Consider the following 144179-nt stretch of genomic DNA (forward strand, 5'->3'; position numbering starts at 1 on the left):
GATTAATAATAATTGGAGGTGCTACAAAACCCCTTTTCTAATTGCATAGTTTTAATATAACCGGAATAAGGTATTTGGATATTCGAAAAATACCACGCAGCCTATTGTCTGCCCGGTATTGCCCTCGTAGTCGTTGGCTGCACTGAGCGGCTTTATTATATTTACTATTAATTAGAATACAATAAATACATACATACAAATACGTACATACTTCATCTTTGTTTCCAAACTTTACTTGATCTGAGTTCTAAAGGAGGATAAAAACTGACTGTGAGTGACTGACCGTCCTGACTATATTCTTGAGATGAGGAATAAAGTCGTGATGGTCATGACGCTGTCAATTTTAATTTTGTTAATAAATTATTATTTTTTAAAATAAGTAAACTATAATTACAGTAAACAAAATAAATAAATAGTTAAATAATTTTTGTGTGTTTCATAAAAATCTTCAGAAGTTGTTGGTTGGTTCTTGGGGTAAAAAAGTCAAGGACAATTTATGAAATTGGCAACATTAGTCATTAATACGAAAAAGAAAACTGTCAATCTGTCAAGTCAAGCAACAAGCAAAATGGAGGAAAAATGGGGAAATGCTTGTAAAAGTGAAAATAATTGAAGTTTCGGTTTAGAAAATACGCTTGTGAAATTTCTGACTGTGTGCCCTTTGAAGGAGTTGCGATGGAGGCTTATGCTGGACTAAATTTTGGTCATTTCTCATTGTATTAGATCTAAAAGTTATAAGTTGTTCTATTAAATGATTTTTGATGTATTTATGTAGATTTATGAACTTGAGACTATCTTTTCATCATTTCATTGTAATTAATTTTGTTTATTTTCATTGTTGATGTCCATATTGTTAGGTTAGGTAAGGTTAAGGACGATTTAGGTTGTCACAATGAACATACAAGTCTGCAGAGATTCCTCAGACGCTACGGCTTTATATTTGCCGCAGCGTTTGTATCTTAAATCCTTTGCAAAGATTAACATTTCTGTCCAGCTCCCCTCCCACAAGGTACACGGCAAGTCCATTTCAAACTGGGAACTTATGGAGAAATTGCGAAAGATGATCCTCCCGGATAATTTCTCCGTGTTAAAAGTGTCAAAGCATAGTTCGGAAGTGATAAGGTTTGACGCGGAACTAGAGAGTCGTGATAATCTCGATAGAGTGTTGGCGAGGCTCGAAGACCGTGTGGTTCAGCTAAAGGAGTACCCTGACCAGCTGAAGGTCAGGGTCTGTGAAGCAAAGTCTGATTTCCCTAGTCGCCATGACTGGGATTCGTTCTTTCGAGATACTACAGAAATGGATGAGATGAAACCTGGAGAACGTCCAGACACCATCCATATTTCTAACCTGCCCATCAGATGGTTTATACACAGTAGAGACCAGGATGAGGATGCGCTGCCTTCAGAGAGCTTAGTGAAGAAGATATTTGAGAAGTTTGGTTCAGTGCGACAAGTGGACATTCCAGTGTCTGATCCGTACAGAATGCAGATGAAGGCTCCAATGAGGGGTATCACAACCCCACCGCAGGAGGCTGCCCTATACTTTGAGATCTATGTGCAGTTCAGTGAATATGTTGGCTTTGTTCGCTGCATGGATGCATTAAGAGGCCGCAAGCTTTTAAGGAAGCGTGATGACATAGCAGAATGGTGTGGCATTAAAGTTGAATTTGATAAAACTAAGCACATGACTGATGCAGCTGTGAAGAGGAGATCTATTGTCCGCGAGAGGCTGGCCTCGCGACAAAAAGCTAAAGAAGATGAGGAGAGGGCAGAGAAAGAAAGAGTAGCCAAAAGAGAGGCCAAAGAGAGGTAAAACGCACTTCCATTTTGATTTACAACATATACAACATTTTTCAAGTATTCTAATGTACACACATACTTTTCAGGCAAAAGTATGAGCGTTCAGAGAGAGAAAAGCTAGAGAAAATGCGAGAAAGAGAAGAGAGACGCAAGAAGAAACAGTTGGCTAAACTGATGCAGAGTGATAACCTGGACCTTAACAGTAAGGTGGCCGAGGAGCAGAGGAAACTTGTTAAGGCACAGAAGAAGTTGCAGGCCATCCGGCTGATTGAAGAACTGTTTAAGAGGATTGAGGTAAGAGTGTGAAGGTATTTGATATAAGGAGCTCTTGTGTTATGCTTAAAATTATGTAGATACAGAGGAGCTATGTAACTGTATGGAGTATGATGGCTCTTTAATGGCAAAAACTTAAACTACATGAAGTTTTCTAAGAGCTGACCAAACTGCCATATTGTTATCCCCTATTTTCTGAGACTGAAGTACAAATATTAATTTTAAATGTATTTTTGATTTATTTTGCAATTTTTTTATTGAGTACTAGTTTTTTATTGATCTTAATTGTTTTTTTATAGTAACTATCGTGAGACATACTAAATTAACTAAAAATCACGGCTAGCTCACGTAAATTCATGGAGAAAAGCTTTACTAGTTTCGAGTCACAGAGGGACTCTTCATCATTAGCAGCGTGCGCAGACGCCTCGACGTAGGCTGTGCGACGTAGAGACGTAGAGTAAAGCTTTTCTCCATTGATCTTATTTGGTTGCAAATTAATCTTCTAAATTTCCAGTTGCGTCCCGAACTGCAGCGCAATGGTAACCGCGAGCAGCACTACTTGCCGGGCGAGAGGAATGCGCGCGCGCGCATCATCGACAAGTTCAAGCGACAACAACAAGACCTGCTGGAGGAGCAGCGGCAGAACTATAATAATGCTCTGAATGGTTAGTGGACTTATTTGTGTACCATGTTTTTATTTTTTTTATACTGCCCTACACTGGCGTTTTCTTCTGTGTTGTGACTGCGTTTACAAACATACAAGTTCTCATACACATGACACCCAGACCCGAAAGAACAATTTGTAGATCACACAAAGAGTTGTTCCATGTTGGAATCGAACCCACTAGATGTTGCGTGGATGCAGGTTACCTAGACATTGCGCCAACTATGCACTATGCAGTCATTGTTATCAGCTGACAGTCTATTGTTAGACTACAAAACAATTTTTATTACTAGTTGTTTGACTATTATAGACTAGTTGTTTGACTACAAAACAATTTTTATTATCCCCTATTGAAGAGGGGGAAGTCACCACAATTTAATCTGAGATTTTGCCATACTTTTATCGAGAATTTCAGTCATGATAGGTTGTTTAGCCTAATCTGCAGATTGATATACATGCAGACTGCCAGATTACCAGCCAAACTGACAACTACTGCGTTTACACACACACACACATTATGTGTACATCTTCATGTTACTTCAGTTCTTTATTCCAATTCTCTCAAGATATTTAAGTTCTCTTTTCTTATTTTCTCAAGTCCCACATCATAATTATTATCCCTTTTCTAAAACTAAATTATATCTTTCCAGGTCGCATAGTAATTAGATCAGTGCTTGAAACCAAGAAGCCAAAACGTGATTCTTCCATCAGCTCTGAATCATCAGACGAGCGCGCCAGACGCAGTGATAGGGACAACCACAAGAAAATTAAAACAGAAAGACTGACCACGCCAGAACGAGAGATGGAGTATAATAAGGCTACAGGTGAGAATTATACTCCAATCTTTATATTTATTTATTTATTTATAAAGCTTTTAATTCCATTAATTAGTACATTTAAGTTTAGTTAGTAATCTTATCCTATATTAAATTAAATGGATCCCTTTTGGGTATAAGCCTCCTCCATTTTCTTCCACTGTTCCTTGTCTAGTCCGAGTCGCCACCAGCTTTTTCCTGCCACTTCAATGATGTCATCTACCCATCTTTTCTTAGGTCTTCCAACATTTCTCTTCCCTAATGGTCCTGTCCATAATGTTGTTTTTGAAGTCCACCTTTTGTCTTTGTATCTGGTAATGTGGCCTGCCCACTGCCATTTCAACTTTAAGGCGTGTTGACGCGCGTCTGTAACTTGTGTCGTTTTTCTAATTACTTCACTTCTTATTTTATCAAGTTTTTTAAATTTTAGCATACTTCTCTCCATAGCGCGTTGTGTTGTTGTGATTTTGTTTTTGATGTTGTTAGTGAAGGTCCACGTTTGGCATCCATATACTAAGCTAGGCAGAATGCATGTATCCATTACAATCTTTTTTAGAGCCATATTGTAATTGCCTTTCATAATTTCTTTTTGTGACCAAAAACTTTTCCAGGAGCAGTTTAGTCTTCTCTCTACCTCTTTTTCATTGCTGTCCTGGCTGAATGATATTTGTTTGCCAAGGTATATATATGCTTCGACATAGTCAATTTGGTTGTTGCTGTCTATCCATATTGTCTTTTTAGGGCCATTTGTCATCACTTTGGTTTTGCTTGTATTTAGTTGTAGTCCGACCTTATTGCTTTCTTTACTTAGGTTTTGAATCATCTGTTGTAGCTCTAAGGCTGACTTTGCAAAGATAACAATATCATCTGCGAACCTGAGGTGACTTAAATGTTTATCAGTTATCCATATACCTTGTTTACTCCAGCTGATGTTTTGGAATATATCCTCCAGGACTGCAATGAACAATTTTGGAGACAGAGGGTCTCCTTGCCTGACTCCTCTTTCTATAGATATCTTATCTCCCTTACTTTCTAGTTTTATTATGCTTGAGCTGTTTGTATATATATTTCTTAATATGGTTATATATTTTTCCTCCACATTGCAAGAGCGTAGTGCTTTCCATATGGAAGAATGTGATATGCTATCGAAGGCTTTAGAGTAATCGATGAAGCCAAGATATAGGGGTTGGTTATACTCTTTAAATTTTTCAATAACTTGTTCTAGAGAATGTATATGGTCGATTGTAGAATATCCTGAGCGGAAACCTGCCTGTTCGATTGGCTGTTTGCTGTCAATCTTTTCTGAGATTCTTGACAGTATCACTGAAGCAAATAGTTTGTATGTGCTGGGAAGAAGGCTTATTGGCCTGTAATTCTCAATGTCTAGTGGGTTGCCTTTTTTGTAAAGAAGGACAATGTCTGATTCGCACCATTGGCGCGGTACAATACCAGCTTCTAATATTGTGTTGAAAAGTCTGGTCAGGAATGTAAGTAGTATTGGCGCACCTGTTTTCAGGGCTTCATTGCTGATTCCGTCTGGACCTGGGCTTTTCTCATTTTTTAGTTTCTTTATGTGATTTAAAACTTCTCTATCTAGTATTGGTTGTAGTTCTCTATTTTCTTGTTTCTCTGTGATTATTGTTTCTTCCTGATCATTGGCTTCTGGAGATCTTGTGTATAGTATTTTGTAGAATTGTGTGGCCCGTTCAAGGACTTCTTTTCTTGTGTTTGTATGGCCTTGTTCTGGTTGATCTTTCTTCAGTGCTTGTATCCAGTCTTTTTGTGTGTTTAATTTTTTGTTTGCTCTCTTAGTGCTTCTGTATTGTGTGATATTTGCCTCTATGATTTTCCTTCTGTAGTTGTTATAGTCTTCTCGGATTGATTTGCTTGTTTTTTTAAATATGTCTTTGAGTTCGTCTTTTATTTGTTTCGTTTTAGTATTGGTGTGTATCAATTCTGACCGTCTATTGATTAGTTGCAGGGTATTTTCACTCAAGATATCAGAAGTTTTCCTTGTTTTCTTATTTTCTTCTTTGATTTTGAGACTAGTGGTAATAATTTCTTCTATTTTATTGTAGTAGGCTTGGACCTCGTTTGTTGTTTGCAAGAATGGTAAATACTTTGTTGTGTTTTCATGTAGGTTTTCTAAGTAATTGGAAATTTCTTTGTCTGTTGTTGGTGGTTTTGGTAGGGTTTTAAAAGCTTTTCTGCTTTTTTTCGGTTTTGATATTTTTATTGAAACTCTCAATAACCGGTGGTCTGACGGGAACTTAACTTTACTTAGTACTTCGAAGTTTGTTATATTATTTGGTTGGTTGCTTAGTATAAAGTCTATTTCGTTCTTAGTTTTAGAGTCCGGCGATATCCAAGTCCATCTTCGGTTTGAGCTTTTCTTGAAATAAGTGTTTATTATTGACAGCTTATACTCGTTAGCATACTGGATTAGTTTTTCTCCTCTTTTGTTGCGTTTCCCATATCCATATTTCCCCATTATTAGTTGTTCGTGTACTTCGGGTTCTCCTATTCTTGCGTTGAAGTCTCCAAGTACCATTACTGTTTTGTCTGATAAGTCGTGTGTTTTCTGTAAGTCGTTGTAGAATTTATCAATTTCCTCTTCTGATGACTGTTCAGTGGGAGCATAGACTTGTATTAAAGATATAGGATCTTCTGAAAATTTCATTCGTAGTAGTGCAACTCGTTCTGATATTCCGGTGAAATTAAGGATATTTGATTTATATTTTTTCTTTATCAGGAAGCCAACTCCATGTAATCCGATTGTTTCTCCAACATAGCAGAAAATATGTTCATCATATTCCTCGATTTTGTTTCCTATTCTTCTCACTTCTGCGAGACCCAGCACATCATAATTTATATTTTCTAGGGCATGCTGCAGTTCAAGCAAGCGAAGGTCGGAGGAAAGTGATCTTACATTATATGTGGCTATTTTGAGTGTGTGTAGTTTTATTTTGTTGCTTGGAGGGTTGCGGTCAAACGTCCCACGGGGACCAGCCGGGTTGGGACTTAGTTGTTGTGTTGTTTTTTCTTTCTTAGATGTATTACAATGGATCTTCCGGAGGCTATTTGTGGATTGCTATTGGTCTTCTAGGTCGTTGGTGGCATGGGTTCTGTATGTTGTAAAAGCGCTTGTCTTGTTGAGTTTCTTGGGGTTTTGGGCTACTTGGTTGTTGGAAGTAGTTTTTGGGGATTTGGATGGCGAGCGTTTTCTTTTTTCAACTGTGTTTTCTTTGATTATCAGTTTGTCATAGCGAATGTAGGCGATGTTACCCTTTTTTAGTTCTTCTTTTAGTTTTGGCTTCAAGTCGTTTCTTCTTTGAATAACATCTTTCGGAAAGTCTTCAGTGGCATATATGCCATCTGGAAACTTCTTATTGAGCCTCAGAATCTCAATTTTTCTCCACGCCAGAGTAGTGGTTATCAAAATAGGTCTCGCTTTATTGTCTAACTTCTTTCCTAGCCTGTGTACTTTGCTCACCTCCCATTGGTCCCATTTGTTCTCTTCACCTTTGCTGCTTTCATTAAGTGTTTTCAATATCAGCTGTAGCAGTTCGGAATTATTCTTTTCGTTTTCAGGGACGCCGTGGAGGATTACGTTATTTCTTCTTGTTTCCTTTTCGAGAGCTGCCACTTTGTTTTTCAATTCCACTACTTCTTTTTTTAGTGCTAAGTTCTCTTCTACCCATGGGTTAATTTTTTCTTCGAAGCTTTTAGTTAGATTTTCAGTTATGGTTTCAGTTTGTTTTTTTAATTCTAATTTCATTTTCTCGAGGAGTATTTCCATTACTTCTATCATATTTTTTTCCATTATTGATTGGTTTGTTGTTATTTCTCGATAGATGACGGTAGTGATTAATAATTTCTAGGTTATGTTATGACTGCGCGCCGTAACTTGTTTGCCACTTATCTGCTTAATTTGAGCTGAGTGTGCCGCTTCCTCTTGTGTTTTCGTTGTCCAGAGAGTTGATTATGAATTTTTTGTAGTTTTTGAAATAGAACATTCAGTTTAAACGTAAATATCGAAATTTTTGCTACAGAGCACTTTATGACTCCAATCTTACTTATACGAATATTATAAATGCGAAACTTTGCGAGTATATGTGTTTGTGTGTATGCTTGTTATTCAATCACGTCAAAACGGTTAAAGGGATTGGGATTGGGATGAAGTTTAGTACAGGGTTAGACAGAGATGAATGTGTAATTCATTGTTGAAGAGGTATTGTGGGACTGTTACTTTTTTTTTCTTCTTGATGGCAACCGTTTTATATATTTAATAATAGGATGACGTTTGGTAAATATCTCGCCTGTTACCTTATAGTGATCTATCTGTTTTGTTTAAAACTGTAATTCACAACAACACACAAGTATTATGAGCATTTAAAGTAAAATGATGACTAATATTTTATTTAATTGTTCTAGCTGCGAGTTTATACAGCATGCAGCCGTATGGTTTCGGCTACCCGTTCCCCTGTCCGCCCAGCTACGCCTACCCGCCGCAAAGTATGAGTATCTTTTATGTATCTGCTTAAGTTGTCTTCCTTTCACATATTACTTCTAATTCTTATTTCATAAAGGGTAGATATGTACTGGGGATTTGCTAATGTGATAGTGAAAAGGAAGGTTATCGTATCTGAGCCTTTATCCAAATGCCACTTTATCGCTTCTCTAACGAGAGAGTAGAAAGCTTAATGTATAGGGATGACACTGACATGTGTCAAAATGTCAATCCTATATAATTTAGTTTTCTCCTCTACAAGACATTTGGCTTGAGGCTCTGGTTAAGTTTCGGTTAGTTTAATTGGCCTATAATTTCACATAATATATGTTCTACATGAAATTCATCAAATACAGTTAAACTATCAGTAACTTGATCGACATTCATAACACAGGTTGTTATAGTGGTATTCAATAATCTTCCTTTTCCGTCACTTCTGTATTTAAATTTAACAAACCTTTTTGCTGTGATTTTCCTTTAATATTTTCCACCCTGTTTAGGGCTACCGTTTCTTTGATCACCAGATGGCACTACTGTAGATTGAGGTTTGTTTGTCCAATAAAGAATTTGTTACTGTCAACTTGTTGAACATATTTTTTTTAAAAGTTACAGTCACACAACGATTGAACAAATAGACTTCACGCTAATAAATAAGCAACAAAACATAGTAGCTCTTATTCATAGTCATATATTCAAATTCCTAACCCCCAAAAGGCCGGTAAGGCACTTGTGACCCCTCTGATGCAGCGGATGTTCACGGCGCCGATTGCTTACCATCAGATGATCCGTCAGCTCATTTACCGGCTTCTCCCATTAAAAAAAGTAGTGCAAGTATACTTAATGTGTTTTGTCCACAGCGTCGATGTACTACCCGGTGCGCGGGACGTACTACCCGCCGCCGGGGGAGTACCGCCGCCCGCGGGGACGGGGACGGGGGAGGGGGAGGAACACACGCATGCCGTACTTCGATGGACCCGATGCCAATCACCAGTATTACAGGTCAGTGTTTTGCTTAAAATATGTTGTTTGGTCAAAGGTTTAAGGTTTTAATCATACATGCACTAGAGTCTGAATATATTTCCAAGTCCAACTAAATATAGCAAAAGTAATAATTATTAGGTTAACATTTTAACATGTTAACCTAATAATTATTACAGACAGTATTAAAAAAATCACGCAAAACTCAATGGCTGAATGTTCTCGTAACGCAATGAACCGCCAGAAATGGAAAACCATTGCCAGGAAGGCAATTGATGCTGAGAAGACCGACGACTTAACCTCCTAATATCATCGAAGCAACCACGACCACTCTGCCAAGAGTGTACGATTGAGAAGAAGAATGTTAAAATGGCCTTACACGATTAGGGATTTATCTAGGTAGCTTGCTGTTGCAAGCTGAAATGACGTTTACGGAAAATAATTTCACCATCCTTTTTGCAGATACTTCAAGAAGCTAACAGAGGGCAATCCTCACAGCGAACACGAGGACAGAACGCGCGGTCGGTCGCGGGAGTCGCGGTCGCGGTCTCGGTCGCGGCGGCGGTCATACTCGCGGTCACGGTCGCGGTCGCGCCGGCGGTCATACACCCGCTCGCGGTCACGGAGTCGCAGGTCTAGGAGCAGGAGTCGGCGGTCCAGGTCTAGGAGCAGAAGATCCAGGTATGCTAGAACTGTGAAGATAATTGCATGAGATTTTAATGAGTTTAGAGCTAATTATAGATACATTGAAAAGGGGTTTTAAAAAGAAATGATTGATCTTTCTAAATTCTAGCTGTTTATGTAAATTACCCGTTGTTTTATATCAACGCTGTGTTAATTTAGTAGTTTATTATTTAGTGCGAGCACATATTTCTTCCTTATTACCTAACATGTGTTTGATTGTAACATAACTAAAATATTTCTTCCAGATCCTACCACTCACGATCGCGGTCTCGGTCGCGATCTCACCGTCGATCCCGCTCCCGGTCTCGGCGCTCTCGCTCCAGGTCAACCAGCAGACACGACCACGACCGATCTGACTCCAAGAAGGTTGTGTCGCCCAACCAGACTGAGGCGCGACGCTCGCGAAGTTGGTCGCAGAAGAAAGACGATAGAGTAACGGCGGAAAGCCCTAAGGACAAATGATATTTATACATTAAATGTATACTTCCGTAAATTATATTTATAAGTTAAGCAAAACATGGTTTTATTTTATACCCCGTGCTTCAAAGAAGAAAAATACGATAATTCGCAAACTCCCCCGTTCTGGAGTTACGGCTGGGGAAAGAAATACCTACACAAGATTAGGCATTGAGTCAATGACGACTCCCACGAAGTGCTTCGCTTCAAGCTTCCTTGTGCGAACTGCTAGGGAGTGGAACTCTCTGCCGGAGTCTGTGTTTCCTGATGGGTATAACCTGGGTATCACAAAGCCCGAGTGAATAGGTTGCTTATGGGCAGACGTGCTCCATCGTAGGCCGCATCATCACTTATCATCAGGTGAGATAGCGGCCGAACGTCGACCGATTAAATGTACAAAAAAGACTATTGAAAAAATTTAATACCTATCTATCGCGCTATAGCAGTCAGAATAATACCTATTTACAGACTCGTAACAACTAAAGGGGGAAATAAGCGTAATGTCATTTCTATGTAGCATGTTACAGTGTTTTCCGATATTGTAAGTAGCTGCTTGACATCGTTACGTTACCGCCTCGAGCTTATATTGGTGACAATCCATTGTAAATAGGGATTACACGTCCCATGCGACATGTTGTGTAGGCTTTCTGTAAGGTGTTCAGTTGTATGTGATATTTATGGGTTGATATCATATGGTTTCTAAACATTGAACCGTACAGGGGGTTTTTTTTTGAGGGGGCAAAATCATCCTTATACTTCTCCCGCCCTGGGCGAGCCGAGAGAAAGTGTCAGGTCAGACTTACTGATTAAAAACCACCCCGTTCCTATTCCTGCTTGTCGAGCTGGAGCCCCGGTAAACCCGCTAGGTAGTCCGCAGCTCCGGATCAGGCATCAGCCCTACTGGGCCCCATCTGTGGGCCGTGCAGGGTTGGAGCAGTGTATAACAATTTCTTTAGTGTGACCTATAGTTTATTATTCCGGGTCTAGGTTACATGTCACGGTCCGGAGCTGCGGACTACCTAGCAGGTTTCGGTGGTTTCGGCTCGAAAAGTAGTCGCTCCTACTTTGGTTAGGTGGTAAGGTCCCGCCTTACCACCTCGCTCCTACTTTTCGATGATGATTTCTTGAGATGATGATTTCTTCTTGTTTTCTTCATTTCAGAAATCATCCAATGACTTCTCCTTATGAAAACAAGGTTACAGCTTACACCTTATACAGTACGTATAGTGACTAGTGCGAGTATAGCGACTTTATGTAGTGACTCGAGTGAGACATGATATTTTTTTAATATAAATCGAACTCACCAAGATTAGGCAAGTAAAGCATTGAATTGAATACCTACTTATTTAAGTAGATACAAGGATGTAAAGACGTTTAGTGTTACAGGTTCATGTTTTTGACTATCGTCAGGTATTCGTAATCGGTAACTCGATTTAAATTAGGTAAGTATTCATGTAATCACTCGTTAATGCGGATTGTCTCTGATAAATAGGTAGATATTGACGTAGTAGCGACAGATACCTGATGTTGTTCATACTTAGGTTTTGTGTTACTGCCAAGTAGAGATTTTGAAAGATAACAGTAGGTAGGTACTTAAAATGACACTAAAAAGTAAACTGAATTAAAGTATCCATAGAAATGCATTACACTTATAGAGGGCGCTGTTGCGCTAAGGGTATCGGCGTTATATTGTAGCGAGAGTACCTTTAAAAAATATTTTACCTACTGTTTTACAGCCATTTCATTGAAACAATTAATTTGTTCTTTCAATTTAATCGTTTGTGCCTATTTGTTACTTTCAGTCATTTTGGTTCGCACAAAGCAAAGATATAGGTACCTACCTTTACTAACCTATACTTACAATCTTACTAACTGCCGTACTCAGAGTCATTAAATGATTACTTTAACTATTCCCAACCAACAATTTTGTTTCTAAAACAATCGGGTCAAGTAACCATTAAATGAATGAGTACAGTTGTTTGACTTCAAAAATAATGAAGTAGGCACACTTCTTAGGTGCCTATACCGTATCTAAACACCCTGGGGTCGGTAGGACCCACAATTAATCATCCTCGCGCCTAATGTGCCGTGTCTGCGCTCATAATTACTTGAAATAATTATTTAGCTAATGAGCCAGAACAATTTAATCTCTAATCACGTTTTGCTTTATGCCTTGTCGGTCGTGAGTTCGATTCTTGTGGTTATTGGTAGGTAATTTTATAAGCTCTTGTCTATGAAATAGTGTTAAAGCTTGAAGTGTTTATTGGTTTCAATGGAATTGCATATAATGTACTTCATGGTTTTTAATCAATAAATAATAAGGATGACGATGCTTTAATTTAATTTAATTAAGTGTTTAAATGATAATATCTTGGCACACGATTCTTTGATAACAATATCAAATTATAAGTTACAATAAAATATTGGTTAATTTTTCATAGTATAAATTTTTTCCATGAAAAGTCGTTTTGGGTTTCAAAGATTTCTAAATAAATGTGGTTTAGACAATTGAACGATGAGATGATGCACTAGATTACAATTCTACACTAAATTTTAAACTCTTTATGATTCTCCGAGACCCCGGGCGTTGCCAGTGACGGACAATCGTGGGTGGTGCTGATGACACCAAGTGATCAGGGTCCTTAGTCTGCTATTACAATTGTGTCTCTCTTGCACTGCTCAATGATCGACCATTCTGACACAAGTGTAATAGCAGACTAAGGGCACTGATCACTTGGTGTCAGCAGTGGAGGGACGAACTATGTAGGTTGTATAGCTCCTTCCCTCTTGCACTGCTCAATGATCGACCATTCTGACACAATTTTAATAGCAGACTAAGGCCGCAGATTGACTCAATTGTCTCCTATTACATAAAAAGACCACAGAACTTTGTAACTCCAGGAATAAAAGCCGGTAAGACATGTAGGGTATCTAATCTGACTACCGTACTTTCCACAGACGAATACTTACTTAAACGTGAAATCCAAAAACTAATTAACATCCTGATTTTTAAGCAAATTAGATACATTAATTACTAATCGGTACAAAAAACCCTAATATACGTCAAAGTATCTAATCCAAATATCCGTTTGTTTCTTTAAAAATAAGTACGCAACATTATCTGTGGATTAAAATTCATAAAGAGCCGTAGACAGAGCCGGATTGTCCCTAAAGCAAACTAGGCAAGTGTCTAGGGCGCCAGGTTACAGAGGGTCGCCGCAAGATTCGCGTTCCCACTACCCAACTGTAGTGTGATTCTGTAATGTGCCAATTCGATATCAAAGCATGCATTTTTCAATTGAACTGGTGTAAAAAAAATGTTGGTAAATCATAAATAAAATTAAGTTCGCTAGTTAAAGACACTTGATTTCGGTTCCGTAGATATTAAATAAACAATTAGTACGAATTATCAAAGCAAAGTAAGACTCAAAACTTCGTTCGCAATGCGTTCTTACGCCTATACAAGCTTGAATATCAAATTGGTACGTAGAGTGACGGTGGGGCGCCAATAAAGTTAGGGGCGCCAATGAAGTGCTTCCCTAAGGCGCTCCCAAGATTAAGTCCGCCTCTGGCCATAGAATACAATTAGTAATCAGTATTTGTATCAAAAGATTATGATATAACGTCGTTTCTGTTATCTTTGATAAGAAGCACTAATTAGTATATGAAGTAGGTGGCAATTAATTCATTATAGTCAGTGAATTGACCGTTGGAAGATGAAGGGTTTCGCTTTTGTTTTGTTGTGCGTGCTCGTCGCCGTGCAGGTAATTCTTTCTTTTATTTACAACACTGGATTTCGTATGCGTTGCTTAAACAGCCTGTAGATGCTTGGTCAATTCTTTTATCTTTTTCAAGAATTTTATGATCTTCTGCCAGAGGTGATAAAATCTCCTAAAACCCAAGTCAGCTCTCTCTCAGCTCTTACGTTGTCTGTATACCAAATTTCATCAAAATCCGTTCAGTAGTTTCAGAATGATTGCCGGACAAACACCCAAACCAACAAACTATCACATTTATAATATTAGTCTGATAGGTTCCTTTCCTATCAATAACTTCTTAATTTGTGTTATAATTTGTACAAGTCTTAAATGATAGAATTAAGAATATATAGTAGGTATACAGTAGGTAACTATAGGATGATTATAGGAAGTCAAAAATTATCTAAAATAGGTGTAAAGTATAATATAATCACTTTAGACTGGGACTCGTGCAACTTTTCTTTTTTCCGATCATTAATTAGCATTTTAATCATCAATTTGTCTTAAGTACCTAAGTAATAAGTATATACCTACTTAAACATTATCAAACATTTGGTTTTCCCAAAACAAACCAGTTGATTAGTATCATCAGATAGAATGATAATACTAATATTCACATTAGATAGGTAGGTAAATATGACGATAATCATTAGTTTTTATTTTAGACAACAAACGCGGGTATCTGGTTCAGCTAATGGTTTAGATTTTATCTTTATTTTTAATCGAAAATAATTATTACTTGATCAGGTTGAAGATAAAATTAGAAAAATAAAACAATAGAGAGGTGGAAAAAAGAAATTTTTTACCTAAGTACCTAAGTTCTAAGACATAATCTAAGACAAGAATAAGAGCCTCTAGCATAGCTTGAAACTAGTCGAGTTCCTCGTCAAAAAGTTACGTGAGTAAGCCGATACTTAACAGTATAATTAGCTTATATGCCTATAGAAGACTAGAAAATGATCTAAAGAACGTTAGATCATTTTTTAAAGAAAGTTATGGATTGGTACGTAACGAAGCACCTAAATGAAACCCTTGCTTTTATTGCTTGTACTGTTAGGTGTTACCTACATATTGATAATAACCAAAATGTCTTCAAATGCTACCTATCTTAGTTTAAGGGTTCCTCAAACTTTAGGAGAGGCTTGAAACTAGGTTTTTACCTAGGTAGGTACTCAAAAATGCCAGAGCCTTTAGCCATATGTTAAGCGATTGTCTACAAAGAGAGTAGAAATCTTTTTTTCTTTATTGCGAGTCTCCAGTATAAAACCCAATGAACAGGGATGACACTGACAAGAAATGTCAAAAGGGGTTTGGGTAAAGTTGGCGTCGTTTTGAAGTTTAGCGGCCAGTAATGAAACTTAAATATTATGAAAGAATAGAATACAGCGATCAAAAGCTATTATGGCCATATTTCTCTAAACCATATCGGAACTGAGATATTTGGTTTTCGAAGAAGTTATCGAAGAAGTTATTAAATGTTATTGCACTCTTTTGGGTGTCTGCCATATTTTTTTAGGAATGCTAAATAAAATAATTCAAATACAGTGACGTAGATGAATCGAACGGACCCCCAATGTCTTTATCTATGGGCCGATGGTGTGTACTTGTGTAGTAACAGTAACAGCTCGTCCCCTACTGTTGTGTGTTACTTTTTACGCTTCTAATCTCTCGTGGACTTGTGGATAATTATAACGACTTGGCATTTCATTGGACGTTTCATTGACATTTCATTGACAGACCGAGCATATAAAAAAAAAAAAATTACGGTGCATTTTGTATCTATTGCCGACGCAGCTTAAATCGTGTTGGCGGCACTTGTCGTAGATCGTATAATTTGACAGGCTGCTGTTCGCATATAATGTCTATTATATGGTACATGAGATGGGGCAGATATCAAAATAATCTGACTCCGCCGGCACAATTTTTAGATACCATTATTCGACATGACATTGAGAACGAAATGGACGAAGAAAGTTAATACGTAAATGTGTTTTTAAAAATCATGTAATAAATGAAATAAGTTATAATACTGTGTTTTTATTATTTCCTAGGGCCCAATACTAATGTCACATTGACAGACGAGAGGTCGAGAAACAGTAAAGCCAATAACTAATATCAATCTTCTAATAATATACAATAACTAAGATTTTTTTCACACAGGACGGTATTTGAAGTATTTATAGAGACTACATTTTTAAATTCTTCAAACTCAAATATCTCAGCTTTGATATAACTTAGGATAAAAATAATTGAACATATATGTGTAATGAACACAGCAGAACAAAGTAACATGAAAATTATTGGTGGCCGCTGAAAAAAAAAATGACGCCACAAGTCCATACAAAGTTACTCAAACCCCTTTACGTCAATCCCATATAATTTTAGTTTTCTACTCAACATGTAGACAAGCGATAAATGATATTTGGCTACAGGCTCAGCTATTACCCGCTACTCGACTCCTATTAGTCATAGCGTGATGTTTTATAACCTACAAGTACAGTTTCCTCGTATTAGTATTATTAGTATAGATTTTTTTAGGACTTAAGTATGTTCTTTATCAACTTCTATTTTTTTAAATTGTCAATTACGGAAAACCCTAAGCTAAGGTACCTACTTAAAGCGTTATCAATGTGGTGCCTTATCTAATTAGATTTGTAATTAAGCCTAATCTTAATGTTAATGCTTCTAATTAATTATATTTAATTCCTAGATTAATGTTTATCTTTACATTTTGTTTTTGATATCTGTTTTTTCCATTAACTTACTGTTTCAATATTTGTGCCAACAGATAATTATTTATTTTATATTATTACGACTACATTTTTTTATATGTTTTCTTAAGTACTGTATAGTATATATACCTACCTTCTTTTTTGGGAGGGGCAAATCATCCAAAGATTTCATTTCCCACTCCCGCCTTAGGTACGAACAAGCGTTAGACTCTTACCACCTCTTACTGACTAAAAGTAAAAACCACTCCGATCCTTCTCCTGCTTTGAGCCGCAGCTTCGGTAACTTGGTAGTTGTCCGCAGCTCCGTATCTGTATAATATACTGTACATAGTATATAATGTACATAGTATATAATGTACATAGTATATGTACATTATCACATTTTGCCTGATAATTGGGAAAAGAGAAAAGACAATCGGAATAAACAGGAAAAGCGTCTTCATATTTCAGAGCTTTTAACGTTTTTAGGATAATTTTGTTTTCAAATACTTATCCAATGTTTCTTGTTCCAGGGTCGCCACACTGGCGTCGAGAGTAAGTATTTAATCATTTACCCTTACACTGTAGAATGACATTTAATTGAGGATAGGCACTGTTAAAATGAAAATGAGATTAATAAAATAAAAATACAGGAAGAAAGAATGAAAATATATGGTCATAATATCTATAGTATGCTGTGTTTAGATAGTAAAACAAAGTAAAGTTATGAAGTCGTATGCGAAGTAATTGGAGAGCCTCGTGGAAAACTCAGACATATGGTAAATCCGCCTATTCGCATCCATCAAACAGTACGCGTTCATATTACGGAACCTTTAAGAATTACCGAAAATTTAAAAACTACCACTTGCAGTTACTACACATCCGTTTGATCTTACACATTTTAAATATCTTACATTCATGTTGATCCGTAAAATGGAAGTGAACTGGTAGGTGGACGCGAACAGGCGCATTTACCCTATGTAATTACTGACCAAATTGTTTTTTTCTTTCTTCCTCTCATCCCATTCATCTCTCTCTTGTATTTAGTATTGTAGAGTACTTACTCACATACCTAATAATCCCTAACAATTCTTATCTAACCCCCAGACGGACATATAGCGACCAAATTGGCGATATATTAAAAAAGGGCCAAATTAAAAGTACCTTTAACCGACGAGCATGCATGAAAAGATTGATGACTGTTGATGAAGCGAAAGAAGTGTGTAAGAACCGTGGCAATTGGCGTTCCATTGTCTCTGCCTACCCCCACACAGGCGTGAGGTTATGTATGTATGTATGTAATTCTTATCTAACCATAACTGTCTTCGTCCAGAATCCGGCAGCCCCGCCGCCCTGGGTGAGAACCCCTGGTTGGTGCACCTCCGCATCGCCGTCTCCACCAGTGGCCTCCTGGACACCTGCGCCGGATCCCTCATCGGCAGCGGCTGGGTGCTCACCGCTGCTAGCTGCGTCGCTGAGTACGTTAAAGTCAAGGCATTTATTTCAATGAATCACACGTCACGACTTTTATCCCCGAAGGGGTAGGCAGAGAGTGCACATTCTTATTTTCTCCTGTGTCATGGGTGAAAACCCGAAACAACAATTTGTGGATCACACAAAGAGTTGCTCCGTGCGGGAATCGAACCCGCTACCCGTTGCACGGCAGCCAGTTGCCCAGCCACCGCGCCAACCGTGCAGTCAACATTACGGCACGCAATGCCGCTACATAATGTACACCCACCTACCATTTGTGTTATAAGTCCCATGTAATAGGGGGTGAGCCTATTGCCATATCCTGGACACAATTCCAGACTCCGTGCTACTACCGAGAAATTTTCGAAAATCCGAAAAAAGCCCAGTAATACTTATTTTTCAATGAATCCTCTCGTGATGATTCAGATGTTATCCTAACATTAGAACTTGTCTTGTTCTTGTGGGTGTAATATAAACTTTATATTATGAAGTTCATAGTAATATACAGGATTCATGATATCATCATATCAGTTAGATACAGAGTAAAGATGTAGTTACAGAACAACAACTTGTGGATCACATCAATAGTTCAAACGGTTAGAACAATGGCTGGACGACCGGTCCAGTCGTCCAGTACCCTTAGTACGAGTTTATTTTACATTTAAAATAATCGAAACGAGAGCGCTCTGATTGGGCGGTTTATTCGAGCCAGCCAATCAGAGCGCCGAACGCGCTCTTGTTTCGATTACTTTATACGTAAAGTAAACTCATATGTCATACTTCTGATCCAGAGCTGCCTTTTTTTCCTCATCCTCAAAGAAATCCTCATGGATACCCTTTGTCTTACGATGTACGTCAGACAGCAGGTTATATCGGACTCTTACCGACTAAAGGATTACTTACGAATAAAGGATTAGTGGGTTCTCGCCTCGCCCAGGGCGGGAGAAGTCATTGGATGATTTTCCCCCTTCAAAAAAAGGGTACAGCAGTACGAAGTTAGTTGACGGTACTAATAAACCGGTTTGTTTGCAGCCAGCGTTTCATCTGGATCCGCTACGGCGTCGTGGACGTGATCAGGCCTTCCTTCGTCACCGAGAACTCCCAGGCTGTCCTCCACCCTGAGTACGATGCTGCCTCTGGCAAGAACAACCTTGCCCTCATCAACCTCAACAGAGTGATCGAAACCACTGGTCAGTATTCAGCTGATTGTTCCACCAAAACATTTTTAATTTTAAGAAATCGTCCATTATCGAAACTTTCTGCGCCCTAACAAACGACGGCAACTACTCAAACATCACTCAATTTTAAGACGCTCTCAAGAATAGTTCTGTCACGACAAATTCTTTACAAAAGCCAGAGACGGGACGATATTAAAGTACAACTTAAAATTGAGTAGCGTTTCAGTATTCGGATGTAAAAGTCAGAAGATCTAACAACAAAATTGATTACAATAGAAGATCATTGGAGACCTGATTTTACTATGATACAAATACCTTAAGCACTAGAGAATTAGGCACTTTCTTAATTTGGTCTCGTGCTTAACAGCATTCCAAGTTCCAACACGTGTCACCAATAATATAAAATTGTAATTAATAACGAAAAATGTCCACAAAATTCTTGTTAATTTGGAAGTAATTGTCTCTAAAAGAAAATTAAGCCCCTGCTAATCCAATGTTTATTACTTACCGCGAATAATATTTTTGCAAAACAGAACGTTGGGTATTCAAATTCGCAGGAAAACTGTCGGATTCTTTTTTCGAATTCAATTTTGTTTTAAACTTGTGGACCGCTCCGGACCTGACCCAGTTTTGTTAGCAAATATTTCGATTTCTCATATTGGAATTGGAAGCGGTTTTTGGTTTTCCTTTCTAGTTTCTGGGAATATTTTTTAATTTTCTCTCAAAAATGTTGAGAACCTTGTTGCATGAGTTTTCATTTTTATGGATAACAGGTTACAATTACATTGATAAAGTGTGATAAAGTTAAGTAGCTACGGATAAGAATTTATTTAACAGACTATTTTAGTTTGAAATAGATTTGATATTTATCAACTACCTACAACTCAATTTACGTACCTAGTCGATTGATAAATCAAACACTACGTTAAAGCATTCAAATCAAAACAAAACAAAAAAGAAAAAATCATTTTCATCTTAAAACAAAGAAAATAAATGAAGTCGGATAAAAAAGAAAATACATTAAAACAAGGTCTTTTAAAAATTAATGAACCATTTATAATAAACAATTTCGTTCCAATCAAGATAATCCGGAGGCCAGAGTCTCGCTCGACAATTAAAACGGTTTGCCGAAAGCAATCGGCCGATTAATAAAGTCGTGTTGAGAGGTCCGCGCCGCCCACGGTCCGTTCCGAGCCGTACCGGGCGGCCGGCCGAGCCCCCGTGGCCCGTGTTGCTACATTTTAATTAACGTTTCCGGGCAACCCTGCCATGTTTCCGATGTAGTGCCCACGTTGGTTTTTCCAAAAATTCGGCTAACGACGCGATTTTATTGCGATTGTTTTGCTAGGGTAAGGTCGGACCGGTTCATTTGGCAGTGGCATTTTTTCCAATGTAATATTTTAATGGGTCGGTTGCCGTGATGTTTCTTTATTGTTGTTAATATTTCTGGGTTGTGTATTTTAATTGATGATGTTGTTTTTACTATTAAATTAAATAATTAATAATTTAAACTTCCTTTGAAACAATTATCTAGAGTCTATAAGTGTTTTCGTATCAAAGGACCACTACCGTACCACTGTACTAGAAGTACCTAGGCGACTAGGTGTAGTGTACTGTGTCCAGAGTATTACATTTTAGAAAGATTTGATTTTAAGGATTATTTTTGTTAATGTTACCTGTTTGTTTGTTTCCAGAAAACATCGCTCCCATCTCCCTGTCCGGCTCTGCCTCCGAATCTGGTACCTTCTGCGCCTTCGGTGCTAGCGACGGCAGTGAGTATTGTGATAATTCTAATATAAAGGAATATGATCATTATCACCTTCATCACTACCTTGTTTTTGTTACAGAATAATTTAGAGGTTCATGACACATTACAGACAGAATAATGTTTTTTTTTTAAGTATAATTCATTGAAACAATTTATTTACTTACGCACGTCTACTTGTGCAGTAGTGTCTAAGTCTATATTTTTCGGTATTGATAGAGATATTTTACAGAACCTGGTGAGCAGCTGAACTGCTACGAAGCCGCCATCTCTGGAGACGATGGTTTCAGCGTTTCCGGCGACTTTGAGGCTACCGAGGTAAATTAACAACTATTAAAAAAAGTAGCATATTTTCGTCAATGATTTTAGTGATCACTGTTCAAGCAAACATTTTTTTAAGTTTATTTAAATAAAATCAAATTACTAACATACCTACAGGTTAAGTTACATAAGAAACCTTATTACTAAAAATGTACTGGAGAATTCGAATTCCTTGCTTGCAGTAAAGTAAAGTAAACTAGAATAGAGTAGATTAGATTAGATTTGAGTAGAGTACAGTAGAATAGAATAGAATAGAGTACAGTACAATAGATCAGTGGATTTTTGATTAAAAACTTGGCAAAGCAAACAAGGCGGCTATATAATATTTTTTTTGGCTATGTAATGTATCTAAACATGTATTTCATAACATTTTACATATTCGTACAGCTCAGTTTAAGATTTTGAACATGCTGCTAATAAGATTGTATAACGAAATATTAATTATTCAAATATCCTTTTTGTTATCTAAAAGATTAGCATAGCTGTTGAAACATTCTTAAAATATTAGAGTCAAGAAGTCGATGAAACTAGGTATTTTATGCTGTACCACTTTCAAAGTATCCATTCTTCAGATTTTTTGAATAGAAACCTAGCTTCAGAGAAGGTTTACATTATTTCCATTCGAATTAATAGGGAATTAGGATTGTATGACATGTTTTATGAAGTTATCTAAATACAGGATCATTTAATACTCTGCAAGAGTTTCAAATGTTCAAACAAAATAAATAATGAAATTAATCAAGTATTAAATTCTGTGGGATTAGTTTCATGTTTCTTGACCATAGAAGAACTGTAATATTATAGGTTGTTTAGGAATGTTACGGATATGCGGCGCTGCTGTTATAATGTCGTATTTGTAAAGACTGGTATTTCTGGTATTTGAAATTAGCTCAAACAGAATAATGCACTTTTTAGCTTACCTACTAGGCCTACTTCGCTCATTTATCGTACATCGTCAGCCAGGATGATGAAAAATATGTGGTTTAAATTAAGTCATAAGAGGTTTCTCCATACGGTATAAAGATATGATGTTATATAATGTAATCTCCTTACAGTTCGACCTTGGAGCCCCCGTTGTAAGCGAAGGTGCTCAAGTCGGACTTCTCACCGGATCCGATGGCTGTGAGTATCTTTAATTACATCTTTAGCAATAGTTAACCATCGTATAGTTATATACCGCAAGATTATTTAGACACCATTGACAAACGGTGAAGGAACACATTGTGAGGAAATCTGGGCTTTATAATTTATAATTGTAAGTTTGAAATCGGCAATCCGCATTGAACAAGCGTGGTGATTAATGCTCAAACCTTCTCCGTGTGAGAAGAGGGCTTTGGTCAGCAGTGGCCACTTTTAGGCTGTTGATGATGATGAACCACCGCATGCGCTGTGTTTTACCATGGGGTTACTAGAGGCACAAATAAACCCCCAAAAAGAGCGGCAACGCACTTGTAACTTCCCTGGTGTTCCGGGTGTTAATGGGCGACGTCGATTGCTAACCATTAGACGCCATCTCGTTTGCCGCCGTACACCTTAAAATAACATTAATTTCTATCCAATTTTACTATCAGTTTTTACAATTACCTTAACCTAATTGTTTGGGCAATAAACCAGTTGAATAAAATACGGTAATTACTTAGCTGGGCCTACATTAAATAAGTACTAAACTTATCTAGGCCTACCTTATGTAATTAAAGTCGTAAAATCTACGTAGAGTAACACTTTTACTTTTTTTTAACTGTCATGGTCGCTGTCGCTAACACTAAGTTATAACGGAATACGATATATTTTCTATATTTATTTGTGTTTTCAACATTTTTGCACTGAGGCAAGTGCCATGATTACGAATGCCTTAATAAAAAAAAAAAACAATTATCACCATCATTTTACTTCTCTTATTACAAGTTACTTTGGATATCTCTTTTTTGTATCAAATCATTCTTTATAAAATTTATCCATACGAGTATTTTCGTTAGTCGTCTCTTGTACGTCCATATTTCCATTCATTCTTAAGTGACAACAACGTAAAAACGACAGACAAGCTAAATATCCTGGAAAAGTCTTATTGTTAAACTCTTTACCCATACTCCATACTCTCCCTTTCTCCATATCTCATTCATAAACTATCCATACCATTCTGTGTCCATACTCTATATTCAATATTCCTTTTCCAGCCTTCACCGGCGTCGGTGACTACATCGACTGGATCGAGAGTGCTACTGGTATCGCCTTCAACGCTGAAGCCGCCCCTGAAGCTGTCCACTTCGTCTAATAAGTCTCAACCACCTCACAGCTCAAACCTAAAACTTGGTCCTTTGGTCCGACGTGGTCCTAATTTGGTCCTCCACTCCTTTGCAAAAATAATTGTGCTACCAAGTACTCGCCCAACGGTCTGATAAGTGATATTTCGAGCTGTGTTTAATTATTGTAATAAATAATTTAACAAATTCCATTCATTTTTGTTTTATTATCTTGAATCGTGGTACATTTACTACGCGTATAAGTAATATTTGCACGCGTCGATTTCATTAAAATGGGGACGATATATGCCTATTTATTTGCAATAGAATAGATACTGGTTTAATGTATTACATAAACATAATTTGCATTATCAAGTGGAACAATTAATGAATATACTTCTTTACTATTCCATTAGATATTTCCAAATGACAATTTATTAGTTTATGCTAACACAAAAAGAAAGGTTTTACTTAATTTACTTTCCAAGTTTTATTACAAAGTTAAATCAGCAACATCTGTTGAACAAAAAAGGGTCTGAACATGATATAGATGTATACATATGCAAGTATATTATATAAGTGTTGTTTTATGAGTGAATTATAAGCTTTCGTAACGCTTCGACGATACCGGCGGTCGAAAAAATGAGGTTATGTAGCGGTGCAACTGCGAGCGGCCAGCGGTACTTATAACTTAATACATACATAATAATTCAACTAGTATTATAAATGCCAATGTGAGTATGTTTATTTGTTTGTTTTTCTTTCATTTATTGAGTAAGCAATCGTAATTTGATAATAATAAATAATTTTTAATGGCTAACCTGTACCATTAGTACGAGTTTACTTTATATTTAAAGTGTTCGAAACGGGAGCGCGTTGGGCGCTCTGATTGGTTGATTTATTCAAGGCGGCCAATAGAGAACCGAACCCGCTCTCGTTTCGATTAATTTGAACGTAAAGTAAAATTATATTAAGGGTAATTTATATTAACTGAACTTATACTACACTTATGCTGTATTACCTTTGTATTACCTAAGTCGAATTCATTTATAAATACTTACAGATGTCAATATTTGTATATTGCGAACTAACCCTTTGTGTGCCGGAACGCGGATCCACACGAGAATCAACTGTAAGAGAGAGAAGCAACTGAAAAATAACTCTAGGACTTAGATTTTATCTTATATTTATCTGATAATAGTTGGAACCTTGCCGATCATCAGGTGCCATTTGGATGTCAACTTACGGGACATTCTGTGTACGAGAGGTTAATCTCCACGATTGATCTCTAACATTTTATCTAAGTACATTTTTAATATTCTAGTTTGTATTTTAACGAACTTTATCCGCTTTAAATAATACATTTTCATGTCTAGGTAGTAAGTTACCTATAACGAAGTTTTTCACGTTTACCAACATTAAAATATCAAAAGTTTTGCTTTAAACAGCACCATTAAACGTAGTAAGTGCCTTAAGAAAAGATGTTCTAAAGAGCTATTAAGTAGGAACAAACTTCTAAATATTGTTTTGAGTAGCAATTTAGGCACTTATTACCTTTTTATTTGTCAGTTTATTAAACAAACTTGAGTACTACTTTACAGCACCTATTTAATAACTCTATCATTCGTTTGTTTTAGGAGTGTCAGAACAAGTTTACTTGCAGTTATGTTGTAGTAATATATTGTGTAGTAGTTTAATTAGAGTTTCTCGCTTACGATAAAAATACAAATATCCGGAAACCGTTTCTATTAAAATCTTCTATAAATCAATTACAGTTCATTATACTCGAAAACGGCTGGATCTATTTGGCAAATTTTGGTCTTTAATTATTTGTAGAAGTCCAAGGAAGGTTTAAAAAGTGAAAAAAGCAACAAAAGAGTCCGGTACGAAGATTGCCGGGTCAGCTAGAAACATACCATATATTTTTCGGAAGTCGGTTAAAATGCAGTCATTGCAAAACAATAACTATAAATCATAAAATCGCTTCCGCCAGCCCCATCGCTCCCCGCTGCCAGTGCGACCCGACGTCTCATCTGCCACTATTTACATTGAAGTATGCCACTCTGGTCTCAGTATAAATCGCTCCGCTATTATGGTAAAATCGCTGGTAATCAATGATTTCCTCATTGTGGCGGGCTTTTACCCACGTAGCTATTGATATTGTAGATTTTTATTATTTCCTTGAATGTACGTTACTGGTTTATAATTGTAGCAATGGAGTCACAAAGTAATATAGACTTTAACGGCAATATTTAATACCATCACATATGGGGCCCAGTAGGACTAATGATCCGGAACTGCGGATTACTTAGCAGGATTACTTACTAAAAAATCACAATCAAAAAAATAATATTATGATCTATCTACTCGTTTATCTCATAAAACTCATAAAATCCTTTTACTAAACTATAATCCCTACATGTAATAGTTACATCTCTGTTAAACAAATAATTAACTTCATAACTTTGGTGTTAAATCATTAAATAATCAACTTTAGGTATAACTTTCTAGTGTCTACTAAGTATTTATTACTAGCTATTTCCATGCGGTTTCACCTGCTTTGCTCGGCTCCTATAAGTCGTAGCGTGATGTTTTATATCCATAACCTTCTTCGACAAATGACCTATCTAACACATAAGATTTTTTTCAAATCGGTACAATGGTTTAGGCGTAAAGAACACACACGAGTTACTTTCGTATTTATATAATTTACCACCTACTACTCGACTCCTATTAATCATAGCGTAATGTTTCTAAACGTAAATTGACTATCCAACACAAAAAGAATTATTCAAATCGGACCAGTAGATCCGGATATTAGCGCGTTCAAACAAATAAACAAACAAACTCTTCAACTTTATATATTAGCATAGAAGCATAGATTTATTTAGTTCCTACATCACTGACGCCTAGATCTCATGCATAACATCAGTAGAACGTGTTTCCTTCTGTGATGTGATATTTGTCTTTACGACGCTAGTAGATAGTAATATTACGTCAAAGTTTTGATATTTCCTTACAATACACACTACTGATGTGGACTTAAGGCACTGTCCTATAAGCCTGCTAACATAATTTGCTCGTTTGTGGAAATTGTAAAAATTAAACTATTAAAATGGGACTTTAAATACTTCGAAAGTTCAATAGATATAAAATAGATTTTTTTTTCTACATTTGTTGGGTCGATGTATGGCCGCTATCTCACCTGATGGTAAGTGATGCAGCGGCCCACGATGGACCACGTCTGTCCAAAAGTAACCTATTCACTCGGGCTTTGAAGATATCCAGGTTATGTCCATCATGATTGAAGATCGGTTTAACAAAAGTCATAAAAACATTAACCATTGTCTTTACTTATCATCACAATATGTTTATAAGAAATTTCTAGAAAAAAAATCTTAACGTTTCAATGAAAAAAAAAGAACATTAATAAATCCCACAATCGACTATCCAAACTTAATTTACATAATTGACTTCCACACCACGTAACTTAACCTTGGCCAACTTGGTAAAAGTGATATTCAGCTTGCACTCAATGATTATGGATAGAATTGCTTAGTTTACGCGTTGCCATGGTTTCATAAGATTTGGTTAAAAACTTATGTGTTCATGTGACCTCGAGATTTGGTTGAGAAACTTCAGATGCGCTAGTAACAGAGAAACCGTCTGGAGAACTTATGGCTTCGATATTTATAAACGTGATATTTATCACGTTCGCATGAATGGAGGTAAATGGCGAGCTATGTATAGTATATAGGTAGTTCCGGACGGTTTCACCCTCTCTGATCGGCCCCTATTGGTTGTAGCGTGATGTTTTATAACTTACAACCGTACTCGATAAATGGACTATCCAACACAAAAATAATTATTCAAATCGAACCATGCAGTGGTTTCGGAGATAAGCGTGTTCAAATAAATAAACGATCTCTACAGCTTTACGAGTATAATTATATATATTGTATTACCTAATACCAACTATAGATTTAGTATGTTAGGTATAAATAAATATATTTTTTCCTCAAAAGGTCAACAAAAGCACATACCTAAGTTTTGCACACTGAGTGATCAGTGTTTGCTGGTTAAGTTATTAGTAACATTAAAATGGGAGGCGGCTTGTTGCCATAATCACAAACCCATTGCTTGCAACAACGTAATGAACGTTAAAAAATATTGAAGAAGCTGGTAAATACCTACACATTTCCGAACCTGAGGATATCCTATACCCGGAGTTGCGGACTACTAACCGGGTTACAGGGACTTCGGCTTGGAACGGTGTGGTTTTTAGTCGGTAAGAATCTGACACTTCCTCTCACTTCTCTCAAGCCATTGGATGATTTTAAGGTCTGACTGCACGGTTGGTGCGGTGGCTGGGCAACTGGCTGCCGCGCAACGGGTAGCGGGTTCGATTCCCGCACGGAACAACTCTTTGTGTGAACCACAAATTGTTGTTTCGGGTCTGGGTGTTATGTGTATGTGAAGTTGTATGTTTGTAAACGTACCCACGACACAGGAGAAAATCCTAGTGTGGGGTCAACGATTTTTTTTTTAAATGGTATGGTCAATTGCCACTAACGCTATAACCAACATTGCTTCAATGTCGCTATCACAGTACTGTGCTATAGAAACAATAGCCTCTCGTACTCTTCGACTGCTGGTCACTCATCACTCATTGACTCCTCAAGAGCCAGACTTAAGTAGATTAAACACTAAATGTGGGTTAAGATGCCGCCGACCGGACCTTAGAGGACAGTGACGTAATGTAAATCTAAAACAAAACAGGGCCGCATTTGGGAGGTCATGTGGTCGTGTAGCTTATGGTAGATAAAATATCTGTTTGGTTGTCTTAATTAGTTTTTCCTGTTTTCAGTATATAATTCCATCTGAAATATTCCAGTACATACCTATGTATCTTAGTAAACAATTTTTTTTTCTGTGTAAAATATTATATCGCGAAGTATAATTAAAAATATATTGTTTAATGTCGAAAGTAAAAGGTTTTAAATTATTAGTCGACGTTCGAGGTAGTCTTTAAAGATTGTTCTTCGTAAAATATACAAAAGCAATTAATTTTGTCCGCCTATAATATCCGTACGCCAATCTTAATTAAAACAAATAAATTCTTTTAATTGCTCGATAAAACATGGGAGGTGTATTTAAATGACTTATTAAAAACGGACATAAAGCGTGCGGCACATATGAAAATATTTTACTGTCGCACGCCGACTCATTTCCCAAATAATATAAAATAAATAGGTCAGATTGGCGGAATGTCTCGCTGTAGCCTACACATACAAGTACGTATGGTAATCAACAACAAACATTTTATGAGCAACTTAAGTTGATATTTACATGGAAATAAGGACAAGCCTCGTCGAGTTAGATATGTGCATGGAGTGTTTATGTTACAACTGTTGTATACTACAAAAAATATATAATTTAGGTCATCTGTTTAGCCCGGTTAAGTAGACATAATGTACTTACTTACCTCACCGCATCATGAATGAACGTGTCACACAGACGGCCGGCAAGTTCGGCCCTGGGGAAACTTTCTCTCTTACAGCATCACAGATTGCGCATGATTCTTGTTAACGCATTTGGCCACATTGTGCGCAGGCGCGAGCCGCGAGCGCTATGTCTCGCGAATTTAACTATTATTAAAATAATAAAGTTAAATAAAAAATGTACAAGTCCGCCCCTGCGTGAGTGAAAGAGGATTGCAGTTTTGAATTTTATTGTGTGAGTGACGTTAATTTAAGATGAGGTGTTAAGTGTTCAAAACTTTGAGATACACATATGTTATTATTTATTTATATGTGCTACTTTAAGTTTTCACTGAAAAGGGTCGTTTTTCAATTTCGCTCAGCAAAATTGTTTTAAATATTCAATCGGCGTGTGTAAGCGACATAAAAGTTTTTGTTTTTAACTTTTGAATAAATGATCCCCTTACATCGAATGGAAAAGTGTGCGGTAAAATGTTTTACTTATAAATGTTCTCATTACTTTTTCCAGATAATATTTTCTTAGTGAAATAATGTTGCATACATAAAACCAAAATGTTTGGGTTTAAAAGATCGTCTGTGCAACTTGTGGTGTTACTGGCTTGGCTTTTGCGATATTACACCTTCGGATCTGTGGTAATATGGTGTATAGTCGCGTGCGGTTTGAGCTTGGCTGTTGTTTTGGCTGTGACGACGTATGACCATGACTACTGGAGGTCCCGGGGGGTGTTCTCTCCCCCCGCCTGGCCGGTGGTGGGCCACATCCCGTCCGTGGTGATGTTCAAGGAGCAGGGAGGCATGTGCTTCAAGAGGATCTACGATACTTATAAGGATAAGAGGTTTTTAGGTGAGTACTTACTTCATTTTCTAGTACGATGGGTGTGATGGGTAGACAAATGGGTTCTAGAGGGTACCTATATAGTAGTGTTGACTGGTAAATAATTTACGTTCACAATGTAGATCTCAGGTCAAGCATAGTTTTTTTAAGGGGGCAAAATCATCTAATGACTTCTCCCGCATTGTGCAAAGCGAAAGGGAGTGTCAGACTCTTACTGACTAAAAACCACCCCGTTCCTATTTCTGCTTTTCGAGCCGGAGCCCCGGTAGTCTGCAGCGCCGGGTTCAAGCATAGTTTGAAAGGGATGCATAGTGCATTTAATATATCTGTTGTATTTGCAAATACATCTCCGCTTGAGTATCGTTCTAGAGTGACGGTAACCTGGGTTCCAAATCTCTAAAAAAATAAAAAGTAAACAACAACTTGATCGTTCTAATTCGTGAATGCGATCCAGTATGATGTAATTGGTAATTGGCCATTGATTAATTGAATAAGTTAGACACGGTCTGACTGGCAGTGGCAGCCGGTTGCCCGTTCATCCTCCATATCACAGCTGGTGTAACCAGTACAGCCAGTATTGTTCGGTCTGTAAGCCAAAAACGTGATGTTGTCTAGAATTTTTACGATGATTTTGATGTGTATAAATTCAATTTAAATTACTTTCTTTTTAAATTCCTTTTTTGAAATAAGTCAACGACTTCTCCTGCGTTGACTGAGGCAAAAGGGAGTGTCAGACTGTTACTGACTAAAAACCACCCGTTTCTAAACCTGCTTTGAACCGGAGCCTCGGTAATCTGTTACTTTGTCCACTCCGGTCTTTTTAAATGCCCAACACAAAAAATTTCTACATATTATGTCGTGAGTTCGTGGGTGTGTTCACTATCATACGTTTTTCTCTTAACAATTTGTGCCAATGTACCTACCAACCGTTTAGGCATTAAACCGCCACGATGATGATGCCGCATTTACAAACCAATTCCACCTCGTTACGCCAAAGCTGGAATAATTTTCTAATCGATTAATATATTTTTTTTTTTTTATAATAGTTTTAATATTTACCCAGGAATGATTGATTCAATTAAGGGATTTCATTTTTCATTTATACAAGCCGACACAAAAAATGGTAAATTAGACAAATGACTACAGATCTAACTGGGGATAACATTACACGTATAAGTGTGTCGAGTTTTTTAGTAGTAACAGCAACGACCCGCCTTTTGTCGGCAGAGGTGCACATTACGGCACATAATGCCACTATAGAATGTACACCCACTTTTCGTGTGAGCCTATTGCCCTATATTGGGAACAATTTCAGACTGTGCTACTACTGAGAAATTTTCTAAATTCCAAAAATTTCCAGTGTTACTCTGCTCGATACGGGAATCGAACCCGAGATCCCTTGTCCAGCAGCCCCGCACTTGCGACCACTAGGGCCTGTAGGCCCTAGGTCCTAGGACCTGTAGGACCCTAGGCTGTAGTAGTAACATGGAAACTGAAATGACGCACAATGCTTAAGGTATTACCTCTTTTTTCTCTACTGATACCTCAATCACAGTTGTGGCTGCGGATTGCCTAGCGGGTTACCGGGGCTCCTCTAAAAGTAGTAGCAGGAACGGGTTGGTTTTTAGTCAGAGTCTGACAATCCTTCTCGCCTCGCCCAAGGCGGCTTTCCACATTTCACTATCATTTGACCTTCACAACTGAAGAAGTATCTGCACCAAATTCCTAACATATTCTTCCATCACAATTCCAGGCTGCCACCAATTCTACCAGCGCACTCTGGTGATCCGCGACCCTGAGCTGATCCGAAGAGTGTGCGTCAATGACTTCCAGCACTTCACAGACCGAGGGTTCTTCTTCAACAAGGACGTGGATCCCCTCGCTGGCTCCGTGCTGTTCTTGAGGGGGAACGAATGGAAGAGGCTCAGGGCTAAGATATCGCCGATATTCTCGTGAGTATTTTAGATATGACTTTTTTAAATGGGACAAGCCCGCTACAATCTCCCATACTGGTGCAACTCCTGTTAGCCAGAATCTAAAGTAGATACAATTATTATGTATTTACATTATTTAGATATATTTAGATCTACAATAGATTCAATAATTTGGATATTACTAAATACTTCCTAATTCACCGAGGGAAGTGGAACCTATCGTTTTCTTTTTCTTCTCCTCTAATAATATATTCTAATTTATTTCGTTGCGGGGTCCAAGACAGTCATGTCCCACGGACGCGCCGGACTTCCACGTTCCGGTGTTTTCATGGTTGTATCTACTGTAGGTTCTGGCTTACAGGAGTTGCAGCGGTCCCATAAAAAAAAGAAATACTTTCTAGGAATTGTTTGCTGTTATTAGCACATGTATACCTGCTTAATAGTAAATTGTGTTAAATGATAAGAAACACAATACATTTCATATGTATTGTTGTATGTAAGTGTTTATGTAAGTTGTACATATGATGTATCATTTAATGAACTGATAAGTATAAGTCGATTAGGTTGACAGACATACATAGTTTTCAAGTAACATTTTCAATATAATTCATTTCCAAAAAAAAGTTAAAACCTTTCTTATTCAGTAAGACAAATTTGTAAAGCGACGTAACATAACACGAGTGTAGTAAACCGTTCTTACCTCTAACGGAGCAATTTTCTCAATTCCAGACCAAACAAACTGCGCGGCATGTTCCCGCTCATAGAGAACACAGCAGTAGAATTCGTGACCAGAGTACAAGATTTGCTGACACAGTCTAAGAACGAAGCGAACAAAAATGGCTCAGTAAAGTCAGATGGTCAACCGAACGGTGTAGAACAAATTTGTGCTGTGGTAAACTCTGAGAAGCTTGTTGGTGGTTATACAGCGGATGCCATAGTGCCTTGCGCGTTTGGTTTAAAAAGTAACGTGATGTATAATGAAGACGATCCCTTCGCTGTGGCTTTGCATGCCTTCTACGAGATGTCGCTGTTTAATATTTTTGAGAAGTAAGTTTTTCGTATTATGTATTGTTTCTTCTATTTATTTGGATAATCGGTGAGTCAGTGATATTTGGTGTTTCCGCCACCAGGCGCTAAGTGAAGGTCTTTCATTCCGAATACATTTCAAAATTTTATCTCAGAATAGCAATGTGTGCATTATTAAAGAGATCATATTGAAATTTCAATATGATGTAGATCATATTGTTATGCCTGTTTAGATTTATTTTTAAGTACGTATATTACGGTATACGGCCATTCATGCTAAATTACAATGAGATATTTTTATAATAACTATCATGAATAATATTTACTAAGTTAACTAAAAATCACGGTTTACTCACGTACATTAATGAAGAAAAGCTTTACTAATACTCAGTAGGCTGCGCGACGTCGCCGCGTCTGCGCACGCTTCTCATGATGAAGAGTCCTGTCCTGAATGCTACTAGTGCTACTAGTTTCGAGTCGAGACTCGCTTTTCTCCATTAATGTACGCGAGTAAACCGTGATTTTCATTTATTTCAATAGCATAATTAAACTAGTAGCAACTAAATCTGTTCAGTACCACAAAATTAATTTTGATCCTACACGTATACCTACGCAATTGCTTACAAATTCTTTCTACTGCCCTAAATGGTCAATCAAAACTTCTAATTGACACTAATTCTTACTCAATTAACTTGGACAAAAATCCAAGTATTTATTCAAGACAAGGCCACGTTTGCTACATTCGATCGTCCATTTATAAATAAGAAATTGATTCCTAACTTTCATAGTTAGAGGCTGAAGCTACTAGCTAGCCAATCACTTATTATTTAGATAGTTCATTTAATTACCTACTTTCAGATAAGAAAACTTATTTAACTTAATCAAGAAATTAGTTTGTAAGTGTTCAAGTTCTTCTTGTTAAGTTATGATTGTAATTTGTTGTTATTTTAATTGGTCTTTGTGCTGGATTACAGTTTAGTATAGAAATTAGTTATTTTCAAAATATTAAATTGTAGGTACATCAATCATGATCAATTTTCTTCAAATTGTGCGTGATGTGGTGACTAGGTGAAATCGCAATTATTTTCTTTAGATGTGTCTGAGTTAATTATTTATCTTTTTTATATTATGTTATCTATAGGTACTTCTATATCTATATCTACACTTAATTTATAAAGCTGAAGAGATTGTTAGTTTGTTTGAATGTGCCAATCTTTAGAACTATCGATCCGATTTCAATAATCCTTTTTGTGTTGGATAGTCCATTTATCGAGGAAGGTTATAGGCTATAAAACATTACGCTATGACCAATAGGAGCTGAACAGAGCAGGTGAAACTGAACTGCAGTAACTAGTTTATACTAATGAAATTGTAATTATTTGCAGAACGATGCGTCAGTTCTGGCCGGCTTTTGTATTGTTCTTTCGAATGAGAATCATACCAAAGAAGACACATGACTTCTTCTATAACATCGTCACAACTGTGCTGAGGGCGCGGGAGAATGGTAATATATCTTTAATAATAAACGAATTATTTATAAACATAGTTTTACGCACGTAACTATTCGATGTTTATCGAGGAGCGCGAAAAGCGACGTGGTTAGCGTTTATAGGCCCTTTGCGTGGCTTGTAATCAGTCGAGTTGCCCTGTCAAACAGTTACGTGAGTAAACTGTTTATTACTGCCTAAAAATTTCACTCATAAGATAGACAGAAGACCTGATTAAGGTCGCAGAGAGCCGCTGGATGCAGGTCGCTTCCAACCAGCCTATCTGGAGGTCATTGGGGGAGGAATTTGTTCAGCAGTGGACGTCTTGTAGCTGATATGATGATGACGATGATGAAAAGTTTAGATCTAAATAATCTGTTTTAGACAAAATAAAGTAGATTAGTTTTTCTGGATTTTCGAAAATTTTCATTACAGTACCTACAAAAAACTTGGCTTATAGACGGAATACGCGTGATTGACAATTTGCTAATACAAAAATTTCAGGCGACCAGGAGAAGCGAGGGGACTTCATCGACATGATGATGGCGCTGAGAAACGATGAGTCCAACAACAATACTTGCAAGAAGGACCAGGATGATGTGGAAATCAGTAAGTTTTTGTAGTCCTTTGTAATCCTTACATAAGATAATTAAAATATTGATTATTAAGATAAGATAAGTGCATTTTTTATGCAGATTAGGTACATAATATATGTAGGTACATTTAAAAATCTTATTCAAGCAAATTAAAGTTTAATTATTTATGCATATATAGGTCAGGAGTAAATTCTAGTGTCTCCACAGTGGGATTTTCTGACGGTCGGACCCGAAACAAAAATTTGTAGATCACACAAAGAGTTCCACAACGTTTTATTATATTTAAATATATACGCACTTAGGAAACTTGTACATTATCTACAAAATATATTAAGACTATGTAACTTAATAAGGTTTGCAATATCACACACATCAATAGATACCCTAAAAGAAGCCAATGCTGACCAAAGGCTTTTCTTGCACGGAGAATTTAGCAACGCATGGTGCGTTTTAGCAAATTATTATCCAAAAACAAAATATTCAAGTTCATATTTTAAAAAATGGCGGCTGCAGCTAAGCGCTAACTCATTATAACTTTTATCTTTAAGTAAACCGTTAAAGATAATTAATACTGTCGCATTAACTTCACAAATTAGGGCAACTCATTCCGATATTGCTAAACTCGTTGACTTTACTTAATTCCGTTGATAATTTTAAACTTTTCACATAATTAATTATATTCGATTTGTTTACGAGTATTAACGAGCGTTTATGTTTTGCTTGTTTACTTAAGTACTGCATTTAGGTAGCTTTTAGCCGTAGTTTTGTTCACTTGAATTTCCTATGAAAGAAATCCTATGATGTTTTTCGTACTCTTCTCCGAACTATACAATGTAGGTATTATTACATTTTCTTAACAAAATTGGTTAAATAGGTAAATTTTAAGGTCGCAATGCGACTGCCGGGCATAGGGTCTTGGGTTCGACTCCCGGGTCGGGCAAAGTTTTACTGGGCTTTTTTCGGGAAATAAAATCTCAGTAGTAGCACGGAGTCTGGAAATGAGCCAAAGATATGGCAGTACAAATGGTGAAAAGTGGGTGTACAGTACTGTACTGTATGTAACGTATAGTGGCTTCACGTGCCGTAATGTACCTAGTACCTACCTACCCCTTCGGAGATAAAAGACGTGACGTTACGTTACTTAAAAAAATAACAAACCAACCAAAAAACAAACTTCTTCGCATTTACAACTTTTCTAAACTATTTTCTTATTCTTTATATTTCTCTACCGATCTAAACCAACGGCTTACTAATGTAACAAAATTACATTCGCAGCTGACATGGTGATATCAGCAAATGCCTTCATCATCTTCCTCGGTGGGTTTGAAACCACCTCCTCAACCCTGGCCTTCCTGTTCCTGGAGCTGGCAGCCAACCAGCAGGTGCAGGAGAAGATGCGGCAAGAGATCAGGCAGGTGGTGGACAAACATGATGGGAAGATCACGTACGAACTGCTGCAGGAGTTGGTTTATATGGAGATGGTGATCCAGGGTAAGAAAGTAATGGTTAAACTGAGAATATAGGTCTATTTTTTGCAGTTCGGTTAAATATAAATAGGAATGACTTCTACAAATGGCTCTATAAGACTCAATTTTATAAAAAATGGCTGTGACATACGGACGGACGGACGGACAGCCAGACAGACATGACGAATCTATAAGGGTTCCGTTTTTTGCCATTTGGCTACGGAACCCTAAAAACTGTTTAAAGTATTTCGATGGGAGTTAAATGTTTATTGCCATGAGACCTTTGATAATTTTTTGAGTATCAGTACACCGATGTAAGTGCTTATTGCATTAAATTTATTCATGGAAATACACAGAAAACCGACGTGAAACAACTGTTGCGTTGTGTTCTGTAATCAGAGAGCCACCCTGCATTATTCCATCCTTTTCGTCTTTCTATATAAATCCCGCAATGTATTAACTGTTCACCAAACATATACGAGTATAGTAACTTCTTATATTATTCATACCTACTAATTCCTAGCTCCATACATTCCACCACACGACACAGATCCTATAAATACCCGAAACGACCTAGTTTAACACCTGTAACTTCTGTCTGTGGTAAGCCAGTGTAACGGCTACGGTTCTTTAAGCACTCGCCCATTACTCGGAGAAGTAAAAACTCATTAAAAGAAACTTTTCCGGTTACAAGTAACAAACCAATTGGGGTCACAGACTGGTGGATGTGGTGTTGAAACTAATTACTTATTAGGCACCTACGCGATTGGAAAGGAGCGGGAAATGCGGGCTGTAGGTACTAGGTACTTCTTATATATGTACCTATGTCTAATGTCTGTGTATCTTCGTGATACCTTTTATCTCTTGGTGTGTTTTTTTATGATATAAGCCGGTAAGCAATCGCCATCCCCCATGGACACTCGAATCACCAGATGCGTTACAAGTGCGTCGCCGGCCTTTTGGGAGTTAGGAAATTAAGGGTTGTTGGAGAAACGGGCATTGAGAAGATTGGGAAAGGGTAATTGGGTCTCTGGTAACCTCACCTACACAACGCAAGCGTTGTTTCACGTTGGTTTTCTGCGGGGCCGTGGTATTATTCCCGTCGAGCCGTCCCATTCATGCCGAAGCACATCCACACATTTAATCTCCCACATTTAAAGTAACACTGCACTTATATGACTGTATCTTTTCCCAGAAACTCTGCGCCTGTACCCGCCGTTCCCGAGCATCCAGCGCATGTGCACCAAGGAGTACACCATCCCCGACACCAACATAGTGGTGGAGAGGGGAACCATCGTGCTCTTCCCTACGCTAGGCATACAGAGGGATGAACAGGTGGGCCATAGTTTTATATATCATTTATTTATTTACATACATATCGTCACACCTTTAATCCCCGAAGGGGTAGGCAGAGGTGCACATTATGGCACGTAATGCCACTGTGTACACCCACTTTTCACAATTTATGTTGTAAGTCCCATGTAATAGGTGGTGAGCCTATTGCCATGTCAAATATAATTTATTTTTCTCTTTCTTATAGTACCTTTTCAATGTTGGTCATCAGCTTATTAAACTCACTTTTGTGTTTAGTTCACACTTCATTTTTCTTAAAACAACGTAAGATATTTACTAATTATCATCCAAGATTCGATGTTTTAAGCAAAGAAAGAGATAGAGAATCACCCCTAGCGGATAGTCAATGTACGGCGCGTCTCGTTCCGTGCTCGCCTTAAAGAGACATTAGACCACCATAGATGGTAACCAGTAGGGCTGATGTCGACCCGGAGCTGCAGACTACCTAGCGGGTTACCGGGGCTTCGGCTCGAAAAGCAGGAGTAGGAACGGGTTGATTTTTAGTCAGTAAGGGTCTGTTACTCCTGCTCGCCTTTTTCCTCACAGATAAAACAAAAACCGATTTATCAGTAGTTTAGTCAAAATGTTTCATGTAAACTAACGTAAGGCTCAAATCTGGCTAAAAAAGACTCAATAAATACCACAACCCAGTTGGTAAAAGGCCAAGCGAACGAACATATAGTGCCTAGATATAACCAGTTTCCAGTTCGCCAAGTAATTTATCGTAGAAGTAAGTTATACTGGTATTAGTGGTATATTCTGAACATGTCGGAAGCGAGTTACTGGCTTATCTATACAACTTGTATGCAAGTGCCGGTCTAACACTTTGTTCCCAAGTTTTATTTCGTGTAAGATTTCCGCTAAGAGTTGGCACGTACTCGCGCGAAGCTGTGCTGTGCAAGAGTACGTTCTATTTATTTATTTTATTTTATTTTATACCGTTATCTGAAGGCGATGCGGGCGATCTTTTTGCTTTGTTTAAAATACTGTTTATGGCATAATATTTGTATGGTAGACTCGGTTTTGTAAGTTGTTTGAGTTGAGTAGTTAGTTATTTTTGAGTATGAGTTATGTTGATGATGAATGAATGATGAATGAATGAATGATATTTGTTGTTTTGTTATTGTGATAGCAATAATACTATAAAAAGTTTCTTTGGGAAAGTTGTTTGTAATCATGAGTACAATCACGTGTTTAAATATACTTCATCAATTAGCAGTCACCGTATACATTTATGCAATATGCATGTAGTAAAAATCGGTTATTTCAATATTACAAACAGACAGTCCAATTTTATTTATTAGTCTAGATAATGAAATGTCATCATCCCTTGAACGTCGCAAGAAACAACATTTGCACTGTTGAGTAAAACTTGAGTAAAACCGAATATTCATCCACAACGCAAAACGTTGTTTACTCGATTTCCAATGAAACTGCAGACCACGTAGCTAGCAGTTTTACATATTTTATTGAAACGAAATGAACTGTCAAAACAATTATTCTAATCTAGTTCACTTCCAATAATAAAATAACGATAACGTTTTAATCTTCGTTGAAGAATATTGAATTACAAGTGGTCGATGACAATCATTGTCAAGTACTGACTTGTTCAAGATGTTTTTTAAAGGACGGTTTTAAGTTTAAGGGTGCTTTTCCAACAGAGATGTGCTATGCTACGTTTGCCTTCCACCAATCATATTCATTGGTACACATAGCTTAGCATTGGTGGAAACGGACTCAGCAAAGCTAAGTTTTTTATATAGAAACACGCGTGCTATGGGTGTGTGATATGGATGGCTTCTCTACTATCGATACATGCTTGAGTATGCTTTCGAGCTGCACATCTTCCTCGCACAGCTACATAGCTTAGTATCAGTGGAAACGGTCATATAGTTTCACAGCTTAGCTATTACTTCGTAGCAAAGCTACATAGCAAGCACATCTTTGGTGGAAAGCAGTCTAAGGCAAGCTCTTTTAAAAGGTTAAGAGTTATTTCTTAAGTTGAGAAGTATATTGATAAGGTGATTGAAATATTAATAGAAAACTGATAAAATATGTGCTTAACGACAAAACTGTTAATGACCATTTTTAGTTAAAAATCAGTAACAGTTGATTGCACGGTTGGCGTGATGGCTGGATAACTAGCTGCCGTGCTATGTGTAGCGGGTTTGATCTTGTACGAAAAAACTCTTTGTGTGATCTATAAATTGTTGTTTCGGGCCTGGGTGTCATGTTAAACAAAATATTCAAAATGTTTATCTGTCGGTCAGTCCTCCAGTAAAGCTATTTGCTCGTTCCAAAGCGTAGATTCCTATGGAGAAGAACGAGCAAGAAGCTCCATGGGCTACTCTTTTTCAATCAGGTTCACAATACATTTCTTGCTTACATTGTTTTGTATGTTCTGTTTATATTGCAGTACTTCGAGAACGCGTCTGCCTTCATCCCTGAGCGCTGGTCTGAAGGCAGGCCGCAGCCGCCGCCAGGAGTCTACATGCCCTTCGGAGATGGGCCGCGGTATTGTATAGGTATGTCTATAATAGTAGTAGTATGTGCCCAATAGTCCTTAGTTTATCGATGTGGGTATATGGGGCTCTTAAGGTATTTTTATTATGGTATAAGCCGATATTCGAGCAGACAGATTACCTGATGGTAAGTAAATGCCGCTGCCCATGGATAACCGGTACACCAGAGGTGTTACAATTGTACTTTTTGGGATTACCATTAACCTGACGATTCCTCAATCCTCATATTAGGGATACCCACAAAAGGCCAGCATCGCACTTTTTTTTAATAAGTTTATTTACAATTTTGTTCTCCACGGACTTTTGGTCTGTGCCCTTGTCATACAATTTGTTTTTTTTTTACAATAAATCTTATCAATATGGTATCTACGTTGCCATCACAACTTTTAAACTATAACTACAAAAATACTTACGCATTAACATATTAATAAAATATAAATAGCAACGCACTTGTAACTCTTCTAGGTTGCTTACCATTAGGTAATCCGTATATTCGTTAGCCAGTCTATCCTATAAAAAACAAGCTCGTTGTATTTCGTGCGCTGATAGAGACAACCGCTGTTATCAATCAGCACGGTGGTGAAGTGGGGTAGGAATTCGACACTTCTGAGTGGTGTGTGCGTGTTTTTTATGTATGTGTGTACGGGTGTATCTAACCACTTAGAAACTAAAAGGCGATTTGACGCATTGAAATATTGTTCCCGATAAGGTGACAAAATAATAGCTTTACTTAAGACGAATTGAAGTATGCTTTAAAAAAATATCGCTCAAACGTTCCCATATGCGCTGCTTTCTCAGAAACTCGTAGAGTCAGCAAATAAACATACATACATACATATCGTTACGCCTTTAATCCCCGAAGGGGTAGGCAGAGGTGCACATTATGGCATGTAATGCCACTGTGTACACCCACTTTTCACAATTTATGTTGTAAGTCCCATGTAATAGGTGGTGAGCCTATTGCCATATACAGGGCACATTTCCAGACTCCGTGCTACCACTGAGAAATTTTCAAAAAAGCGAAAAAAGCCCAGTAATACTTCGCCCGACCCGGGAATCGAACCCGAGACCCCTTGCCCGGCAGTCGAACTTGCAACCACTCGGCCAACGAGGCAGTCAAAAAAATGTCGCTCAAACGTTCCCATATGCGCTGCCTTCTCGGTAACTCGTAGAGTCAGCAAATAAACATATTGCGTTACATCTTACATCGCATTCAGTGTCGGGTTGCATGTTTTTGCTGACGCTACTACCCACTTGAAGTTGAAGTGGCAATTTGATACTTATTGCTACGTAAATAGATGTTGGAATGTGTTACTCAGATTTTTTTTTATTAAAGTTTAACCTACTTTGGCGTCAGTTTTGTTTTTATTTAATCCTTACTTACTAATAAAAATGCGAATGTATGTTTGTTTGTTTGACCGATACAGTGCATGTTTATATTATTAAAATGCTAGGACCTATTTTTTGATCATGAATATTATAGATGTTGAAATAAGAGATGTACTTGAAATAAGAGTGCCAATCGCCAAACTCCGGGTTATTTAATACTGAGTATTTTCGAAAAATCGAAATGTGCCCATCTCAATAGTATATACTATTCGACTCGTGAATTAAATACAGGACGTAAACGGACATCCCGGAAACCAAAGTTATAATTTGTACTAAAAAATAAGGAATTCAATGTTTATATTAATAATAGTTATAATCAACTACATAAGGCTGATGTTGAATTAATAACACGAAAACAAAAACGATTAAAATTATAAAACCAAAAAAAAAATAAGCATTTTTGGGAGAGCGTTCCGTTTACACATTGCATAAGGCCAAGTAAAATAAACAAGTCGATACATCTTCAGTTAAATTAAATTAAATAATTTTCATATCCCACAGGTAAAAGATTCGCCCTAATCCAAATGAAATGCTGTCTACTACGAGTGCTGCAGCATGTGAGGATTACTCCGGCTCCTCGACCTGATGCTGCAGGGAAGCTGACAGTCCATCCTCGAGTGGAACCCTTCACCGCCGACCCTCGATCCCCACTAACTCTTCATCCCGCTGACTCCCTGGTTACTCTAAGCCTGTTATGACGAAATTCCTGAGTCTTGTTTAGACACCAGCATATCAAGCTACCCTAAACATTTTCAACCTTAACTGTTTGGTTATAAAGTTAAAAGTCGATAGAAGATAGTTTGGAAGTGCTATACAGACCAGCATATTGAGCTACCCTAAAGATTTTCAACCTTAACTGTTTGGTTATAAAGTTAAAAGTCGATTGAAGATGCTATACAGACCAGCACATTAAGTTACCTTAAATATTTTCAACCGTAACCGTTTCATAATACAGTTAAAAGTCGATTGAAGATAGTTTGGAGGTGCTATATAGACCAACACATTAAGCTATCCTAAAGATTTTCAACCTTAACTGTTTGGTTATAAAGTTACAAGTCGATTGACGATAGTTTGGAGGTGCTATACAGACCAGCATATCAAGCTACCCTAAACATTTTCAACCTTAACTGTTTGGTTATAAAGTTAAAAGTCGATTGAAGATAGTTTGGAGATGCTATACAGGCCAGCACATTAAGCTACCCTAAAGATTTTCAACTCTAACTGTTTGGTTATAAAGTTTAAAGTCGATTGAAGATACTTTGGAGGTGATACCACCACGGTCTGTATATACAGACCACCACATTAAGCTACCCTAAAAATTTTCAACCCTAACTGTTTAGTTATAAAGCTAAATATCGATTGAAGACAAATAGTTTAGGTTAACTTCATCTGCAGTATAATTTGACAAGTCAAGTAATGTTTGTAAAGCAAGTAATTTTGATGTGTTGACGTTATTTAAATTTAAAAAAAGAACGTTCTTTTTTTACGCATCGATATACGTACTTTTTTTTTTCTTGTATTTTGATAATGATTGTCTTGTAGGCCGTGCTTTAATAGGGTAGATGACAAATTTTTATTTTAATATCCGTCTTGTAGATTATTATAAAATATTAGCCACGTATTTAATTTTCTTTACGGAAGCATATACTTTCAAAGATAGAGGTATATCGATTTGAAATATCACGTGACGTCACTTTTGAGTAGGTTTTATACTCAATAGTGACGTAGTTAGCTCCCACTCCTAAACTTTGACACGTTTTATGTAAGCATTGTTGTCTTATATGACAAAATAAAAAATACGTGTCTAATATTTTTTCATTACCTAACTGATGGACTAAATAGATTTTTAATTTTCATACTCCGTCATCATCCCTATTAGACAAGAATATCACCTACTTCTTATTGTTAAAAAATAATATAATTTTGTGTTGTAAATAGTGAAACATAGTCTAGCTAAGAGCCAAATATTCATACTTTAACATTATCTATGAAAAAAATATATTGTCAATATGTTTGTGTGTTCATAACTCTTGAACGACTGCATCAAATTTGATAATTCTGTTCAATTTCACATTTACAGTTTTTGTTTTGGTACAGAAAATAGTAGGTACTTATGATTTCTTATACATTTAATAAGGCATTAAAAGAGTTTTTAGTAATTTGTTACTGAAATGATGAAAATGTACATAAAAATTGATTTTATCCAGATAGTATACGGCGTAGTTAAATAAGAATTAGTTAATAAGTTTAGATTTTTCTTGTCATTTCTGTAAATAAACTGCTTTTTTGTAAGTGTGTGGTTTTATTTTGTAGTATGTACATATGTATGTTTGTGCGCGATTATCTCGCGCTTGGCCGAACCGGTTTTGATGCGGTTTTCAGCATAGTATTTTTCAGACTTAGGAGAGGGATTTAGGGATATTATGTACTTGTCTAAAAAAAATAATGGGAGTTAAGAAAATTTATTTATAAAAAAGTTTTTTTATTGATTATATTATTATTTACTGAGCTGAGATTGCATCATTAGTCGAGGGTGGTATCAAGTTTAAGTAGTCAGGTACACAATGCTACGCTCTCACTTTTTAAAGAAAAATATGCTTATCTGGATCAATAACCAGTATAAATTGACGGTTGAATGTGCGGAAAGACCATACAAAGCGAGACAATGATAAACTGGTTATGTATACCTCTATATAGCCCTGTTTATGTACCTATATTTACTTTCCCCCAGTTATATACATATATGTCGACTACACGTTCGACATAGTACAAGACCGTTTATATCCAAACATCAATCCTAGTAAACACTAAGTTTGGAGTCTAGACCTAACAATAAATCTAGAAAATCTCATTCTAGACCTTTACAGGGTCTCTTCTAACATTAGTTATGTTTATGTGGTCATATAGACGTTGATAAATAAATAAAGAATTATATTGAAGACGGTTTTAACGTCATTTTGAGTACATAGACCTATTAGGTACTTTTTCAGATTGGCGATATATTAAAGAAGAGCCAAATTAAAAGTACCCATGCTCTATGAACTTGACCTCAAGCCTTCGGCAGTCGATCTTACAACTACTGGACTATTGAGGTCACATTATGCATAGCTTTGCAAGAATCAAACAAAACTATTACATTGGCATTACAAGCAAACATGCGCGACATATAATATTATGAGGTGCAAAGTTTCAAAAATGTAAACTAAGCACAGAAATCCTAGTACAACATTCAATAATATATCTTAAGAGTATTAACGATAAGGTACATAATTCGAGAACTCTACATGCGACTTTGGACATTTTATTACTTTAAAATGGCCCTTTATAAAGTAGGAGTACACTAAACAATTACATTAATATTTTTTTAATTTAATCGAGTTACGTGTCGACGGTTCAAGTGATTTTTAACCTTAAAGCTTATATCTGAAGATTGGGTTTAGTATATAATTCATTGGTTTACTTTCTAGGTTTAATTAATATTATTTTTTTATTGTTGTGTTTTTACTGTTTGAATATTTGAAAAAGGAATTCAAAGAACAGTAAGTATTTTTTTTATTTTGTATCTGTTCTAGTATTTATAAGGAGTATCCGCGTTTCTATGTTTGTTTTGGTTTTGTTACTGTGTATTTATGTATTATAACCTCTCCATACTTACTTATTTTATTAGTCACTAGCTTTCGCCCGCGACTCCGTCCGCGCGGATGTCGGTCTTCGCATGGATGTTTTATTTCTCCATTTTGAGTAACTCTGAAAATGACATCTTATAAATATCTATTGGACCCAAATACGGCTAGGCCCATAGTAATAAAGGAGATCCCTTTATTGAGTAAGTATTAAAAGTAACATAATTATTATTATACTAGCTGTGGTCCGCGACTTCGTCCACGGAGAATAATGACTCCCGACATAATTTCAGTTTTTGATTTAAGTACATTTAAATTAAAAATATTTTTGCTTAAATTGTACGTAGCCTAACGGTGTATTAAGTTACTCCTCTTTTTTAGTCAGTAAGAGTCTGACACTCCGTCCCGCCTCGCCGAAAGCAGGAGAAGCCAGTAGATGATTTTCCCTCCTCAAAGAAAAAGTATCTATACCGTCAAGATAAAAAGGTGAAATGTATTTCATAATGTCACAGAATCCGATTTAGTTATTCAACCATTTGAAGAGTAATTTCTTTACGCTTGGACTTTTCAATCATGAGATGGGTAGAAGTGATTCATAGGGAGATAGGATCTGATCATCAATCATTTGGCTATCCTATTCCTAAACTTTTCTATGATCAGAGGGTTTAGTGCAAGTTTGTTTTACGTTCAACGAGATCGAAACGAAAGAGCATTCGGAGCTTTTATTGGTTGGTTTATTCGTACCGGCCAATCAGAGCGTCGAACGCGGTCTCGTTTCGTTTTCGTTTAACGTAAAGCAAACTTGTACTAAGGATACAGAATCACAACATAATTATACAAAACATTATAATGATACAACAAAATAGACTGTAACTTTTATTATTAGAACTTATAACGGGATATTTACCATGTTTATTCACTTTAGTGAGTTTCCGATATGGTAAATATCCCGTCATAAGTTCTAATAATAGTGTTAGTGACCATGTCCGTTTAAAAACTTATATAGACTGTAATTTTTGTTTGAAATAAAGGAGGGTGCTAATCCTGCCCTCCAATAGCTATGTGTGTTACATCATTGGATAGGTAATTTTGAGCTTTGAATTTAATAAAGAATAACTCTGAACGGACTAAGATTTGGAACTTGGCGCCATAGTAACTTTTATTTAGCTCGAAATTACCTATCCAATGATGTAACACACATAGCTATTGGAAGTGCGACCAGGTTTCATAGAAACTCTGGCATTCTCCTTTATTCTTACAGCTCACCCGTCATTGGTCGAGATACTTCTCATACCCAATGACATGGCGGACCGCGATCGAGTTAACATCGGTCTTTCGAATTGAAAGTTACAGAATAACCTAGCTGAGCAATAGGGATGATGACGGGGTACAAAAATTAAAAATCTATTTAGTCCGTCAGTAAGGCAGTTGTCCCACCGGCAACGATTAACGAGTAACGAGTAGAGCTAGAACTAGCAACGAATTAGCGAGACGCGTGGCGCGAGTCCATAGTTCCGATATTTGTGTAGCTCAGCTATAAGCGAGTGTGCGAGTGAGGCGGGCGATTACTCGCATCAGTACGATACGCACTGTAGAAAAGTTCTAATCGCTTGGCGAGTGTCGCCGAACGAGTGTTATCTTTCATAGCTCTTGTCGCGCAGGCGACAAACTAGTGAAGCGAGTACTCGCCGGCAGTGTGAACAGTCAGCGATCAACTGTTTGTACATGCATCTCTTTTGTTCACACGGAAAGTATATCTATTGTACGTTTCATGAGCGAGAAAATAGCCGATAGTGGGTCGTTTTCTCGCCGTTGGTGGGACAACTGCCTTAGGCAATGAGAAAATATTATACAAGATTTTTTTTATTTTGTCATATAAGATAACAATATTCAGATAAAATGAATCATAGTTTAGGAGTGGGAGCGTCAATTCTATATATAAAATATACCTAGAAGTGACATCACGTTATATTTCAAATCGATACATCGTCGAAAGTATTTTAAACCGTAAGAAAATAAAAAATACGTGCGTAATAATATTTTAGAATAATCTACAAGACGGACATTGAAATAAAAATATAAAATAAAAATGTACTCTATTGCCATCAATTAAGTTGCATTGTCTAAAAAAATTGTTAGAACAAAATAAAGCGAAACTTAAGGCATTATACAATAGAAAGTGCCACATCTGGTAACCATAATTTTAATAGAGGTTCCTTGGTCCTTTGAAACAGTAATTGACTTATTGCACAAAAAAAAAACACTTTAAAATATGGACTTTAATGGCTTGGGAATAGGGACTCTGAAGAGGTGATCTTACTAATGATTTTAACATCTTAGGGATAGTTTCTCTTGGACTGTGGAAGCAAGAAGTTGTATTTGAAGTATTTATTTTTTTAATTTTGTTGTTTAAGTGTTAGAGTGTGGAATGGAGTGTGGTGTGGTATGTAAAGATATGAGTATTACTGAGTGTAGTGAGTGTGTACAAACGGGTGAGTGAATGTGATTTTTGATATTGGCTAGGGTTTTTAGTTTTTAGTATGCAAGTGTGTCCTTTAATTTATATTCTACTAGCTGGCCCGGCAAACTTCGTACCGCCTTAAACATTTTTTGCCCTACTTTTAAACCTTCCCTGGACTTTCACAAACAGTTTAAGGCCAAAATTTGCCAAATCAGTCCAACACATTTCGAGTTTTAGCGAGACTAACGAATAGCAATTGATTTTTATATAAACAGAAAAAGAAAAATAAATTTGACTGTTGAAGAAATTAAAAGGTAAGTAACACATAAAGTACCAAAACAAATGTCTTTGTAATATTAATGTGATGGGTGTGCTTGTGTTTAGTTTTTAATTAATGATGACCAGGTATGACCACTCTCACATAAGTCACCATTACGTAAATCTGGTTGCGATTGGCAAAACCCTAGGGGATCGCGTACCCACTTTGAGAAACCCCGCCCTAAGCTAAGGTAGATGCCACTTATCGTTTTCCCCAACCTATAAATAAGTGACACCTAGCAGAGGAAGTAAGCTAGTAGCTAATAATGAAAACATATTCGTTTTTACACCATAGTAGGCAGTGTGGTCCCAATCCAATCAAATCACTGGTATGATTGGATATCGACCCGCTACCACGAAACGGACTTATGTAGATAATGAGCTACACAGCTATCGCGGTATAAATAGATTCAGTATTGAGAACATATACAAATACAGTATTTTTTGTTATAATTACACACACACAACGTCACGCCTTTTATCTCCGAAGGGGTAGGCAGAGGTGGACATGCACATTACGGCACATAATGCCGCTATGCAATGTACACCCACTGTTCACCATTTGTGTTATAACTAAGTCCAATATAGTAGGGGGTGAGCCTATTGCCATATCCTGGACACAATTCCAGACTCCGTGCTACTACCGAGAAATTTTCGAAAATCCGAAAAAAGCCCAGCAATACTTTGCCCGACCCGGGAATCGAACCCGAGACCCTATGTTCTAATATTATAACGTCGGGCCAGTGCTGAAAATCAGCGCCGCGGCTCGAGCTATCGCGCTTGGGTCACGGCATTTTAGCTGGGTACTGGCCTTTTTGCGCCGTGAATACCTACTTTTATTTTTATTTTATCAATTATGTATATTTATTATTTTTGTAATCGTTGCAAATAAACTGTTTTTCTTTCTTCTTTTCTGCATATTTTACGTGTGTGAGTGAAGATTAAAGCTATTATTGTATTTCAAATTGCTACAAAAACGCGTTGAAAGCAACACAAGACATCATAAAAATAATTGCCACATTGCAAATGAACATTTTGCCGTGTAGCAATTTTATGGTTCGAATTTCATTCTAGCATCTATGTATGGCGCGCACACACGAATTTGAATTTGGAACAAGGATTATTACCGGCTGCCAGTGTTCCAATTCTGCTGCAATTAAAAAAAAATGATGCTGCTTGGGTCGTTTCCCTCGTCATCCCTAAAGGAGGACGTTTTAAAAAACAAAAACGACGTAGGTTTTTATAGTGCACGTTCTTTGAATGTTCCCTTTCACGTCACTTGCCGTACATTTCCTATCGTAATTGCGATCTGACACCGTGAATGGCGTGTGGACAGATAAAAGAACTTTGTGTTTCGCTCGCTCATCTTTCTTTAGACAATATGGAGGATTAGCTCATAGATTTTCAGAGGACGAGTAGTATTTCATTTAACTTACCTATTAAGTATTGTTTAAAAACCTATTGCATATTCCAGATCGCTTTTTACTAAGTAAACTTATTTTTATTTATCATCATGAAATCAAAATTGTGTATTACCAATATTACTTAGGATAGAAATCGAAACATTATGAAACATGTAAAAATAGTTTATTTATTGACAAAACTGAATTTATTTTTTCTATATACCAGTGCCGTTGTTGGTATATTACGATGAATAATACTAAAAACTCTAAATAACATTATATAAACAATATTTAGAGATTATTTGATACATGAAGGTTTTATGGTCGATTTAAGCTACTGGCAATATATAAAATAAAAAATAACATTTCAAATAAAAAAGTAAAAAGCATTCACCAAAGAGTTCTGCATTGTGTTTTATTATTTTTACTTGTATTTTCAAAATTAGAACGTCACCCGTGACAACTTCCTTCTGTCGATAAAAAAATATTTTTGTTTTTGGAACGCGAATTTGAATAAATAGAATCGCTTGTTTTTCTGTCATTATAAAATTTTATTTACAAAAGTGAGAGCGATAAGAATATCGCAATTTTATTAAATTAAATTGTTTAGAAAGAAAAATAAGAATAATTTCGTGTGCATTTAAACAAATATTAAGCAAGAAATATTTCTACACGGATATAATTTGATAAGGTAAGGCCTAAGCTATGTAATTATTAAAATTATTTTTATTTTCTGTAGACAACATACATTTAAGCGTATCGCATCATTAAAATCTTGAACAAATTTTTGTAGCCATTATAGAAAAAATCAAATTGTACTTGAGTAGATGGAATTCTTTTTATGTTCACTGTTTTTAGTCGTCACTATTTCGGTATCAAAATCTGGGAAAATTTAATTTTATTACGATAGCAAAAAATATTACCTATTTGTTTGGATTTTTATACAACAACATAGCTTTAATCTGTACTATGTACCTATTAGTTGTAATAATAATATGTACTAATATTATAATACTGAAGAGTTTGTTTGTTTGAACGTGCTAAATTGAATAAATTGAAAATCTATTTGACACAGATTCGAGATGTTGACATTTCTATGACATTTGTCTGACTTTTGGTAGAGAACAAATGCGAAACAAATTGTAACCTATTTAAAGTTAAACCCTAAAACCGACTCGGGAATCGAACCCGAGTAAATTACATAAAACTTTAATAAATAAATAAATAAAACGTATAGGTAGGGTTTTAACACAAGCTATAAAGTGTAATGTGCCTACTTGATATGACACATGTATGTTTATGTATTAAGCTATACAGTATGTTAACTAACAGAGGGCGTTCCTTTAAACTCGTTAATCTATATCAATAATAGATTAAAATAAAAATATCAGCATAGAAAAATAAGCAATAAATTGCAACGTTGCCTTCCTTCAACTACGCGCGCACAGAGTGTTTCTTTTACGTATCGATTTAAAATTTTTGGTGAATATTTTGATATTTAAAAAAATAAAATTGTTTTGTTTTTGAATGGTAATCTTTTTTTTGCGTGTATGGTTGCTATACTATTGCAGGTTACTATATTTTGTATCATATAATGGGGCTGTCATGTTCCTATTAGGAAAAAAGCCGTAATAAAAATTTAGACTAAAAAAAAAAACTATTGCGGGTTAACAGGAACGCCCTCTGTTAGTTAACATATTGTACAAAAATACTTTTTACAAAAAAATAAACCGACTTCACTAAAAAAGTTAAAAATAACTTTAATTTCGCAAGTCGGTGTTTCTCCGTATTATTTGTTTGTTACACCGACTTCCGAAATTAAAGTTATTTTTAACTTTTTTAGTGAAGTCGGTTTATTTTTTTGTAAAAAGTATTTTATTTCACACTTTTTAGTTGCGATACTCAGTATAAAATTCGCAACTAAAAAAGTCGTATAAAATTATCTATCTCAATAAGTACTTTATTTATTTGTACTGTCACAGTCACTTAATTAACTTTATTGTGATTTCTATGTGAGTATGAAGTTCCATTGGCAATTTCTGGTCTTCTTCATCAGTTCCACCTCTTCAAAGGTTACTTTTTGACTGTAAATGCTTCAATTCTAGATAAATATACCAAAATCACTATATAGTTCCCTATAATATTTGAGGAGTTCCCTCGATTTCTCTAAGATTCCATCATCAGATCCTAACTTGGTGACAATGGGACCACCTCAGAACTATCTACTTTCGAACAAAAAAAGAATTGTGAAAATCCGTCGACAATTGACGGAGTATTAATTAACTTTATTGTGATTTCTATGTGAGTATGAAGTTCCATTGGCCATTTCTGGTCTTCTTCATCAGTTCCACCTCTTCAAAGGTTACTTTTTGACTGTAAATGCTTCAATTCTAGATGAATATACCAAAATCACTATATAGTTCCCTATAATATTTGAGGAGTTCCCTCGATTTATCTAAGATTCCATCATCAGATCCTAACTTGGTGACAATGGGACCACCTCAGAACTATCTACTTTCGAACAAAAAAAGAATTTTGAAAATCCGTCGACAATTGACGGAGTATTCGATGAACAAACATACAAAAAAAAAAAAAAAAAAAAAACATACAAACAGCCGAACATAGTACCTCCTCCTTTTTGTGAAGTCGGTAAAAACCAGTTTAGCATGATCTTGCTTTGTACGATCTTTCCGTATATTCTACAGTCAGTTTATACTGAATTAGCTTAGCCTGATGTGTTGCCTAGTTCAATATCAGAATCTAGTGACATCCCGGTTAGATCTGATAGGGAATGAACCCGAGCCCGCAGCATATGTCAGCCAGATAACTCATTCACCGGACAAAGACCATACAGGAACCTAGCATTCAAAATTAGGACGGAATTCTGATTATTAGGATTAACCTACGTTAGTTGGTCTATAATTTTGGAGGCTGAGTCACCCTCGTCCGTAGGAGAGCACCCTTAAAAAACTGAACCCCTACACGTGGCCTCTGGGTGGTGCTAAACAGGTGACACTCAGGTGGTAGGTTTCGGCCGACGGCATTATAACCACCCACCGAGCAAAACCGTGTCGCCAAGCGGCCTAGCCGTGTTCCGCCACGATGCTCGGTGACGCCGTACGAGAGGATGGGTCGAAATGTTTGTTCCACTATGGGTAGACCGATCTGGCGCGCGCTGGTGTGGCTGCATCGGGTGGCCAGTCGCGGAGGGTAGCGGGATCCGAGGCACGGTGCACCGCTGGCCGACCGCAGATAGTTGGGGGCCCAATTAGCGTGCTAGCCACACGTGAAAGGCTGCCCCGCCATCTAGCGAAAAATCCCACGTATACGCCATCGTGCCGGTTGGCGACCGGAAGAGAGGGCCCGATGGATTTACGTGGGGGGGCTCGGGCGTCCCCGCAGTCTCCAGGCTGGCCTCCCATTGATGTGGCTAACTGCAGTGCGCGTCTGGGGTCGCCTGTGAGGAGGAACATTTCACTGCCATCCTCTCAGCAACTTATTTACGACTATGAAAACGAGAGCTAAGAAAAGGGTTCAACAGCGGCTGCACTCCTCTCCCTCAAAGTGCACCTCTCCAACATCCGAGGCTTGCACTCAAATCTCATTGCGGTCCATCACCATCTGGAGACCGAGAACCCAACGCTCTTGTTTCTCTCGGAGACCCAGATCAGATGTCCGTCGGACGTATCATACCTGAACTACCCAGGCTTTTCTCTGGAGCACAACTTCGTTCCCCGTGCAGGCGTATGCCTATACGTCCAAGACGGCGTCTGTTACCGGCGTCTCCGAAACTTTGAGGACCCCAGTTTTTCAACCTTGTGGATACTGGTGGACACAGGCATAGAGAAAATCCTCTATGCCTGTGTCTACCGGTCGCACAGCGGAGATTTGGAGACGACCAGATTAGCTCAACACCTTGTGGAGACGGCGGATGCGGCTCGGCAGAGGTACCCTTCGGCCCAGTTGGTGTTACTGGGGGACTTTAACGCTCATCACCAGGAGTGGCTGTTCCCATACCAGTGCACTGACCATGCTGGGAGGGAAATGCGTAAGCTTGCGCTAACGCTTGGCCTGACCCAGCTGGTCCAGGAGGCCACAAGGGTGCCCGATGTCGACTCGCACACTGCCAACTGCCTAGACCTTTTGCTGACAACTGATCCAGACAGCTACTCGGTGTCAGTATCTTCACCCTTGGGTAGCTCTGACCACTGTCTGGTGAAATCCGTATCCACGTACTCCCCACCGGATCCTTGTCCCAGAGGATCTCGGCGGATGTGGCGGTACAAGTCAGCAGATTGGGATGGGATGCGATCCTTTATTGCATCCTATCCTTGGCGGCCTGTCTGCTTCTCTACTGAAGACCCGTCAGCTTGTGCGGATGCCATAACAGGGGTGTTGCGTCAGGGCATGGAATACTACATTCCATTCTCTGACGCGACATCTTTCGGTGGGACTCGTCCATGGTTCGATGCCGACTGCAGACGTGCTGAAGCGCGAAAGCATGCGGCATACTTGGCATGGGCGGATGCCAGGCGTCGTAAGGCTGACGACACTCTTCAGAGGAAGAGAGCCTATAACAGGGCTGCCAAGTCATGCAAAAAGGCATTGCGGATGGCCCGGTTCAACCACATTGGCCGAATAGGGAACAAACTGGCTTCTTACCCAGCGGGTAGTAAAGCATTCTGGTCCCTGGCCAAGGCGGTTGAATCGAACTTCTGCCGCCCTTCACTCCCACCTCTCCTGGGGCCTAACGGGACGCTGGCACACACCGCGGTAGAGAAGGCAAACCTGTTTGCTTCTCTATTTGCGGAATCTTCACGTCTTGATACTGGTGGCGCTATACCTCCTTCTCTAAATAACGTATGCGAGACGAAAATGTCGAAAATTCGCATCCGACAGAAGGAGGTGTATAAGACGTTGCGTAATCTCGACGTGAACAAGGCCAGTGGCCCCGACGGAATCCCGGCCGTGGTTTTAAAAACCTGTGCGCCTGAGTTGTCTCCAATCCTGACACGCCTGTTTCGACTTTCCTTGGAGACTGGTCAAGTGCCGGTTGCATGGAAGCTGGCCAACGTGCAGCCTGTGCCCAAAAAAGGTAGTCGTGCCGACCCTAACAATTACCGACCAATCTCGGTCACGTCCATACTCTGTAAGAGTATGGAACGTGTACTCAACAACAGGCTCCTGGCATACCTTGAAGGTAACGACCTCCTCAGCGATCAGCAGTATGGGTTTCGCCGCAACCGATCCACTGGGGACCTTCTTGCGTATGCCACCCACATTTGGAGCGAGGCCATCGAGAAGCACGGGGAGGCAATAGCGGTCTCTCTCGATATATCGAAGGCCTTTGACAGGGTTTGGCACGACAGCCTTATCGGCAAGCTTCCTGCATATGGACTTCCCGCTGATCTGTGCAGATGGATTGCAGACTTCCTGAGGGATCGGTCAATTCGAGTAGTCATCGATGGCTGCTCGTCTGACCAATTTGGTATCAACGCCGGAGTCCCTCAGGGGTCAGTACTTTCAGCAACGCTCTTTTTGCTGCACATCAACGACCTGCTTAAGCCCGGTATCTTTGGGTATGCAGATGACAGCACAGTTGTTGAAAGGTATGTGTCCGATGCGCGGACTAGCGGAACACAGATCCAGTCTCTAAGAGAATCCATGGTCGAACGGTTGAACTCGTCCTTGAAGGCGGTCTCCGATTGGGGTGACGCCAACTTGGTCAAGTTCAACCCTACCAAAACCCAGGCGTGTCTATTCTCTGCCAAACGGAGTCAATTTCCGCTGGCTCCTACTTTCCGAAATGTATCCGTTCCAATATCGGATCATCTAGAGCTTCTTGGCGTAACTCTATCGCCAACGCTAAACTTCGGCTCTTATATAGAGTCGAAAGCGCATCTGGCTGGTAGGAAGTTGGGTATCCTCTCGAAGGTGAGACGGTACTTCACACCGAAACAACTGCTGAGCCTGTACCAAGCGCAGGTTCGGTCATGTATGGAGTACTGTTCTCACCTTTGGGACGGCTCGGCTAAATGCCAGCTAGATGCGCTCGAACACATTGAAAGGCGTGCCAAGAAGCTCATCAACGATGATGCGCTTGTGGAGGCCCGGCTTCAAAGCCTTGAACACAGGCGCAAGGTCGCAAGCCTTTCCGTTTTTTACCGGATACATTTCGGAGAGTGTGCGGGGGAATTGCACAACTTGATTCCCCCTAGTCCTTTTCATCATCGAACCACAAGACAATCGGCGAGGCGTCACCGCTTCATGGTAGATATCCCACCAACTCGCACGAAGCGCTTCGCTTCAAGCTTCCTTGTGCGAACTGCTAGGGAGTGGAACTCCTTGCCGGAGTCTGTGTTTCCTGATGGGTATAACCTGGGTGTCTTCAAGGCCCGAGTGAATAGGTTGCTTATGGGCAGACGTGCTCCACCGTAGGCCGCATCATCACTTACCATCAGGTGAGATAGCGGTCAAACGTCGACCCATTAAATGTAAAAAAAAAAAAAAAAATTAAGACCTAATTTGGAAAGTTATAATTAGTCGACTCGCTAATTAAGTGCTTTGATTTCGGTGTTTTGCTATCGTTAGTTCGTAGCTATGCTACGAAGATGTAATAGCTAAGCTGTGAAACTATGTGACCATTTCCACCGATACTAAGCTATGTAGCTGTGCGAGGAAGATGTGCAGCTTGAGTATAAGATGTCTCGATAGTATGGAAGCATATACCATCCATAGCACCATCCTTAGCACGCATCCATAGCACACATGCATAACACGCATCTTTACATATAAAAAATATAGCTTAGCTGAGTCCGTTTTCACCAGTATTAAGCTATGTGTACCAATGAATGATCTACGTATATGGCGGTACTTAAGTACGTATAAAAGAGTGCCTATATACTTATGTATTTTATGCTGTTTCGTAATTTTACCGACATAAACCTATTTTATTATTTCCTAATGCCTATAAAATATTTTTTAGTAGTTTAAATAATAAAAAGTAAACTTCTTAAACCGTAAAAGTATAACTTAAATTGTATTCAGTCGGTAGTATGGCACTTTTATTACATTATAATAAAATGTTTACATAATATTTAAAACTAGTGGCTGGCCCCAGCTTCGCCTATATGGGTGTTTTTTTTTTCAATGTTCTCGGTGCGTGTAAACATGTGTCGACTTTTTCTTTCAAGCGAACAATGTCCTAACAATTAAATAAGCGATAAAAAGTAAATAATTTATCCAATTTAGTCCAGCAGTGCAGGAGTGTTTTTTTTTATGGAATAGGAGGCAAACAAGCAAACGAGTCACCTGATGGTAAGCTATCAGCGCCGCCCATGGACACCCGCAACACCAGAGGAGTCACATGTGCGTTGCCAGCCTTTTGTTATTGAGTTATACGCGTACATACGTAATTTAAATGATTACAATTAAACAAACACCACAACCCAACAAGCCTCAAATTCCTAACTACGAAAAATCCGGCAATGCACTTGTAACGCCTCTGGAGCTTCGGGTGCCCATGGGTAGCGGCGATTGCTCACCATCAGGTGATACCGCTCGTTTACTGACTTATACCAGACAAAAATATTTATACAGACAGAGGTACAATCCGTACAAATGTGGACATAAAAAAATCTATTTAAAATACAATTTACAATGAAACTTCTTTGTTCTTTATCTTAAAAACTTACAATGGTGGTTCCACATCTGGTTATCATAGTCGGACCTTTGAGACTCTTAGAAACAATAAGGATTTATAAAAAAGGTAATAAATTAGGCCAGTCTTAGTTTGAAGTTAGAACAACATTAACAATTTTAATTATTTAAAAAAAAAACTTTGTGTTTGCTAAGTTTAACTCTGTTTGGATAGTAGTACTGAGGGCAAGTCATTCTGCTGCGGGAATACGAGTAAAATACCACGGTGTATAACTTCTAAGTTATGTTGTTTATTATTCACAAATCAGGTTAGTAGAATTGCAGGTTAAAACTGCAATGAGGTGCCATGTGTAACTGTGTGTTCCAATATCAGTTTTCTAAACTATACACTCTAATAATTACCCAGAGTGTAAAACAGACTCGATGCAAGGTTATGTAAATAAAATTAAGACCTATATTTTTGCGAAGTACCTATACAGAATGGTATGCACCGTTCTGACCACGCTAAGCGGCTCCAACTAGGCAGGGTGGGCTTTGGCCACTCAGTCCGACGTTGTGGTGGACATAACCATTGACCATTAGCCTGACATGTCACGTACGACACGTAGGAACAAATACGTCGCGTTGCACGTTGCGTAGCGAAGTTTTGCTCGGCACTACTAACGAACATCGAACAGTGTTCGCGGGAATTCAATTAGTGGGCATTTTGTACGGACTGGGCATTGTGGAGCACTTAATACAATGTTCGGGAAGTTTATTGTCATTGCTTATCATTAGAACAAGATTCGGCTTGGTAGAATCATCGATATAGTCACATACAATACATACATATTGTCACGCCTGTCTCTCGTTACGCTAAGCAGAGATAATGGAACGCTTAATGACGCTTCGTCTATATTCATTCAACAATGTTTTTTATACATGCTCGTCGATTGAATGTTTTGAATTAGTTTTAATTCATCTTCATCGTTTGATCACATTTCGATTGTTTACCTACACTACCGATCAATTACATGAAATTGTTTCGATGTAGTGGCCTTCATCGAAATGGTTGTTTAGGGAACGGAGAGTAAAGTTCCTTAAGAAAAGGAGAATCCTCTGACCAGGCGAGGTGATCATGCCTGGCGGGCTTTCTGCCCGACTGTTGTTTGTTGGGATTTTTTATCCATGTTTATTCGCATGTAAACTTTACATGCGATGCAGGATATTTATGACGCCATCGACGATAGTCGATAGTCGTATTTTCTTTTATAAGAACCTCTTAGTGGCATGGCATGCAAATGATACAAATAAAAGTAGAGAAATCAATCTGGTATTCATTTTTGAAATCGGTTAAATATACAATACATGTAATAAAATATAGATGTACTATTATATAAACCCTACACTATAAACCATAAATATTGGTATTAGTAGTTTATCAAGGAGAAATATTTTTATTTTTGTTATGTGTATAAAATAATAGGAAAAGGATTTTGTAGGTATTTGTAATAAAAATAAACTATCAAAAGTAAAATGGTTGTTGAGTTTTGATGTATAGCTGCTCTATATGTAACTTTCATATTTTTTGCGGGATATGAACATATTTTTATGTAAACTAGTGGTCGCCTAGTGGTCGAAATTCGACCATATACGATTTAATTTACAATACCACTTAACATACGTTCAAGGATAATTTGTATTTAACGAATTGCTATTAATTTTGTAAAATTCAAATTAATATATTCCGGCGCATCATGAATAACCAAACCTCCTTCAATTAGAAACCTCTTTTCATATGAGACGTGAGAATACCATCGCAATGTCTATCGATTTTGACGTTTTGTCAAATACGATCAGATACTATGCATGTGTGTGTAATGTTTTATTTATTGATTTAATGTACTTTATAAGCATTAATTTTGAAAAATATTAACGTTCCGCAATTCTCCTACACATAAACTATAAGTGTACCAAATTTTATGCTCCAACGTCCGCGCAATTTTCGTAAAAACTGTTACAAAGTTTTTGCTTCACGTATTAATATACAGATTTAACAACCCGTGACGATTTACACTGAACTATAGATCCTTTCTAATAAAAAGATTTTTTTAACTCCAAGTTGGGAAATCTTAATGGAGCCCTCTCGTGCCCTGGTGTCCCGTCTTACACGTGGGTACAAGGATGCGAGTAACGAAATTCTTCCGCAGCCCCCGAACTCGTGGCGGCCTGCTTTGCCAGGCTGCACCTCAAGATGTACAGAGGAATGAGGTGTTAGTCTCCTCCGTGCTCTGTCTGTGTCTGGTGTGCCTTAATCTTTGCCATGGGCAGGAGTGCTCCAACGTTGGCCGCATCATCACTTACTACCAGGCGATACTATGGTCAAACGCCAGCCGATCTACAAGAAATGAATAAAAGATTAAAACTCTATTCATTCAAAGCATTCATGTGTTTTGTCCACAGATAACTGCAGAATGACCTCTCACTTAGATGACACTGATGACGAGAATTGTGATGATCCGATCAAGTTGTTTCCTATTGGTTTTAACAACACCGCCAACTTTGGCAGTCAACCGCAAATAATTGGTAAGTGTTCAAAACCAGCATTACATGAGAACATGCCTTTTGTTATTCGAAGGATATATTTTAAGTGCACACAAATGTTACAGTGTATAAATGTATAATTTTATATTGTTATATTTTATGAATTTTCGCGTGACACCACGGTCTCACAGACAACCTACATAACAAACCATTCACAGAACACAGGCGTGAAACAACGCTTGCGTTCTGTTTATTTGAGATGGTTGAGGTTATCGGAATTCCCAATCCTTTAATCCCCAATCTCCAAAAGGCCGACTATGCACTGATGATAAAAAATAAACATTGTTCTGCCAGCGGCTTCAACCGCGGTTTCGTGGTATAAAAGTATCCTATCCAAATTAGCTCATACTACACAATATGTCTATATACCAAATTTCATTAAAATCCGTTCAGTAGTTTCGGCCGAAAAACATCGAAAACATCCGAACTTTCACATTTATAATGTTAGTGTGATCAACTGTTTGGCTTAATATTAATTTATTTTTAACAGGCTCTGCAGATACCAACTGGAACGTTCCTACAGAAGTTTTAACACATGGACTTAGTAATGAATTCATTCAAAGACACAGCGAAAGTGACAGTGAGTGTACTATTTCTCCCATGTTTGTTAAATTAGTAGACTGTGTTAAGTTCCCGTGGTACTATAAAAAATATACTGCACAATTATTGCAAAAGACTGATCCAAATCAGTTTGAAGCTGAAACTGAACATGACATTATAGATATTGAAAACTATGATTCAGATTCAAGTGATTGTTTTATCGTGGAAGATCTGCACCCAGAATATAAGAGTATAAGTGAGCATAGAGAAATGCAGAAACGTTATAAACTCGACAAAGAGCTGCAAACAGCATTAAGTCATAGGCAATTAGTCCAAGTCGATTTGAAGCGTAATGTTGGACTTGTTGGTATGAAAATTTCCCAGAAAAAGTACAAAACAATAAAGCAAGATGCATGTGCTGTTAGAAAAACCAAGAAACAGGTAAAGCAGACGAAAAATGATCAGGAAGAAATGCGTTCTGAAAGTAAAGGAGACACCGAGAAGCCTAGTAATTCGTCGACTGTGCCCGTACATTTTAGTATTAATAAAATACCTGACAATGTAATTAATAATTTAAAACCAAAAAAGAATAATGATTATAATGATAAAGACATAAGTGATCATCTGAAGATATTTCCTGTACATAAATTAAGTAAAGTGCCTACATCTACTGTAATTAAGAAGTCTTCAAATAAGTCTACCTGTCACGTAAAAGACATTAAAAAATGTAACAAATATAAGAATGATCAAACAAAGAATAGGGACAAAGCTAGTACTAGTATTCTGATAGAGATGTTAGAGTCGGACCAGACTTCATCGACAACTTGTAAAGTTAATGAATTAGAGCAGAATCGTAGTGAAAAAAGTGACAATAAGCAAAATGATAATAAAGAAGAACCGAATTCACCAATTCTTAAATGCACTAGTTTAAAGAAATCTAAGCCTAAACCTAAGCCTGTAATACCTCCTGCCGACAAGTGTAATAATATAAATAAAAAACCACAGCAAAAATTAGATAAAATAGTTAACAAGCTAAAAATGTTAAATAAAATTCCTCTTAATGTAGGTTCTGCAATTTCAACACCTTGGGAAATTCCTACAAAAGATGCTTCAACCAAAGAGATCAAAGAGAAAGTAGCAACTCCAAATAGCGTCATCAGTGAAAAACTTTTACAGAAATTGGATAAATCTATGAAATATTATAATAATCACAATAAAAATGCATTTAAAAATGGTAAATTAGATAAACCCCAATCTATGCAATCGACTTCCAATGATATTGAAGTTTCGATTCCAACAAATATAGTTCCTTCTGCAAATCTCACTCCAGTGCTAAATAATAATAAAGTTATAGTTCCCCCTAACACTGATTCTACTAAGACGAATATACAAATGCTTTCAAATCAAAACAAAGATTTGAGTACTTTGGTTTCAAACTCTAATTCTACTCTAGAAGCTCCGAAACAAAACACCAACGCGGTTGGTAATCCTAGCGTGTTATCCACAACCATAGTCAAACCTTCAAGTAAAACCAATACCTCCCTTCCAGATAATCACAATCCCACTACAAATGATTGTCTCAAACCTCAGTATATTGTTCATTCGCTGCCAAAGAAACTGTTCCCAAAAAGTAATTCTGGTAACAGCGCCAATGTTTCTGCTCAGAATCATAATACAACAACTAAAATATTGAAAAGTAAGTGTGACTTGCCAGTCGGAATGAAACCTGAGCATCATATGCCTTCCACAGCAACACAAATGTCTAGAATGTTTCACAATCCGCAACCGCAATGTCAGAACTCTCGCGTTCCAAATATTTACAACTCTACTATTTTAGGTAACGAACGAAGCAATTTTCCAAATTCGTTTAACCAAAGCCGTCTTCCTAATAATAAAATATATCAACAAGTCAACCCTGTTCCAAGCTTTTATACAAATCGAGTGTTGCTTCCATTACCTCCCCCTCCTCCGCCAATGTATGTTCCACCGCCTTATTTCTATCAAACAGCGTCATATTCCAATTCATCTTTTAGTACACCAGTAGTAGCACCAAACCAACCACCTACTTCTGTTTCTCAAGATTATATGCGTACAGTACAATCTAGTAATAACAATAACAGTTCTATCATAGGTGTAAATAATGACGGGCTAGTGAAAAAAATTAATATTGCCGGTGGGCCCAAATCAACTAAAGCTGATGCTCAAGAATTGGCAAATAATAAAGAAGTAGTTTCTAAAATACCATCAGCTGAGCACAGGGAAATAGTTGCAAACAATTTACAGAAATTAGAGAAAATTACATTACCTGGTAAAGACATGGGTAGCAAAATAGATGATACTAACAAAGAAAAATCACTGGAAGTGGCAATAATGTCAAAAAACCGGGGAGCATTTGAAACTCTGAAGTTATCAGTGGATAACATTAACATGCAGACTAAGCAGTCAAAAGGATACTCGCCACCAATTTTACCTATACCGACATATCATAAAGTTTTGAATCAAGTGAGTCCTAAGGTGCACGGTAGTCAACAGACCGCGTCTGCAGACTTGACTAAAAAAAGTCGTATTCCAAAAATCCCAATGAAAAAGGTTGACTGTCCTAAACCCAACAAAAGAAAAGTTGGCGCATTAAATATAGCAGAGAACAGAAGAAAGGTTGCCGCTAAGAAGATTTCTTTAGAAGAATATAACAAAAGGACATTAAAAGACAGTAAATCTGTGCCTCCTAAAAGAAGTGTGAGCGATGATCAGAATAAGCCTAGTAGAAAGCGACCAAATGTAGATAATAAGAATAATAGGGATCATAATACTGAAACCGATTTGGGATATGATTCCGATAGTACTGTTATATTATGATGTATAATAATGTATCTCTTAAGGGTTAGGCTCTGAACCTGTTATGGACGCTTTATGTATTAGAATTTCAATGTAATAAATAAGCTTTAAACTCTTGTCTGCCGATATATGAGATATAATAGAAAACACAATGTGTGGCGAGTAGATCATCGTTCCTCGGCATAGAGTACTCAAGTTGTACGTTTCCATAAATTTTAAGAATTTTGATGACGTTTCTTTAAAGTTCTTATTTCCATTTTTTTGGAAAAATGTGTTGAAATTATTTGTTGTTCTGAGATACTCTGATGATAGTCCTTAAGAGAAATGCGAGCATGTTAAAAACCAAACGTATTTGCTAGCCAGTTTGTTTATAACTTATGTATGTTCAATGAAATGTTTTGTTTTATTTTTATTGGGTATAGTATAAAACGCTTTGCCTGAATAAAGTAACAGATTTTGTATAAATATGTTTTTCTGTACTGATTAATTTTGTTACTAAGTGATAAAGAATGGAGTTGTTTTAAAGGAGATGTTAAAATAATTAATGAAATGTGTTAAGTTGCATGTTATTTGTAGAATGTGAGATTATATTAATTTTGAACCGTTTTTTCGGTTGTTAGTAAGAGAATTGACGTTGTTTTTGTTAACTATTGATGAGTTTGTAAGAATAAAAAGTATTTCTTAAAAACTGTTTTGTTGATTCGATAAATAATTACTTATCTACTGTTTTAGTTTCAGCAGTACAGATGCACAATTTCGTACTCCACATGGCTAGTCTTTAAGACCTGTAAATAATAATTTATTAACAACCCTTTAAACTAATGATAATCCCAATTCGCAGGTACGTATTTAATAAGCACACAAAGCCATAAACCGTTTCCAACATAATTCATCGTTTGCAGGTGTCTCCTTTTAAACTTGTCCGTTTCAAAGGATGAAAAAGAGAGACACAAATCTCTCCAACTGTCAAAGAAAAGTTTGAAAGAAAGTGTTCTTGTCAAAAAATGGCTTTATTTAGAGAAAACATCTGCATTGAGGCTGCGGCGACAATTAATCTATCTAACGCGGCTCACGGGCGTCTTGTTGTAATAAATCTTTGGATTACAGCCTCCTTCGCGGCATTAGGTCCTTGCTGGAAGGATCTGACTTGAATTATAGACGGAAGTTCGCCTTTTTTAGCTGGTTATCTGATCTAATTAGCATTGCTAAATGTTACTTGATTTGTAGTCGTCAGCGGTGTGGTTTACTACAGGTATTTGGTTAATTGACGGTTAATTTGTTACGTTGCTTGGGATTGTGTGTGCTTTGAAGTCCTTATTTTATTCGTGTTAATTAAGTGACATGCTTTATAAACGTACATTTGGAACGAATTTGTGCATATTTTTACCACGAATTTCTTAATTACTTAATTCTTAATTCTCTAAGCTACTATCTAATTATAGGTACAAATATACTATCGGTTTTCTGTTGTCAGTCTTTAAAAAAAAATATATTTTGGCATGTCTAACGCTCCCATAACTCTTGTTTTGCAAGGCCCAAGCAAGAAAGCACAATGATTTATGTACCAGTGTGTAAATGCTCTGAAAATTGCGATAGTTATCGCTTGCCTTACATAAGTAGGTTCGTTGTAAATTACAGACGCAGTGCGGTAATGTGTCTAAATCATTTTTTTTTTAAATATTCCAAAAATTGTCTATAACACTTTTATTTGACATGTAACAAAAACAAGTATGTAATAAAATCTATGAATCTGAATTACACACACTTCTTATTGTTGTAATATCATGAAATATTGGTATCACCACATGATTTTTTTAAAAGAGTATTGAATGGAGTTTCTTACTCGTCCTTCTCCATTCGAAGCTACACTTTGAAACGAGCACCTAGCTTCATTTAGGGACAGACTGACAGACGTTTGAAAAGTAGAATACATGATTTGACTTTGACTTACAAACTTGACATTTAAATGTATAGATTATAGATGACCATGCAATGTCTACTATCGAGCTGCTTTAATGACGGAATTGCAAGATAAATGATGAACCTACTAAACATATTTAACACTTTAAACGCCACGGCGGTCACCGGTGACCGAACGTTAGCGAAGGATTTGCCTTTAACAATCTATTGGCAGTCAAAAGCGTAATTTGAACTCATTATATTTAACCATTTATAATCTTTACATACCTAAGGTTCGTCTAAGGTATGTATCCATACGATGCTTGATTTTGAACTTATAGCACATGCGTTATCCGCAGGGATCCGAGCGTAAGTTTGGATGAGTTACGAGCTCACACTATGACATACATATGGCTGCGGTAGTCTTTGGATATTCATGTGTTTATTAAAGGAAGCTGGGAGATAAGCGTGTGGTGGACATTTTTAGAAATTGTGGTGGTTTTTTGGTGTTTTAATTGAGTGTGGCTGTACTGGGTTTGTTCTAGTTGGTCACGAGTATTAATTTGTCGTGTGTTTTTGTCCAACATTTTTTTTGCTTGAATTTTTTTTATATTACGTCTTTTTTTTAGTACAATGGTCTTTGTCTTGTGTATGCTCCTTTGTATTGTCCAATCTTATGTCTCGCAACCGCTGTTTGTTTTAAATCATTCTATTAAATGTTCCTTTAACACTGATTCTTCCATTTCGACAAAATGCTCTGAGAACTAATGTCACATTTCCATAGCTAAATAATTTCACTTCCGCACCTGAGCGCTGTGTATATTTTAAAATTCATAGGGATTTAAATTCTTAGACACTTCAATTTGCATCAGATCCGGCGAGCAAGAGTCCCCGGGAATATGGAACGGCGGACTATTTCATATAAAACGATCATAATAAAATGATATTTGTCGACGAAAGAATTGTCTGAATGATAAAGTGCAATACTTGAATGAAACAAAGAACATTAAAAATCTGTTAATTATGTAAACTTAACATAAATCTGATGTCATATGAAAATACCGAACCTTATTTTGCGCTAGGATTGTTGATTTATCTTATTTACGAGTCTGGAGCATACCAATAATGTTAAATATAAAAAAATCTGCGATAACAATGTGCCTAATTAACTTCTATCCCATTTATAAAGAAGAGTGAAAAATGTAGGGTATTAATTACTTCAGAGTAATTAAAGCAGTCTTTAATATAAATCGAAATTTGCCGCGAAATTATGAACAGTGACCCCAGAGATTTTCCGCAAGCTAGTACATTTTGATTATCTCGTTAAGTGAACGAAAATTTTTTCGATAAGAAATTGTTTTTGTCCTAACAAAAATGCTTATAGATTATGAAACAATATTTTTTCCAGTTAACTAAATTATGAGTGAATGTTTCAATAACTTTGTTCATACATAACAACTCGCAAACTAATAAATCTATTCATGACTATGAAGCCATTTATCAAAGGAAACTATACCATTTATCGAACGAATTAATCAATTTGTGTAATTGAGTTTTAAAGTCAAAAAGACCAATTCCAATTAATCATACCCCTTCGAATGGGGGAACGATTAAAACTTTGGAACATTTCGATTTTAAAAACTCCGGGAATGGACGTGCCTTCGTTGAAGAAAAGCCATCCGCAAAAATATTATTTTAAAGCGCTATGCAAGTTCATGTTTTATTTGGGTATGGGGGATCTTTGGTACGAAGAGAGCGATGCATCTTACATTAGTAGGAAGTTGTATACAGTCTGGAGGGTCATTGCAAATGGGTATATCATCATTATTTTGTTAGACGAGCTCTTGTCTTACGCCCGCACCGATTTGACGGATAGAGAAAAGAATGACTTGGTCCAATTCACTTTCGCTCACCCACTGATCTACTGTAAGGTCCTCACTCTTTACATCTGGAAGGACCGCATCAAGGTGGTGATGGAACGTCTGCTAGAAGGCTCCAGGCTCATATTTCATTCTCTAGAGTTGGAGCGTCTGTCTGTCAAGCAGTTCAGCAGACATTGTTTCTCACTTACCACCGTTTCGTATGTGACCCTGTGTTCAGCTACTATTGAAGGAATTCGTCTGCATTTTATTGAAGGTAAGTTATTACTTCTTTTTTTTTTTTTATTTGGACAAAAGTGGGCAGCTTTTGTATGTTTTTACAATGCTGGAGCTTCGCGGTTATTATTGTTCCAAATTAAAAGATTATCTCTAAAAGATCTCGTATAAGAAGATAAATCTGATTTCAAATCATGTAATCCTCCCGAATTCGAAAATCAAGATAAAATCCATTCAAGATTAATTCAACTCTCCTTTGAATTCCTTAGAAATTGAAATATAATAATGTTATTATGGAAAGTTTTTGCAACTGAAATCAAAATAGAGTATTCTATGATTACTTTTAACCCGTTTGACTATATTCCAGATATTCCAATTCGTACAGAAGTAGTTTACTTCCCCAATCGTTCAGAGACAGGTTTCTTCATCAACGTACTCCGGTTCTTCGTGGAGTTGCACTGGTACTGCATAGTTGCCATGATGGCTACCATGGACTGCCTCGCACTATGCTCCCTACTGACTGTAGGCCATAAGTTCAGGGTGTTAAGGTTGTATTTCCGAGAGCTCAGGACCAGGATTATGGAACACAGGGGAAAGAAGACAAGAGAAGAGCTTAATGAAGAGTTTAAGAAGGGATTCATTGTTGGGATCAAGTTGCATGTTGATGCTTTGTGGTATGGATATCTTTCTTTATATTAGGATGTTATAATCACACCATTATTGTTTAAGCGGGGAAAATCATCCAAGCTCAGACTCTTACTGACTAAAACCTACCCTGTTTCTACTTCTGCTTTTCGAGCCAGAGCCCCGGTAAACCCGCTAGGTAGTCCGCAGGTCCGGATCAGGCATCAGCCCTACTAGGCCTTATCTGTGGTGATATGTTTTAATCATACCTACCTACTTTTTTTTTTTTTTTTTTTTTGTTTATTTACATTTGTTCTCCACAGACTCTTGGTCCGTGCCCTTGTCATACAATTTGTTTTTCTTTTTACAATAAATGTTATCAATATGGTATCTACCTTACACACTACAATTTACCACAACTATTCAATTATAACTACAAAAATACTTACGATTAACATATTTGTTTGTTTTTTTTATATCCATTAAATTAAATTTACCGGCGGCTCTGCCGAGTCAGTCCACCGGCGCGCTGGGAGAGCCGACCTGCCCCAGCAGAAGGCACTCGTTCACGAGTATGACGTGTGTGTCAGCAATTGGTCCAGTCAAGCATTTTGTTAGGACCGGAACAACCCAACACACAGCGCCACCGACTGTTACCTACCTACTTATTTAGTTAGTAAGCCATTTTGTCGTTATTGTATTATAACTTTCGTAAGACGCACTTCGTCGTGTAGACGGCTTTCTCATGTAGCTGTTTTACAAGATATTCGACTAGTTTCAAGCCACTTCAGGGGTTCATGTTCATGAGAAGCAATCTGCGACACATTATGCGAAACTTATTTTGCAGGTGTGCGCGCAATGTCCAACAGTCCATGGGACCTCTCTACAGCATCCAGGTGACGGAAAGCGTAGCTCTACTCGTCATGTGCCTAGTCAAGATGGTGGTTCGTATAATTTAAAATAACATATTTATTTAAAATGAAACCGATTTCATCTTTTAAGTCTCCAGTGTGTAAATAATTGTAAATGTTACTTTTAACAAAGCCTAACAGGCTTGATTCTTGATAATGTCTTACATTTATCTTTTTTAAATGAAGTAAGTAACAAATAAATAACCTTGTGTAATTTGTGTCTTGAAAAGGGTCTTTCAAGGCATTGAGATGCTGTTTCAAAATCTAGCAGACAATTCTAAGAAAATATTTTTTTTTATGGTATAAGTCGGTAAACGAGCAGACGGATCACTTGATGGTAAGCAATCGCCGCCGCCTACAGACACCCTAGGTGCGTTGCCGGCCTTTTGGGAGTTAGGAATCTAATGGGTGTTGCGGAATTGGCGATTGGGAAGGGGGGGGGGGGTAATTGAGCCTTCAGTACCCCAGTCACTCAGTGAAACACAACGCAGGCCGTGGTATCACTCCGGTCAAGCCGGCCTATTCGTGCCGAAGCATGTGAATTATGATAGAAAATAAAGTATGAAAATCTTCCCAGGTTCAAGAGCGCACATTTACGTATCTGATCGCCAACTTTGCGTTCATCATGTGCCTGATAATCCTCACTGGCTCCTACATGATGGCTGCTGGAGACATCACTCATGAGGTAGTTATAACTTCATTATAATAAATTAGCTTGTCTACTGTTGTACTGCTTGTCTATACTCTTCTTTTACAGATGGGGCTTAGTAGGGCTAATGCCTTATCCAGAACTGCGCGGCTAGAAGCCACGGTATACCTGCTAGGTTAGCAGGTATACCGTGCCTCCGGCTCGAAAAGCAGGAGTAGGAACGGAATGGTTTTAGTAAGAGTCTGACACTGCTTTTCGCCTTGGGTTAGGCGAGTGAAGTAATTGGATGATTTTCCCCCTTTAAAAAAACTCTACTTATTATTTTTAGTTAATTTAAAAATATTTCTCATTTCCTTTCAAAACTAAAAATGCTTTATTTCAAACATATTGTCCATAGGCGTCAGAAGTGGGCACAGCGATATTTCACAGCGGCTGGGAGGATTGTGAAGGTCGAGCTGATCTCCGAACCCTGGTTGTAGTGGCACTGCAGATGAGTCAGGTGCCTGTGTACATGACGGCCTTCGGAGTCATCACGCTGTCTTACACCAACTTTATATCGGTAAGTGTACCATGAACATTATGGATTTTAAAATTAGTTTTTTGATTTGGTAATACGGAGTGTTTGGTGTTTCTTTTCTCTTCCCCTCTAATAATATCTTCTGATTTATTTCGTTGCGGGATCCAAGACAGTCATTCATGTCCCTGGGACGCGCCGGACTTCAATGTTCCGGTGTTTTCATGGTTGTATCTACTGTAGATCCTGGCTTACAGGAGTTGCAGCAGTATGGGAGGCTGTGGCGGGCTTGTCCCATAAAAAAATACGGAGTTCTTAGTAACTGACTTGAATATAATTAATTTCTTATTTATGTAATACTGTTTCAGGTACTCCGTTCCTCATACTCTTTCTTTGCTGTTATGTATTAGTCATGTTTATATGTTTAAGAAATAAAATTACACTTACAGTTGGGCGATTATTATAAGTAGCGTTGTTTTATTGTTATTCCTAGCACGCTTACACGTATGACGATTTAGTTGTTATCTTGCTTACCCACGTATTTTGAAATGCATGCAATAATTAGTTTGAAAATGTTATTAAAGATGTAGCGTCCTCAGATATTTTCGTTTTATTTATGGTTGATTATAACTTGGATTTCATCCCAAAAATACTGTTAACATACCTATAAAATATGTGACGAGAAACTAACTTTAAACTTTTAATATAATCCTTTCTTCTACCAAGATTTTTTATCAAAAACTTGAATCACAGTTCTCTTTATTTGAATCTCCCTGAATCAGTGATATTCCGCACTTTTCTCGGAGACTTCCAATTTACAACAGTTTAGCATTTCTCTATCAAATTCGCAAGATATTTGGCGACAGGATGTCCCACTTGGAACGCATCCAGACTACACTGCGACGGAGATTGGGGCCTGTGTACACGACAGAGGATCTATTTGGTACCAAAAATAGTGTTTAAAGTTTTTTTAGAAGATAATGTCTCATGTCTTGCCTCCTCTGGTGTTGCTGGGGTCCATGGGAGACACTGGTCACTTATTGATACGTTTCAAAAGTGTCTAATTTAGGATTAATTGAAATAAATGGTTTGACTTTCGACTTTATTGTCGGAAGACCTGTGGGCTCGTTTGCTCTTCTACTGCCTTAAAATAAAGAGAAAACTATATAGAACGTGTGAACTACCCCCTACCACAAAAAAAACTTTATCTTAGTGAAGGGAACAGAAACATTATTTAATTTTAAAGACGTTCAGGATTCGAAATATATAATGTTTTATTTTGTGTATGTATAGAATAATGTAAATTGTACACCTATTGACTGGATAAGTGGATATTGCTCTCCACGGTTCCTACCTCATTAATAAAGTTGTTTCTCATTCCAGTAAGTAAAATACCACATATTTTTATATTATTTCAGTGTACTCACGCCCTAACATTCACAAAACGATACACTCGGGTTTCCTTGCTCTTGTGCAGCAAAGACGAATGTTTGTATTCCGATAGGTAATGTGGTACCGCCACCCACCGCAACCGCTGCGCAGAATGCACGAGAATTTGTGTTGCATTTACCATTCTTTGCTTCTTTTTTTAAGTTCTTTGGTTGGTCTACCGCAGTTTGTGTCCGTTGATGGTGTGAATTTTATTTATGTAATAAAGATGGATTTTTATTTATATTTGTTTTTTTTTATGTAATTGTTTTTCTATGGAGGAAATTCAAATTTGAAAGTAAGAATTACGTGATTTTAGGTGCTTATGTTTCTTTGATTTAGTTCAAACCAAATATTGGTTACATAATTTTGCTTGTTATACATTATAACACACATATTATTTACACATTACACATTATTACACACATATTGGTTACATAATATCTAGTGTTATATTCTGTTCTTTCTCAAGCCTAATCAAGTAGGTAGTATTATTACTAAGTGCTAGCATTCATAGGTCTTTAGGTATAATATTTATATTCCTTATCTTGAGCGGGAAACCTAAGTTTCAGGAATAAAAATGTAAAATGTGTAGCAACTTGGGCCATAAATTAGTTGGTATCGGCCCACCTGTGGCTGTGTATCGCAGCAGCGTGCAGAGCTCAGTCAGCGGCTCGCCACTATACGCCTGGAAAATATTGCTAGAATTTCAGTTTTATGTGAAATACGATGCTGGACGGTGGTTGTATATTATTTATTGTTGAGTAGGAGTTCTTGAGGTGGATTGCTGACTTGCAATAATCAACCTATCAGTTGGTTATTCATACTTTAGGTACTTATATTTCTTTTGCTGTTCGTCAAGAGCGCCTGTCAAAGTATGATAGCAATAAAGTACGAACTGACGTTTGTTGTTTAATTATAATACAGGCGTTATATTTAAGTAACTATAGTTTTAAATGAGCTTTTCGTTATTACATTAGTTAGAGCACACGAGAAGATGGATCGCCTGAAGCTAAGCGTAAAGCGCCGTTGGTGGACACCCGCAATAGTACCAGAGAAGTCACCGGTCCGTTGCTTGCCTTTTAAAAAGGAACACGCTTTTACAGCGCATTCCAATAACCTACCTATCGGTAGATTTGCCTACCAGAGGTAGAATTTTGACATAAGCTCCATACAAAATGTGTCAAAATTCTACCTCTAGTAGGCAAATCTACCGATAGGTAGGTTATTGGAATGCGCCGTTATAGATCATATATTATAATTGTATGGACTTCTCAACCCTTCATAACAAACTTGTTAAGAGTTTATATGTATTTTATAACGCTATCAATACTTTTACAAGCTGTGTCTGCAAGATAGCAACAAAAGCGGTCAGTGTGAACAATCACATCTTGTCGGCAGCCCGGAGAGGAAACAACCGTCAAACTTGCTTCGAGTTTATTACAGCGTGCAGTTTAAACACGAGTCGTTCTAGCAGATTTATATCGAGTATTATAATTTACTAGCTCGTTTATTGAGGATCGTAATGGAGCTTTTCTCCTCCAGAGATGTGCTATGCTGTAATAGCTAAACTGTCAAACTATGTAAAAGTTTCCACTGATACTAAGTTATGTAGCTGGAGGAAGATGCGCAGCTCGAGTATGTGATGTATTGATGGTAGGGAAGCTATCCATAGCACGCATCTTTCCATATAAAAATATAGCTTAGCTGAGTTTGCTTCTACTAGTGCTAAGCTATGAGAACCAATTAATAAGATTGAAGGAAGCCAAACGCATCCACGGCAACGTAGCGTGGCACAGCTTTGATGGAAAAGTAGCACCCTAATACTCCAGTAGGTAAGACTTTTTACATAGGTATAGATGTAAGTACAGTAAAGTTCTAATTGGTAGAATACTAGTACCAAAGACCTTAAAAGGATTTTACTTTAATCGTAGCGATCGACAAAATAAACTGGAACTGTAATTATAAATACTTGATACAATGTATTATAGCCTCTGAAAGCGTGACGTAAGGTTAAAATTACTTCATCTACAACGTTTTTCATGTAAACGATTCTGGTTATAACTTAATACCAACCTAGTCTAGGTCTTAGTTGGGCAAAAGCCAACAGAAAGAAGATAGACGTCCTTTACAAGGCATATTTCTTCGCTTTCTAGGCTTCTAGCTACAATGTATCAAACATTTTTTAAACCATCCAATATTCCTATAGTTTAGTGCCAAAATCTTCCACAGAACAAAAGTTAAAAGTTATTCAAGTGTGAGGAAGTTTGTCACGTCGCGTCGTCGTGTCGTTCCGTTGTCGTCGCGTCGTCGTGAACATCTCATGTAGCAGCTGACTTTCAAGTTCTTGCGAAGATACTTTACGAGTTGATACTTTTGGACTTAGTTCTAGAAGATTTAGGGTTAGGTTTCAAAGATGGATCATAATTTAAGACGAATGAATCGTACTTATACACGGTGTAACAAAAAGGGGGTAAACATATCAAGTGCACGGTTTTTAGACTACATAGGAAACGATACGGGAAGGGTTTTTAAGCTCATGTTTTCATTGAACGAAGTTATGAATTTTTTCAATACATAAAATTCTAGAAACTGAACATCAAAATAAGGTAGGTACGGGTACTAGGCGATCAGATTTACAGAAGAAATGTTTCGTAATTAGCGAGTGACCCCTGTTGTGATGTGATACCTTAGTATGATGATTTAAAATCAAGAACCATGCGACACCAAGTATTTGGTACCGATTTTTTTTAAACGTATTTTTAGTTGGAACTTTGTGTAGAGATTCTATTCAACCTGTATTCTTCAGTGCTTCTTGATGTATTTGGATATTTTGTTAGGCGCTGTATAAATAGACAGAATTTTGGTCACAATTTGGAAAGCCAACTGAATATTTCGTAAACCATGGATAGGGCCTATTCTAGGAACTACACCTTTAGTGCGAGTTTGCTTTACGTTAAAGTAATCAAAATGAGACCCTGTTCGGCACTTTGTTTCCTTAGTACAAGTTTGCTTTACGTTGAACAAAAATGAAACGAGAGTGCGTTCGCCGCTTTGATTGGCCGGCGCGAATGACCAACCAATTAGAGTGCCATTTCGATCTCGTTAAACGTAAACTAAACTTGTACTAAGGGTATATGGATTGATAAGATAAGATTGGTTAATTCATTCGAGCCAGCCAATGAGAGCGCCGAATGCCCTTTCATTCGATATATTCAGTTACAAATATTATTTGCAATCTATCTAATGAGGTTTCTTATATTTACCGTGTAAATTAGAAGTGGCTCTTTAATTTTTACGGACATTAGTCATACCTAGTATACAGAAATCATTCCTTATTTACTTTGGTACAAGGTGTATATTGATTGATCTTAATTCCTAGATACGACCACATAACTTCACCATCGAAAAACATTAAAGGAAAAGTAAACATTACCTCAGTATTTGATATTTTCTCCGAAATACGAAATAGTAAGCGATAAGGGCCAAGGCAGTAATTTATGTTCCCGTATTTAGTGCCTAGCCTGTGGCACTAAATATTATCTGTGGCATAGCTAACGATACTCGCGTAAAGTGCCCATCGTAAAATCTTACCGGTTGCTGTTAAAATAAATTCCTAGTGCTTCAAATATCTGTTTTTGATTGGAGTACATAATTATCACTGTTTTGAGTACAAGACGGTACATAACTTATTGGAGGTCGATTAGTTTCAAGCCTCAACCGGGACTCATGAGTAGGACGTAGTAAAATTTATTGCACACTTGGCGCGGAGGGAAACTGGCTACCGTGCAACGTGAAGCCTGTTCGATTTCCGCAGCAACTCTTTATGTGATCCACAAATTGTTGCTTCGGGTCTGGGTGTCATGTGTATTTGAACTTGTATGTTTGTAATCGCACCGACGACACAGGAGAAAATCCTAGTGTAACGTTACATGGGGCAACGTTAAACTTTGCTCCATGTTTACACGTCTTTTTTTTAATTGTAACACATTTACGTTCGAGTTAAACGAAATAAAAACAAAACCCTAAGTAAACGTCTGTAGAACTGGTAGTTTTATATATTCCCATACTTACATTAGTTACAGTAACTCGGGGGCGATGGTGTCTCGTTACCCATTCATGAGCTGCCCGCGTGTTCCAATCACGGCACCGCACTGCACTCGGCAAATAGATTCCTTTCCACATTTACTTGTGGAAAAACGTACGTATGTTTTACATAGTGTATGTTTTAAAGAAATTGTTTTTTTGTTTTATAGAAGTTTAATTATTGTCAATCACAATCCGGCCGGCCTCATCTAGCTATTTGAAATATTGACGTGTAAAAGTGTTATTTTATAATCTATTTACAGAAATAAATTTTTATAATAACTATCGTGAGAAATACTAAATTAATTAAAAATGTTTCAGGGTTTACTCACGTATTATAACTGGAAACAAGCTCTACTTTTAGGCTGCGCGACGTCGCCGCGTCTGCGTACGCTGTTCATGATGAAGAGTCCCGCTGTGAACCGAAACTAGCAGTGCTTTGTAACGCACGGCACCGCACTTGTAACGCCTCTGGTGTTTAAAATGCCAATGGGCAGCGATGCTTACCAGGTGATTGGGCAGCTCATTTTTTTTTTCTTTTAAAAAACGTTGCCCCACATTAGGATTTTCTCCTGTGTCGTGGGTGCGTTTACAAATTCACATGCACATGACACTCAGACCCGAAACAACAATCTGTGGATCACACAAAGAGTTGTTCCGTGCGGGAATCGAACCCGCGACACGTTGCACGGCAGCCAGTTGCCCAGCCACCGCGCCAACCGTGCAGTCAATTCATTCATGGTCATTGACTTACATAAACACCAAGATCACATTTAACTATCTCCACAGAATAGGCCAACCTAAATACTCCGTATTGGAGGATTTCAATACAAAAACCTCCACAAACTTAATCTGAATTCTGTAAAAAACCTCACGGAATACCTTTTACTACGACTACAGGTACGTATAGGCGAGTCGGAACCCTTTTTATCGAGGTTCTCACATCCATTGTCATTTTGTACGTACTTGAGTGGGTCACACAAAAGGAGCTTTGTATCGTTCATGGAATTTACACAGAGAATGAATTGAATCCTGCCTTCGTACCATTTACTGTGAAGGTGTATAGAATTTGCTGGAACGATTATTTATGTATCCACTTATGTATTGTCTTATTTGGATGAATGTGAATTAAGTAGAGGGCTATTGTTATTATATTGGTGAGTTCAGTTCAAGTTTGTTTACTTTTACTTAAAAATAATACTAGCTTCTGCCAGCGGCTTCGCTCGCGTTGGGTTAAATGTGGGCTAGGTATTATTTCAAACCATAATTTCCCCTGTTGGAAGTTTCATCTCGATCTCTTTAGCCGTTTTGACGTGAACGAAGTAACAAACGACATACAAACTTTCACACTGAAAAAAAAAAAACATTGAATTACAAAATCTCTCTCATTTTTTTCTTATAGCTATACAATTTTTACTGGTTTTATTTTCCAGCGTTTCTTTAATCCATTAACAGGCCTACGCCATGTAGTTCATGTTTGTAACTGTACGCTCCCTCGCATCGATTCCTAGAATTCAGCCATGTTAGGACATGTATCTGATTGAATTTTGCAATACCTCCATGCCATACGAAAGAGAGTTCACCATAAGTCCCGAACGACGGTTTCCAAGTTATGTTTTCGTTTAGACCATTGGTAGGTTTGTAACGTAGTTAGGTTAGCCTAACTAGACAACTAACTATATATCTGTAGATTTGCTTACTAGAGATATAACTTGAATATAAGCTCCATACAAAACGTGTCAAAATCTTACTTCTAGTAATGTAAGCATTTCTGCAGATAGATAGGTTAATGAAATTGGCCGTGAGATAACTAGACGGTAGCGGACAACGTAACTAGTTACCGGGGTTCTAGGTTGAAAAACAGGAGTAGGAACGCGGTGGTTTTTGTCAGTAAGAGTCTGACACTCCCTCTTGCATCACACAAGGCGGAGTCATGGGCTGATTGCTGAAAAAAACCGGTCTATTGGGAACTCATAACGTCACTGCTGCAAAGTGGGTTCTACTTTAATAATACCGTAATGACTATGTAGAATAATATCATAACTTATATCCATAAGCGAAGGACAAATGTCACCAAAAAGTGGGTGTACGACAACATCGATGATATTACCTTTTTACCGGTCATTTTCAGAACAAATGGTAGTCATAATAATTTATTATAACCCTCATAATATCTTTGGTTTGGTATGAGAATCTTATATCTTACGTGGAATGACAAACTATTACGTCCTTCAATAAACGTTTACCATACAAATCATCTAAATCAGTTTAAAACGCTAACCGTTTTACTCAGTGTCATTTAATGGTTACTTAACCGAGTCCTTAACAATTGTAGTAGTAGTAGTTTTCTTAGTAGTAGTAGTAGGTTTCTTAACAATTAGGTAGTTCCCTAGGTCAAAAATACATTATGTTGACATTTTAATACTATAAAATATCCAAAAATAATCGTGCTGTTATTGATTAATTTGATTTTTTTCTAGCTAGTTGTTGAGAATTTGAGAAATAAGTATGCTGTTTGACGCAAACTTTATGATGTCATAAGTAGCAATCACCTTCAAAATGCATAGAAAAGCTCTGACATTCCGATAAAAGTATTGAATTTGACTAGTTAGAAACTACCGTATAGTTTTCGGAACAAAATTGATACTAAGGAATAGTTTAAGTAATCATTAAATGTCTCTGAATGCGCCTATAAGCTTTAAAACTTAACAGACAGGGAGACAGACAAAGTAACTTTCCTAATAAACAATATTAAAATAGACAAACAACAATATCTGTAAAGCTATAAGCTACAACATTGGACGTCCAACAAAATTAAGATCCCATCTTGCAACTTGAATGACAAGCAATTATCAAGTCTCAATATTTGAGTGTCAAAAACAATCAAAGTCAAAGTCAATGTCAAAGTGTCTGGTGGCATACGGCGGGTGACATAATCGAGATGGATGCAATCCTTCCTGTCTGTGCTCAGGCAAGATCGATATGGAGTTGAAGTATATGCTTAAGATGAGGCTATGAAGGCAGCGGGTAAATATAAGATTTTCGCCCGAATACTGAAATGCTACTCAATTTTAAGTTGCACTTAAATATTGTGCTATCTCTGTCATTTTATAAAGAATCGATAGGGACAGAACTAGTTTTGAGAGCGTCTTAAAATTGAGCAGCGTTTGAGCATTTGGACATTAGTCTTTTGTTTTTCTTGGATTGTTGATTTTAAGTGTGGAAGAGCCATGTTTCGGCATCAATGGGCCGGCTCGACCGGAGTGATACCACGGTGTCATAGAAAATCGACGTGAAACAACGCTTGCGTTGAAAGTTGAATGAGGTTACCAGAACCCCAATTACCCGTCTTCCCAATCCCCGATTAATCAGCAACCCTTAAATTCCTAACCCCCAAAAGGCCAGAACCGCACTTAACGCCTCTAGTATTTCGGGTGTCCATGGGCAGCGGCCATTGTTTTCCATCAGGTGATTCGTCTACCTTACCTTATTCGTTTTTACCAAAAAAAAAAAAATGTGAATACTCCACCAACGAGGAAGTCAGTTGATCGAGTGATACATGTTAAAAAAATATATAATTAGAACACAGAACACCACAGTGGTGTACAGTGATCCATTCTCCAAACCTCCTTTTGACGAAATTAGACGTAATATTGAATTAATTACGTGTATCAATAGGTATATAACCATTTCTATGAAAACGGTGTAACTAAGTATAGCCTTCCTAGAATTAATTGGTATTGAAAGTTATTGGGGCAGATAATTTAATTTAATATTAATTTTGCGTTAGAACGCTAGAGGTACTCAGATGAATTGTGTTGACTGAGTTTCACTCGAAATAACAGATTATAAGTGCTTAAATACATTAAAACCATAATTTTGTTATTGTTTGAAAAATGTGTTTAGGTTGTAAATAGTGTTTAAGGTTTTATTTAAATACGACCCGGGTCTTTTCAAGGTCAGAGTAAATAGGTACTATCTAAGTCTGTGTGCTCCATCTTCGGTCACATCTTCGCTTCGCCGTTCTAGCAGAAAGTTTTTTTTGAGGGGGGAAAATCATCCAATAACTTCTCCCTCCTTGGGCGAGGCGAGAGGGAGTGTCAGATTCTTACTGACTAAAAACTACCCCGTTTCTTTTCCCACTTTTCCAGCTGAACTCGCTAGGTCATCCGCAGCAACCGGCAATATAATACAATCTAAAATTACAATTTGCTTAATTACAATTACGTTTGTCTAATTAAAATTCCGCTAGTTCCATGGCCCTCACTAGATCCACTGCGTAAATACCTCCCCGCGTTGTAAGGATAAATGCTTTGACATTAATCTGAGCTGCCGTCATCCCTCCCCCCAGTGGGAAGCAGTGTGATGATGGACGCACGTCTTTTGTTGAGGAGGTGTCTTACCAACACCTATTTACCATATACATAGGTACTTAATGTCGAATGTTGTAACGTATTCGAGATTTCGGAAATTCGATGGAATAGTAATATGCAACGTCACACCTTTAATTTATCCTCGAAGGCGTAGGCAGAGGTGCGTGTTACAGCAATTGTAATAGTATTAGTTATTTTATGTGGGTGAGTTTAGGCTGGTATTTTTGTAAGTCAACTGATATAAAACTCTTTCTTGTGAAGAAGACTAATTGATAATTGAAGAGATATAGCAATCTGTAATACTGTACGTAGAAAGTCGAAGGCGTATTTATTTCAACTTATTTGAGGAGTTGTAGCCAACAGATAATATCAAATATGTATAGTTCTTTAGTTTAACTTAATTGTTAAAGTGGAAAAATGCAGGATTTAAACAACTACTCCTTTAAGCCTCCTGCTGCCATCGCCACTAGGAACATTTTTGTCGAACGACATGTGTCCCCAGAGACATCGAGACGTTGAACGACATCGCTGCGACATTGTTGACTGTGCGACAAGGAACATGTCGCTGGACAAATGTTCCTAATGGGGACGAGGCTTTACACAACAGTTGTAAGCTAAGAAAATAAGTAAAGTAGCATTCATTTCTCTTTTTGCTAAGCACAATGCTATGTGTTTTTAATTAAATAAATATTTATAAAAGTAGTGGGAATGGCCATTACGAGAGTAGCCAGAAACAGTTTTTTAATTCTGCAAAGCATCACATAATTACAACTTGATGTCAGAATAAAAAATAAAATAATTTAATTAACGTTCGTTGGTCTAATTCGCAAGCGAAGCGTAATGTTTATATATGCGTTTTTGTTTCTGTATCGAATGTTTATACATACATACATACATATCGTCACTCCTTTAATCCCTGAAGTGGTAGGCAGAGGTGCACATCATGAATACTTCGTTCGACCCGGGAATCGAACCCGAGACCACTTGCCCGGCAGTCGCACTTGCAACCACTCGGCCAACGAGTCAGTTAAAAGTGCCGTTAACCGACCATCATGCATAAAAAGACTGTTGATGAAGCGAAAGAGGTGTGTAAGATTCGTAGCTATTGGCGGTCCATTGTCTCTGCCTACCCCAATGGGAGAAAGGCGTAAAGTTGTGTATGTATAGTACCATCATATATAGGCACTCGCCTGTACCTCACCACCATCACCAAAACCAAAATGGCCGCCCGCCCATAACCCAAACCGCAACCAAAAACAACAGCTCTCATCATAGAGCACCGCGTTTAAATGAAATAAAGTCAGCGTCCATGATTTAAGGTTGTTTCAACTGCGCTAACGAAATAAAGTTTTGCCAAGAAACAGTCGGCCGAAGCGACCGACATGATGATTTACTGTGACCGCCATTTTAATTGTACGAGGTACACTTTAATTATGTTAATTACTTTTATGTTTATTACAGGTGGGATATTAAGTGTTAGCGAATGTCTTTGTTTTGTGTATAGGGTTTAAGGAGATAACTGTAATGCTTCTGGTTTGAACTGAACTACTTTGTTGGTCGAGGAGTAACTAGTTCTTCAACCAAGCTAAGGGTCTCTGGTCATGTGTAATAAATTAGTAAGACAAAATCCTATTATTGGGTTTTATTTTTTTCTCAGTAGTAGCATGGAGTCTGGAATTGTGCTTGATGTGTGGTAAGGCCTCTTATTACATGACCCAGTGGTTGGGTGACGGGCTGCAGTGCAACGTGTCGCAGGTTCGGTTCCCGCGTCTGCCAAATTATGATAATGGCCGTGCTACTACTGAGAAATTTTTGAAATACGGAAAAAAGCCCAGAAATACTGTGCCCGACCCAGCAATCAAACCCGAGAACGCTTGCCCGGCAGTCGTATTTACGACCACTTGACAAACGAAGCAGTCTACCTCTATGGAGATTAGAAGGCGTAACGAAAAATGACGTAACACATAACCTTTCTAAAACACCAGCCCCTATAATATCAATCCCCACCTACACCTAGTACTAACACACACACACACACACACAAACAGAACCTTTACTAATCCACATAGCAAACAACAAAAGCGAACGGATCCGAGTCCTAAGTAAAAATAGTTGGGAGTTGTGAACCCGATGTGTAATCAAAAGCGGTATTTTCTCAGGTGTCCACACACTGGCAGAGTTCTCAAGTTGTTCACAAAGTTTGACCAGCTGGCGATCCGCGAACAACCTCATGTCTCCGTCCGACTTTAAGGAAATAAATTGAATCGAGGTGGTGACGTAAGCTTGTGATTGTGACGTCATGTTATCTGTGTGAATGGTCTTGGCGGTGAATGAGAGGTGATAGTGGTAATTGTGATTTTTGTTGTAATGATAGTTTATTAGCTTTCCGTTTTCTACGTATATGAAGAGAATATTACTCTTTAATATGTCCTACTAATATTATAAACTATGTAGTTGGGCCTGGCAAACTTCGTGCCGCTTCAAACATATTTTTCTCACCTTTTAGACCTTGGACTTCCACAAATAATTCAAGACCAAAATTAGCAAAATCAGTTCAGCGGTTCTCGAGTTTTAGCGAGACTAACGAACAACAATTGATTTTTATATGTAGCAATGTGAATGTTTGTTTTGGGTGTTTGTCCTTCAATTACGCTGAAACTACTGTACGGATTTTGATGAAATTTGGTACCGTACAGGCAAAACAGTATAGTTTGTCTTCACTTGCATTGTAAGTCTTAGAAAATTTACCCACTACACCCGATTAGAACTTATCTCAACACCTAAGTAGCTACATCAACATATAATATATTATGTACATGTACACAACATACGAGCTAAGTTACGGCATACACGACTAGTTTCCAGTGTTGTGATAGTTGCCAGATGTGCACAAACTTGGCTTAACTTCAACCTTCTGATTATGATCCTGACTCTGATTCTGACTGTACACGAGGAGATGTAAATATGACTTTAGTTTACTTTCTTAAGACACTGCCTTGTTTGGTAGTTGAGTGTGAAAACTAGACGTAGTTGTAGAAGATACGAGTATAACACAAGTTTATCATTTTAATTTTTTTTCTTTGCTTTTCATGGATGAGGGTGCAGTTTCGAAATGGCAAGTACCAATGTGACTTTTTCTTAGTTATATGTATTTTCTAAGATTGTATAGATTACCATTAACAAATGGTAAATGAAAACATCGTGAGAAAACCTGAGCTTATAGTTTTTAATTATAAGTTAAGAATTTGGCTACCAGCATTGAGCAAGTGTGGTGATTAATGCTCAAACCTTCTCCGTGTGAGAAGGGGCATTTGGTCAGCCGTAGCCACTTATTTATAAGCTGACGCGCGACAGCCAGTAGTTGTAATCAATGGCCCGTTTGCGCCAAGCCTAACTGTGCAAATTAATTTTGATGTAAACCTAGATGAAGCTGTTGATAGAAAACTAGTGATGCAATAAGTTAAGACATAAAGTCAAATACTTAAACAAATTCTTACCATACTGAACTGTATTCCAAGATAGATGTGAAACTTTCAGCCTTTATTGCACACTTGAACAACTGAAGCCAAACTCACTTCACGATGACGTCATTATTACGTCATTATACCCACGTCTACTTTCATTCATTGCTTTCTGTTGTTCGAAACTTTTTGCGTCTGTTTCCCAAAGTGCAATTAAGGTAAACGCAGAATTAAGTGCACGCAATCTAAATGTCATAAGGTTGAATTTCCTGGTAGAAGTTTTCAATTGCGATTCTTTTGCTGTATCTCTTTCTAACATGAAAAACAATGACTGCTTCATTGGTTAAACGATTGTTACGAATGTGTTTGATCTTTGGTTGTTAAAATATGTAGCAGATTTTTGGCTATGTTAAATTAAAATCGCGAATATTTCAAGTGCCGAAAATTAAATTAATCCGTCTTTTCGCTACAATCGTGTCATGTTAATTATGATCATCCATGATTAGCCTGCTAGTCCACTGCTAGACTACGAGTCTTCTCTAGGCGTTTGTTATAATCTCCATGCTTTTTATTGCTTTTTGAGCCGCAACCCCGGTATCAATGATATGTTGCAAATCAGCGGCATTCATTGTTATGCGGATGACAGTACAGGTGATGCCTATTATACCGGCCGCGCTAACATTTCTCGGGAAAACGTCATCGAAAGCCGAAACAGACTTGTGTCAGAAATCGAGACTTCTTTGCAGAGAATCTCAGATTGGGGTGAACTTAATCTGGTCCAGTTTAACCCTACTAAGACACAGGTCTCTGTGTGTACCGCTAAGAAACTACCGTTGGTCGTCTCACCTCAGTTTCAAAGTACCCCTCTGACTGCCTCAGCCGGTATTGGAATACTTGGCGTCAACATTTCGAGCGACGTCCAGTTCCGTGGTCATCTGGAGAATAAGGCTAAATTAGCCTCGAAAAAGCTTGGTGTGCTCAACAGATCGAGGCAGTATTTCACTCCAGCCCATCGCCTGCTTCTATATAAGGCGCAAGTTCGGCCCCATATGGAATACTGCTCTCATCTTTGGGCGGGGGCACCCCAGTACCAGCTTCATCCTCTGGACCGCGTTCAGCGGCGTGCGGTTCGGATTGTTGAGTGTCAGGAAGTTTCAAATCGACTTGACACTTTGGCAATGCGTAGAGATGTAGCTTCGTTGTGCATTTTCTATCGCTTATACCACGGGGAGTGCTCTGAGGAATTGTTTGGTCTTATTCCTGCCGCTTCTTTTCGCCATCGACCCACACGACAGCATTTCCATCCCCACCATATAGATGGTTGGCAGGCCACAACTGTGCGCTTCTCGCGCAACTTTCTGCCTCGCACAGCAAAACTGTGGAATGAGCTGTCGTCGGCGGTATTTCCGAACCGATACGACCTTCAAACCTTCAAGAAAAGAGCATACTCCTTTTAAAAAACAAAGGCCGGCAACGCACCTGTGACTCCTCTGGTGTTGCGGGTGTCCATGGGCGGCGCTGATCGCTTACCATCAGGTGACTCGTTTGCTCGTTTGCCTCCTATTCCATAAAAAAAAACCCGCAAGGTAGTCCGCAGCTCCAGATCAGGCATCAGCCTTATCAGGTCTGATGGCTCTTTGAGTTACCTAGGTATCTCCAGCTCTTTGAATATGTGGTCAGACCACCGTATGGGATTCCGGTCTCTTGGTTTCTTTCCCTTTACTTTACCGGTCACTCATCATTATTCTTATTATCTCTGCAAGCTATAGCTGTCACCATACATCTTGTTAATTATAATAATGAAGTTTAAACCCAATTAACATGAACACATACCTCATTATGTGGCCACCTCAACTAGATAGTCAACTAGTCAAGCAATTACCGGAGTGACGTCACAAGTCATTGTTTAATAATAGCTATATGTATGATGCTGTCTTATGTAATTGATTTCTAATATGATAAGTGTAGATAATTATATAGATACATTAACCCGTTGTATGTTGGATTATCTACGCGAGACACAATGTGTTTTCTATTGTGTCTTATGTACCGGCAGACAATAGGTTGATGACCGATTTCAATAAGCCAAAATCTCTAGATTGTCCTTAATTTTTGACAGAAACTGTCTCGTGACTTGTTTTATTGTGGGAGAGCCATGCTTCGGCACGATTGGGCCGGTTCGACCGGAATGATACCAGGACCTCACAGAAAACCGATGTGAAACCAAACTTGCGTTGTGTTTCATTGTGTGAGTGAGGTTATCAGAGGTCCAATTACCCCCTTTCCCAATCTTCCCAATTTCTGATTTCTCAACAACCCTTAAATTCCTAACACGTTAAAGGCCAGTTACGCACTTGTAACGCATCTGGTATTCCGGTGTCCATGTACGGCGGTGATTGCTTACCATCAGGCGATCCGTCTCCTCGTTTACCAACTTTATACCATAAAAAAGAAACTCAATAGAAGTACTGTTACTTCGACTAGATATTACACTATTTTGACATTTTTATAAACGAAAGTAGGGCTTGGAATTTTCATGTTCGTGGAAATAAAATTTTAACTAGAATTCAAAAACACACCTAGCAAAGTATTTCAGAGGTTTGATGTCCGATGTTAGATATTATGTCAGTAGTGCGAATACTGGCCTTATGTCAGCAACATCAAAGGCTAGTCTATTGCTTTATCAAAAGCTTTGATAAACCTGTATATTTATTCAATTTTCCATGAATTTCTGTCAAATTTCTACTTATGGTATGGCAATATGGAACATAGTTGCTAGTGTGTTGGAACGTATATTACGATTACGATATTGTGTTGTTGATTAAACTAAATAAATAAAAATTATTGCCTCGTTGGTCGATTGCTCGCAAATGCGACTACCGGACAAGGGGTCTCGGGTTCGATTCCCAGATCGGGGATAGTATTATTATTGGGCATTTTTCAGTTTTTCGAAAAATTCTCAGTAATAGCACGGCGTCTGGAATTGCACCATATGGTAATAGGCTAACCCCACATTACATGGGGCTTATAACACAAATGGTGAAAACTAGGTGTACATTGTTTAGCGGCATGGGATAAAAGGCGTGATGTTGTATACTTAATAACGTAACTGGCAAATGGTATAACAAATCGTTACAATATATTATTAAAGCACTTATCACTGTTACATTTAAAGTAGACAATTGAACATCACCTTTTACCATCTCTATCAAACAATTCATTTCATTCCATCAAATTGGCTATAAAATTGTAGGTATAAACATCTCAATATAAATCCTTAAAAGAGAGTTGTTTTTTAATTGGAATATCCATCAAAAACTCGACAAACATCTTGTTCTTCATTCGTTGAGTCATTCAGTACGATTGTGATGCCGGGACTGTCCCGGGATAATTACATTCCTACAACTTTGGATGAGGATGAATGCCTGCTCCAAATGTTTGAACAAACGTTTGTCCATTAACGGATATTTAGGAAGTGAATTTGTGAGACATTTATAATGTGTTTTTTTTATTGGATTTGTTTATGTTGGTCGTTATACAGTCATATTGGTACTGGATAGGTTTGAAATTGCAACCTCATGCTTTTCAAAGTCAAAGTCCAAATTATTTATTTCAAATAGACCGGGAAGGCATGGTAGATATTCTACCGCTTTGCTTCAAGTTTCAAGGAGTGGAATTCTTTGCCGGAGTCTGTGTTTGTTGATAGGTATAACTTGGGTGTCTTTAAGGCGCGAAGAAATACGTTGATTATGGGCAGACGTGCTCCATCGTCGGCCGCATCATCACATACATACATACATCACATACTACCAGGCGAGATAGTAGCAAAACGTCGACCCATCAGCTATAAAAAAATAGATCATCATCGATTTTTAAAGTCACGTAACTGTTAGACGTAAAACTAGATTATTTTAACCCATTAAACATATTAATCCATTTAATATGTGTTACAAGAGTGTATTTCAACCCATTAAACACAGTAATTAATTAAATACGTCTCACGAGAGTTACACCTGAAATAAAATAAATAAAAAACGAATTTTAAGCGATTCGTAGCAACAGTAACTTTTTTCGAAAACGTAACGCAAACGTGTACGTTTCACTATTCGTCATTTGACATCATCAGCGGAATGTCTGTGACCGTAAATGACTCTCCAGTACAAAGCGTCGCATAGACTGCACACTGCACATTGCACATACTACAGTACTACCGAGAGAGGTCTGATTCACACGCTATGCGCTCTGTATGCAAACACGACGAGTCATTCTGTCGATGCACTCGTCAAACGTGACGCGGCGATATTAAAAAACTATAACGTATGATACATGTATTATATATATGCAACGTCACGCCTTATAACCTCGAAGGGTAGGTAGATGTGCATATAGTGGCACATAATGCTAATGTATAACGTATGTTTGTTTATGTATGATACATGTATTGGTATGTGATTTTTTTTAAACGTTTGTTCTCTTCGTTTCACTTCACTTCACTTACCACGCATAAAACGTCTCTTAACTAAGAGTTATTTATCTTAGCTATATTCGAGTTAACACCTAAACTAATCTACCTAGCTGATTTACCAGGGTCTCGGCTCGAAAAGCAGAAGTAGGAATGGGGTGGTTTTTAATCGGTAAGAGTCTGATTGTCCCTCTCGCCTCACCTAAGGTGGAAGAAGTCATTGGATGAACTTCCCCCTTCAAAAAATGATGTCCCTTATAGGTTGGTGAATATCAAAATATCAATAAGTGCCACCAATCAAAGCTTACAGTTCCCTTAAACTTTAACAGATGTTTGTGAAAAAGGGTTTTACAAACAAATCTCAGAAACCACTAAAATCCAATCTCTATAAAAAAGGTTTTTCATCATTGGTCCTCCTTCTTTTGTCAGTCAATCAAGCTATCAATAACAAAAACAACTTCAGAGTGAGCTATAAAATACTCTCAATTCTCATTTATCCATGAATATAATACAAAACAAATAATAAAAGGCGCAAAACATTACAGACGTAATACGATTCCCGAGCAATTCGACCGGAAAGGTCATTAAATTCGTATAATAGGTATTTCGAATAAATATTCCGAGATATACTATTAAATATTCGGACAATTATAATTTCATTTGAGATTAGAATAATAACTCAGAATCCTGTTGTTCATTTCATTTCAGATTTATTATATTTAATTTGTTTGATACAAATATTTTGTTGGGAGAAATTAAAGATGGATTCTTGAGAGGCCATTTTTGTGTACATAAATTATTTATTGCTTTCGTTTCGATATTGCTATTTTGGTCTTCGTTTTGTTACTAAGAGATTTTTTGATAATGAATTTATCACGATGTTTACTGGCATATACGGGGGGAACTCATTACTATTTCAATGAATTTCATTACTATGCCAAACTTTATAACTATGTTTTTTATGGGTAAACGATCACTTGATGGTAAGCAATCGCCGCTGCCTATGGACACCAGAAACACCAAGTGCTTTGGTAGCAACTTAGAAGATTGAAGATTGGGGAGGTAACTTCACTCACACAACGAAAGAAACGTAAACGTTATTTCACATCGATATTCTGTGAGTTACTCACTATTTTGTTTACATAAAATATATGCTCCATTTCTTGAATAAACTGAGATAGTTAATCTTAAGCTACGAGTATTCGATTTCAAGTTATCGAGTTGACCAGTTATTTTATGCATAACACGACAACGTGTGTGGCTACGAAATAGGCGTTGTTATATTTATGCAAGATTATTGACTGCCTCGTTGGTCGAGTGGTCACAAGTGAGACTGCCAGGCAAGGGGCTCGGGTTCGATTCTCGGGTCGGGTAAAGTCATACTTGGTCTTTTTCATTTCGGTTTTTAGAAAATATCATAGTAGTAACACGGAGTGTAGAATTGTGCCCAGTATATGGTAATAAGATCACCCCCTATTACATAGGACTTATAACACAAATGGTGAAAAATTGGTGTACATTGTATAGCGGCATTACGTGTCGTAATGTGCACCTGTGCCTACCTCTTCGGGGATAAAAGGCGTGACGTTGACGTAGGAATATATAATTGCCTGATCGCGTACCGCGTGGCCCACAATGTCATCACAACATGAATAGTAAGAAGTACATTGACTGTCTGCAGCGGATGTCAGCTTATGTACAAACTGTTTCTTATACTAACTAATAATAAACTATCGTGTGATATACAAGGTGTAAACGGAACGCTCCCAAGCAACGCAAACAGGTGACGGCAAAAAAATAAAGAATTAAATGTATTTCATTGTATTTTATTTAATAAGTTGTATCTGACTGCCTCGTTGGCCGAGTGGTTGCAAGTGCGATTGCCGGGCAACGGGTCTCGGGTTCAATTCCTGGGTCGGGCGAAGTATTGGTGGGCTTTTTTCGGTTTTTCGAAAATTTCTCAGTGGTAGCACGGAGTCTGGAAATGCGCCCGGTATATGGCAATAGGCTCACCACATATCACATGGGACTTACAACACAAATTGTAAAATGTGGGTGTACTTTGGCATTAGGTGCCATAATGTGCACCTCTGCCTACCCCGTCCGGGATTAAGGGCGTGACGATATAATAAAAAAAAAACAAATACAAAACTTACCTCAAACTGAATAGTTGAACAGCTGTACACAGATGTTCGGTTGTCACCTTCGTATTAACAATAATACTTTAGAACTATTACTCAGTAACTTTACTCGCGGCGAGTATTTCTTAACACGCGATCATTGACTGTCTGCGCCGGACGTGTCGCATCGATCTGTATTCTGTCGCCATTTGTACACAAGTTATTGGCACGTACTTACGTTTTTTAGATACTTTATTTTCTATTATGGATTATCTTTATGTTTCATTTATGATTCTGTATTATGGATTATGTAGAGACTATCTTCTCTGTAGTGGGTTTAATTATGATTGTATTTTTGTGTAACCTCTTGTCTGTCGGTATATGAGACATAATAGAAAACACATTGTGTATCGCGTACATAAGACTAGTTAAAAACTTGTTATTTTATAATTTTTAATGTTACTATTAGTTTTATTTAAAAATAATATTAGATAAATTACACTAACATTAGATATAAAAGATTGTAGTGTATCTAACAAACTAGTGAAGTGTATCTAACAAAGTATACAACAAAAACGTCTCTTAAGCATATCATTATACCATTTTGTAAATCCGAGTATAAACACAATAAACAAAAACCGTAGATAAGCTGTGTTGTTACAAAACTAAACTCATTAATTCTCTTTTTAAAGTCGGCTAAAGCTTGATGCCTTTTGATATATGATAGGGGTGTGACACAGTTCTACGATGCACCTCCAAAGTGACTAAGCTAGTTTAAAAAAGCATTACGACGTTGCAGCCCTGTTTTAGAGATCCGTTGGCCAAAAATGCCATGAATTTTAGGTTATTTGCTTCAGTTTTTCTAATTGTCACTGGTTTCTATTTTATAATAATTATGTATTTCTAGCTTCTGCCAGTAGCTTCGCCTGCGTTCCCGTAAGATGAAAAGTCAGCAAGCCCACGTTCACGTAGGGCAAAAAGTCAGTTCATAACCAATTTGTATACCAAATTTCATCAAAAGCCGATCAGTACTTTCAATGTGACTGACGGACAAAAATTTAAAGAAACTTTCACATTTATAATGTTCGTGTGATATATATATATATATATATATATATATATATTTAAATATATATATATTTAATTGTAGGTATATTATAAACCCCATTATTACAATTTATGTGATGAATTATATGTAATAGATAGGTAGTAAGGCTATTACTTTAAATTGGGCTCAATCTCAGATTGCAATTAATAAAATGGTAGTTACATTTATATGTATACTACTGCCCATCCCTACTCCGGGGATTAAAAGGCGTGATGTCACAATGTCTTCTATTATTGATAATTTCAGTTAAAACACACAATCTTTTACTCATTAGTCCAAACCAAGGGTTTCTTTCCAAAACATCAATTAGCTTTTTCAAAGAATAATTAACATTAAAATTACATTTTCATTTTAAACTACATATAACTCATGTGGCATTATTTTAAAACGGCTGTGATTATCATATTCGCTCGGTGTTCCTTTGTGAGACGAACGGAGCCAGTCATCGTGTCTTGTCTCATAACGTCGCGTTATTAAAAACTGTCAAACATTGATGTAGGTTTGCTGGAAGTCACTGGTTTTTATTTGAATATTTCTATGAGTATAACACAATTACCTTGTTCTAGTAGACAAATTAGATTAATAACAGAAGAAATAAACTGCCGGGCAAGAGGTCTCGGGTTCGATTCCCGGGTCGGGCAAAGTATTACTGGGTCTTTTTAAGTATTTCGATAATTTCTTCTCAGTTAGTACTGAGAAGAAATGATCGCACGGAGTCGGGAATTGTACCCAGTACAGGACAATGGGCTCACAACCTTTTACATGGGAGCTGTTACAAAAAATTGTGAAAAGCGCTACGAGAACTAACGGGTAAAATTATTACAACAATGTGAGTAAAAAACATAAATTTAAAATAAAAATAAATTACACTCCCTTCCAGCATAACTTTACATCCGCGCGGTCCATGTTAAGCCATTTTTCAAGCCATTCACTAAAAAGCATTCTTTGTTTCGTGAGGACTTTAAAAGTTTACTATAGAGGTTAAATTTTATGTTCGTTCATTTGCATGCTACCATTTTTGAAGTTGATTAAAACATTCCACCGCTTCCCCCTTATAAAAATCGTGTTTTTTCATTCTTTGTGTTAGTTTTTAATGGCTTGTTTTTAGTTGTGGTTACTTTGTATGTGTATTATTACAATGTTTTTTGTATAATGTCAAGATATTGAGTATCGAAGGTTAGCTGTTATCGATATTTGATTATTATGTCATTGGCTAACTCACGTAACTGTTACAATACTCGACTGCTTATGAATATGAGCCTGTTCGTACGCCGTACGTACAGGCTCATATTCATGAGCAGCATTCCGCGTGTGTCTATTTGGGTTTGAAACTAGTCGAGTTCCTAGTCAAAAAGTTACCTTAGTAAGCCGATAACATAATAATTAATTGGTATGTCTCACGAAAGTTATAACAAAGTTATCAATATTAGTTCAGATTGTATATCCAAATTCAAAGGAATAGTGAAAAATAATGAGATTGTTTAAATTTTTTTAAAAGGATTCCAAACTATTTAGTTCTCGTCCATGTAATAAAAAAGCGTAATAATTTACAAACACAAGAATTAAGACGAAACTACCAATAAATTACATCGTAACTGCTACGACGTAGCGAAGTTTATTGCTACGACAGCTACGGCGTAGCAGCTACGAATATTGATTTCAATGTCAACAATCTCATTATTTGTGCGCTTCTAACAGAGCAAGTGTATTTACAAACTATCTTGTGATAGTATCTCCCTTACAAACTTATTTACATTTCATCTCTGAAATGTAGGTCCATTTAAAATTGCCAACAAATGAAAATTATTAAATTTCCCCCACAAAAGCTTTCAAAGAATTGCGCACAATGAAGTAAACTATTTAAAATTCATGAAACGCCCGCCTGTGATTCGTTGAGGAACTAACAATGTATGAGGGGTAGTTTAAATTTAGTTGTTATTCTTATTTTAAGTGGTTTAAAATCTTGTCTTTGTGAGAGATGGGTGTTAAATTATTTATTTCGCGACTGTGTCCTCCGTTTGTGTAATAATTCATTTTTCAGGAACAGCCGAGCAGTGGAAATGTTCTTTTATTTACGCTGCATGAGAATTCTAGACTAGAACGGATAGTTTGCTTCTTTGAATACTAACTTCTCAATGCCTTGCTTTGACCCTGACAATCTCAAGATAACTTAAACTTTACCTGTTTTCTTTAAAGATTCACCTCTTTAGATTGTATTTGTTTCTTGTTACCTACTTTAAACTAGAGGTTCATTGCATTTAGTAGGTAAATATGTTGTAACATATTACGCCTGATACCTGTAGGTATACTCGTAATATAGCCAGTGTATAGCAATAGGCTCACCCTCTATTACATGGGACTTATTACACAAATGGTGAAAAGTGGGTGTACATTGTATAGCGGCATTACGTGCCGTAATGTGCAGGTGCACCTCTTCCTACCCCTTCGGGGATAAAAGGCGTGACCTTGCATTGCATTGGATTCTCGTAAAAGCAAACAAAAATTAAATTTTACTGAAAATCCCATTTCTTTTTCAAGGATGTTTCTGTAAGTACTTTAAATGGAAAAAGTTTTTACTTCATACCTTGTTTTAAATGTATATTTCTTAAACACTGTTCTTTTAATATTTACATCTATCAAACCAGTTTAAACACTAACACGTACTTTACCAAACTCTAATAATATGAGAGTGAGTCTCTATGAAAAATATGAAAACGAGGCATGAACCATTTGTTTCAGGAGATTCGTCGAAAAGTCGTCGTCTACAAAGTGTGTGCTTAGCGTCCAATTCACTTCGCAGAACGGCAGTCATTTCGCTAAGTGTATTGCTCTTACTGATGTCGCGAGATATTTCGACAAGATGCACGAAATGTACTAAATGTACTAAATGTACTTGTATCATGACGTCTGTGTGTACCTCCTCATGTTTGTGGAACGTTTGGTCGTTTAATGGAATGTGGATGTGGAATAGTAAAGTGATCATAAAATTAGTATGAGTTGTTTTCTCGTGCATAGTTGAATTTTGTGCTATCATATGTAGTTTTATGTTATACATTAGATTTGTATTCATTTTTTTGTGATATGATAGGCTTCTTTTCTTTCGATCTTATTTCTTATGCAAATCTTGGAATATTATGATGAAGGTGTCTTGCGCCTCGTATTCCAAAGTATAAAGAGAGGATTTCAAAATGTTTCGCAAAATAAAAGGTATGTTATTTAAACGCAAGGGTCGTACATAAAAAAATTAAAAATACTCTGTTCTGAAGTACTCGCATAAAAGAAACTATGAAATATAAATCTTTCTGCAACCCATGCTACTTTTAACAGTAAAAAAATAACTGCAACTAGCAGTAAAGTTAAGGTGATGTGCTCACCGTAACTTGACACGTAACACGAAAACATGGTTTGAATAAAGAGAAATAGCAAGCAAAATCAAACCAAACCTTAAACAATTTTTTTTTTGAGGGGGGAAAATCATCCAATGACTTCTCCCGCCTTGGGCAAGGCGAGAGGGAGTGTCAGACTCTTACTGACTAAAAACCACCCCGTTCCTTCTCCTGCTTTTCGACCCGGGGCTCCGGTAAACCCGCTAGGTAGTCCGCAGCTCACCTTAAGCAATTGCGAGCAAATTCACTAGCACAAAGCTTAACTTTAAATTTGTTTTATGCTCTAAGTCGGTAAACGAGCACGGATTGCCTGATGGTAAGCAATCGCCGCCGCCAATGGACACCCGAAACACCAGAGGCGGAGACAGTTGCCGGCCTTTTGGGGGTTAGGATTATAAAGTTATTATTATATCGATTTTTGATTTAAAGGTTGTTGGGGAATCGGGGATTGGGAAGGGGGTAATTGAACCTCCAGTAATCTGACTCACACAAAGAAACACAACGTAAACATTGTTTCATGACGATTTTCTGTAAGGCCGTGGTATCACTCCGGTCGAACCGGCCCATTCGTGCCGAAGCATGGCTCTCCCACACTTGTTCATATTATTATCAAATTATGATTGTGTCACTTATATTTTACTTTCAATACTTCTCAATGCGTTGGTGAATATAACCAATTAACCAGTACAGTATTACAAGTAGCCCAGCCTATATACTTACGTAACTTAACCTTTCAATCCACGCCCCGATCAGATAACAAACTCTAAACCCTATTTCATCAGCAACAGTTGTGTTCCCAGTAAAATTTTAACACCCCTAGCGCCAATATTAAGTTACAAAATCCAAATTTTACATCCAACATTGTCTTCCATTATACAAAGTAATTTAAATAATATCTTCTGAGAAGGATAATCTTGCAATCTGCTGGGTTAAGTAGGTATCACCGTCTCAATTTGTCGGTGCAGGGTTGAAATGATTAAGCTGGGATTTGAATGGCGGCGCGAGATCTGAGTGTCTGTGTAAGGGGTGCTTTTTATTTCTGTTAATTGCTGTTTTTGTAGTGTTTAAGGTGGTTGTTTTAGGTTTGGGGTTGTGTTGTAGTAATTTTGTAAGGTTTTTGATGTGGTGTCATTAGGAAAAGTGTGCTTAGTTGTACTGTACTTTTGTAAATTTATTTTGAGTAATTGACTGCATGTTTATTGCTGTGGCTGGGCAACAAACTGCTGCGAGACGTGTAGTGGAATCGATTCCCGCATGGTAGCTACACATAGCAACATAGCAACTCTTTGTGCAATCCAAAAATTGTTGTTTCGGGTCTAGGTGTCATGTACTTGTATGTTTGTAAAAGCACCCACGAACTATAAAAAAGCCTTCTCTCAGTACCTCACAGAAATGTGTTTGGTGTATAAATGATGTAAGATCATACTCTAGAGTATAAAGATAAATCAAGTATAAACGCGTAAAAGTTCTTGTCTAATAGATAATATAAAAATAAATTAATTAACAACACACCACCAGATAAAAATCCCCAACTTACCTTAACAACACAAATAAAGCATAATCTCATCAAAGTTAATCAAAAAACGACTTTATAGAAATATAAATAAACATGAAGAACGATTTACAAATATAATGTGAAAATGAAGTAAATGGCTGGGCAAACAAGACAGATATTTGAGTTGAGCAAAGTCCCTTGTATTTTTTCTCGACAAATAAATTACTTAGTTATATATTCAGGGAAGATATCTCAAAGGAGGAGAGCCTTTAATCATCGCGAGTGTTACTTCTGATTTATCCTTTACACGAAAATTCAGAAGTTTAATTCTTAGAATTTGATATAATTCTGATTTTGAAACGTTTGCTTGGAACCAGGCCTTGTTTCCGTCAATTATGTAATAAAGTATCATCTCTTTTTTTTAGAAGACGTGAGCAGAAGTGCACATTAAGGCATTTAATGCCGTTATACAATGTACCATTTGTGTTAAAGTCCCATGTGATAGGGGGTACGCCTATTGCCATATACTGGACAGGGCCAGACACCGTGCTACTACTGAGAAATTATCGGAAAGCAATACTATGACCGACCTGGCATTCGAACCCGAGACACTCACTTAGCTCAGGCGGTCAGTCCAACCGCCAGCGGTCTCTTTGAGGTTCATTTTCATACTGTCGCAGACTTTGGTGTCTGTATGGTGTATAGTTTGGTGGCTAACGCAATCACTGTGACACGACTGGTTGCACCGCCTCGGTGTCCCGGTGAAGCATAGACGTATTTTCACGTAATTTCTATAATATTACAAAAAACTGGTTTTACTGTTTCCCCTACAAAACGTGCAATCGAACAGAAATACTGAAAAGGCGAAAATATTTACCTAATTTTCTTCATAAATTATTTATTTATCGTCACGCCGCCGTCATTTGGGGAATGCAAGTACTTTCTTAGAAACAATTTGATTTAGCAGATATTACGTTTGGTTACGGTTTGCCTTTGTCTGTATAATCAGGACAATCAGAAGGGAAATTATGGATGTCTCAAGTGGTGACGGTCATGTTTGTTTTTTTAAAGAAAAAGAAAGATTTTCGTTTTGTGTGTGGTTATTTTTGTAAGTGTGGTGTTAAGTGTGTGTCTACATTGTATAAAGACGAAATTATTTGTATGATATAGTAGAAACTGTTTTTATCTTATGAGTAGCTTAGCTTAATGTCAATTTCTTCTAGAGTTTGATTACTGTCCAAGGCGCTTACTCTTGAAACCAATCTCAATTTAAATTCAATAAAATCTCAATAATTATTCATTTTCAAAACTATACAACCCCAATTTTATTGTAGCTGTTAAAATAACATTTAGAGTATTCCGTACTCTGTAAATAAAGACAAACTGTCTATAAAGACAAATTCATTACTATTTAGTTCATTCAATACTCACGTAATATAGATGCAATGGGCGCAATTGCAACTCTAGAGTACCAAATTGCGGACTACCTAGCGGGTTTACCGGGGCTCCGGCTCGAAAAGCAGGAGAAGGAACGGGGTGGTTTTTAGTCAGTAAGAGTCTGACACTCCCTCTCGCCTCGCCCAAGGCGAAAAAAGTCATTGGATGATTTTCCCCCTCAAAAAAAAAAAAAAAAGAGTACCAAATTTCACAATATCAATGGTGATCGATCGGAATTGGATTCAAGTAGGCCCCTAGAATAAAAATACCTACTATTTAAACGTTTCTTTGTACTGGAAATGTAGACCTCACTCGTACTATTGTACAATTTTATTCGTGCATTCTTAGTCGAATAACATAATCTGTCCTACATTACATACAATAAAAAAAACCAACACACACATGCTCCACGGATTCAACAAACCCCTTTACAGTGCATACAAAATTTAATTACAAATTAGCCGCTCCATTGCCCGGAACAAGAGCAGTTTTGCGAACAAAACGACACTTTGGTAGCAGCGCAGAAATATTCCAGTTACCACAGAGTAAAATAAAATGCTACCACAGAAACTTAAAAGTATGAGTCTAGCTACAAATTCTTTTAAAATGGTGCACACTGGGTGAAATATGAAGGTATAAAGTCGTGGACACAATGGGTGGGTGCTGATGGCTTGTGAGCTGAACTTATATGTTACGTGTTTCTATGTGGCTACATTGTCACATAAAAACTTCAGTTTATATTTTTTTTATTGATAGATTTATTTGAGGTGGTTCCGATTTTTTTGGCGATTTCGTTTGATAAATGGTTCAGTTCAAAGTCACATATAATAGGCGGTGAGCCTATTGCCATATACTGGGCACACATCCTTGCTACAACTGAGAAATTTAGTAAAAAGTTTAAATACCCTAACTGCCAATATCGATTTAAATAGTGAGTTTTCATTTTCAAAAATACACGAGCAATCTTTCATTACCTTTTTTTGACTGTAAACAAAAATGGTACCTAAATGAGAGGTTTTGTAATAACCCGAATTATTAACGCATATGTGAATGAATGGAAACGCGGAGTGAATGATATAATGAACTTTAATTCCACGCTGGAGGAAAAAGGAACGAATGAAAACAATTGTGACGCTCATTATAATACGACAATTGTTGAAACTGAAGTTTGTTTGTATTTTGTTTGGTGTTGAATATGTGTAGAGAGGATTAAAGTGTCATAATATGTCGTAACCACGAAATAAAAAAAAAAATAGCTACTATCATTGTTTTTGTGACTTTATTTAAAAAAAAATCAGCAATAGTATATGTAAGTTGATTGAAAATAAAAGCTTTCGCTTAGATTGTATACTGTGCCGTGCGTCGTTAAGAGATTGTTATTTTTTTTAATGGAATAGGGGGCAAGCGATGAGTCACCTGATGGTAAGCAACCACCTCCACCCCTAGACACCCGTCACATCAGAGCAGTTACAGGAACGTTGCCGACCTTTTAAGAAGGAATACACAATTTTCTTAAAAGTTTAAAGGTCGTATCGGTTCGGAAATATCGCCAACGACGGCACTGCTTTGCCCTTAGATCTACTACCATATATATGTAGGTATCCGCTCTTTTAGGTAATATAAGACGTAATGTCAAAAATCTCAAATTACAATTTTTGTTCATAGACTAGAATAGTTTAAAATTGTTTTAAATGACCTTCATAATATAAAATCTTTATACACTTCAAAAATTCACGTTCATCTTCAATACTTTAATACAAGGACCAACTTAATCTTAATAAAAATAACTTTTCAATTTTCTATCCAATAACTGTTATAGTTTCAATATTGGTGATATTAATTTTCAAAAGCAATTACTGTTATCTCTTTCTTTATTCGTTGTATTTTTTCTAGTGTTGTAGTGTCAAGAAAGAGATAGATTGTATTTTAATTCTTTTTCTTTTTTAATTGATGCTATTATTTGAAGTTCCAATTACCCTCCTTTCCAATCTTCCCAATCCTTGATTCCCAATCCTTGATCCCCAACAACCCTTAAATTCCTAACCTCCAAAAGACAGGCAACACTCTTCTAACGCATCTCTGGTCGTCTACTCATTTACCGGCTTAAAAAAAAACAAGGCAACTAGATCAGAAGATGGTAATTCAAACATAATAAAGTAATAATTATAATAATAATCCTTCCCTACCAATTTCGGCTACGACGACTATATCAGGGGGCAGGAAAATTTACCTTCATTGATAAAAGGAAAATCTTACACAGAAATGAGCCTATTAATAACATCGTTAAAGAAACCTGTATATTCTGACATCTCAGCTTATTACTATAAGGAGAAGTAGGCGTAATAATATCCTGTCACAACGTTTATTAGTTGTTCGGATAACAGGATAGTCTTGAAGCGTAGAATTTTAGTTAAACGCGCTCGTAAATCTCCAGCGGTCCGATAAAGTGAACAACGGTTGTGTGTAGTGATGGGACTCTAGTTATCGATAAAATTTTGAAGAAGTGTTTCTTTTAGAATATACGAAGAAGTGATGTCTATTTTGTAATGCGGTATTTTTTTATGAAATAGGGGGCAAACGAGTAAATGGTTTACAAGCGCTGCCCACGGACACTCGCAATACCAGAGGAGTCACAGGTGCGTTCCTGGCCTTTTAAAAAGTAATATGCTCTGGTTATTTATTATAACCAACTACTATAACTTTCATTTAATCTTGATTAATAAATAGTTCACTTTAAGATGTATTTGTTAATGAAATGGATTATCTGTTTTTTCTTTACTTCAATTTTGAATTGCATATCTTGAATAGACAAAGCCATTGCCTCTACTTCTCCCTTTCAGTTTCGTTATAGTGCCGAGAGCATTGAAGTGATATTTGACAGAGATCAAACTCAGATTAATTTCCTGTATACATAAATGTAATGTATATCATTAAAGTATGCAAGTATGTATATCATTATGACTTGTTTTAATACAATTGTTATCGATAGTTTTAGATAAAACCGCACTTGACAACAGCGCACATCACTAGTAGACAAGAAGGATGAAATTTGGGGATAAAAAAGGGATATTGTGTCGCGACGTTTGGCGCCTTTGGCAATGTAGTCTAATATCAAAAACGGGGGACATTTCGGAATATTTTGCGCATAAACCTCTTGACAAAGGGTGCCATAGTTCCGTATATATATTTATGTATAGAAACTAACACATTAAACTGTGCTGTCTATATTATTTTACAATAGAGATAGCATTACCGCTTCGTGCTTAATTTTCTTCAGTTTTTCACGAAATAGCACAGAGTTTGCCCGCCGTATGATAATAAACTCATCCTCTATTACAAGTGTTGTACAAAGATATAACATAATTGTTGCAACATGGATGCTGCATTGTAAATGTGAGCCTTTGCTTACTCGTTTGCGGTTGCACATGTATAACTTCACTTCAATTTCTGTCCTAAACGCAGCGTAAGACTTCCACCCGCAAGGTGGACAAACGATCAGGTGAAGGTTGCCGCTGGATGCAGGTCGTTGCCAACATAGTCCTGCAGCAATGACTTCCAGATAGGCCTATCTATGTTCAGCAATAGACGTCTTATGGCTGATACGATGACAGTTTAATTTAAAAGATGATTAACTGTTAAGCCACAAAAATATGTCAATCATCGCACATTTGAGAAAGCTATCCTATAGCCTGTAAGACTGGTACTACACGTCAGATAAAATTGTCAGATTAGAAGACATAAAAGTCTATTTCAGAGAAGTAATAAAAAGTCGTAGACAGACGATTTCAAGCCGTTTCCGGTTCGGATATACGGGTCGATTATCGGATTGGGCGTGTACTAAGTGTTTTGAAAATTGATGGGTTCTGAAATTTCTTTTGGTTAGTTGTTGGTCGAATGGAATGAATGGAAATATAAGTACGATTGTTGGAATTCTAGTTTCGGTCAGGTCAAAGTGTATAAGTGTGCACTGAATGATGAATTAAGAATCTGAATGAAGTTGTTAGTTAATGTAATTTTTTAAGCAATAGATAATGTTAATTTTCAATGACTGTATTTTATATAACAGACCTGATAAGTTATAGGCTCATAAAAATAATGTAAGTGGCCAATGTATGTTTTTTATGGAACCGGACGGGAAGCAGATGGATCACCCGATGGTAAGCAACCATGGACACTTGAAACACCAGAGGTGTTACAAGTGTGCTGTCGCCCTTTTGGGATTAGAAATTTAAGGGTTGTTGGGGTATCGGGGATTGGGAATGGGTTTAATTGGGTCTCCTATGTCTATCGATTCATTATATGACCTGTTAATATTTCAAAACATGAAAAATGACACCCTCCAACAATAATATCAAACTCAAACAATCTAAATTACTCTTCAACTTATATTAAAAATCATCCATTCATTGCGCACGTCCTAACAACTCGTTTTATTTTCTAAAACCTTTTTGTTTACTCGTAAAATTTATTACCTATATACATTGCCTAACAAACTTCGGCAATAAATTTCTAATTTTAACTACGACAACACAAATCATGACAATTAAAACTGTTTTAAACAGTTACCAAAATGTCCCGAAAACGGTACGGTTTAAAGGGAAAAAGCCAGTGAGCAAAAATATACGGAATGAATAATGTGACTAGGAAATCTGGATTTGTGGGATAATTCCGAATTTGATTTAGTTAGTTCTGTAATTTACTACTATCTAATACATTAATGTAGATAACCTTATATTTTAAGATCTGTTTTTTGTCTGTCTCTTTCGCTTGGTTGAATGTTTTAATTTAGAGCAATTACTTCATGGCTGTTGTAATTCGAGGTACATAAACACATAATTTAAACTAACTTCTGCCAGCAACTTCGTCCGCGTCCCCATGGGATAAAAATCCTATCACCCAAGCCATACCCTATCTGTATATCAAATTTTATGCAAATCCGTTCAGTAGTTTCAGCGTGATTGACGGACAAACATCCAAACAAATAAACTTTCTAAATACATTTTTAATTTTCATACCCCGTCATCATCCCTCTTTGAGAAGAATATTTATCCTATAAAATGTGATCAGTTTAGTCGCCCTACAAATAAAGCGAACATAGTTACGGAGTACAAAGTCTAGTGTTGAACAAACATACGAAATAATTCAGTTTGTTTCACTCACCACACCACTTTTTGTTCATAGAATTAATGGAAACGGGATTCCTGATGTATATTATGTCATTTCGATATGTCTGTTGAACATTATCTGTTCTAATATATAAAGCTGAATGTTTTCATAATAATTGTGCGTCTTTATCGAGGAGGGCTATGACTAAAAGGAACTGAGCAGAGCGTGTGAGACCGCGCAGAAGTAGCTTGTATTAGATAATGTTGAAGATATTCAGAACAGATAGGCAGATTAATCATAACTAAAGGTAGTGTCGGATGATGTAAAAAAATGATGGTTACCTTACTTACGTTTAAAACCGTTTACTTGTAATAGAAAACCAATGTGGCAAGGGCCACTAGGGCTAGGGGTCGATTCCCAGGTCGGGCAAAGTACTGTTGGGTTTTTTTCGGTATTTCGAAAATTTCTCAGTAGTAACACGGATTCTGGAATTGTGTCCGGTATATGGCAATAGGCTCACCCCCTATAACATGGGACTTATAACGCAAATGGAGAAAAGTGTACATTGTATAGCGGCATTATGTGCCGTAATGTGCACCTTAGCCTAGCCCTTCGGGGATAAAAAGATGTGACGATACGAATAACACTTGATCCAAATCCAACAATTAAACGCGAAACAGTGCTAAACCGAGACAATCAAAATACTCATTAACTTCAGTCTTCTTCATTCCAGCATTCGATGAACGAATTTAATCAAGACCACTTGTCTGTAGGGGGTAGATAACAGTAGTTTGTCGGAAAATATGGCCATTTACGAAGATACTAGTTAGACCTTAGCTGCGGGACCTAATTGAGAAACACATTGTCGCATCATAAAATGGCGGTTAAGGTCAGAAATGTAGTGGACTAGACACTTTGTTGTATAAAATGTGGTTGATTGGACTTTAAACACCCGTAAGGACATGTGAAAAGTGGTTGCACGTTTCAAAAACTGAAGGAATTATTTATTTAAGACTTTGACGCCCAACAAAATTCTGTTGAAGGCAAATCTTTCGCTAGCTCCGGTCGCTTTTGGTCCCCATGGCGTTTAATATGTTAAAATGTCCTAAGGTTTGTATTGTAAAAATATCAATTCGATGTGATAAAATGATTTCAAATCGAAAAAATATTTTATAGGTCCACAGGCCCGCCTCGTACGCATCGCACGCATCGTACGAATCGCACGCATCGTACGCCTTGCTGATGATGCGGTGCGTACGATGCGGATCAGTAGACGCAGTTGTATGAGTTTCTATACAAGACTAAAGTCCGTCGCGTGCGGTGCGTGCGATGCGTACGTTGCGGGCCTGTGGACGCGTACCTTAAGCGACATTTTTTTTCTAAACTTCAGAATGAGCGAACTGTCTCTATAAAATTTACGTTGCTAAAGTCACTGTCTAGATATACAGCAGTTACTCACCCTTATATACTACAGCTGTCAAACATAAAGCCTCTTTACCTCAGGGAGGAGTGACACTTACCTCTGAACGCAACCAATCCCTACTTTACGACTTCTGAGCTATTCCCTCCCGTGTTTTAAAAGTTAACTATATTTGATGGCTTGTTTGTAGTTTGGGGATTATAGAGACTTTGTATAAGGTACGCAGTTTTTTTATATCGTCTCGCCTTTTGTACCCGATGGGGTAGGCAGAGGTGCACATTATGGCACGTAGATACGCTGTTCTTTTTAAGATTCTGAGCTAAAAACTGTACGGTTTGGGTAGCTATGTGAAGGACTGGTACGCAACGTGTTGTGGGCTCGATTCCTACAAGGAACAAAATATTAATGTGATCTATCATCATCATCATCATCATCAGCCGAGAGACGTCCACTGCTGAACAAAGGCCTCCCCCTGAATGTCCCCCTGAATCCCACGGAATGTGATCTATATTATCGAAAAATTTAAGTTTTGGGTAAGAGTGACGTAAAATTATCAAAAGTCCCAATTTAATAGAGAACGAGGATGTAAATTTCCACAAAGTTACCTAATTCTATTTCATACATACGTCACACCTGTCTCCCTTTGGGGTAGGCAGATACTATGGAACGGCTATTGCTATGAATCTTAAATACCACTTTCGCTTTTTTGCTTCATCAATAGTCATAAGCCTTTTCATTCAGGTTCTATTCCACTACTGAGATTTTCTAAAATGACATTGTTAATAATCAGTTTCACTTTTCAACCAATGCTACCAATGCTTTCAATCATAATATAGACTTACTTTAACATACAACTTTAAGCTAAAAAGTTATTTTAATAATACCATTTTCATTAATATGATGTTACCAAGCATGTTATAACAACACCTCATTACGCTACCGCGGATGTGGATGCTGCGGTAATTGCTCGCACGGAATGTGATCGCGCGGTATTCCGGAATATTCAGTTATTAAACTGAAATACTACTCATATCTTATCATATAACTACGAGTATTATACAAAGCTGAAGAGTTAGTTTGTTTGGACGAACTAATCTCCCGAACTACTAGTCCGAATAGAATAATTATTTTTGTGTTGGATAGTCCATTTATCAGGGAAGGTTTAAGGTTAAAACATCACGCTGCGATCAACGGTTTTACTATCGAATCTAATGGACTTAAAAGTGATAAGTATGTCATGAAGAACCGATGTTGCGGCTTTTCGAAAAAAGCAGAAGTAGGAACGGGGTGGTTTTTAGTTATTAAGAGTCTCAGACTCTCTCTCTCTTGCCTCGCCCAAGGAGGAAAAAGAAATTGGACGATATTCTCTCATCAAAAAAAAAACAAATTTCATGAAGACAATGTAGAAATTACTAGAATATGGCAAAATAATATATATTCCTGAAATATTCCTGTACAATTACCTGCTAATTTTCACTGTAACATAATTGTTCCGCGATGAAAATTTCATGAATTTTTAATTTTGTTACACTCTGCCTGTGTTTCAGTTAATGCTGGCTTCCCTGGTATGTTATTACAAATAGTTGTTTTCATATACGATATGTACTTACATATTGCATACATGATATTTGCTTTATGTTTAGAGGTAAATACTGTATGTTCCGTATTAAAAAACGGGATGTTTATGTAGCTTACTGCCGCACTTGGAGACAATTAATGTTTATTTTAAATGTTCCTTAGTAAGGACTTTGTATTGAAAACAATTAACTGACGTAAGTAATCATTAATAAGTACGGCGGTAAATCTGACAATGCAAATTAAATCTGACAATTAAAATGGTTTATTAAGCCTAGGCTATAATAGTGCCAGCGATGTTGGGTGAAGTGCCGCACCGATGGCTGGTGGATCAATTGCCCCATAAACGTTTCAATTGGACGACGAAACTCAAAATATATAAGAGTACAGAGTACATATGGCAATAGGCTCACCACCTATTACATGAGACTTACAACATAAATTGTAATTGTAACGTTGTACCGAGACCTTACGTGCCATAATGTGCACCTCTGCCTATCCCTTCGGGGATAAAAGGCGTGACGATAGGTACTCTACTTGGGTCGCGCTCGCAAATACTGTCCCTGCGACACACCACATATTCCTACACACGAAAAATAACCACAACTAACTTCCCACATAACTCAAAACTGCCTAACACACAAATATGACAACTAAGGATTTCACACAAAAAAATTGTAGTAGGTACGAGTAACAACAAAAAGCTGTAGAGCATTACGTTTGCTGTGGAAAATTAAAACGTCAGAACCATTAATATACTTCAGTGCTGCAAAATTGTTTAACTTTTCCCATTAAATGGCTGAGTTATATAGCTTATTACTTAGCTCCGTGCACATGGGAGCCGGGGCGCAGACATGTTGCTAGATTTAACAGAAAATTTACTTACGATTGCCTGTGAAATGAGCTGGGTTTGAAACGAAATGTTGTAAGTAATGGACGGTCTTAGTTGGGAAGTGCGTTCCAGTCCAGCAAAGACTACTCAAAGGAGTAGAGTGTATCAACAAAGGGGAAGACAGAGAATTAACAGACTCTTCTTGTTTGTCCTACGTCAGGTGGTGAGATAGAATTCATAATAGTCCGTCCTATTGATTACCAAGACTTTGAATATTGAAAATGTCCTTCAAACCTTAAAAAAAGAGCGTACTCCTTTTTAAAATGCCTGCAACGTACCTGAGACTCCCCTGGCTAAACATCAGGTAACCCGTCTGCTCGTATGCGAAATATGTGCCCTTTCATGGAACGAACTTGAGCCTATTTGATCTACCCACAGTCACTATTAAGACTACTTAATCAACGTATTACTTACTGAAATCTTTTACTGAAATGCATCACATTTTATCAGTGGATCGCTCATTAAACATTTATTAATTGTGTACCGTACTCAAAGTGTTAAGAATCCAATTAAACTGAGTTTAATCTCTCGCGGATCAATGTTACTCCTTGAGGAGTTGTTACGGATTTGACCCAAATTAAGTTTTATTGTGCATTGTATATAAGTCACTATGCAGATTAAATGCAGAAGGATTTTTGTAAAGGAGGAAAATCATCCAATGACTTCTCTCGCCTTGGGCTGGGCAAGAGGGAGTGTCAGACTCTTACTGACTAAAATCACCCTGTCTCTACTCCTGCTTTTCGAGCTGGATCCCCGGTAAACCCGCTAGGTAGTTCGCAGCTCCGGAGGCAGAAGGATAGTTTAATAATTGGGTTGATTAAATCTTATCTGAGCTTATGATGAAAAGAATTTCGTCCGAGATTTCTTACCACAATTCCATTTGTTGCGAAGTTTCGTGAACGATAAAGGAATGAATGTTCAATTCAATGTTCATTTTAGTACACGAAAGTTGTCAATATTTCCGAAAACGTCTTCTATGACCCCAAATCAAACGGAACTTCGAAATCTAAAATACACCGAAATTTAAAGATTCTCTTTTCAAATATCCATAATTATTATATTACAACGATCCCTTAATTTTTTCCTTTTCTTTTTCAAAATGGACCTTCTCAAATTTCTTGTCATTTGGAAAAGTTGAACATTTTCAAACAACTGTTGATTTACGGGGTTCAGGTATGGGGCACACGTTTTGCAGTAATCCAGGTTTGATTGCTCGAAAATTAAACGGTTAAAGTTAATCTAGATGATGGGGGATGTGTGAATAACTTGGGCTCGTTTCCATGGCTTAATTGTATGCTTGGGTACGGTTATGAATACTTATTGTTTTTGGAAGAAAGCGTATATATTTGATTACGATATTTTAACTTTTTGAATGTGATGCTTGTTGTTTATTGTGTTTCTTTATGGAGGGATGTTTTTGAGTATGCAGAGACTGCCTCGTCTTTGATTCGATTTTAGGGTCCGGTGAAATGTAATTGGGATATTCAGTTTAAAAAAATCCTAGTTATAGTATGGAGTCTGGAATTGTGCACAGTAATTGGCAATGGGCTCGTCATTTGTATGTAGCTTATAGCATGACCGGTAAAAATGTTAATGTTACATTGTTTCTGCACCTGTGCCAATCTATTTGGTAATGGAAGGCAGCAACAATTTTAACTTACATGTTTTTCTATTTACATGACTTCTAGTTATTTGTAGATTACAAACTACGTGACTATAATCTCCATTCTCCCAATAAACCACTAAATATTCCCCAAAATTTAACTAAAATACTCTAAATTCCAGGCTTGCCGTCTCAATATACGTTCCGATTGTAAAGCATATTTCGGAGGTAAAGCACGCACGTACAAAGTCACCTCACCTCGGAAAGGGGTGAATTTCCTTAGGAAGCAGTGCGGGCGGAAATTAAGACGTCTCTACAAGGTTACATGCACGTTTTCTTATATGTAGCTTTTGAGAAATCTTTGCAAGATTAATGGATGACCGGTGACTGTGTATTGTAGCGCAGCTTGCTTGGGCTTGTGTTATTTTACTTGTAACTTTTTTGTTTATAAGATGAGTACCTATTTATAAATTTGAAATCGCCAACCCGCATTGAACAAACGTGGTGATCTCCATGCCTGAAGAGGCTTTGGTCAGCAGTGGAAACTTATAGACTGTTGATAATTAAGATGAGTACTCATTAATATATAATCAAAGCTTTAGTCAATGTTGTAAGTCAATGAGCAGTTGTGTAAAGTTGGATTTGGTACATGGAAAAAATCAAAAGGTATGGCATTGTATGGGAATCAATTATTTTCCTCTATCTTATGGCGGCACCGAGTACCGATAGACATATTATAAACTTGCGAAAGTCAGTTTTGAGACCCGAAATCTACAAGAACAAAGTTCCACTTACTCAAACCAACATTCATTATCCAACTGCATCAAACCATTAAGCCTCCATTAATCTCCCGTCACAGCAAATGCACCAATGACATAAACAGTCCGAACCGAAGCCCATAAAATCAGCCAATCGGAACCTGCAAACATCTTACCATGAGACTCACCGGCACCGAACCCACTTAAGCAAATCCCGAGACATTTTGGCAACCACCTTCGACCCTCAATCACGAATTCCTGTTTCGTTAACAATATTGCGGAATAAAATCGCACGGACGTTTCCAACGTTTCCAAATCGGTTAGACCGCTCAAAACAAACTTGGACACGTTTTATGGATTTTATAATCGGTCAATGCTGGAAGTACTCCAAGCGGGGCATGGTTGTTTGGGCTGTGGTGTGAGTTGTGGGATACAGCGGGTTTGGGCCGTTTGTCAATATGGGGTTGAGAAAGAATTTAGGTTGAATGATGTGTGCAACCCAAAGTCAAAGGCAAAGCATTTATTTCATTGAATCTTTAATTAGGCACTTTTGAAACGTTAAATTGAAGATAGGTAGGTGGTCGTCACAAAGTGTAGTATAGAAAACAAGGGTAAGACTATGGACTAGCAAGATAAGTCTCTCTCTTTTCCATAAGAGGAGTTTGCTAAAATTACCATACTTAGCAGACGGGTTTGGGGCCGCAGTTGCTGAACTAATTATTATGTTATCGGCTTACTCACGTAACTATTTGACGAGGAACTCGACTAGTTTCAAGCCATGTTAGAGGCTCATATTCATGAGCAGCATTCCGCGACACACGACGCGGAGATTGTCGCGCTGCTACTGTTTTTGCAGTTGATGATCGGTTTATACTAATGTGTTATCTCTTATCAAACTTTTATGAGGGACGTGGAAAGAGTTGGGTGGTGACAAATGTATCTTACTCTGCTATTGTTCCACTATACTAACTGCTAATAATAATTAGTGTATCTCAATGAAGGCATTTAGTTGATGGTCTTATGGTTTACACCACATTAGTTTCTGCCGCTTTCTGTTGCCAAGTGGCTGCAAACTTTGCCAGGGTTCAACGGAGACTGTTTTATTTTGTTTCCCGTATTTTGATGCGATTTGAATTTAATTTCAATGTTTTTGAGGTACAAAATCGATTGGTTGTACTTTATGCATTGACGTGTATAGATATATTTTTTTTATTTGATACTTATTGGACAAATAGACTACAAATTGCTAAAGGGTTTTGTATGTAAACGTTTAAATAGCATAATATTGCATTTTTATTCACTAAAGAAACAAGGTTGTTGCTCATTCTGGACAAAACTTTGCCTACATACGAGTATATCATTAAAATTAATTACAATTAATCAGACACTTTATAATAACTAATCCGAATTTGTTTGTAATTCATAGACAATTTTTTCTGACGCCTCGTAGATCAAGTGGCCATAAGTGCGACTGCCGGACAACGGGATTCGCGTTCGATTCTCAGGTTGGGCAGAGTATTACTAGGTTTCATTCAGTTTTTTGAAAATTTCTCAGTAGTAGCACGGAGCCTGGAAATGTGCCCAGAATATGGCAATAGGCTCACCCCCTATTACTTAGGACTTATAACACAAATAGTGAAAAGTCGGTGTACATTGTGCAGTGGTATTACGAGCCGTAATATGCACCTCTGCCTACCCCTTCGGAGATAAAAGATATGATGTTGAATAATAATAATAATTAGTTGCATTGTCAGACTTAGCTACTTATACACCTCTACGATTATTATATATTTTCCATCCAAAGCTATAAAAAAAGGAAAATTCTATTCTAGTCTAAATCAATTGACGCCTTCATCAAGAGAATACATAAAGACAACTCAGTAAAAGTTTTTATTTGTGTCTCAAATGCAAATCAAGGAGTAATGGAGTATCCATCTTATTAAGTCAATGTTTCAAAATAAAAATACTGACTTTGATATTTGATTCTCTACTTTGTAAAAGATTTTAGTTAGTACGTCGAGAATGGAAATGGAATACTTTGTAACTAATCTAATTCTATGCTTGTTTAGGTTTCTATAAATAATATGAAATATGGGAGATTGTGTGTTATCATATTAGTATTTAAGAGTGTACACACATTAGTTATTTCTTAAATATAAGTAGTGAAATACGAAAATGAAGTAGGTACCTAGATACATATTAAACGTATCGATACATTGGCTAAGGCTCTCGCCAGTATCGTCTATGCGTTCGTATTTCGTAATAGAATTTATATTCCTAAGATTTGTAGATAGTTTAACGTCGCTGATTTATAGGACTTTAAATAAATTTACAACTAAATAGATTTTTGTTTTATGTAAAAAATAGTAATAATTGTCTTAGGTGTTTAATAATTAATGTATGTTTTTATTGTTTTAAAAAGCTAAACACTACTTAAAAAGCTAATTTTGTATACAGTCTGTTATCTCTAACCATTCAGAGAAAAACATTCAAACATTTTACCAACGCAATAAGTTACATAATATAATTATATGAACATAAGTACTTCTCAGGCTATAAATAAAATTCTTTTAAAATCCAACACTCTTTATAAAAGTTGGTTCGACAAAATTGATTAATTACGCCGTAGTTCGCAGCGTACTGCGGACGTCCACTCAATATAGGTTCCGTCAAGTTTATCTTAGCTCAGACTTCATTGATTACTTCATTGATGAGCTAATTACTCAACTTAGTTACAGATTCCTTTGAAATTCTTTTAGAAATGTCTAGTTTTTTTTCAGGAATACCTATATAATGGTTGATGCAGTGGCTGGGCAATCAGCTGCCGTGTATCGTGTAGCGGGTTCGTGGAGCAACTCTCTCTTTGTGTGATCCATAAATTGTTGTGTTGGGATCTAGGTGTAATTTTTTTAGCGTTAATCAGACTATATTTGGCCTCCAACACGCTTGCATGTGTATGTGAACTTGTATGTTTGTAAACGCATCCACAACACAGGATATAATCCTAGTGAGGTCAATACTAAGTACTTGACCTAACCTAAGAATCAAGTACAAACCATTTAATATTTTAACTACAAGATAAACCGTTTCTTTAACTCAATGAAACACAAAACCTCCACCGATCACTTTCAAATTTAAGATTAAGCCCATCAAGTACCACAGTCCAATCTGGAGAAGCATTGTGGAATAATGTAGAAAATTCTGGAACATTTTTCATTATTAGATGGACCATCTCTCCATCATTAAAGTCCGCAGTTATACTTCTGTAGAAAATTGGAAAATACGCCCGAAGCTATTTTAATTTCTGTGAGAACTAATCTTGGGTAGTAGAATTATTATTGGTCTAGTTTTTAGACTAGAACGCCTATTGACTGAGCACTGTAATGTCTAAAGGTATTTTTGTAAGGACTATTGTTAGTAAAGTTACCTTAGAATTTTGATTAAAAATGGTTTTTGTTTTATTTTTTTATGAAAGAACTTTTTATAATGATAATTTTAATTTAAGTGTGGCAGAGCCATGCTTCGGCACGTATGGGCCAGTTCGACCGGGATGTTACCACGCCCTCACAGAAAACCGAAGTGAAAAAATGCTTGCGTTGTATTTCGTTGCGTGAGTGAGATTATGCCTTGTTTATTTATTTTTTGTTTTGATAGATTGGTCCTATATAGAATTGGTGAACACGGGCATTAGACATTAAAACATGGATAATAAAACTTCAAACGCTAAATCTACAGCGTGTTCCTCGTTCTTTATTTTATTCGGTAACTTGTTAAACATTCCAATTTCACATTCGTCGTCGCATTCCAGATGGCAGATGGCTTCTCGAAAGTCTAATCCAGAATTTGGACGTGATCCAGAAAACTGGGTGAGCAAAGTTTTGGACTCACCCCCTATCTATCTATATAGCTTTGCGTTATAAATTGGAAATTTGAATTGTGATTTTTCCATTTCATTTTATTAAGATTGTGCATAGAAAAATAAATGTCTATATGGTTATATTATATTTACGAACTTTGTGTGATTATTTTTCTACATTTTTTTTTATTAGTCTTATTGTACCAAAATAAGCGATTCGAACCCGAGACTCCTTATCCGACAGTTGTGCTTGCGACCACTCGACCAACGAAGCAGTCAAAATTTACAAAAACTAATAATTAAAAAAAATTATTCTGTCAATAGAGGACCGCTTTTTTTTTGGGATAAGCCCGGCACAACCTCCCATACCACTGCAACTCCTGTAAGCCAAGATCTACAGTAGATACAATCATAAAAACAGCGGATAGAGAAGCGCTTAATCATATCATTTCTCTCATAGTATGGCAGTGCGTGAGAGTTGCAATAGACCCTCAATCAACGCCCCACCAATAGAATTTAATCCCCACCACACAAAACGGTTTTAGACTAAAACCAAAATCTCCATACTAAACCCATACTATTTTAAATGCAGGTAAGCTGTTCGTTTGTACATCTGTGGGCTCGCAACCGCAACGGTTGGCGGCCATTTAAATTTCTGTCACATGTAAATTCACCAATATTCAGGCGAATAAACGCGTCCGGCGCACGTACGACAATATGTACTCAACCTAACGTTCAACGTTTGCGTTCTACGAATAGACATAATTGAACAACATGGCGGCTTGAAGGGTTTTACGTGAAAGTCTAGTTATGATATTATTCATTGCTGATATAATTCATTTGCTGAGAGTCATTCTCTACCATGAGTTTGAAGTAAAAGTACCTTTTTGTCAATAGTCGCTAGCGACGACGTAAATTTTTTGTATGTCAAATTCTACTTCACCTCTTGTGGTTATCTGTGGAACTAAAAATGCAGGCTACTGCACAAAAATTAAGCCTTCGCTATCTAGTATCGATAACTCTTCGAAAACTATTGTAGTAAACTCATAGCAAAGTATTATTCAGTTTTATTCAATTTGCTGCAAAATTTCTCAGTAATTTACACGGAGTCTAGAATTGTGCGCATTATATGACAAGGTTCAATTGAATTACTTGAAACAAGTAGCGCTCAGCATTGCATCGTTACAAAAACAATATCAACAAATTGATTGAAAAATAATTCAATTTAATTTATTATAATCAAGTTCTTTTAATAAAATGATATTGATACTAATTGTATATTACGCTTATTAATCCCCGAAGAGGTAGTCAGATGTGGAGAGATAAGATATAAAAAAAAACTAATAAAATTATACCCAATACCCAGCCCTTTAAAAATATTAATCCGTAGGCAATACCAAGAGAATAGTTGCCAAACTAAATAATTGTGGCCGTTACTGGCAACATTATATTCGGCAAACAGGATGAGGTTGTCACATAAAAAGGCAGGCGATCGCCGAGAGCATTTGTTATCATAATAAATATAAGATTATTGCCAGAACTAATAAATAGCTTCCTTTTAATACGAACCTCTATTATTTCTCATGATTTGCTCGTAGCGATTCTTTTTGAAGACATTTTAATGGACTTTAGCTGATATCATATATTTTTCTAGTGTAATCATTATAGTCATGACAAGCTATAAGCCAATTAGCTATAAGATCATCATCAATGCTGAATATGGGCCCTAACGACTTTTACGTATACTATGGACTACCTAACAGTTTAGCGGGGCTCCGATTCGAAGAGCAGGAGTAGGAACGGGGGTTTTTAGTCAGTAAGAAAGAGTCTGACATTCTCGAGTATTTCCGTGTGTACTTTTTAAGATTATTTAGTTTCCACTGATAAGTAGTAAAGGAAAATATCGCGAGGAAACCTAGGCTTATAATTACTGTTACATTACATAAGTTTGAAATTCCCGCATTGAGTAAGCGTGGTGATTAATTCTCAAAACCTTCTCCATGTGAGAAGACCCCTTTGGACAACAGTTACCCGTTATAGGCTGTTAATGTAATATTCACTTACACTTTTGATGCGGATAACAGTAATGCGTCTTCCATGCAACCATCTCTACTTCATCCTTTAATCCATGCAAGGAGTAACGTTACCCACAAAAGCTATTTCTAAAACACGTTCTAACATGTACAGATAGGCTGCCAACACTAATTTGTGTCTAGACTCAGCTACGAGCTGAGGATTTTAATTAATCAAACCTGATTAATTTCTACATGGATACAAGGGGAATTTGACGTAGAATTGGGTTGTAACAAGTCAAACATAATACCTGTTCTTTGTGTTACCGTTACATAAAATTAACAGTTCTTTATATCTGTTATTTAATACGTATTGAGGACAGATTTTATTCTACTCTTTTTTTAGTTTATTACTGTAATAGAAAATGATATAACAGGCTCTTTTTGACCTGTGATAAGCTGTATAAGCATTTACGCTCAGATATGCCCGGCAGATTTACTTGAACGGGTACCACATCCCACATTTCAGGTATGGCAGATATATCCGTGCCTTATTTCGCCATCTTAGGTACACATATTTACCCATTAGGTACCTATTCAGATTCTCTCTCGCCTCAGCCAAGGCGGGAGAAGACATTGAATAATTACTCATTGAGGTACCTTTTTTGAGGGAGTATTTCCCTTTTTTGAGGGAGTAATCCCTCAAAAAAGGTACCTCTGTAGCTTGCTGACCATATTTGTGCGTGTATGGCAAGCAATAGATTGTAATTTGAGCTGTCATTTGCCCGCGACAACAGCTGTTATTGATTAACAGTTAGTTAGTATTTGTGCAATACTTGTTATTTATATCTGTTATCATTTATGCCTCCTCACTAGTTTGAAGCGTTATAGGTGTGGTATGCGATACATGAGTGATTAGAATTTTAATACGGTTTTAGTTTTAAGCTGTTCTGTGAAAAGGATGCTGTGAGTGGAATCTGTGCATAGTATTGGGAATAATAATTTTCAATACACTACCGTAATTTTTAATAAGTAACCGATTTATTAATCTAAACCCTACTCCTAAGTGTAACAAATACTTTTTAGAAAACCATATCAAAATCGGTTCAGCCAATATAATTGCGGACAAACATATTCTACTTCTTTTCTTTTTCAACTCAGTTAAAATGTCATTATTGACTTTACATGGGATAGGTCAATATTTGAAGATACATCACCTACTCCGAGAAGAAATGCCGAAACAACCTCAGAGGTATAAAGGTCTACTACTACGATAAAATAGGTCATTCATTAAAATACACTCCCTAAATAGTTGTTACAATGTCACACAAGTCAATCCTTACAATAAGTTGACATAATTAATGTACATATGTTTGAATATTTGATTTCATCAGATTGTTACAAACAAAGAAAATCGTTAAGTCTCTCATGAATGTTTAATGATTGAGCAATCACACTAGAGGCCGAATGTAATGCCATATGTAGAGAAATATTGACAAGTATATTCTTCTTTTAAGTTGAATAATAATCATAGTTGTCCGGGCGTCGTGCGGGAATCACGGGACGATCTCCGGCCACCGTAAATGCGGGTCTGCGGATGGCGAGCATGGGTAGCTCGCTGCTCCACCAGAATGAGACTGTGAGTACAGGGCGTCACTTTCTATGCGCGCCTCAAAGTGCCATCAGACTATTACGGCCCAGTAGGATTGATGCCTGACCTGGAGCTGCGGACTACCTAGTGGGTTACCAGGATACCGGCTCAAAGAGCAGGAGTAGGAACGGGGTGGTTTTAACCCAGTGAGAAACTGCCACTTCCTTTCGCTTGAGCCGAATGTATAGAAAGAATGAGCTTGCTCGAGAAATCAAATGACCAACTCTTTAGAAATATAATCCTATTTAATGCTTATTACTCTTTCGCGGTAGAAAACTGTACTTATAAATGACAAGAATAAGTCCAGAAGCTACAAGAAATCCTCAATACAACAATAAATTACCTAAACAACAGTTGGGAGATCCCAGCAGTAACTTTACCGCTCCCAACACTGAAATATCAATCAAAATTTGTAAGGTCCAACAGTAAATATATTTATGATGTTCATATAAAACGTCGTATATAATTTAGAGAACAGCACTGCGTTCTCTGGATGATAATAAAATCCCCCATTTGGCATGCCTCCCATGACAATCACGGGGTAAAGCGTATAAATCTACGTCCTTTCATGGTCGGGACTAGTCGTGGGGTCATTGTATAGTAAGGTTGGAGAAGGTTTATTTGGGAACGTCTTTTGGTGTTAGTCATTAGGGAATCGTTGACAAAAAAAAAATACGTAGAAAAATTTATTTTTATTATTTTTCAAATAAAAGACTTTGCCCTACACTAGGATTTTCTCCTGTATCGTTGTTGCGAGTTCACATGAACATGACACCCAGCCTCGAAACACAAAGAGTTCATCCGTGTGGATGACATAAAGAGTTCCTCCGTGTGGGAATTGAACCTGCTATACATCTCACGGTATCCAGTTGCCCAGCCACCGCGCCAACCGTGTAGTCAAAGTCTAATTAAGTACAACGTTATGTGATCTTGACAACTATTGTCTTTTAAGAACTTATCGAACAACGTTTTGAATACATTGTGCTTTATATACCTTATATTATCAGCTTGTTTTACATGTTATCAAACTTTATGTACATAAGTGACCAAACTTCATAAAATGCTTAAAAAAATTTCATTACATTGCCATTTTTTACTTTAATATCCAGTTTCAGTTTACCTCTCACCACACAACCAACCTAAGCAATCAAAGCTCAATTTATACTTGTTAAACTTCTCCATGTTACCTGCGATGTGTGCTCAAGAAATAGTGGTTTATTTAAATTCCCCGCCATCTTGGGGATCGTTTGGGTGTACAATCACTAAGATAGATGCTGCGACATTCCACGCGGTCATCAGATATTATGTCGGTTACAGGGTACGATGTACATATATGTATGTAATTTTGTGCGTGATTACAGTATTAATTTGTTACCATAAGGACTATTTTGGTTTACACACAAATTGCTTTAATTGGTTTGTGTTGTTTAAGTCTTTGACTACCAATAGAAAACTGTTGAATGCAAATCCTGCGCTAATGTCGGTCACCGGCGACCAACACGGCGTTCAATGTGTTAAGAAAAATAAATTCGTGATGAGCGTCTTCGTGATGATCAATAAGGTAGCAGGGAGCTGCTGGATGTAGGTCGCTTCCAACTGGTCTATCTGGAAGTCATTGGGGGTCTATGTTCTGTCTATGTTCAGTAGTGAACGTTTTATGGCTGATATGATGATGATGATGAGGAGCGTCTTTATTTTAGTTTTAGGAGCGACTTGTGAACGTGAAGTTTAGGTTTTTGTTACCAACATTAAAAATATATTCAAGTTACATGCGTTCTGCTCGCGGTTTCAGTCGTATGGTGAAAGAAAAAAGGCTGCTCTCCAGCCAGTTAATTAGCTGAGACTTAAACCACTCTGTTGCGACATGAAGACAGACTAACACAATTTCTTATTTCCACTATCATTAAGGTTTCCTTTTTTTTGATGCGGGAAATTCATCCAATGACTTCTCCCACCTTGGGCGAGACGAGATGGAGTGTCAAACTCTTACTGACTAAAAACTACCCCATTCCTAGTCCTGCTTTTCAAGCCGCAGCCCTGGTAAACCAGCTAAGTAGTCCGCAGCTCCGGATCAGACTGAGATTTCCTACACCTTGAATTATAGGACTGATGTTGTGTGAAATTGGATTTGAACCTCCCTTTTGTTTCATAATCATCATCATCAGCCGAGAGACGTCCACTGCTGAATAAAGGCCTCTCCCTTAGTCCTCCACTTAGTTTTGTTTATCCCTTCCAAAATTTCTGCGCGATGCTAAGTTAATTTAGATCAATAGTATCTCCCTATGAGAACAGGTAAGCGCTTCAGGCGTACACTAATTATGTAGCAAAATGCCTTGTTCTTATATTACGTATCGTATATTATGTTGTTTCTCGTTTCTCTTACATTAAAATAGCTGTAATTGCCTCTGTGTAGGTGATGTGTTCTTAATTACAAAGTAGGAGCTTTATTTTAGATTTTTGGGTCGGGTAAAATACCTATGGTAATGGTAATTCTAGAATATATTGTGACTAGAAGATTTATAACAGCAAATCCCCTCTAAAAGGCCAGCAGTATACTTGTAACTCTTCTGGTGCGAATCACTTACCAAGTGCGTGTTTTCTTCACAGTTTGTCAGTGGTGTAATCTTAGAAAGTACATTTAACTCGGATAAAATCACATTGATACTTGGGCCTGATATTGGGCCTGATTGATACTTGGGCTATACCATGGGCAGGTTTCAAACTCGCGCCCTCGATCATGAGAAGCGGCCGTCTTAAACCTCCGAGCTACCCTGATACGGTAACCATCCTCATGTCCTATAAAGGGTACAGGATCCTCTACATCTACATGATTAGAATGTGTGATTGCTATTATAATTACATAGTATAAAACAAAGTCGCTTTTTCTGTCCCTATGTCCCTTTGTATGCTTATCTTTAAAAGTACGCAACGGATTTTCATGTTTTTTTTAATAGAGTGATTCAAGAGGACGGTTTATATGTATAATACATGCATAATATATCACCATTGTTAATTATATTGTAAAGCTTTAATAAACCACAGAAGATATGTAATGGTGATGATAATGGAATGGTGCTCGAACGTCTAGTTTACCATAGTCACAACCATATGCATGACAAAATGGATTCATAACAAAACGAGCTAATATTTGCTCGCGGAATGAAGCAGCACTTGCTAATTGGGAACCAATGCATTAAATGAAGTGTTTGGACAAACGTTTCCATTTGAGGTGTAGAGTAGAAATATTAATATCACAGTCCGTCAATTGTCATTTGTAAGCACGATTGTGCTGGTTCGACCAAAGTGATACCACGGCCTCACAGAAAACCGGTGTGAAACACACGCTAGCGTTGTGTGAGTGCGGTTACCGTAGGCCCAATTTCCCTCTTCTCCAGTTTTTCCAATCCCCGAATCCCCCACAACCCTTAAATTCCTAACCCCCAAATGGCCGTCAATGCACTTATGGTGTCTGGTGTTTCGGGTGTCCATGGGCGGCGACAATTACTTACCATCAGGTGATCCGTCAGCTTGTTTATATCACAGAAAAAAGGGATTTCTGCGTCATAAAAACCTGGAACCAGAAGGCAAAGAAGTTTTTTATTCACAATTGATCTACTGATTGATTTATTGTCCTGTGGCCACAGTAATCGTGTTAGTGTACACATTTGTTATAAGTGTTGTAGTGGGCGTCAATCAACAGTAATAGACGCCTATATCAGTTTCAATGTTTACATGTGTATGATACCACGGCCTCATAGAAAACCGACGTAAAACAACACTTGCATTGTGTTTTGTTGTGTGAGTGAGGTTACCGGAGGCTCAATTATCCTCCCTTCTCAACCTTCTCAATCCTTAAATTCCTAACCCACAAAAGGCTGGCAACGCACTAATAAGCCTCTGGTGTTTCGGGTGTCCATTGGCGGCGATGATTGCTTACCATCAGGTGATCCGTCTGGTCGTTTACCGGCTTATAACATAAAAAATGCAAACTTGAAGTTTTATACCCCTCTTTATCTCAAAATACCACACTCTGTCTGACGATAGCCATAACTCAGTCAATTAGTCTAACCCATCGAAATCTCAGCCAGACTGTTTACAACCGATAATCCGCTTAAAAATCTCTCTTTCAATGTCATTCACCTCTGAAACAAATACAAAACTGCGTACAAAGACATCTAAGAACTTTTTAAAACCTATAAAAGAAACTTTTTATGGGTAATAAAAGTTTTTGCCTATTAAGGGGTTTCGACCGCAGCGGGTTCGTTGGAAAATAAAGGGAATGTTGCCATTTCCAATTAGAGTAGTTGCTGCGTTACGCTACGTTACTGTTCCTAAGGTTCCTTTCTAAATTGTTGACTAAGGAGTCTTGTTTATAAATTCTTGTTCTGTCATCTTGGTATGCTTAGTGTTACCAAGTATGATGGGTGGGAGATCATACCTCAAAAGATCAGGCTCAAAGGATCAGGTTAAGGTCAGAAAATTAAAACCAATTTCTTTCAAAATCAGCTTAAGATCGATTTTTGACATTTGTTGTATGGAGTTTTGAATTGAGATTAGTTATTAATTTCGGGCGTTAGTCAGTTGTTATAAAATTCAAGGTTTCTTATCTTGACAATCCTTACGCAAATCGGATTAGAAATATTTTTTTTATGTTACTGAAGTAGGTACAAGGATACGAAATATCGTGACAATACATAACACATGTGTTAAAGCGTTTCCAGCTCCATTTTTTTTCGCGTATTGTACCTAAAACCTTCCCTGATATATACTATACTGAAAACCGCATCCAAATCGGTTTAGTCAAACGCGAGATAATCGCGCACTCTCCTTTTTTGAAGTCGGTTAAAAAAATATTCTATTCCACCATCAAAATTAAACCAAAAACTAACAAAACGTTATGGTATTTGTAAAAACGTTTAGTCAGCGTCCGTATAACAAAGAGGCTCGTCCTCTGAATACAAAGGAGGACGCAATCACAACTCCCTCACATTTTGTTACGTCCTCCGTCCTCTCAACTTTGTTGGTGGTGACTTAAGTCAATCTTACGAATGTGTGCTTGGATGTGGCATTTTGTAGGTAACAATAAGACATTTTTATAACCTTCTTAGTTGACCCGGCCAACTTCGTACCAACTCAAATATTCTTTTTTCTGAACTTTTAAACCTTTCCTGGACATATAATTTAAGACCAAAATTTGCCAAATCGGTCCAGCCGTTTAGCGAGACTAACGAGCTACAATTGATTTTTATTATACAGGGTGTCCCTGAAGTCGACGTCCAATAGGCACTAGATGATCGGCATTCAACTGTTATCAGAAAAATATAAATTCTAGATCCTACAGTTTTTATATTACTGTGACTTAAATGAAAAGGATTGGCCACAGAAAGCTCTGGATAGAGACGAGTGGAAGGAGGGTAGGGAGGCCTTTGCCCTGTAGTGGGACGACCATGGCTGAAAATAAAAATAATATGTGTTATCCACGAAAAAGTACACCCTATGCCAGTCTTTTGACTCTTGTTGCTACAAATCTTAATTTTTTCGTCTGTAGTCTTCCTTACATTATCCTAAATAGTGCTTCAGTAGTAGGGAATCATAAATTCTTAGCCAACTGCTTTAGATTGGAAAATATTGAAAGATTGCTTACCATCAGGTGATACGTCTGCTCATTTACCCGGCGTGTTCCATAAAAAAGCATATCCATTTCAATTCGTACATCTAAAACACGTAGGTATGAAGTTCAGGCCTTTCACGTAGAGTACAGAAAGTTGCGGCCCGGCTTCAGAATATGCAACTCACCTTATGTAGGTAAACGTATTTATTTAAACTTCCTTCAGCTCGTGCATGCTGCAACAAACAAATTTAATTCTTCACATATATTTTGATTGCATTGCAGATTTGTTAGCCACTGCTGGTACCACAGATGGGGCTCAGTAGGGCTGATGCCTGATCCGGAGCTGCGGACTACCTAGCGGGTTTACCGGGGTCCGGCTCGAAAAGCAGGAGAAGGAACGGGGTGGTTTTTAGTCAGTAAGAGTCTGACACTCCCTCTCGCCTCGCCCAAGGCGGGAGAAGTCATAGGATGATTTTCCCCACTCAAAAAAAAAAAAGCCACTGCTGGTGGGTTATAAAGATTTTTTTATTCTAAGCATCTGTTTCATCACCTTTATACATATGTGCCCGATAAACTTATGTGACAGATAGTGCATACGAATTACGTTCTTTACCTCTACCATAAGTTTGAAGCAATATGATGAATAGTATTGCAATTGTGCATGTGAAATTGTATGTTTCTAAACGCACCCACGATACAGGAAAAAGTGTGGGGCATCGTTTAAAAAAAAAATTGTCGATAGTCGCTAGCGACAGCGCTAATTTTTTGTAGGTATGGTAAATTTTAGTTCCGCAGGTGATCGGTAGAGGTAGTGGCGCTGTCAAAATTGACTTGTTTCAAACTCATAGTAGAAGTATGGTACCGTACCGGTAAACTATGGCAACTTTACCGGACCCTTGGCAACTTTACCATACTATAGGTATTCAGTATAAACTCATTTATCTAAAAATCTACCCACTAGAATTCTGTTTTGTAATAGTAGTATTATTTAGACATTAAAAGGAAATATTTACTATATTTTGCGTAGACGCAAGACTGCTATTATGCCAGTAATGGCCGTCACAGTGTAGTGCGTGAAAATGTGCTAAAAGTTAGTAGTTCCTAAATTGTGCTCACAGAGCCTTAATTATATGTCACAGGTGAGTGAAATTTTGATCTTGAATGTATAATATAGTTGGGATTACTGTTGTAATGTCAGCAATTGCTTTTTCTTTAATTTATTGATAAATAATCGCTTCGGTAATGTTGACACAGGTTAGGTAAAGTTGCCACGGCCTGCTTTGTGGCAACTTTACCTACAGTTAGGGTTGACAATAAATGTTTTTTTCTTGTTTGTGTGTATGTAACCATTTTCGAATACCTAAATTTCCCAGCATAATAGTGAATATCCTGGATGATAAGTTATAATGTATTTAATAATACCTTTTGTTTTAGAGCCAAAATGGCTCACATGAAACAAAACCGCAGATAACTCGGAGTTAGATAATATAAAAAGTATACGAAAGTAATGTTAAAATTAGCTATGGAGATGGTGAAGTCAAAAAATTAAAAAGTCAAAAGATTAAACATTATTTTGTAGCCTTTTTTTTACAATTTTAAACATAAATACTTAAAATTTTAGAACTTAATTTAGTTTAAAAGGGAACAATATTTATGTCAGATATTTATGCTTTTTTTTACTGTAGGTTTAAGGTTTATATTTTTTTTTTAAATATACATGTCATAAAAATAATTCTCTTTTTTTGACAACCCCGAGCGTAACAAATTATTTGTATGTAAATTACGATGAAACCCGTGGCAACTTTACCTACTGTCTGTGTAGCCGTTATCTTTATAGATTTCCTCATATTGTTTGCATTATAATACGAAGAGGTCCTAGATGAAGCCCTCTGTACCTCAACAACTCTTTAATATGCAATACACGATGAATACGGCGCGTAGGTAAAGTTGCCAAAAATTTGGTATCTTTACCCATGTTGTTTTTTCTTTACTACGGCTAAAGTAAGCGTTTGTATATAATGACGATTACGATAAAGTGAGCCAGATAGACTACAATTCTAAATATATAGTTTTGGTTTCTATGCGTCTTATGGTTAAAAATATATTTTGATTTTTGTTCCAAAATATGGTAAAGTTGCCATGTTTTACGTACTTAATTCAAAGTTATAAAAAAATATTCTTCAAGTCTGATACATAGAGATATAGAGGCTACCCAGACACTGTGAAACAAATCCTTACGTGTAAAATGACAAATGTAAAACCGGTCAGGTATGCACACTTCATACAAAAAGTATACCATAAGGTTTGACCCTGTCCCTGCCGGCGCTCAGCCCGGGCACGATCCGGTCGCGACTCTGTGTAGCGTGAATCATCCTTTAAAGTCTGCTGCGGCCTACCTAGCGGGTTTACCGGGGCTCCGGCTCGAAAAGTAGGAGTAGGAACGGGATGGTTTTTAGTCAGTAAGAGTCTGACACTCCCTCTCGCCACGTCCAAGGCGGGAGAAGTCATTGGATGATTTTCTCCCCTCAAAAAGCTAGGCTTTTTAAAAGGCGGAAAATTCTTTGGCGCCGGAGCCCCGGTAAACCCATTAAGTTGGTAAGAGATAGGGAAATATTAACAGGATTTAAGATATTAAATTAATTACATTTGCAACATATCTACAGACAAAAGGACATTGACAAAGGATCATTAACTATCTCTCATACAATACTTCCATTGTGCACTATCTTTTTACAGAACAAGGAAAAGAATGGAATCGCCGCAGCTACTCAACAAACAAAGAAACTTCCATTAGAGGCGGTGCAGTGTGTAATAAAGTTTATGCGATTAATGATACTCTATAGCTTTTGTTGTGCTTTGTGTTCTTATTGTCTTTGTGCATTAAGTGATTTTTATTTTAATAAAATATGTAATTTTAGATTTGTTTAATGACAATTTTACCGCCGTACTCAGAGTCATTTAATGATTAAATACTTATTCCGTTCCTTAGCAGTTGTTTTCGGTACAAAATCGTTACTAAGGAATAGTTTAAGTAGATCATCCAGCATAGGCTAATTGTGAATTACTTATACCCGGCTTCGGAAATTTATTATTGCATTATCAGTTTTGAAATGACCTTAGATTTTTCTTTTCAGAAACTATCAGATATCGAGAAATGAAGTAACATTATCCTTATGATAATGTCCATTATCATCAGCCGAAAAACATCCACTGCTGAACAAATGTGTCCCCCTTAGTCCTCCATCTTGAACGACAACTCACCGCCTGCATCTACTGGCTCCCCTGTGACTCTAGCGATATCATCAGTCCACGTAGTGGGAAGTCTGCCTATACTATGATGTGTCTTTCGGTCCGCAGTCTAAAGTCAATCACTTTCCTGTCCCAGCGGCCATCAGTCCTTCGAGCGACGTGGCTTGCCCATTGCCACTTCAACCTGCCTATTTTGCCATTAAACCTATCAATTTTACTATAAAACTCAGTATCCTAATTTCTATCAATAATCTCGTATCTCTTAAGCTATCTTTCCAGCATCAAATTATTATGTTAATACTAGTAATGTTAATAATAACCTCAAAGTGTAGACGTTGATCAATTTATCGCCGATACAGCGCGGTTGTTAAGCCAAGGGCTAATTGATACGGTGCGTCAACTGACTCGAGAGCGACAAGACGCGACGCGACCGTGTCGCGTGGGATGTAAGATGACGCTTGAGCTAAGATCAGCGTTTGGTGTATATGTAAAACTAAAAATTATTTGTTTTCTTAGTTAATAATAAACAGTGAATGGAATATTGTACTTTTTGAGGTAATAATGGATAGTAGATTAGTGTAGGTATTTTGGGATTTGCAAATTACATTTTTGCTAACTGAATTAAGATAGTCGTTTTACCAGTAAGGAGTTAAAGCAATTCGTCGAAATTATATGTTGTTAATAGGTCTAACAAAAGTCGGCAAAATGTTACTGTTATATTAAAACAAATACGATATAACAAAATAAGTGACTGCATGTTTTTTTTAATGTTTTCAAAAACAGAACTATTGAAGCAGAACGTCTAATTATTATTTTTTTAATAAAATCCATTTTTTTTAGGTGAGCGGGAGTGTCAAACTCTTGTTGCTTTTCAAGCCGGAGCCACGGCAACCCGTTAGGCAGTCTCTCTAGAAAATCTAACGTCTAATTTTCTCATCTCCTAAAGCAGCATATTAGCGCACAGTCAGATTGTCGAAACTATACCGTTTAGAGGATTAGTTTAGACATCAAACTTAGTTCGACGGTTCAAGTTGTGTTACTTACACTTGTGACTAACTGACATAGTTCTGGTTAAATACTTACGCAAACTTTGACCCGTCATAACTTGAGGTATTTCACATAATTGTGTCATATATTATATGTGTCGTCTTAATCGTGTCTCTAAATTTTGGCTAAAGGAGTAATCACCGTTGTGGAAGTGACCTAGATTTAGCCCATTACAAGCTTGATGATTGAGGAGTTCTGCCCGGTCTTCTGAGCGGTGTGAGGCTGGTCCTTGTTCCCAGGATCTGGTGAAATATGTCTATATTTACAGTGATTAAATATTTGCTTGCAGAGCCGGAAAACTGGAGGCAAGTGGCCTTCTTTGGTAGGCTAGGTATAGGGAGAGTGACGAATCGGATCATCAAAGCTCCCGCTTGAGAAAGCAACCACTTAGCCGACATACAATCGAATAATATTTGTATCATCAAATTCAAGCTCTCATACACTCATAATAACAAAGAAAAGAGAAGGCCATTTCTGTTTTGTGCATAAGAAGGTAATTGTTAAAATACTTTTTTTAATGAAATTTTCTTATGAGGGCAAACAAACAGACGAGTTACCTAATGGTAAGCGATCAGCGCCGCTCATATACACCCGCAACACCAGAGGCGTCACAGGTGCATTAATACTAATAAAATCCATCGATCACTATTGATGTTCGGGTCAAAGTTAGTCCAGTCTAGTCTACACAAACAGGTCTAAAAGCAGCCTCAGTCATTAGCGCGTGTCGTTGTCGTTGCTAAACACATATATTACCTCACCATTAGTCCGGCGTGTGACTAGGGTTGCCAAACCTCAATTTCGGAGAAAATTTCGTAAGTTGATCATGAATGCGCGGGCGGTGCGGTGGCTCGGCAACCGGCTGCCGCGCAACGTGTAGCGGGTTCTATTCCCGCTCGGAGCAACTCTTTGTGTGATCCACAAATTGTTGTTTCGGGTCTGGGTGTCATGTGTATGTGAACTTGTAGGTATGTTTGTAAACGCACCCACGACACAGGAGAAAATCCTTGTGTAGCAACGTTAAAAAAAAAAGAAAAAAAAGTAAAAATTATTTCTTTTTGTTTTTTTCCATTAATGTTTGAAAGTAAAAAACTGCTCATTTGAAGCATAAGCGGAGAAGATTTAACAAATGCCTCTCTGTCATCTCCCCTTAGTAAATCAATCTTAATGTTTCATTTGATCCTTTCCTGTTTATAAAAAACTAAATTTTCAGACGTGTCCGGAAAATTTGAGATGTATGGCAACCAAAACGTGCAACCCAAATGATTTATTAACTAATTAGTACTCAGTGACGTTGAAAATTAGCGACAGTACACAGTCATTGTAGGGTTGGAAACCGCAGAGCAGATTTATAGTGAACAGCGTGGACCCGGAGCTTAATGTTTATGAAGTTTGCTTCTAGTTGATATTTGGGTTCCAGGGAATGTTAGGAGTAATGTCAGGGAGAGAAAAATATGTTTAGATTTAATTGAAATGATTTGTGTTATAAGTCCTATAAAATTAATAGGCAATAGGTGAGCCTATTGCCACATACTGGGCACAATTTTAGTCTCCGAGCTACTACTGAGAAATTTTCGAAATTCTGAAAAAAGCCTAATAATACTTTGCCCAACCCGGGAATCGAACCCGAGACCCTTTGCCCGGCAGTGAAGGTTGATAAAACCAGTCGTTCAACGAGGCAACGAGGCTGAACTAAAAAGAGACTCTGTTTCTATTAGCAACGGAATGCAAACAATACTTGTCTAGTTTGAACTATCAAATATCAGGGTATCTGCTACTGAACATCAAACAATCCAACAGCACTTTAGCAATGTAGCCATTAATTTGTTTAACAATCGGTCGTTACACATCGGCTGTGTTCAATGCTCGTTGTGTTGTACTTAATGATCTATTAGCCGATTGGACAGGTAACTGACTGATTTTTTTATGGTATAAGCCGGTAAACTAGCATACGGATCACCTGATGGTAAGCAATCGCCGCCGTCCATGGAAACCCGAAACGCCAGAGGCTTTACAAGTGCGTTGGCATTTGGGTCTTAGGATTTAAGGGTTGTTGGGGAATCAGGGATTGGGAAGGGGTGTAATTGGGCTTCCGTCAATCTCACTCACACAAGGCAAGTGTTGTTTCAAGTCGGTTTTCTGTGAGACCATAGTATTACTCTGGTCAAGCCAATCCATTAGTGCTGGAGCATGGCTCTCTCACACTTCTGATGCACTTTTACAAAGCCCATGCTTATGACGAGAACTCCAATTATTGAAAACTTTCGCCCGACCCGGGAAGTCTCCTCATAGAGACTTATACTATTGTCTAATATAAGTCTCAGCATAATCAAAATTAATAATATTATCTATTTCATAAAATAAAACTACAGAAGTGTTAGAAAATACTTTTTTATTTTTAATAACATAATTAAAACTAAAGTCAGAGTCAGAGTCAGAGTACACAGTCAGAGTGAGAGAGAGAAAGAAAGAGAGAGTATAACATTTAAATCTACTTAAGGTTATTGTTGATCCATGTGAGGAATGAGGTTACCCTGGAGAAAACTGATGGAGAACTGGCCTGACAACCCTCGCTAGGGCCGAAGGAAACCACACCGACCTGGTATAAAGAAGAAATAAGTTAAGAAACAATATTTATAAAATAATAATAAAATAAATAAGCCCCCTAAAATCCAACCATACGTCCGAATCGACCATCAGATTCACGTGGGGGGCGGACACGCGATTCATAAGTTACTGGCGCGGCCAACATGGCAATGGAAACCCATTATAAACATGGAGACTCGATCAAAAAGTAAACGTATAGGGCCGCTGCCCGGGGGCGATCGCCGGGGCACACCTGGAGCTGACGCTGGGTGTGGCAGTGGACGAACCGTCGGCGGTGCGGAGTTGAGTAGGCGGGCTCCCACCGGGTCACCCGAAAATGTTACAGCCAACACACTACATTCTTCATCACCATCTTCATCGATCATAGAACCATTCAGTCCTAGTACTACATCATATGCACCTTCATCTTCACCTCTTCCGACAGACGAAGAGACTAGGGAACCCGAAAACCCCACCTTTGCTGTTGCGCAGGCGGTCACTCAGACCTTTTTACCTGCGTCCACGAAGGCTGGGAAGCCCAGAGTGCGCATGAGATGGTCACCTGAAGTAAATACATTTATCATGCGCACATACTATTACATTACCAAATTAGAAACAGATTTGACTACATACCGAACACTCTTACACCAAAAATTCATCCAAAAATACCCAGAAATCAATGTTACGGAACAAAGGATAGCTGATCAAAGAAGAGTTATTGTTAGGAATAAATTGTTAAGTACGGAAATTCTGAATCAAATACAAGAAGAAGTAAGAGCTAAACTACAGGAAGAAGAAAATAACATACCTTCACTTTCACAAAATATCATACATGACTCCGCAAACTTACAATCATACAATCCACTCATTCATCATCACTCTACCATACCTATTTCACCACAATCAATCAGTCATACACGACATCCATCTCAAGAAAATGACACATACTTCTCGCAAATACTATTAACACAACAATCGACATCAGATATGAGCACCCAAACAGATAATACAACACTATTAGTAGAAAACGAAATAGAATGCCTTACAGTAGAAAATAGAAGCGAAAATCCAATAGTATCAAATCTGGACGAAAAGTTACGCAGCGCTATTTTGCTTTACTCCGGAATGGATCCATCAGCGCGCCCAAAATTACCTAAATTAAAATACAGCAAACAACTTCTCAAATTGGTTAGCATCTTCAATAATAATTTACTTGAACAACACATAACAAACGACTCAAAACTCAACGATATTCATACATTAATATATTGTACGGCATTAGTTATCTCACAGGAGTTAGGATATAAAATACATAATAATGACAGACCTATTCAGATACCGAGAAACAATAGGCCAGCGTGGCAAATAAGATTGGAAAGACAGATAAATAAATTACGTTCAGACATTGGTAAACTTACTCAGTACATCACAAATAATAATAGATCAGATAAAGTAGTAGATAGAGTAACGGCAATATTTAAGAATGCAACACTACACACTAGACATGAAGCTAACAATAAAACACCACAAGAATTCCTCGATACACTAAAACAAAAATTAGCACTTAAAACTAACAGATATAAACGATATAAAACAGCACTACAGAGAAAACAGGATAACAATCTTTTCGCTAATAATGAAAAAATGTTCTATAGGAAATTAAACGCAACACCAGATAATAACACAACATTACACTCTACCACAAACGAAGTACCTAGTAAAGAAGAATTAGAAAATTTTTGGTCAAACATCTGGGAAACACAAATAACACATAATACGGAAGCTCAGTGGATAGAAGAAGAAAAGAAAAGATGGGAAACTATAGAAGAAATGGAATTTCATGAAATAACAAAAGAAGATATAACTAACATTACAGATAGACTTCATAATTGGAAATCCCCCGGCGTAGATAAAATTCATAATTTTTGGTATAAAAAACTCCTAATATTCCACAAATATTTGGCCAAAAATTTTACAGAAGTACTATTAGGACAACAACAACCACCAGAATTTTTAACTAAAGGAATTACCTACATGCTACCTAAGAACCAACATACCTCACAACCATCTCAGTACAGACCAATCACCTGTTTACCTACTATATATAAAATATTAACTTCAGTAATAGCACATAAAATAAGATCACATGTAGAGACACACAAAATAATAGCTGAGGAACAAAAAGGGTGCAGGCGGGACCATATGGGGTGTAAGGAGCAATTAATCATAGATTCAGTTATACATAAACATACAGCAACAAAAAAGCGCAACCTTCACTGTACTTTCATCGATTATAAAAAAGCATTTGATAGTATACCGCACTCTTGGCTTATAAACATCTTAGAAGTATATAAAATTAACAGTAATATAATAGACTTTCTCAAAAATGTAATGCCTTTATGGAAAACTACTTTACTACTTAATAACCACCACAATGCCATCGTTAGCAGAGAAATATCAATAAGAAAAGGTATATATCAGGGTGACTCCTTAAGCCCCCTATGGTTTTGCCTCGCCCTTAACCCTCTGTCTCAACTACTTAATAACCAGCGCGCAGGATTTCAACTTAGACATAATAACATACAAACTACAATTTCACACTTAATTTACATGGACGATATAAAATTGTACGCTAAAACTGATAAAGAGATGGAGAAATTGATTAAAGTAACAACAGATTTCAGTAAAGACATCAACATGCAGTTTGGTTTAGATAAATGCAGAATGATTCACATTATAAAAGGCAAAATACGCGCTGGTGATTACGTGATTGAGAACTCTGAGGACGAGAATCAGATTATCAAAGCGATGGAACCAAACGAAATGTATAAGTACCTGGGATATGAGCAAGCAAAAGGATTAGACCACAAAGATATTAAAAATAAACTAACTTTAGAATACAAAAGAAGATTAAATAGAATTTGTAAGAGCCGATTAACAGGGAAAAATCTAATAAAAGCAATTAATACATATGCTATCCCAGTGCTGACATATTCGTTTGGGATCATCAAGTGGAGTCAAAGTAATATAAATTCTATAGAAAGAGCTACCCGTACAACTCTCACAAAATACAACCATCATCACCCAAAATCAGCAATAGAAAGACTTAATATTAAACGGCAAAATGGAGGTAGAGGTCTTATATATATCACTAATCTATGGAAAAAGCAAATTAACTCATTACATAAATTCTTTAAACAAAAATCTCTCACCAGTAACATCCATAAAGCAATAGTAACGAATGACAACAGCTACACACCTCTTAACTTACAGCAAACTTATGAAGAAAATATCCTAACACCCAACCAACAAGAAATAGTTCTGAAAGAAGCATGGCAGAAAAAAGCGCTACACGGGCGACATTATAATGACCTCGAACAAGCACCCATAGATAAAGAAGCATCAAACAAATGGCTCAAATTAGGTACTCTATTTCCGGAAACAGAAGGTTTTATAATAGCTATCCAGGATCAAATAATCAACACCAGAAATTACAGAAAATTCATAATCAAAGACCCAACACTTACGAATGACAAATGCAGAAAATGTCACATCCACTCCGAGACAATCCAGCACATCACTGGAGCTTGTCCTCATCTCACGCAAACCGACTACACTCATCGTCACAACCAAGTCGCTAACATCATTCATCAGTCACTCGCCATTCAACACAACCTCATACCAGACACACACACTCCATACTACAAATACACTCCTAGCACCATCCTAGAAAACTCCACTTACAAAATGTACTACGACCGCGCAATACTCACAGACAGAACCATCCACTACAACAGACCTGACATCACTCTACAAGATAAAATAAATAAAACCACTTACCTGATTGATATCGCCGTCCCCAACACGCACAATCTAACAAAAACAATAACTGAAAAAGTACACAAATATGCAGACCTCAAGGATGAAGTAACTAGAATCTGGAGACAGGATAAAGTTTATATTGTGCCGATTGTCCTGTCTACTACTGGAGTAATCCCAAAACACCTTTTCCATAGCTTAAAATTATTGAATATCAAAGAGACCACATACATTAAATTACAAAAAGCAGCTATACTAAATACGTGTCGCATAGTTAGGAAATTCATGCAGATAGACGAAAATGAAATCTCAGCACCACCACCACCACCTCTACCCCAAGCTACAGAACTGATAGATAACCACAGACCACCAACAACCACCGAATAATATTCTTTATATGTCCTTTACTTGGCGCGCGCCCGTAAAGGACATTATAACCGGCCTAAGAGCCGAGAGCAAATAAGTTTGCAAATAAATAAATAAAAATGTTTATTGCAGAAACTTGTACAACTATTACAGTAACAGTAATAACATAGAGACCTCCTTTTAAGTAAACAATATACCTGTGGTAGGAGGCCCCGCTCACGCCTATCTTCCATGGGGAATGGCAGAGACAGTAGAACGCAAATTGCTACGAATTTTACATAATTCTTTCGCTTCGTGTACAGTCAGCAGTCTTTTCATGCATATAATGTGGGTGGTATTAATAGAGAGTGATTGACATATTAAGTAATAGACGTAATCTAAAATTGTTCCCGATATATGGCATTAGGCTCACCCCCTATTACATGGGATCTACACTAAGTGCGTATATAGTGGCATTACATGGCATAATGTGCACCTCTGCGTACTCCTTCGGGCATGAAAAGCGTGACTATTAAAATAAACAATACTTACCAAGATCCTCTTATTATTATGCAGCACAGTGAGTGGACCACCAGAGTCACCATCACAGGTGCCTTTACCCCCAGTACCACCAGTGCAAAGATGGCTGCCGTCTATGGTGATCTGGAAACTCCTCTGGCAAACAGCGTTTGTGATGATGGGCACTGATGTCTGGTGCAGAGCCGTGGTGGCAGGGAACGAGGTTTGAGCTGTGTAGAATAATAAAGAGGATATTACGTCGTGGACCAAAAAGAAGTAGAGAAGTAAAGAAGAAGATTATTGTTATGTGTTTGAGTTGCTTGAAATGTTTGCCATATTTCACTTTTTTTTTTGTTCTATGTACTGTATTTTTCAGTTTATGATATTGTATATTATTTTATATTTTTTGCATGATGTGGCCTCCTATAATTGAGGCAGCACATAGTTTTAATATTGATGTATTGTTATTCGTGTTCTCAATGTGTATTCCTTGTTGGATACCTTTATTAAGTAAATAAGTAAATAAATAAGTAGTGTTGGTTGTAGGTTCCTGCTAGAAGATTTAAATGTTACAGGTGATGGTAGCTTGTGAGCAACAGACTTCTAAGTTGTAAGGTATTATAATGGGCTGGAGTTCTTGTGATCCAGAAGCATGTAGGTATTCCTTAAATGCGGGCAGGGAACATTGACATTTCACTATATGTACCTAATATACAAAATTCTGCACGATCCGCACAAAGAAAGAAGCGACTTTTTGTTTTAATTTTTATCTTTCACTTTGTGCCAACAAGCCAATTATAACCTCATGCATATTAACATAAAAATGAAAATATAAAAACGAAAGACGTACCTACATGAATCTTGTAATAAGGAAACAACCTTTGCTAAGAAAATAAATTAAAAGGTTACTTCTTAATGTATTAAATAATTACAGAGTTTCATATGAAACCTACCTGTAGGCGAACTTACCGTCTCAACATTATTTTTCCAACTAGCTTTTACCTGTGACTTTGTGCCCGAGATAAGGTAATTAAGAATTCATTACTATAAATGTGAAAGTTTGTTTGTATGGACAAATGTCCATTGGATGTTTGTCCGTCAATCACGCTAAAACTACTGAACGGATTTTGATGAAATTTGGCATATAGGCAGAGTATGAGCTGATTTGCGTGATAGGATACTTTTTATCTCATGGGAATATGGAATATGTGAAGCTGCTGGCAGAAGCTAGAATTTCATAGCTTTATTTTTGGCAAAAATTTGAGCCCAATAGCCTATATATCGAGTTCGGTTTTAGTAAGATAATTGAAAACAATTAAATGTCCAGTAGGTTTACGTAAAGCTCATACTAACATAGATTAAATATAGGCAAAAAGTAAATTAGAATTTTGATATTTTGAATTTTCTCGCTAGAACAAAGATCCCTGTATACATTTTCATAATTTGTAACACACAGACATAAATTCCAATACGATATAAATTATGTATGTGTCTAAGAATAAAAATATACGAAAATTAATTGGATATCGTGAGTTTTGCCTGAGGGCGTTAATTTTCCTTTTGTTTTAGCTCGTTTGCGTACATGTTTGGTTCACAAAAGGCCTTGTTTTGAGCCCTCCGTCCCTTTAACAAGGCACCATTTGTTCCGACCCCATAGGAAGGCACTGTGTTCTCGAATTCGCATCAAAATTGGGTGGTTTTACTCAATTGCTTAGGGTTATGTGGTTGCCAATAGATTTATTATAATTTCCCAAACTATATTTGCATGTTTGTTAGTTGGGGATTTTGTTGTGATTTCTGTTTGTTTTTGTTTTGTAGTGTGAGTTATTGGAATATGAGAGTGTTATTGAGTCTTTTCTAGTACGATTTGATGTGAGTGCAATATGTTTGAATAGAAGTGGTTGTAATTCTGGTGTATTTTGCGTTTGATTGCAGTGGCTGATTCTTTGAACTGACTGATACGTATCGGTTCTCAAGTAAATATTTATGAAACTGTTAGATAACTTATGCATAGCTACCAAATTTACTACATTTTGGCAATAGAGTTCAATTTCAATAATGTATTTGTGCGAATAAGATGTACTATGAAGACGTGCCGCCGCAAAGTTATTGTCCGAGGAAGATGCGCAGCACAAGTATGCGATGTATCAACAGTAGCGAAGCCATACATAGCACACATCCGTAGCACGCATCTTTTCATATAAAAACATAGCTTAGCCGAATCCGTTTCCACCAGTGCTAAACTGTGTGTACCAATGAATATGATTTGCGGAAGCCAAACGCATCCACAGCAACGTAGCATAGCAAATTTCTGGTGGAAATGCACTGTAAGAATGCGTCCCAATACCTTTGCAAAACAAAATGCAATAACGTTTCAACAATATTGCACAAGTAATTAAGGATGATGATTATTAATTGTGTACCTCATACGAATATAATATCTTATCTCTGTCGGAAACAAAACAAGTTTATCTTTGGTAAAACATATTAATTTTGTGATAAAGATTTTAATATTGATATTAGCAAATCCTGCGGTATACTATGTTACCTATATAACAGTTATGTAAAAAGATATATTGTTATGTATATAGTGTTTGTATTAGTCATTAGATTTTTTTTATACATTATATTATCGATTGGTGATATAAATATAGGTTACGTTGTGATTCCACTGCGTAATAATAGTGTCGAACTTAGAATTGCGTTTCTTGATTTTTCAAGAGGTTCTATTTTATTTTATTGATATTTCCGTATTGACTAATAATTTTTTTTCTACTTAATAATAAATTAAGCCTTAACATATTTTATGCTTACATTATTTACCCGAGAATTATTATACTTTTTCAAAAAGTTCCAGACAAACTTTTTGCATAATTTTGCTACATTTTTAGTTTGGCTACATATCCCTAACTACTTTTTACGCTTAATGACTAACTAACCTAATGCATTCTCCTTTTTACTCAGAATAATAAATTAAAAATAAATATAATACATACCATCACTCGTTTTCCCGAATCCAGAAATGACCCCTGTTGATCCAGCAAAGTTCTGGTTCACATCAGCTGTCGTGGGTAGTGGGATCACTTGAATTGTATCTGAAAAACACAAATTTTATTTACCTCCAAGTAACAGTGGGTGATTATTTTTAGTGGAGACTGTATGGATATTACACACACACACACAACATCACGCCTTTCATCCCTGAAGAATGCACATCACGACACGTAATGCCGCTATACAATGTACACCCACTTTTCAGCGTTTGTGTTATAAGTCCCATGTAATAGGGGGTGAGCCTATTGCCATAACCAAGAATGTTTCGATAATCCGAAAAAAGCCCAGTAATACTTTGCCCGACCCGGGAATTGAACCCGAGACCCCTTGTTCGGCAGTCGCATTTGCGACAACTCGAGCAACGAGGCAGTCTGCAGTCAGCAGTATGGATATTAGTATTGTTTATTAACACATCATCAACCTATAAGTGATCACTGCTGACCAAAGCGTCTTCTCACACGGGAAGGTTTGAGCATTAATCACCACGCTTGCTCAATACAGGTTGGCAAATTCAAACTTATAATTAGAAATTATAAGCCCAGGTTTCCTTCACCGTTTGTCAGTGGTGTCTAAATGCTCTTAGAAAGTACATATTACTCGGAAAAAGTCACATTTGTATTTGCCGTTGGTAGGTTTCGGACCCGCACTCTCATGCATGAGAGGCAGGCGTCCGAAGCACAGCTATAAGCAATTATAATAGAAAATTAATGAATTCTTTCTCTTCGTACATTTCGCAAGCCAATCACAGTGCCTCGTAACTTATTCAAGTAATAAAAACAATAATATTTTAATACTTGAGCAATAAAATTGTCGTAAAACCTGTGTAACGTAGTTTCTGAGTTGTACGTGAAGGAAATTACAATTTGGACCTGCGCACTGAATACCTTTATTGTTTCCTTACTTTTTGTAAATATTTACTTAGTTTGCTTAGTTATAAAAAATGTATATGGAGGTATGTATTGAATATAAAATATTGTGGATTTAATTTTAGTTTCATAAACTTGGCGTAGTTAGTTAAATGGTCATAATATACTGGTATGAGCTAAGTAATGTTGTTGATTTATTTTGAGTCGCAGTTAGAAGTATGGACATTAATTATTATGTTATCGGTTTACTCATAAAAGTGTTTGACGAGGAACTCGACTAGTTTCAAGCCATGCTAGAGGCTCGTGTTCATGAGCAGCATTCCGCGTTCCGAGTGAGAAATCCGATTACATTATAATTAATTTACTATGACTCACGAAAGTTATAATAAAATTAAAGTATGAACATACTTATTTTTTACAATATTCATGGCAAAAGCAGCATGACTGTAAGTTACGCAAGATATAGGTTTGATTATTAACTTATATCTTGATTCTTTTCTATGACAAGACGTGCATATATGCTACAAATATTAATTCTTATTTATAGATTACTATTGTGTATACGTCACATTTCCCGTTATCATCTAAGTACTTATAAAATGTTATCTTTCATTGGAAGAGTGCATTTATCAGTATGACAGATAAATAAAGAGGAGTTCTTTGTATTTACTTTCATGATTTGATGAGACCATCATCGGATTACCAAGAGAGAGTTCAAGTATATGACTTATTAGATTTCTTTCTGAGCTAGCCATAATTAATTAGCCAGGATAAATTAATTATGAATTGGTCCGGAATAGTTAATCATTATTGTAATAAATATTTTGATAATTTAGATTTACGTTTCACATAAAACTATTTTTTTTTATAAGAGAGCCATTAAATTTTAGTTACTGTGTACATTAAAAAAAAAGTCTCTACATCTTTCTCCTAAATCTGAAAAATACTATGCTGAAAATCGGTTCAGCCAAATGCGAGATAATCGTGCACAATCATACATACGTACATACATGCATAGAGGTCAAACTAAGAACCTCCTTTTTCAAGTCGGTTAATGTATAAAAACATGCTCCAAATGCTTTTCTGAAAATAGCATCGGAATCGATTCGCGAATTACTTGTAGACAAAAATACATTCAGATTAAACCACACTTACTTAAATACTTTTTTAAGTTGGTTAAAATTAAACAGAAATACTTACTACTCAATTTCACGGCAGAAATCCTGACCATAGCAAGGTCATTACGTAAGTAGTTCCAGGAAGGATGCATGGTCACAGCAGTTGTGTCTATCCTTGTCCCTCCTGTGAAGATAGTAAGGGAGCCAAGAACGATGGTGAACTGTCTCGCTTGCACTTCTCCGTCGAACCAACAGTGGGCTGCTGTTAGGACTCTGGTGGTGGAAATGAGACTGCCTCCACATACTGACTGGTGACCCGTTGTCAGTCTTGCTACGATGCCCACCTGAAGAATCAAAGTCAAAGCATTTATTTCAATTAATTCTCAATAACACACTTTTCGAAAGTGTAAAACCAATTTGTGGAGAAAAAAAATCTAAATACGGTTGTTTCGTATTTGAAAAAGTAATATTGTAAGTATAATATTTCAATTTGAAATAGGTAATGCTTCTATCTAAATAAAAATTATTTGTTTGAATAAATGTGTTATCATTATATCTTCTGTTTTTAAGATGTTATTTTACGAGTCAACATGTAATAGGGGGTGAGCATGGAATAGAAAAAAACTAGGGGAAATGTCATCCAACACAATAAATACTACACAAATGAAACGTGAATCATATATTACACACCATGGCGTGAGTAATTCACTAGCCATAATTTCAGACTCTATTATTAGTGACCATTTGTCTGATATCGAGTGTTACATTTACACAATTCACATGATTTCATAGCATTTCGCTCGATTTTCCCTCGAAGTTGAACCAAGCTATCACAATTACAAGCTTTTCATAATATACTAGCAAACCCGGCGAACTCCGTTTCGCCACCAATGATTTTCCCTGTTCTCCTTTTTTTCTCATGAAATTTTTCGTAAATTTTCTTTGCTACAAACCTTACGGAGCCCGAGACCTTTCCAACGAATGCAAAACCGTGAATATCGGTTCTTGCGTTCTAGAGTTATAGCGTCAGGAAGGAAAACCCGACTTATTTTTATATAATAGATATAATATTTGTACAGCTACAAAATTCAATGATATAATTTATAATTTTCACATTTTACAGATTGTTGCACTATTCAAAAAAGAAATCAGAAATATTTGAAAAATTGTGGGCACGGTAGTTGAAAATGTTACGAGAGTGGTCGGGGTTTCCTATGTATTTTTTTCAAAAATGGAAATATTTTTTGCTTTGTTCTTTCCAGAGTCATCATAAGAAGGCTAAGCACCGGGTTAAATTATATGAAATTTCTTCACTATTGTATTCTTCAAATACAACACTACCTCCCATTAAAGTCGTCGCAGATACATTTAGAACAATTTATATGAAAACTCAGAAACTGAGTCAGAAGATATCTAAGCTCATTTCTAAAATGTTAAATATAATAAGTACAATTAGCAAAACTAAGGTTTTACATTTAAAACCTTCAGTTCTTCGTTATGACGAATATAAGGACGGCATTGAATATAAATGAAGTTTTTAAAAGATAAAACATTTCTATCAGTACAACTTAAAACGGAATATTTACCATGTTCATTTATTTCTGTGATTTTAAATTAATAAATATGATAAATATTCCATTTTAAGTTCTAATGATATTACTAATGACCATGTCAGTTTAAAAACTTATATCAAAGACAAAAACGCTTACCTGATGAGGAATAGCAGTAGCTGCACTGACGGCACTGCCCCCGACAATCCTCATGGACTCCAGAGTAGCTATCCTCGTGGCCTGAGGCACTCCGATCCTCATATGATACCCAAACACAGGAGAATCAATACTAGCACCATGTGTACTATGAATAATTACAAAAAAACTAAAAAATAATTTAATTAAACAATTAGCGGCCATGTTGTATAATTAATTGTTTGTGTTGTGGACTTGCTGTGGAACTGAATGTCATTTTTGTACTTATAGTGATTGAGTCCTTATCTTTGTGTAATATAGATTAGTTGTAAGGGTTCGTTTATATTGGAAGCGATGTCGAGAGTTGCAATTTTATTTTGTAAAAAAACTGCTTTACGAAAAATCAGACAAAAGTAGTAACAGTTCTTTTCTTTTATTTAGTCATCATTAGTATTTGGGTTGTCAACTTTCTGTCATGTTTTAAGTGCATTTGTATCATTAAAGTATTATTATGATGTCTGAGTTATATGGAGGAAAATAAATGCATGAGTTAATGCGTTTTGTTGGGAATCCATACAGATAAGTGAGATAACTAGTAAAGATTGTCTGTCCTTATCCTTATAGAGTACTAGCTTCTGCCAGCGACTTCGATCGCTTTTGCATGGAATAAAAAGAGGCCTATGTGTTATTCCAGACCATAATCTACCGCTGTTCTAAATTTCAAACCAATCCCTTTAGCTGTTTTTGACGTAATTGTGTAACAGAAATACACACCATTTTTGATTTTGATTAAAAATGCATTTAACGATATCGGGTACCGTGGTTCTATGTAAACGTGACTTTGGGCTTTGTCAAAATTTTAAGTAAAATCCAAAATAATGGGGAATCCCCATGTCAGATCATCCATGTTTGTTTAAGTGCAAATAATAATAATTCATTGCTAATTCTATATGTCGTATATTAAGTTCTGTACTTATCACTTAAAAGGATTTATAGGGGTCTTTTTTTGAGCGGGGATAAGAAGAGAGAGAGAGAGTGTGTCAGATTCTTACTGACTAAAAACCACCCCGTTCCCCCGTTTCCCCTGGTCTTTGAGCCGGAGCCCCGGCAACATGCTAGGCAGACGACAGGGAATTACAGGGGCGATATTACAATGATTAAGGCTGTTTTACCGTATGTGTCTATAAATTTTAGATTAACCCTTAGTTCTCCACGTAAAATGACAAGTCACTACTTGCTGCCACTGACTCTTCGCGACTCTGGCGATGTCAGTCCACCTAGTGGGAAGTCGACTCACGATCTTTCGGTCCACTGTTGCCACTCGATCACCTTCCTGACCCATTGGCCATCAGCCATTCGAGCAAAGTGGCTTGCATTGTCATTTTAGCCAGCAAATTTCGAGAGTTCTTGACCTTGACATCTGTTCTTTAACGAATTTTCATATTTCGAAATTTTGTCGCGCATAGAAACTCTAAGCATAGCTCTCTCTATCCCACGCTGTCGCAAATTCTCTATCAACGTAACTAAATTAATGGTCAACTTAATCCAGTGGATAGAATAGAAGGTCATCAGTAGGAAATGGTAGAATTCTTCCAAACCATGCCGAGTCATCCTTGTCATTGTCTAATAAATGATCTGTCAATTACATTGCCCAAGCTACTGTGATGAGGTTGCATTACGCAAGGTCTCTTAACTACACATTGACCTACGCAAAACCAGTGTAAACTGACCGTCGATTGTGTAGCAAGATCAAACAAAGCGAGGCCATGATAAATTGGTTATGTATAGGTCGATGTGCAACCTATTCATTCATACCGAATTTCTATTATACAAAACTCTTAATGTTATTTAAAAGACTTTCATTCATGTTATTTCGTCAATAAGGTCGATAATCTCTTGCAGCATAATTATGTTCCAATATCTGTATGTACCTCTATTGTTATACCAAACAAGATTGCAATATCTCAATCGATGACTCAATAGTCTATAGATAATAGTATTTATTATTATATATTTTTTCCTCTAATATTTCTTGATAATTGTTTAATCTAAAATTATCTACTAAGTAAATATTAAGTAGCTACTGATTTAAGCTTATATTGCTCAATTGTGACATCATGGTTTAAATATTAATTACATTTAATCTTATTAATTTTGATTTTTGTTGTCAAAGGACTAAAATACATATACAGAATCCCATGCCTGCTTTTTTATAGCAATGATATCAGTACCTCTACCATGAGTTTGAAGCAATAGTATTTGTCGATAGTTGCTAGCGACGAAATACATTTTTTATATAGCAAATTGTAGTTCCACAGGTGACCGGTAGAGGCCTTGTAAAATTTGCCATACAAAAAAAAATATAAATTAAATTGCCAATTTTTTATAGTACTTCTTATACATTCTGATTCATTGACTATCTATAATCGGCTATTTTTAAGTAGATATCCCCGAAATCTTCACTACATGTGCCTAAAGACCGTTAGATAAAAAGTCATTCAGGAAAACTGAACAAAACTAATAATACCTATACATTTTGGAGAATCCCTAGATACACTGATAACTATTTTTAGGTGTTTATGTTAATCATTGAGATTAGATTTAATCGACTTATTAGACTGCTTCGTTGGCGAGTGGTCGCATGGGTGACTGCTGGACAAGGGGTCTCGGGTTTGATTCCCGTATCGGGCAAAGTATTACTGGGCTTTTTTCGGATTTTCGAAAATTTCTCAGAAGTAGCATTGAGTCTGAAATTGTGCCCTGTATAATATGGTAAAAGGTTTACCCCCTATTACATGAAACTTATAACACAAATGGTGAACAGTTGGTGTATATATTTTATAACGGCATTACGTGCCGTAATGTACACCTCTGCCTTCCCCTTCGGGGATAAAAAGCGTGACGTTGTATAGATTTAATCGGTTTCTAAAGTAACAATAGCTATTACGATACAATTATGTTTTGTTGCCAACATATTATTGCGAACTTTAATATTTATTTGTGTTTAAATGATAGGTATCTATATATAGTATCTATTTACCTACTCAATTTGAATCTATATCATAATTTGTATATTGATAATTAATTGAATGGTATAATGACTCATTTCCGATACGATAGATTTGGCTAACGATTGGACTTCACGAAGGACACTGCTCCAAATTAAATGGTTGACGATTATACATAGAAAATCACAGAAAACTGTCGTCTGTTTTAAAATCTCTTTTATCCCTTCAATTTCACAGTAAATAATGAATGAAGCTGAATCAGTTATTTCACTCTCTATTTATAGCAGGCTCTTAGACAATTCGTTTTTGGAGATAGATTTTCCAGACTCTTACTATCACCTTCAACGACCATAGTCTCTCAGTCTAAGGTGCTAGAGATATTAATAAAATGTAATATAAATATACAGCTTACTAATGTGAATTGATAGAGGAACGCTCTACTAGTTTCAAGTCACATCGAGACCCTTAAGAATTCACGAGAAGCGTGCAAGACAACAATATTAATGAATGGTTAAAATATATACAATTACAATTTCACCCAGCCCCCACAAATTGGAACCCCTTTCAAAGATTCTCGTCTAATATTAAAACCTGTCATTCGGTTCATCCCGGTTCCGTACTAGTACTCGTAATTAATCAGTTCTTCTTACCTTCACAAAGACTAAGGCTTACTATTCACAAAGCGTTTAATTAGCTTCGTCATACCTTTGACACGAGCGACTTTTTGTGTCCCCAGGCTTGTTGAAATGTGATTAATTATGTTCACGGTTTCAAAGTGGATTTTGCGTTGCTAAAAATAGAGTTTCTTATGTCTTTGTGGGTTGTGCCGATTGGTATTGGTGTTGGGACGATTTTTTATTAAATTTTATTAATTAAGAATGAACTTAAATGTAATAAGTAGTTAGGTTATGTTTATTTAAATTGTTTAGAATCTTGACGAAACATTTTGTGCGGGTCTACGGACGGCGAGCAATGGTAGCTCGCTGCCCAACTAGGACCAGACCTGTGCGTACGGCAGCCCAGTAGGGTTGATGCCTAATTCGGAGTTGCGGACTACGTAGCGGGTTTACCGGGGCTTCTTACGGAACCCCGGTAAACCCGCTAACCCGCACGTAAGAACGAAGTGGTTTTCAGTCTGACACTCCTTCTCGCCTCGTCCAAGGCGGGAGAAGTCATTGGATACTTTCCCCCCTTTC

General features: G+C 37.1%; 6 protein-coding genes and 1 long non-coding RNA gene across 9 annotated transcripts; 6 read left to right on the plus strand and 1 right to left on the minus strand.

The window, feature by feature from the left end:
* The first annotated feature begins 532 nt into the window (after positions 1-532).
* LOC118273953 (A-kinase anchor protein 17A) lies at positions 533-10240 on the plus strand. Of its 2 annotated transcripts, XM_035591237.2 has the most exons (9): positions 533-703; positions 995-1809; positions 1887-2094; positions 2588-2738; positions 3388-3561; positions 7987-8067; positions 8920-9061; positions 9503-9721; positions 9970-10240. In XM_035591237.2, exons 2-9 carry the CDS (start codon positions 1043-1045, stop codon positions 10184-10186), a joined length of 1959 nt encoding a protein of 652 aa, XP_035447130.1. In that variant the 5' UTR covers positions 533-703; positions 995-1042; the 3' UTR covers positions 10187-10240. The 2 variants fall into 2 exon arrangements, with proteins under 2 accessions (XP_035447130.1, XP_035447128.1); XM_035591235.2 differs by having other exon boundaries at positions 533-1809.
* A 3558-nt stretch (positions 10241-13798) lies between these two features.
* On the plus strand, positions 13799-23838 carry LOC118273955 (trypsin II-P29). The gene is made up of 8 exons (XM_035591239.2): positions 13799-13944; positions 17183-17204; positions 17983-18127; positions 19155-19312; positions 20995-21072; positions 21298-21383; positions 22442-22508; positions 23561-23838. The coding sequence occupies exons 1-8, from the start codon at positions 13897-13899 to the stop codon at positions 23656-23658; spliced, it is 702 nt and encodes a 233-aa protein (XP_035447132.1). The 5' UTR covers positions 13799-13896; the 3' UTR covers positions 23659-23838.
* Positions 23839-29204: 5366 nt separating this feature from the next.
* On the plus strand, positions 29205-42598 carry LOC118274106 (cytochrome P450 6B1). Its single transcript, XM_035591480.2, has 10 exons — positions 29205-29362; positions 29636-29971; positions 31716-31914; positions 32626-32943; positions 34308-34426; positions 34914-35018; positions 36281-36496; positions 37667-37806; positions 40241-40349; positions 42237-42598. The coding sequence occupies exons 2-10, from the start codon at positions 29680-29682 to the stop codon at positions 42431-42433; spliced, it is 1695 nt and encodes a 564-aa protein (XP_035447373.1). The 5' UTR covers positions 29205-29362; positions 29636-29679; the 3' UTR covers positions 42434-42598.
* Positions 42599-42665: 67 nt separating this feature from the next.
* On the plus strand, positions 42666-43615 carry LOC126912573 (uncharacterized). The gene is made up of 2 exons (XR_007707277.1): positions 42666-42718; positions 42813-43615. It is a non-coding gene; the product is annotated as an uncharacterized LOC126912573 (long non-coding RNA).
* Positions 43616-45108: 1493 nt separating this feature from the next.
* LOC118274114 (uncharacterized) lies at positions 45109-64424 on the plus strand. 2 transcript variants are annotated; one of them, XM_050704966.1, is made up of 3 exons: positions 45109-45274; positions 59642-59764; positions 60273-64424. In XM_050704966.1, the coding sequence occupies exons 2-3, from the start codon at positions 59653-59655 to the stop codon at positions 63176-63178; spliced, it is 3018 nt and encodes a 1005-aa protein (XP_050560923.1). In that variant the 5' UTR covers positions 45109-45274; positions 59642-59652; the 3' UTR covers positions 63179-64424. The 2 variants fall into 2 exon arrangements, with proteins under 2 accessions (XP_050560923.1, XP_035447384.2); XM_035591491.2 differs by lacking the exon at positions 45109-45274 and adding an exon at positions 49967-50231 and having other exon boundaries at positions 60273-64423.
* Positions 64425-66112: 1688 nt separating this feature from the next.
* Positions 66113-70149, plus strand: LOC118274318 (uncharacterized). Its single transcript, XM_035591781.2, has 5 exons — positions 66113-67192; positions 67520-67826; positions 68624-68720; positions 69265-69372; positions 69734-70149. The coding sequence occupies exons 1-5, from the start codon at positions 66655-66657 to the stop codon at positions 69908-69910; spliced, it is 1227 nt and encodes a 408-aa protein (XP_035447674.2). The 5' UTR covers positions 66113-66654; the 3' UTR covers positions 69911-70149.
* A 58209-nt stretch (positions 70150-128358) lies between these two features.
* Positions 128359-140245, minus strand: LOC118274181 (brachyurin-like). The gene is made up of 5 exons (XM_035591611.2): positions 140000-140245; positions 138373-138634; positions 136249-136347; positions 133286-133482; positions 128359-128582 (listed from the first exon to the last, which is right to left on the minus strand). The coding sequence occupies exons 1-5, from the start codon at positions 140198-140200 to the stop codon at positions 128475-128477; spliced, it is 867 nt and encodes a 288-aa protein (XP_035447504.1). The 5' UTR covers positions 140201-140245; the 3' UTR covers positions 128359-128474.
* Between the last annotated feature and the right edge of the window lie 3934 nt (positions 140246-144179).

This window comes from Spodoptera frugiperda, chromosome 3, assembly GCF_023101765.2.
Source record: "Spodoptera frugiperda isolate SF20-4 chromosome 3, AGI-APGP_CSIRO_Sfru_2.0, whole genome shotgun sequence".
In the NCBI taxonomy this organism is placed as follows: domain Eukaryota; kingdom Metazoa; phylum Arthropoda; class Insecta; order Lepidoptera; family Noctuidae; genus Spodoptera; species Spodoptera frugiperda.

Excerpts from the sequence above, each read along its gene's own strand:
- LOC118273953 (XM_035591235.2), top strand. The coding sequence starts at position 893 with ATGAACATACAAGTCTGCAGAGATTCCTCAGACGCTACGGCTTTATAT. Across the intron at positions 3,562-7,986 it reads GGAGTATAATAAGGCTACAG|CTGCGAGTTTATACAGCATG; the intron begins GTGAGAATTATA and ends TAATTGTTCTAG. Across the intron at positions 9,062-9,502 it reads GCCAATCACCAGTATTACAG|ATACTTCAAGAAGCTAACAG; the intron begins GTCAGTGTTTTG and ends TCCTTTTTGCAG.
- LOC118273955 (XM_035591239.2), top strand. The coding sequence starts at position 13,897 with ATGAAGGGTTTCGCTTTTGTTTTGTTGTGCGTGCTCGTCGCCGTGCAG. Across the intron at positions 17,205-17,982 it reads TCGCCACACTGGCGTCGAGA|AATCCGGCAGCCCCGCCGCC; the intron begins GTAAGTATTTAA and ends GTCTTCGTCCAG. Across the intron at positions 18,128-19,154 it reads GCTGCTAGCTGCGTCGCTGA|CCAGCGTTTCATCTGGATCC; the intron begins GTACGTTAAAGT and ends GTTTGTTTGCAG.
- LOC118274106 (XM_035591480.2), top strand. The coding sequence starts at position 29,680 with ATGTTTGGGTTTAAAAGATCGTCTGTGCAACTTGTGGTGTTACTGGCT. Across the intron at positions 34,427-34,913 it reads GCTGAGGGCGCGGGAGAATG|GCGACCAGGAGAAGCGAGGG; the intron begins GTAATATATCTT and ends CAAAAATTTCAG. Across the intron at positions 35,019-36,280 it reads CCAGGATGATGTGGAAATCA|CTGACATGGTGATATCAGCA; the intron begins GTAAGTTTTTGT and ends TTACATTCGCAG.
- LOC118274114 (XM_050704966.1), top strand. The coding sequence starts at position 59,653 with ATGACCTCTCACTTAGATGACACTGATGACGAGAATTGTGATGATCCG. Across the intron at positions 59,765-60,272 it reads CAGTCAACCGCAAATAATTG|GCTCTGCAGATACCAACTGG; the intron begins GTAAGTGTTCAA and ends TATTTTTAACAG.
- LOC118274318 (XM_035591781.2), top strand. The coding sequence starts at position 66,655 with ATGGGGGAACGATTAAAACTTTGGAACATTTCGATTTTAAAAACTCCG. Across the intron at positions 67,193-67,519 it reads TCGTCTGCATTTTATTGAAG|ATATTCCAATTCGTACAGAA; the intron begins GTAAGTTATTAC and ends ACTATATTCCAG. Across the intron at positions 67,827-68,623 it reads TTGCATGTTGATGCTTTGTG|GTGTGCGCGCAATGTCCAAC; the intron begins GTATGGATATCT and ends CTTATTTTGCAG.
- LOC118274181 (XM_035591611.2), bottom strand. The coding sequence starts at position 140,200 with ATGGCCGCTAATTGTTTAATTAAATTATTTTTTAGTTTTTTTGTAATT. Across the intron at positions 138,635-139,999 it reads CTACTGCTATTCCTCATCAG|GTGGGCATCGTAGCAAGACT; the intron begins GTAAGCGTTTTT and ends TTGATTCTTCAG. Across the intron at positions 133,483-136,248 it reads ATTCGGGAAAACGAGTGATG|CTCAAACCTCGTTCCCTGCC; the intron begins GTATGTATTATA and ends TATTCTACACAG.